Here is a 144,179-nt window from a genome sequence, read left to right as displayed (position 1 = left end):
AAGGCATACATAATGAAGTGGCCAGTGCGTTTACAAAACAAAAAACAAAACAAAACAAACAAACAACAACAAAATTGGAACATAGTCATTTTGCTGTAAGTCACATTAACCACAAGTCAAACCACAAATAAACAAACAAACAAAAAGATGGCTAACAATGCAAACTTTAGGTCTTAATACAATTTTAACAGCTGTCTTATCCAAAAAGTCACCCCTGTACAGTCGTGAATGGCTATAGTGACATTAGCTACAGTATAGTAGACTATCTTATCAAAAGCATTCACTCACCCATCCAAATCATTAAATTCAGGTGTTCCCGTCACTTCCACGGCCACAGCTGCATAAAACCAAGCACCTAGGCACACAGACCACTTCTATAAACATTAGTGAAAGAATGGGTCGCTCTCAGGAGCTCAGTGAATTCCAGCGTGGTACCGTGATAGGATGCCACATGTATAACAATTCCAGCCATGAAATTTCTTCACCACTAAATATTTCACTGTCAGCTGTTAGTGATATTGTAACAAAGTGGAAGTGACAGCAACTCAGCCACAAAGTGGTAGGCCACATAAAATAAGAGTGGGGTCAGGAGATGCTGACGAGCACAATGTACAGAGGTCACCAACTGAGTCAACTGCTGCAGACCTCCAAACTTCACGTGGCCTTCAGATTAGCTCAGGAACAGTTCATAGAGAGCTTCATGGAATGGGTTTCTATGGCCGAGCAGCTGCATCCAAGCCTTACATCACCAAGCACAATGCAAACAGTCGATTGCAGTGGTGTAAAGCATGCTGCCACTGGACTCTAAAGCGGTGGAGACGTGTTGTCTGGAGTGATGAATCACACTTCTCCGTGTGGCAATCTGATGGACGAGTCTGGGTTTGGTGGTTGCTAGGAGAATGGTACTTGTCTGACTGCATTGTGCCATTCCTGCATTCCTGACCTCAACCTGATAGAACACCTCTGGGATGAATTAGAGCAGAGACTGTGAGCCAGGCCTTCTCATCCAACATCAGTGTCTGACCTCACAAATGAGTTTCTGGAAAAATGGTCAAAAATTCCCATAAACACTCCTAAACCTTGTGGAAAGCCTTCCCAGAAGAGTTGAAGCTGTTATAGCTGCAAAGGGCAGGCTGATATCATATTAAACCCTATGGATTAAGAATGGGATGTCACTCAAGTTCATGTGTGTGAAGGCAGATGAGCGGATACTTTTGACAATATAGTGTAAGTAGTTTAATTCCACTGTAAAGTTCAGCATTTTAACATTAGTCTATAGGGACAGACTCTCTTCATTTTTATAGCCTCTGAGGCTGCCACTTTCCTCAGCTGCAATAGGCTGCTTTTTTCAGCTAAAATGCTCTAAAACCCACTGTAACTTTCCTTCCCAGCATAAAACATTAGAAGTGGATCTTTCAGCATCTTAAGAGTCCGATATTTTTCACAGAAAATGATGGAGATCAAAAGAGAGACAAATGATGCAAATGTATACATGTGAATAATAACAAAAATGAGTAACTGACTCAATGAATAAAAGAAAAAGAAATTAAAAAGAGGAGCCTATAGAGAGTTTATAGAGCTCATCTTGGAAAAGCAAATGTGTTTGGCACAGAAGTGCATTCCAATCATGATTCTGATTGCAAAAGCCAGACGGGTCAGGTTATTAGAACAAAAAGAGAGGGAGAGAAACAAACAAAGGTAAATATTGGACTGAAAATTACTGGTGGCTAAAATCAAAGAATTTGTGAATCTGTTGGAGATGTCATAACCTCAGTGAATTATTAGCTTTATTTTGATGTTACAAGCTAAACAAGGATTTACTAAAAACAGAAGCAAGAATATGTTTGTGCAAGTGTAAAAGCATGTGAACATATCAGTGGCACCTGCGCACCTCCAGTTTGGTACAATAAGCCTGATTGTTTCTCTGTTTTGGCCGCACTATGCTAGCATTTCTCAAACATATCCAGATAAAAATGTGTGTGGTCGGATTTTTGGCTGTGGAAAACGGAGCTTTTGGAAAACAATGACTCACTTGCTTCTTGTTCAGTGTGAACAGCAATTTGCTGCTTTTTTGTCATAAGAGGAGAAACTCAAGAAACTAAGATGTAGAACTTTTTTAATATGACCTGAAACTTAATGTGACCAAATTTCACTCTCCACCGGTCTTTTAACGCTGGCCTGTTTTTTGTGGACACGTCTAAGGTTATGTTGCACAGGCCACTTAGAGAAATCTATCCATTCATCCATTTTCTGCCACTTATCTTACTGAGGGTTGTGGGGGTGGGTGGGTGTTGTACACAAGAAGTGGGGTACACCCTGCCGAAGTGGGGTACACCCTGCCAGTGCCCAGTGTTGCAACTGTCTGTAAAACATGCCTTTTATGCGATCTCATAAGAAAGAAAAAAGGAGCTGATAAGATCTGTACCTTCTTTTGTTAAAACTTTTTTTGTTTCCTGCTGCTTTAAAAGTCTTCACTGGCCAACAGCAGGGAAATTTGTGTGTCAATCCAAGTTGAAATCCCTACAAGTGTGACTTCACTCTAAGAGGGAAGCCACTGATTACAACCATTCAATTAAAATTATTTAGTTTAATTGCAAGTATGAGTCACTTCAGTTAGCAGTGATTGGACTGCCAGTGTCTCCACCACTGACCGCTGCCCGATCTACATTTCAGGCATGTTCAACTGAGAGGAGGCCCCAGGGCAGACCCAGGACACGCTTGCAGAGATTATGTCCCTTGCCTGGTGTGGGAACACTTCCATGTCCTCCTCAAAACAGCTGGGGAACATGGCTGGGACGGGGGAGGTCTGGGCATCGCCGCTTAGACTGCTGCCCTCCCAACCCAGACTCGGATACAAAACAACCAGTCGCCAGCTGTTTCAATCAAAGCTGAGGCAAATTAAAAGAAAGTCAACTCTTCTTTACATGTTGATAACATAGTTTTTATATACTATAGCCTACAAACAGGAATATGAATTTTACTAAGCTATGATGGTAAGATATTGACTTGTTTGGAGCATGCCAAACTTTTACTGACAGTTCATTTTTAGTAGAGGACAGAACAAAGCTGTGTGCCTATCCCAGACTGAGTGAAGGTGACTGAAGATGGTTTGTGGTGAAGGAGCTGACCTGTTTGTCTTTTACTGCCTTTTTGAACATTGTAAACCACGAGTTACAATCAGGAAAAGACAGACTTATACGTAAAGAAAAACATTTTCCCATGATGTACAGTACTGCGTTGACAGATGCTATGCTAATGGTTGTTGTGTAAGACGCATGCTGGTGCATAAATTAGACGAGGTGATCAGACAGACTCTGGGCTACACAGGAGTGAGGCAAGGAGATGGTGCGCTCATACTGCAGAGGCTCCCGTCGGTACGGGTCAGTCAAGGATGGCTCGATAACAGGCTTAATATTGCAACAGAGAACATGAATAAAACAAATCTGATACCGACAGCACCACTCCCTCCATCCATTACTTACAGCAGTAAGACATTAGAATACACTTCAGGCCTGGGCATCCAGAAACCCTTATGGTTGAGGCACTCGTTAATCCCTCGAAGTTAGCATGCATGTCATGTAAACACAATGACTGAAAGTAGATCTTACTCAAACTGACCTGTCAATCAGTGGCAGTCCTTGACCCGGGTTGGTTGATGAGGTTTCTCCCGAGGCCAGGCCGCGGTGGCTTTCCTGGGCTAGTTGGACAGTTGGCTGTCAGGATTGCGCTCATCAACAATGGGACAGCATTACAAACAAAGAACAGCTGGAACATCAGGAGAATGACACTGACAGATTAATGCACCCACACTTACATTTATAAGTAGCCACAATTACACCCAGACAAAGTGTCAAAATAGTCAGAGTGCCAGTAAGGACACAGAGGCTGAAGTTTTTGCAGAGCTCGATCAGAGATTTATTATTTTTTTCTCTGCATTTATCATACTCTGTGTGTCGTGTGTGTGTGGGTAGATGTGGGAGTGAACGCACAGACCTGATGATATTTAAATGTTGACAGCATGCCTAGTGCTCATGTCCTCCGTCACTCTGTCTTCATTTCATCTCACTCCTCCAAACACACTGCATGAAATCGATGTGCATAAGACCTACTCGTGCTTAATGACAAACCAGCAGCACAATTTGTCTGATTCTTGGAAAATGCTCTCATTTGTGTAATTACAGTGTTCATCAGCAGTCTTTAATCATATTTTATTGAGATGCAAAAAAGTGGCTAAATAACTGATCTGTAGCTCGTGCTGTAATGCCTGAATCTGGAGCTGCTTTTATAAAACGGGCACTCTGAGAGTTTTAGCTCGATTATAACTAAAAGCACTTGCCAGGAATTTATCATTAAACCATTATGTCACAGTCTATCTCTCTACTTGTCCTTTCACCTGACTTGTTTCCTTTCAATATGCAACTCCCCTTGTCACTGATGTCCTTGTTGGTGTGTGTATGTGCGCACGAGTGAGGTATCAGCATTTTATCAGCAATCGTTCAGCCAGTGGCCTGTCACCCCACCTTAAGGACGCTGTGAGGAGAGGCGAGGCTCACCTTTGCCATCACTGACATTTTAATTTGTCACTGCTAGCCATCCTGTTTCCATCAATAGCACATCAATGCATCAGAACAAACGACATGGGATACGAGGATTTCTGGGTTCGATACTATTGATACTCACCTCTGATTAAGGATTCTGTGCTGCAGCTACATAGTAGCCATCCCTGCCCTATGGGTGTGTCAGCAGAGGAGAAGGGACAAGAGGAGAGTGGGAAGAGTGAGATGACAGCGCATCACAGCAGAAAAAAGAAAATCTTCAAACGTATAAGCGCAGGCATGTTTTGTGAAGTTATTAAGACACCACCAAGAGATTTACAAAAGTTTTCCAAGGCAATTCTTCTTTTTAGTGGAACATTTTTATATTTCAGTAATCTCTGCTCATATGAATTCATGGTCAGTTAACCAAAATCTGTGCTGCATATCCTCACTGCAGTGGGCTCACTAAACATGCGCCTGCAAAACAAGAGCAAGCTTCGATCACAGAGCACCTACTTTGAAAGCTAATGGTCAAAAATTGAATTTCAGCCGTATACATTAGATAATCTGAGTGTTTTTCATCATAGTGAGTGGATGTAGTCGTGCTGCACTGCAGGGCTCCCCATTAACTTTTTTTGAAACACTTGTTCTTTGGACAAGTAAATTTAATTTTGCTTGCACAGGCATAAAAGTCTTTTGTCCAGGTAACATGACAATAATAAACTTCGTTTCCACTTTGGTTGTGAATAAAGAATTCAGATGACCAAACAGTGGAAAGCATCAAAATTTAACCTTTTATCCAACCACGGTCACCATGGGTATGGACACCCAGTGTATTGATATGGATATAGACAGGTCACCAGTCCATCACAGGACAAACTGGTGAAGTGGATAACACTGATGATCTCTTCATCAAGGCACCTGTTAGTAGGTGGGATTTATCAGGGAGCAAAGGAACATTTTGTCCTCAAAGTTGATGTGTTAGAAGACCAAAGTAGCTCAAATTGTCAAAAAAAATGAATGCTCTTTCTGATAGAAAGGTGTCAGAATTCACAGTGTATCGCAGTTTGTTGTGTATGGGGCTGCCTTTTAATAGTAATTTCATTTCTTTATTATTTTCTGCCTGTGAAGCACTTGGGGCTGCATGTGTGCAGGAAATAAAGCTGAGGAATAAAGTTGAGCTGAGTTGAAGTTGTTTTCCAATTTTTTTCCAATGGTGTCATTAATTTGCAGTCTACACACGATTCTGTAAAATGCAACTTGCATTTATAAGCTACTTTTTAAATTATTTATGAGTGATACAGTTTATCATTCCTTTAATTTACATTCAAGCCATTACTTCTCTGTTAATGAACTTTTCATTTAATGCAGATTGCTGTAAAGTATGATTCAATAAGAGCGCTGTAGATTAATCATTGACCATCCTTTTGCCATTTAAAAAATATGACATGTATTAGAAATTAGAGTGATGGTGGTCTATAGGTACATGTGATTAATTTATGGCATGGACGCTATAAATATTCCCAGCTGCTTTTTTTGTTTGTGGATACTTAGGGAAAGTGGAAATAAAGAGATTTATAAAACAGGTTTGCAAGTTGCAGATATCTCTGATTTCTAACTTTTAAATGTGCTGATGTTGACACAACACCAAAATGCGAAAAAGCTGGCACCTAAGAAATCATATTATATATAGAAGGTGTGATCAAAATATTCTGCTACAGACTATAAGGTCATCTCCCTTGTGAAGTGCTGCCCTGCTCACATTGTTTCTACTAATGTTGAATTGCTCTGAGAAAGTTCTCTTCTGACCTTATGGTCCTTTTTAAGCTTCATTCATGTGGGCCTAGATATCAGTTTGCAAACCCTGGCAACATCCAGTCGCTAGGTAAAGATGTATATTCGCTGACTGGTTGGTGAGTGGTTACTGAAGTTTTCTGGCTGTCACTGTCAGGGTGCTGTACTGTACCAAAAACCTTGTTCTTATTGCTTTGGTTGCTGGCAGATTGCTGCAGTCATGTGCATGAAAGATGCTGACCTATCTGCAGTCGCTCTAATCACTGAGCAGCAGTGAAACTTGAAAAAGTGCAATGCAATCAGAGAATGTTGCTTCTCAAAGAAAAGTTCTGCCTTACTGCAGAAACCAAAACGTACAACTTTTACAGTTTCAGTGACACTTAGTGAGTACTTGGCAAGTGTTTGCAGACAAGTCAGCGTCTTCCATGAAAGCTGCGGCCGACTGTAGCAATCTGCTAGCAACCAAAGCAATTGTAAGGATTTTTTCAATGCAGCACTGTGTAGCTCTTTGCTATCAACTTTACCCTGCAACAGCTAGAAAACTCTTGTTGACTGACAACAACTTCCAACAACTGGTTAGGGAATATACATTTTTTCCCTCGGTGTTGAAGCCAAAGTCTGACGAGAGTAGCAGACAGTGATGGTGGAGAGTTTCGCTACTTGCCTGCTAATATTTCCGATGTTCAACATTTGTTTCAAATGACTTTTCTCCCTACCTGTCATGACCCTGTGTCCCACCAGTGGGGAGTGCCCCACAGTTTGAGAACCACTGGGTTAGGGTAATTGGTGAATCTAAATGTGAATGGTTGTCTATCTCTCTGTGTTAGCCCTCTGACATCTGGGATGGGCTCCAGTCCCTCCACGACTCTGAAAAGGATAAGCAGAAGAAGATGGATGTTGGATTTCTGCTTTTTCCCTCTCTCTAAGACTCATACTGCACAGTGCTATAAACACACACATATTTATACATCCTTGTCTGGGACAGTCATTAAGCCCTCATAGTTGCATCTGTCAGCGAGGCCGAGACAAGTCTTCCAGACGTCAATACAGGTTTGACACACCTTGGCCCACAGTGCCCTCTGAGACCCCACAACTGTCCTGTGTGTGTCAGCAGAAACAGAAGCCACTGTGTCAGGCTGCTCTTTCCTCTGTCCCTCCCTCCCTCTAAAGACCTCCATCTATCCCTCGCTCCGTCCAGTCCCAGGGGCAGCAGGTCAGTCCTAATTGTATGCTAATCAGGGCACTGCGCTGTCTTTCCAACTGCTGACAATCAATGGGTGACAGCAAGGTATTGTAACCAATGTAAAAGAGAGCCTTCAGAGTAGACAAGTAGGACAGGATTTGCTTGTTACTCCTTCCCATATGGATTTTTTTATTCACATTTTCATAACGGCTACATATTTCAAATATAAAATGATTTCAAAAGAAATGTTTTATTTTCTGCATGAAAGGCTAAACTTTAATATGAAATGTTATCAATCTACTACACAGAAGAGAAACAGCAGATAGTTTAAGTTTATGAATATGCTCTTACTCATCGTCAGGACAATGACGGTTGATCGGAGTGAACGATGCTGATGGCTCAAGGTCTCCATCCACTACCACTGTAGTGTCTAGCCACTTGCTTCTGTTCTCTCACTTTCTCCCTCTGTACTCAGACACATTATAATGACACGCCGATAAATCTGTTCTGACTTCCAGTTAAACCAAAACTGGCAGCTCTAAATGAATGAAACATGGATAAGCAGAGATGACACAGAATCTGATGAATAAATCCCTCAATATGGGATGTGCGTTTGTAATGAACCACTCTGTATGGGCATATGTGTTTGTGAGTGCATGCGCAAGTGTCTGTGCATGTGCTATTACTTACACGAGAACCTGAAAGTGTTACCGTGCAAAAGTTCCCCGACAGGAGTGAAACTTTTAATTTGAAGCATTTCACTAACTCGAATGTGCATTTTGGTGTGATGTAATTATGACTAATGGGAAAATGTGATGGAAGACATGAACATATGAGATGTACTAGCAAATGCTGAAAGAATATTCAGTGTAGTACACCACATAATTCAGTAGCTTGTAGAACCACCTTTAGCAGCAATAACTTGAAGTAATTGTTTTCTGTATGACTTTATCAGCCTTCCATATCATTGTGGAGGAATTTTGTCCACTCTTCTTTACAATATTGCTTCTGTTCATTGATGATAGAGGGAATTCATTTATGCACAGCTCTCTTAGAGTCCTGTCAAAGCATTTCAGACGATTTGAGGTCTGGACTTTAACTGGGCCATTGCAACACCTTGATTCTTTTTTTTTTTCAGCCATTCTGTTGTAGATTTCCTGCTGTTCTTGGGATCATTGTCACAATCTGGGCCAAGTTTTAGCTGTCAGACAGATAGCCTCATGTTTGACTCTAGAATACTTTGGTATACAGAGGAATTCATGGTTGACTCAATGATTGCAAGGTGCCCAGGTCATGTGGCTGCAAAACAAGCCCATATCATCACCCTTTCACCATTTCTGACAGTTGTTATGTCCAAACATCTCCACTTTGTTCTCATCTGTCCAAAGGACATTGCTGTAGAAGTCTTGTTGTTTGTTCAGATGCAACTTTGCAAACCTAAGCTGTGCTGCCATGTTCTTTTCTGACAGAAGGGGCTTTTTCCTGGCAACGCTTCCAAACAAGCCACACTTGTTCAGTGTTTTTCTAATTGTACTCTTATGAACTTTAACATTTAGCATGCTAACTGAGGCGAGCAGAGTCTGAGATGTAGCTCTTAGTTTTTTTCCAGTTGCTCCAAGCATTGTGTGGTGAATTTTTACGGATATGTCCACTCGTAGGAGCACTGTGGCATCGTATTAACACACCTGAATGCTCCAGAACAGCAAATGGCCGAAACATCTTCTTTTATAGAGGTTCTCACACTTGCTGATGATCAGTTAATCAAGTGCATTTGATTAGCAGCATCTGATTCCAAAGGACAGCATGAAGTCCTGTGAAAACCTTCCTTTTCGCATGACTGTATCTCTGTAGTCTTAGACTTGATGAGTCTAAAATGCACAGTAAATGAACTAGTAAATGAACTACAGAAGCTCAGTTGAATAATTGCTGATAAATTGTTGTATGGCAGCGTTATGACAGCTCAGGTAACAAGTTTTCTCTTCTCTCTTGTTTTCTCAAATACAAAGTCTAACAAAATAAAATGAGAACAGCGCTGAGCAACATGCAATTCTTTCATGATGTGGCCTTTCTGTCAGCAGGACTACAACATTTTCAGCACCTTCCACAACTGTCACACATCACTGTTTAAAAAGTATAATTTAGTTATTTTAAACTAGTATTGCTAATATTTAGTTAGGTTTGGGCACAAAACCAACTTTGTCATGATTAGGGGAAAAAAAATCAAAAGTTTGACTGTTTGTGCTTTTGATTAAAAGAAAAATGTTGACTGAAAAGAAAAGCTGAACATTAAAACCATCCATCCAACCATGTAGGCAGATTTCCCTTTGTGGCATATTGTCATGGTCCAGGGTCCTGTTGACCCTGTGTTTTGTTTTTGCTTTATTTGGTCTGTTCTGGGTTTCTTTTGTTGTGGGGTTTGGTTATGTTTTGATTTTGTAGTTCCTTGTGTTTCCAGGTGTTCTGTGTCGGGTCTGCGTCTTTGTTCCCTCATGTCACTTCCTGTTTTATTTTGGTAGGCGTCTGGTCCCTGTCTGTTGTGTTCAGTTTTGCTTCCCCCTGTCTCTCAAGGTAATTATGTTCAGCTGTGCTTCTCAGCTGTTTCCACTCCCCTCATTATCCCCTGGGGTATTTAAGTCCTGTGTTTTCGCTGCTTGTTGTTGTTGTTGTCATCGTAGTGGAGTGTTTGTGTGTTCATGTCTCGTCGCATCTTGGATAATGTACCTTGCCCTGCTCAAAAGAGGATTTTGTGTTTTTGCCTTTCAACAATAAATTCCTTTTAAGTTACGTCAGTCTACAGAGTCCTGAATTTGGGTCCAACCCTGCCTGACACACCACCCATTATGACATATCTACAGGACTAACTCTTATGAAGATAATATTACTGAAGGCAAAGCAGCTATAATTTCTGTTTTAGAGTAACTAATGATCATATTGTGAAGAATTTCCATTTAGGGAGCCGTCTCTACTGCCAGGGTTTTACCTTTGAAGATACCCTGCCTACTTCTAGCTGGCTCTGCAGAGATACTGTATATACTTTACAGATGTCTGCATTTGTTCTGGGTAAAATATTACTGACAGCATTAATGGACAGAATTGCAAAGATCTAAGTAAAAGCATAATCCAAAATTATCCCTTAACCTCCTTCATGTGCCAAACCCGACCAAAAACCCTGTCCTTTCTCATGAACCCACCCAGTAAAGTCTTTTACTCCCTTACCATCTTTTCCATTCCTCACACATGTCTCAGTCATCATGTTCTAAATCTCAACCTCTCGTTTCATTTTTCTCCCATCTCCCCCCCCGCCCCTCTCCTGTCATTCATCCACCTTCATCCAACCTAACAGGTCCCATGGCTGTTTCCCTCCTATGCCTCCCTTACTGCACTTCTTCCCCTCATTCCGTCCCAGAGGCCTCACGATATTGGGGTCAGTGTAATCCCGCCATACGTAATCTCCTGCTTAATCCTCTCAATCTCCCACGATTAAACACAAAAAGATGTCCAAACACGAGCTGGAAAAATTACGGTCTATTGCGCAACAAGCTTTTCCCTGGGAGCAGAGTGGATGGTGAGAATGAGAGGACAAGAGGAGAGGAAGGTAATGAAACAGAACAAGGTTAGAGCTGTAAATTAGAGGGGTGTCCTATGAAGTCAGTTCTACATCAACTTTCTTTGTTAAGCCAGGATTTCCAATTACTTATAAAAGGGGGTGTTTGAGATTATTCATATTGTTTACATATTTACAGCATGCAGTTTGCACTGTACAACTGTAACTGTAGAATCTGCAGAACTACAGAAACTGAAGAAGTCTTCCTCTCTCCTCCTTCATGCCCCCAACCCCACCCCTCCAACACTTATTACTGCAGCTAAGAATCTATATCATTCAAATAGGATATCATCAAGAAAGGCTTAAGGCTGGTGCCGCATACTGTTCATTGTAATCCAAAAATCTGAACATAACCTTCTCCAGAGCAGGTTAAATATGCAACACTAGCCAGGTTTAACCAGAGCCATTTCGGTGACATTGAAAACTTTAAATTCAACAGTCGCACTATGCCCCGCCATATAACTTTGCTACCTGTGTGTAGACACTTTATCTGTTTGTCTCTCCAGATTTGGAGAAAGTGTGAGTATTCTTGGGGCACCAGAGGGTCCGCATGGGAATGAATATGAGGCAGCATATTTCCATTTCAGTGGAGGAGAACACAGTGCTGTGTGGTTAACAATGCAGAGATCTTCACAATCACTAAATGCTCTTTCATCTCTCTATCCCTTTAAACCCCTCCCTGTGTAAGGAAACAGCACAAAAATCAGATCATCTCGACACTCTCTGTTCAGCATCTTTATCCTATCCAAACTAAAATATTGCCCTTGAAGAATGAAAGAGTTAAACTTATTTGTTTCAAGTAGTGATAAAAAGGCATCCCAGTGTGAAAGCCTTCTGTCATCCCATAGGTACAAATTAGGCCATAAACTTTGCCTGCATGAATACCCACACTGTCATCCAATAGGACTTATCTGCTGTCATCATGTGTGTGCTGCTGCTGAAGATGTGGAAGTTTGGGTCAGACAACATGGAGCTGGACCCTAAAAGAAAGCCTGGGCCATGTGTTCCTGTTAAGAATGCCTCAATTCTCGACTAACAGTAGCACGGCAGAACCAACTCGACAATACCACTCTGGATCGATCTCGCAAGGACAAAGCAGATGCTTTCAGAGAGAGATGAAAATGGCCCTGGTGCCTGGCCCACTGGTGACTTCCCACCACACTGCAGGGGAGGGAGGTGACCTTGTTTGTCTCTGGATTCTAGCAGCTTCTGAGATTTCTTCTTCCAACGCTTTACAGTGAAGGTAAATGGCATGTTATTTGTACTGCTTACAGCAATTAAAGGATAAGAGTAGTAGAATTAATTTCACTGGGTGTCTATGTTACCTCCATAGACACCCAGTGTGGTCTTAAAAGTAGTGAAATAAATAAATATCAGCTTATTTTTAAGGACCCTAATGCAGAAAATCACAAGATACATTTAATAGTACTTGAATAAAGAAAAGGCTCTGCACACACAGGCAGGATTAGTCCAGAAAAGTAAAGAGTCGCAAAAACAATGAGGAGCACTGGGAAAAGCAGGAATAACAGGAGCACAGGAAATAAACAGGCTGTTAAACAGATTATCTGACAAAGACAAAAGGTTGGATTAAATACACACAGGGCTGAGACACAGGTAGGCAGGAAGTGACACAGTACAACATAAACTAACAAATATAACAGGGACCATGACAGTGTTTCTCTGATGACATGTTTCATTATGTGGACAAAAGTGTTGGGAGACACCTTTTAATCACAGAATTCAGGTGTTTCCAGTCCCACTGCCACAGGTGTATAAAAGCAAGCACTTAGCCATGCAGTCTGCCTTTGCAAACATTTGTGAAAGAATCAGTCTTTCTAAGGATCTCACTGAATTTAAGCATGGTACCATAATAGGATGCCACTGTTGCACTGTTGCAGTTTGTGATTTATTTTTCCCTCCTAGATATTTCATGATCAACTGTAAGTGGTGTTATTGCAAAGTGGACGTGTTTAGGAGCCACAGCAACTCAGCCATGAAGTGACAGACCACAGGGCGTGGTCATCAAGTGCCGAGGTGTTACAGTCGTCAACGCTCTGCTGATTCAATAACTGCAGAGTTCCAAACCTTCTCTGGGATTAACATCAGCACAAAAACTGTGCTCCAAGAGCTTCATGGTGTGGGATTCTATGGCCACACAACCTAATGTAAGCCTTACATCACCAAGCACAACGCCAAGCATTGGATGGAGTGGTGTACAACATGACGCCACTGGGCTCTGGAGCAGTGGAAAGACGGCGTTGTGTCCTCTGTAGGGAATAAGACACATTTGGTGGAGGTGGGATAACGCTATGGGATTGTTTTTCTGGGCCTCTTACTTCCACTGAAGGGAACTCTTAATGTTTCAGCTTACAAAGACATTTTGGACAGTTCAGTGTTTCTGACTTTGTGGGAATAGTTTGGGAAGGCCATTTTCTGTTCCAGCATGGCTGTTCCCCAGTGCACAAAGCAGTGTATAAGGGCACTGTGGGTTACTTTGAGTCAACATATTGTACAACCACAAATGTCTGCTTGCCTAGAACCACAATAAAGCACCAAGTTATTATTAATCCACAGATCCGACAAATACGCTATTTACTCATGAGAGATCCTTCAGACCCAAAATTCGATTAAGTGTCACAGGTTTGGAAGTGAGAAAACGCAGAGCTAAACACCTTAAGACAACAACTGCAGCCAATTATTGTTTTCTTCTCAGAAATAAACAAATCAACAACTTCCAAAGCTCATTCTTAGGTAATGTGCTTGATATTAGTACTATGACACATTAATCATACACTTGTTGTCATTAGCTATGTCATCCATTTTCCTTTTCCTTTCCTTTCCTTTCCTTTCCTTTCCTTTCCTTTCCTTTCCTTTCCTTTCCTTTCCTTTCCTTTCCTTTCCTTTCCTTTCCTTTCCTCACCCCTACCTTTACTTCTTGGATTTGATTTGTTTAAACAGGTCCTTATGAAGTTTTTCCTCTCTTGGACATTCTGTAGGTTCAAAAAGCTTTGTGTTTAATCTCTTCTTGTTCAGTATTCTGCATTTGGATTCTCATTTTGGAAAACCATAACAGTAATTTGTAATTTTAACACGGTAAGCAATGATTAATTTGTCAGTGAGAAAAACTACAGCTCCCACGTCACCATAAGCACTACTTTTTTTTCTTTATCCGACATATTCATCAACACACTCCCTAAATGCCAGCTTTTCAAGCCTTTTGAATATTTAAATAGACTTGACTTGGAAACTGTCTCTGGTAGAGGCTGCAAAAACAAAACTACATAAAAATGATTGGATTCTTAAAACGTTACTCATTAATTTTGGTCATGTCCATTATAATGATTGCAGATGATGTTTTCTTATGTTTGTCGCTTTTAGTCAAATATTCCAAACAAATTATTGAGAAAAGTTTCTTCACACAAAGTAGTTTTAGTGACAGTAAAGCATGCGGGTAAAAAAATGTTAATTTAATGTATTTTTTCAATGTTCCAAGGGGCTTAACCAACCTTGTAGTGTGTGTACACAAACTTAAACAGAAAAATCAAAAATCAGCCTTTTACATCTGACCATCTCTCTCACAAATCACTGCACAATTTGATTGCGGCGGTTTACTCTGGACATTTGTCATAGGTTTCTTTAATGGGGAAACTTGAGTAGCGAGGGCAGATGACAAACAGTAAGACTTCCGCATCTCTAATTTCACACACTGATGTGAATCCAATACCACTGGAGCAGCACTGGCCCTTTTCCCTTCCTCTGCTTAGCACTCCATCCACTGGGAAAAGTGAGCACAAATACAGAGAGAGGGCGACGGCGAAAGAGAAAGAGTGAAGGAGTGAGAGAAGCCTGTGTGTGTGTGTGTGTGTGTGTGTGTGTAACATCAAGACAAAGATAAAGAGATGGAAAAAGGGTTAGTGGGTGCAGCAGAGAGCAGAAGAGGAGAAATGTGGGGAGTCCAAGGAGGGAGTGGGTGGGGGTTGGGGGGGGGGGGGGGGGCATGCAGGAGGAGGGAGGGAGACTTACAGTTTCTTCAGGAGACATGATATAAAGTGAAAAAGATAGAAGTGTTTCAGATGAGAAGACGAGTTGAAAAGAGTGAAAGAGAGAGCGGAGGAGTGAAGTCAGAGGAGAAATAGAAAACAGCTGGCTTAGAGGAATGCGGCGAAGAAGGAGAAAAACCCCCTCATGTGAAGGCGAACCTGCATAATTCATGTTCTGCTCCTTTTAGAAACAGCAGCTTCATCAGGACAGGGCTGCTTCACTGTAGCAATGCAGTGTGTGTGTGTGTGTGTGTGTGTGTGTGTGTGTGTGCGTGTGCGTGTGTGTGTGAGTGTGTGTGTGTGAGTGAAAGAGTATGCGATGCACCGAATTCTGCTTGTAGTGGCATGTTTGTTAGTCTTGCGCTTTCTCTCATTGCTGTACTTTTTCACCGTGCTTGTGTGCAGTGCATCTGAGCACACAGATGTTCACGTGCAAGTGTGTGTGTGTGTATGTGTGTGTGTGTGTGTGTGCATCTTCACCTTGCTCTGCTCTTCACCCTCACTCTCCCTGACTGCACTCTACAAGGCCATTAGAGCTCTCTGAGGCCCACGGAGGCTGCTCATCTCTGTGCCTGCCTTCATGTGTCAGTGAGTAGGCCCTAATGTGCGTGTGCATGTGTGTGTGTGTGCGTGCGTGCGTGTGGGCTCACAGCTGTATGTCAAACCTACAAAGAGTGCATGGGTAAAGTTGAGCGGTAGTGTGTTTTGCATGTGCCGGCTATATTTTATGATCAGAATATGGAAGTTTTTCTATTTGTGTGAGAGAAATAGCAACACACAGGTGTGCAACCGTGTGAGAAAGCATACACTGCGAAACCTTGTGTGTGAGCGTCTACTCAGGCAGCAGCCTGTGCATACAGTGCGTACAGCTGCGAACCAGCCTCAGTAGGGTTGCGAAGGGGGCTCAGCAGGCAGTGCTGGTCTGATCAAAAGATCCCCGGGTCTCTGAAATACACAACTCAGGCTTTACCACTGTTGACTGCTAGATTAGCATGCTGAGAAGAAACATCACCGTACAAATAGACGGCTTAAAAAAAAAACATTCTTAAGAAGAGTCAGCGCTCCCACCCACTCTCCTCACAACCAATATGTTAAAATGTGACAATGTTGTTACAGCTCTGCACAAGGAAACAAAAGGGAGAGCAGAGGGTGAGCAAAACAGACATCTTTTCTTTTGAAAAGAGCAATGCATTAGTCACAGCAGTTATCTCAGATATATAACAAATGTCATCACAGGGAATAATGGAGAAATGTTAGCAATTTTCTAATCTGTATACAGTAGTGGCACCTCAACTAAGCTGCACCATGATGCACACATACTGAAATGTGGTATAAATTCAGCCTGCTTTTTGAGAGCTTGGGGGTGTCCCTGTTGATATATCAGTCAACAAATTTGACATTGGCTCATTGCCTCAGGCAACAATGTCTTATGAGGGTACCAAAGTGTCACAGATTTCTGTACGTACATACTCATGTAGTAGGTTTGGGAGAAAACAGGCAATTTACTCTAATTTGTCTTTTTCATTAAGTTAATTTTAATATAAGCATTTAATTCAACAACTAAATAACCAGAGTTTTTAAACACTGCTTTATCAAGTAGTCTGAGACAACCAAACCCCCCCAAAATCTGTTTTAAACAACCAAATATACTTCATGCATTCACATATGCTCATGCACATATTTTAAAAGATAGTTATTTAAATTGGAAACAGTGGAAAAACAATATTAGTCTTAGCAGTAGCTGGCACTGCAGCCGATGGATTTGGTTGCTAAAAGGACTGCCCCACCCCCACATCAAAGTTCAATTAATTAATCAATAAATATAATTTTTAAGCTTCAGTTTAATAACTGGCGATGTTGTTTGCTGTGTGAGACACCATGCCATACAGGGTTAAATATAGTCACAGAGTAGCAAAAAGTTCTTCCATATACTTTGCGCTTAGAGGAAGCAAATGACAAAAAGTATGACCTGTTAATAATAACTTTGTATTATTAATGGGCTATTGAATCATTTAACCTGCAACGGAGTGGATTTTGATTCATGACTTCCTGCAGCTCCTTCCAGGAGGTAATCATCATGATCAGGGTCATCCATGAGTCATATTAGAGAAAGGTTCAGCTCATGTTCAGCTCGTGCAGTTAGAGTAGTTTAATATGAAGGCCACAAACCTTTTTTTAAAAATAACAACATAAAAATATGACATACTTTGAAGAGCAAAGTATATATATATATATATATATATATATATAACATTAATGTAATTTGACACAATTTGCATGATCCATCCATCCATTTTCTTTAACCAATTCAGCGTTGTAGGTCATAGGTCACAGGGTGAGGTACACCCTTGACAAGGAGCCAGTCTGTTGCAGGGAAAAATTAAATTTGCATGTAATTAAGTCATCTCCATTTCTATATTCCCCTGCTGTCTACAATTACCAAATAAAGGAACCTTCTGTACTATAAAACCTTTGAAAGACAGGACAGGTTCACATTTTTTCCATCAATCAGTAACAGGATTCACGAGGGGCCTGATTAGAGGTTAGAGTGGAATTTTGTAGGTGGAGAAACCCCAAGTTCCAGTGTGGTGCAGTAAGGGGAAAAGCCTTAATTAGAAAAAGTCGCACAATAATTTCTATTGTGAGCTCATTTTTTTTAGTTTGTGTACAAGCTGTGATCAGCAGACCTGTAAACACAGACCTGTGGATTCTTCAATAGGTCATATAAGCATGTGTAATATGCTGCATGAGAATTATGTCTCCTTTCCAATCTGTAGCCAATTTAAAGGTGGAATTTGAAAAGAGGAACGCGCCAAGGATGTTGCTTATCACCGATTTTATTTGCTATTAGCATAGAGCCTCTAGCAGAGTTAATCAGGACGGATTCATCTATCATAGGCATATCAGATAAAATCAAGACCCATAAGTTGTCAATGTATGCTGATGATGTCATATTATATATTAGAGACCCAATAATTTCCATACCAAATATTCTAAAGTGTTTGAAGGACTTTAGTCTTGTCTCAGGGTACCAAGTGAATGAATCAAAGTCTGAAGCCATGATCATAAAGGGGAATTGGCCCTCAGAATTAGCTGAAACAGTTAAATTTAACCGGTCGTTCAACGGGTTTCGATACCTGGGAATTAACATCACTACGAATATTTCTCAATTGTATAATTTAAACTATAGGAAGATAGTGGATCAAATCCAAAAAGATTTAAAAAGATGGGAAATATTGCCACTGTCCTTCTTTGGAAGGGTTGAAACAATCAAAATGAATATTCTCCCCAGGTTATTGTACCTGTTTATGTCCCTCCCTATCTGGATTCCAGCAAGTTTTTTTAGGAAAATGCAAAAAATGATCTCCACTTTTATTTGGCAGAAAAAAAAGGCCAGAATTAAATTTACACAGTTGACTAGTGGTAAAGCATATGGAGGTCTTAACTTGCCAAACTTGAAAATATACTACTGGGCAGCACAGATGCAAGGATTATTAGAATGGCTAATCCAGAACAAAGAAACAACATGGTTAACAATGGAACAAAGTTCATGCCCTAAATTTTCATTGCAGGCCCTCGCTTTTGGCTCAAATGAAGCCTGGAACAAGCACGCAACCACCAATACATGGATGAAATGTACCCAAAAGGTTTTTAGAATTATTAGGAAAAATATCAAAGCCCCCCAATCCCTATCTAGGGCCATGAAAATTGTGAATATAATAGATTTTCTTCTGGGACAACTTGATTCAGGGTTCAGAGAATGGGAAAATAAGAATTTAATGTTTATTGATGACTTGTTCGAAGGGGAGATTTTGAAGTCATTTGGTCAGTTACAGGAGAAGTATGGGTTGATTTCAAACGACTTTTACAGGTTTTTACAGATAAGAAGTTATCTGATGTCTCATAAAGATTGGCCACTCCTCAAATTACAACCCACGAATTTAGAAATGCTCCTCATAAAGGCCACTAAAGAAAGAAAGTGCGATAAAATGGTGTCAAACCTATATAAATGCCTACAGTCATGTATGTTGGGGGGTTCTCTTGGGATAAAGGAAAAATGGGAATTAGAAATGAATGCTGTAAGTGAGGATCAAGAGTGGGAGTTATCCTGTGAAAACTGCCATAAACTGACCAGCAGCCCTATGTGGAAGGAATTCTGCTGGAAGGTAAATGTTAGATATTTCAGAACACCATACATCATTTCAAAATATGACAAGGGCAAAACAAACTTGTGTTGGAGAAAATGTGGACAAATTGGAGACCATACACACATTTTCTGGGACTGCCCAAAGATTAAAACATTTTGGGAAGGAATTAGAGAGGAAATTTTAAACATTTTACATATTTCTATTGAATGGAACCCCCTTGTCTTTGTCCTGGGAGTGCTCCCAAGCGAGTGGTTAACCAAAGAAAAATTGTATTTGCTTGGAATTCTGGTTTTGGTGGCAAAGAAAATGATAACTGTATGCTGGTACAAACCCTCTCCCCCCACTGTAAATCAATGGAAAGAGAGATTGGCAAAAGTTTATAATATGGAGAAAATAACAGCACAGTTGAACCTAACCATTGATTTATTTAAGAAAAGGTGGAATCCACTGATAACATACCTAGAACTGACATAACGTGCAAAATTATGCAAATGTGTATATGTGCGTATGTATATAGGGGTACAGGTGTTTGTAGATAGGCACATATGTGCATATAAGTGCATAGGTGTATTTATATAGGTATATAAATATATAGATATATTTATGTAGATGTAATTTGTTCCTTTTCAATCCCTCCAAGGTGTAGAGAAAATTTTTTTTTTTTTTTTTTTTTTGCTAAGATTACCGCACGCCAAGATGTTCTCGATGTTCAAATTCAGTTGGGTTGTTGTGTTTTAACTTGTGGTACTGAAAAAGATGTAACTTGCAAATGTAAACAGAACATTCTATTTAAACAATAAAACACACTATTGTTCGAAAAAAAAAAAAAAGGTGGAATTTGGAAAGTGAAGCTAAAAAGCACCATCAGGTTAAATTGCTGACTGCTACCAAAGTCCTGTCACCCAGTGCCCATCTTTACCCATCTCATAAAAATGATTATTTGGGGCCTAAGTGAACCTTTTTAACCAGATTTAGCCTAGAAAATAACATTGATGGATGTTTGGTGCTCGGATGATGGCTGAAGTTAAGAGTACATTTTTCCAAAGAACATGGATTGTGTCAATGTTCTTAAATATCTTTTAGGCCAGACTTGCATCAGGAAGAAACTTCTTCAGCGCCATATTGAAAAGACACATAACTGCAGCAACCAATACATGCCAAGAGCCTGTAAATATTCCACTGCCCAGCAAGAAACTCCAATCAAATATTAGTGTGATTAAATTTTCTTTTTAAAATGCTGCCTGTCGGCATAGCCATGTGCTAAAGCTCGCTCCAGGGTTTTAAATATGTATTTTGAAGGTTGTTTGGGTTTTAATGTTATTCAACAGGGTGACTTGATTAGAGAAGTGTGTGTTGGATCCCTTCCTATTACTCTGGATTACAGCTCGACCAAATGCTTTGAATAGCGTGGACCTTTTGAGTTTTGATCTGAACATGGATTATAGGATATTTGCCACTTTTGCCCACTGACCCGTGTCACATCCCTCACCCTGCTTTCATGCTGGACTGAGTGCAATGGGGGTCATGGGAGAACACAGGAAGGCCCTACTCTGAGTGAGCATGCAACACTCATAAAAATCGACTTAGATCCGCCACTAAACAAGCAGCTTTTTGATTTGCACTAATTATGAAATGGTTAAACATTCTATGCGTGTTTTTCTCCTGCGCTTAAGTTAAGCCTCGGTACAACCGCAGTCTTCCTCCGGCCCTCAGATGAGGTTCGTCAATTAGAGCACAGGCCAAAGCGCGGCATGTTAATTCGCAGTAAAATATTCCTCCTCCAGCGCTAATTAGGTGCTAGCTGTGGTCGAGAAGCGCCGTACACCAAGCAAGAGCAGCCTGTGCTGCATAGCAGCCCCCCAGTATCGTTTGGCTGACCAAAGCAGCCGCGATAACAGGGAATTATTTTAATTAACTGGTGCCGCCTTCTGCAGCTAATGAGCCTAGTTAAAACGAATCTGGCATCTTGTTGCAGCATGCACGTTCCTGAATCTAGAACCAGGACCATATACTCAAGAAGAAAAATGTGTGGATACATAAATTACAAGGTGAATACTTAAGAAACAGTACATGCCTAGGTAAGCAAGTACTTTGAATACTGTGTGCAAAAGTGGCACTGGGACCAATACAGAGAAAGCATCAGAGAATGCCAAACTTTTTATGTGCACATATGTAGGGATTCATGGGCATGCAGGTAGATGTGCTGAAGAGGAAACAATGGCCTCTTGCTTATAGTCCACATACAGACACCAGAATGATGAATTTCGAGCATAAATGTAGGAGAAGGACACTTTTTTCTTCCGACTGAGTCAGAGTGAGAAAAGAGGAGGCTTTGAAACTGTGCCCAGTCTCCTGTACAGCGCAGCAGAGGAGGGAAAAAAAAAAAAAAGCTGGCCCTCAACGCAGTTATTACTCTTCAGTTGTGTAACGGCGACATTTGCCCCAGTCTGGAGCACATTCATCTCTACCTCCGAACCACCTGCATTCTCAGAACTGCTGGCTTTCACACCTTCACTCAAAAGAGAGAAAAAAAAAACAAAACAAAAACCTTAGTCACACGTTGTTTTACCTACATCTGAATTAGGTGGCAAGCGTAGCACAACGGGCTCAGACACATGTGTTACAGGAACTGACCTTCTGATTTTGTGAGTTCAGAAGCCTGCAGTATCGCACTGGCTTTGTAATTCCTCACATCCTGGGAGGCCACTGTATTCTGGGAGCTGACACAGGAGATTAGGGTGGTGTCATGCTAATGAGGTAATCGTCATCAGGACCTGAGCTAACAGCTCTGAGGCAACCTGCACTGCCCTCGTGTCCACTCAAGCACACTGCAGATGTCCGACCTCAAATCAGCAACCCTGGCCTCTTAGTGAGACACTGTTGTTAGTGCAGAGGCTCTCATTACCTTTACTTAGGAATTGAACTTTAAATTAGTCAGCATGGCAAATTCATTAGCATGCCTGAATTTAGCCCCTCTTACCCACTAAAGCGCAATACCACACTTTATCTCCACATCACACATCTTACCGCCATACTTAGCCTCTCATCTAAAACCAAGCGGCTGCAGCAGTCAAGGTCATTTTGATGAGAGCTAGAGGTGTATGTGATGTGAATTCACTCGGTGGATTGATTCCTCCCGTACGTCCTAATGATCAAACCCTGGTGGATTTAGAGGATAGTCAGCCCCCTTAATGAGAGTGCGGAGGATACCAGTGTACAGGGAAATGAGATACTGTAAGGTACACAGTGTTACAGTCGAGAGTGCCAAATAAGAGGCTCTTTCATGGCGTGAACTGCTGATCATGTTTGGAGTGAGAGAGGAATGGCCCGCCCTGCCTTGTTAAAATAAAACCGTGAGCTTGAAGTTGAATTTCAAGAGCGTCTTCCAGCTTTCCGTTTTAAAGACACTGCATGCGTTGTGTAAGCATTTTCAATATTAATTAGTAGTCATTCAAAATGACTGCTGAATACTACTGCTACTGCAGTTGAGTAAGCTGATCAGGCTCATAATGCCAGAAAATATCATTTTCTACATTTTGAGATTACTGTCTTTAAGATTTTTACAGCCCACCCAATAAATCTGAAAGTTAATGTACTTTAATTTGCAGCACTCGAAGTATAAATTTTTATTTTTTTTGCTGAAACATTCCTTTCTAATTATACAGTTCTGGTAATTTTGGATACTGCAAATTTGTAATTTATTGTATTTTCTGAAGGAAAAAATGGAAAACTGTGAGGTCACCTATCATCAATTATTTGCTTAGAGAACTTTAAAAAGATATGCTGATCGATAATCGCTGGTTAAAAACTTGCTAACGCACAGAAATCATCTGAGAGATATTTAGAGGCCTGAATGGTTAAAAAAGAGCCCTATTTAACATGGAAAAAATAGAAGCTGGAAAAGAGAAACATTTTTCTGTAGAAAAAGTTTTTATTATCTGGCAAAAAAATGTCTAGTCAAACTATCTGCAGCCTCCTTATCATACCTTGGGGTGCTTGTCTTGGGTCTAAAATGTGTGGGGCTGCTTGGACCCCATTTTAATTGCTTGCAATTTTATTTATTTATTTATTGCTTTTACTCACTCATTTGCAGCAAGATAGCAACTTGCCAGGCAGGGAAGAGGGCAATTATGATCAACCCTAAAAGGGGAAGAGGAAGCATGGAGAAAGAGCAAGGCAGTGAAGTCCAGAATAATGGAATAACAACAAACAAATACACCAAAAAAAAAAAAAAGGTAAAGAAAGAAAGAAAAGAAACAAGCATAATAAATGTTGGCTCTGAGATGGAGGTCTGTGGTATTTCCTAGTTGGGACCTCCATAAATCAGACTCCTCTGGATATGTGGACATGAGGGTTTTGCAGCCCGAAACTCATTTTGGATTTAAACACGTCTTTGCTTGCTGTGATTGAGCAAGTGGAGGTGTATGTGTGACAGTACAACACAGCACTAATGAGATCCCAAACCAGCACCAAGCAATGCTGGAATTAGTGCCTTTCACACCTCCTCCTCCTCCTCCTCCTCCTCCTCTTCCCCCTCCACCCAACAGCCCCTTAATTCTCCCAACCCTTCGACTGGCTTTATTAAAACCTGGACATGAGGCAGAGTTGAAAAATGAGCTGAACTCAATCTCGGCTTTAGACGGACGCAGTCGGGGTTGTGTGCTCTGGGGGGAGCGGAGGGAAATGACCTATGAAATACAGCCTCGTCTCAGCCCCTGCTACACACATGAGTTAGAGTGTGGGCTGCACACACACACGCTCACACATGCTCGCGCAATCCTACGCATATACATGCGCATGCCAAGCATCGGAGCAATTATGTGATCCGTGTTTCATGTAAGAGATGGAAGCGGACACGGTGCTGTTTCATAACGAAGCCTTTGCTTGAGACAAAGCCCGAGCAGCAAAGAACGCTCTGATTTAACAGATTACAACTGAATAAACAGCCACACGCAAAATAATGAAGGAGTTATGAAAATGCTACATTTTAAATAAGATAAATCAACACAATCTCCTGGTGTCGGCAGCCAACTCACACAGTGGGCCTACCAGATGACAGCGCTTAGAGAAGTAAAGCAAACACAGTGCTGCTTCTTATCAAAGAGCTCCTGCTGCCTCTGACTGGTTTTAATGAGGGATTAGCAGTAAAAGATAAATAAACAAATTCTGATTTTACTATTCGCTCGCGTCTTACAGTGCTCCATCGTTCTCTCGCCCATCAAAGCAGATCTGAGTGACGGGAGATTTTTTTTTTTTTTTTTTTTTTAGTCAATGCCAAAGCTGTAAAATCTTATTGGCTCATTGCAGCTCATGTTTTGCTGTTTTCTCATTGATTTTATTTATTTATTTTTTTGTTAGGGGTACACTACTTTCAGTGTTTGACTGACCAACTTATTAGTTGTGGCTCACAGAACAGCAGGGAGTATGTGTTTCTTGTCATTAAGGTACTTTGCTGGGTCATTAGCAGTTGAGCAGGACTGCAGCACAAGGGGGAAAGAAACGCATACACACACACACACACACACACACGTGCACACACAGACACTGGATGAGCGTGGGTGGGTCACCACTGACTTCAGCTCGTGGCCTCGCTCCACAGATGATTAAAGCCAGCGGTGACAGAGAGAAACATGCGTGCGCGCGGAGACATGAAGAAGAAGTCCACACAGTGATGCAGCAACACACAAAGGCAAACAAACAACTTTTGATCAGCTTTCAGGAAAAAGCTGATCCAGGAAAAAAAAAAAGGAAAAGGAAGGAAAAAAGCCTCAATAAGCCACAAACAGTGACAGTGACAGAACATATTCAGGTAAAGATTATGGGTGGACTGCCACAAACTGTAAAACAGAGAGTTCAACTTTAGATAACAGATTAACATATTAAATCAAACCTGAAGCTAATCTGTAGGCTGCATTTCCCCCCCTGCTCTCTCCCCGTCTCTGCCTCGCCCTCATTAGTCAAGTACATTAGCTTTCCTGCTACCCTTCGAGCCAAAGAAAGAAAATAGAGCCTGCGGCAAAGTGACCTTCTGGGGATGGAGGGAGGCCAGGGGAATTCTCTGACACCACTGATCTCCACCAAGCTCAGCTTCAGCTCAGACAAAACTCTGATCTGATGCAGCCATCGGTGATTGACAGGGGAGATGGAGTGAATTTTAAGCGCAGTTTCTGTACGCGAATTCATTTGACTACAGACTGACAACTTTGCTGATGGCTGCTGGCAAATTAACCCCTTGAAGAAATGTCACGAAAGAAGATCTGAGATGAAGAAATGTCTTGCGTTTGATTGAAGAAGAGGGGATGCACAGAGGATAGGGCTGATCAAAAACTGGGCTGCTAGTTCCTTCTAGAATTAGCCTGATAAACATAGTCTTGAAGGTCTTGAAATCTCTAACAGAAAAAAAAAAACAACAAAAAAAAACCAACTGAAATTTACCCAGAGACACAATTCTTTGAGAAGCACCCGGGCAAGCATAATTGAAAGTTTGACGTTATGTGTTTTCCTTCATTATCACCACTGCAGCTATATCAGATTTTGTGGCCATAGCTTAGGGTGACACTTGAGAGACCTCCAGTGCTCCAGTATCACCGCCAGACCCAGTCACAGTCAGCGCTTCTGCATAGCGCACTCCTCAGCATGTCACATAACCTGCAGTTCACCATTTGTTTGTTTAGATAGATAGATAGATAGATAGATAGATAGATAGATAGATAGATAGATAGATAGATAGATAGATAGATAGATAGATAGATAGATAGATAGATAGATAGATAGATAGATAGATAGATAGATAGATTTCCTAATATGTTGTGCCTCTATACTACTGTTTGTACTACAGGTACAGGCCCCAGAAAATCATTTATACTTTGAATGCCAGGCACCAGATGCTATCACAGCCTCGCTGGCCTTGCAAGACAATGAGGCCAAAACTCAAGCTGACTGAATGGCGCCAGGTGTGTGTGTGTGTGTGTGTGTGTGTGTGTGTGTGTGTGTGTGTGTGTGTGTGTGTGTGTGTGTGTGTGTGTGTGTGTGTGTGTGTGTGTGTGTGTGTGTGTGTGAGTTTATAAATTACTATAAGACTTGAATATCAAATAATCCTGAAGGTATTCCGTTTAAGATCAACACCATCAGCACGGATACAAAAAAGGTAAAACTGAAAACTGCAACCTTCAAAATGTTGTATTGTGTAGCCAGTGTGATGACTGCAGGATCTTCACCATACAATATAAAGTTCCTTGAGGCAACTGTTGTTGTGATTCTATACAAATAAAATTGAACGAAAGCATCAAAATAAAGTCGAACTACATAACTAATCTATAGGATTCAGCATCGAGGCCCCTGCTGGAAGGTTTAGCTGCTAACCAGTGAGCGTTGCCCCGCTGTAATAATTTGTATTGTTATTGAAACAGCATCAGGAACGGTGGGTGATGGGTGGAAGCTGTGTTTGTGTAGTCCATCCTTCGTGTGCCTTTATGAAACTCTACACTAGTTTAAACTGTTCAGTCTGGCCAAGCCAAAAGTAAAAAAGAAACAGTTGGTACAGCACTGCAGTAGACTTGAAACACACCCCTGTCATCAGCCATTAAAAGGAAATGCAGCAGCAGAAGAAGCATCAAACTTCAAATGGAGGAACTGTGATCCATACACAGCCCTGTGACAGATATTTTTCTTTCCCAAACTGAGTTGATAAAAAAGACACACGGATATGACTCAGTCTCTTCAACGCATTTTGCAAGTCCAATGAAATATATAAACCAAAAATAATTTGTTTGTCCATGAAAGTCCTAGAATGACAAACATAAGGGTTGTTTTTTTTTTTTTAATTTGGTGCCACTATCTGCAGAATGTGCTATCCATCAATCACTATTTCAAAATAAACGAATTATCAGCGTTTCAGTTTTTTAAAGCTCTGACTAAGATTTGGTTTAGTCTAGGCACAAAAATTAAAACCATTCATGGAAAGACAATGATTTGCCTTTTGCCCTATGACAGCTGGGATAGGCTGGCATAGACCCTGTACTGGATGAGTGGTTAGAGGTTGAGTTTAGAAAAACATTGTGATTTATAACAACTACTGTGCATCAGTAAAGGCTGCATGTGGTTAAACCTGTGTCATACCATGTGTTGTTTAGGGGAATTTGGTGAAAGACCTGAGGTTGTTTTTCTTGGGAAGACAGTCACTTAAAGACACACTACAGATTCCTTCCTCGGTATTTACATAGATGTGCTGCACAGATCTCTGGCCCAAAAGCCCCCTTTGCCTTGTTTTTTACTTTTATTCTCTCCAGACAGAACAGCCTCCTGCTCAGCTTAAGGGAAACTACATAAAAGGCTAATTATCTAAGAGGGTCACATTCACCATAGTCTCCTTTTTTGATCCCCACCTGGATCCAGAGTCGTCATCTCTGCCTTGATTCCTCTTGTACCAGCTACAAGAAAGGGGCATAGAACTTGTTAATTGTCCTTTAGCTAAGATGGCAATGTGTATAATAGGAATAAACAAACATGACAAGAAATGATCTTAGAGTATAATTATTTCCATGTTGTACATTCTGCAAAAATAAAGACAAGCTGCTGGTTAGGACCAACATTGGCACTGAAAACGTTGCAGCTGCACCCCCTGCTCTCCTCTCCCCTAGCTCTCCCTTCTTCTTACTCCACCTCTTTCTTTATACTTGGTATGAGGCATCCCTACAGGATTTCTGTGCTTTCCTCTCAGCCTGTTTTGTTTGTTTCCTCTTATTTCTTAACACACACTGCCAGGCTCTACAAGACAAGCCAAAGATTCAGACACTGTGATCTGAAGTCTGGTGGTTGAGTCCAAGGACCAGTGGAAGACAGAGCCGGAACAGAGCTGACCGTAGATCTAAGTAATGGTGCATTTAAGGCGGTACAACAGTTCCGTTCCAGCACAAACTGGCCAACTTGTGGAGGTCATGTTTGGAAAGATGGTGGAGACACTAGTGTGGTCTACTGTGGTTTTCTTTGTTTGCAGAGATTAAGCCAAAATACACAGCAGCCATACAGTTTGTTAAGGATGTGGCTGTCATATGGGCCTAAATGTGTCTGTATATTTTTGTATATGTAGTATGGAACTGTGTGAAAGAGAAAGGGGGGGGGGGGGGTATGTGTAGGGGAGTGAAATGGTGCACTTGATGTCTTTATTCTGTTGTCTGACTGGGGGGAATAAAGCAGGTGCTTACACGGCTCAGCACTTCCCCACAACTGTGCCAGCACCGGGAGCAACCACACATCCAGTGTTAATCACCATGTTCCCTGCCATTTCACTTGCAAGCATGCCTGCTCACACACACACACACACACAATGAAAAATACAGACACACTTGGGGCACCCCAATTGCCTGCAGGGAAATAGGGGGCTAATCCGACAGTGATCTAGTGACTCTGTAGAGAAACCTCTTGCACACAGGAAAGTCAGTGGCTTAGGGCAGAAGAATGTGTATGTGTGTTTCTGAGTTAGACTTCAACTGGGGACAAGACTTAGAACCTTTGACAGGGGAGTGTTTTAGTTTTTGCATTGCTGTTAGGATTGTCCTATGGAAAGGTTGTAAGTAATCATGTATTGAGTTTGAATGAATTAACAAGAACAGACATGAAAAATATTTAGACTAAAAAAAGGCTCTTGTACAGCAATGCTAGTGACAATTTGGTAATGCAACAACAACAAAAAAAACTTTCCCCATTGACTTCAGTTTAAAAAAAATGGGATCTGATAAACTTTTAACAGAACATTATAGTCTCGTGCCATCAATGATTTCTTTATATTTTGCTAGAAAATTGGGAAATAGGTGCAGTGATTTATTGAAACATGTGCAAACAAATGCAGTATATACTGTAAAGCAAAAACAGAACTTACTCAATTCCAGCTTGAAAGTCAATATTTGGCATGACCACCTTTATTCTTCAACACAGCCTGAACTCTCTTAGGCAAGTTTTCTTCTAATTTCTTTAAGTAGAAAAGTTTTCCAGGCTTCTTGAAGAACATTCAAAGCTCTTCTTTGGATGTTGGCTACCTTCTGTTCTCTGTCAAGATGATCCCACACTGCTGAGATTCAGGCCTTGAGGAGGCCAATCCATTTCTGATAGTGTTCTATTGTGTCTTCTTTTAAATCTAGTTATGTTTTTACTGCACTGGGATCATTGTCATGCTGAGAAAATGAAGCCGTTGCCAAACAAATGCTTTCCAGATGTTATTGCATGGTGGATCAAAAAAGGTCCTATGTCAGGTCTTTTTTCCTGTTTCTTGGGACATGACTGTCAGATACTGTTCACATGCTGCAGATAGTTTTTAGACCTGACACTTCTTCTCTTTTCCTTCCCTTTCCTCAGATTTTTCAAGGATGCACTGCACACCATCCCGAGGTAAGGCAGCTTTCCGGCTAATAACTTTTTGGGAATCACCTTGTTGATGCAAAAATACTGTTTTATGCCTGTCAAACTTTGTTATCTTTGGCTTTTTTTTTCTTCTTAGATTAAACTAAAGAAATGGGAACAAATTAAGTGTTTTTTGACAGGCCACTGGTAACAAAGTGCCTAAAGATACACCTTAAAATTGGTTCCTTAAAAGTGGCTCATCCCTCGATTTAGTTGCCTTTTTTATATTCGAATGATTCATAGTTCACTGTTAAGTGGCTTAACAACCAAACAAAAAAATGTTCCTCTAAAAATGGTACCAATGTTCAGAGAAAAACTTTGAAAGACCTTCAGAAAGCTTGGAAAACTATTGCTCAAGACCACTTTAAAAAATTACTAGAAAGTCTGACTCCTTGGAAGCAAAATACAGTACAATTGAGGGATGACTCAAAACTTTTGCACAGTACTGTTTCCAAGAAAAACAAGTGAATGTTTGATCAATGGAGGCTTGTAAATTCCAAAAAACAGCAGGCTTGGTGAGTAAAAGAGGAAGCTAATGCACAGTCATCTACAACAGTAGTTCCTCAAATAGCCGCTTGAAGCTTGCTCCAGAAGAACGTCAATCCCCATGAACTCCCACTTCAAAATTCCTAATTTTATAACAGAAAATTCCAAATTGCCAAACTTGAAGCTTTAACCCTGTAGTAAACGATCCAAAAGGTGAGGTCAGAGTAGATACATTGGGGGTAAAACCTTTTAAGCACTTGTATTGTTTATAACGTCTTGTCAGTGCAAAGTCTATGGGTCAACTGTAATCCACATGTGGGGGAAAAAGGTAATATGTGTGTTGTGAGGACCACACTACGTGAAAACAAATCCAAAAGCAATAAAGTTTTTTGGCTCATTTCTCAGGTGAGCACTTCATTCAACTCAACTGGAAACCACTTTATAGCCACGGGGTATTCAACTCACTTTATACATATATCCATGGTTAGCTAATCAGGACAAATTATAAATTAGAGCTGCTGGATGATGCCATTAGTTTGATGCCAATATTTGGAACGATCTTAATTTTGAACTGATGATGGGGATAAATTAAGTTAGTGAATCATCAATGTAATTTTAAAACATCATCTGGGAACCATCAACATTTGTACAAAAATGCTGGGTAGATCCAGTAGATGTCAAGGTATTTCACTAAGTACAGTAAGTGACCACTTTGGCCTGTCGGTGGCAGCTGATATTCTAGGGCCCTTAAATTAATCTAGTCACGGTCATGACATAAATCACCACAACTATCAGTGCTGGAGGGGTGCTAGAGGAAAAGTCAGAGGACCATCAAAATCAGGGATTCATCCTTCGGGGACCATGAATGGGTGCATAAAATTTAATGGACATTCATTCAATAGTTTAATATTTCGGTCTGTATCAAAAAGGAGGATCTGAACAGATTTCAACACTTCTTCATAAAAGCAGTGTGTCTATTTTGTGTGCGCATGTGTTTCTGTACATAGTCGACTCATATTACAGGCAAACAATCCTGTAATCACAGGAAGTGAAAAGAGAGTTGGGGCGGGGGAGCAAAATTAAACAAAATAGAAATAGACAAAAGATTATAGAGATCAACCTGATATAAAAGAATAAGAATGTTGGCAAGAGAGAGAAAAAGATGGCAATAAGGACGAAGCAGATATGTGGAGAGAGCTGAAGCAAGCAAACAGTTTGGACTCTCCTGGGAACGATCTGTTCATCCCACACATATCGAGGGATGAAGGAGAACAAATGTTCCTGGGCCCACATGTCACATAACAAAGATCGGACCGTGCCACTGCTCCATCAGATCCCTCTGAGCTTCTATTGTTAGAGCACAATTCCCACAGGATGCTATGAGAACGATCACGAATAAGCCACTCAACATTTAGAAGGAACAGTGTGAGAGTCTCCAGAAATCTACAGGCAGAATATATTTTTACCTGGCTCCGAAGGAGACGAACAGGTGGAAGTAACAACATTACTGGAGATGTTCCAGTGAGGAATAATATTAATTGTGTCTTCATCTGTTTTCAGACACATTTTGAGTTTGCACATAAAACAAAACAAACAAACAAAAACCTATAAATGTGGTGCATTTGAGGAAAATGGGCTTAGGGGAAGCTTAAAAAGATGTGGGAACCCAAAAAGAGGACTTGTAGCTCATCTAGTTAACATGATAAGTTGAGCCACCTGAGAAAACTGTTAATAACTTTCATTAACCAGATTTGATAGTATTAAAATATTCTGTGGATTTCATTGTTTTTTATCAAATAAATATTACAACTTTGCCTAAATTACACTAACACGGATGTTTTTAGACAAAAAAAAAAAAAATGAAACAAAATGTTTAGTATATTTGAATGATCACAAAAATAAACATGTAAAACTAGATCTAAGATATACATAGAAATGGCTATTTAAATTGTTAAGAGATATGCTTCGAGTTTTCTTCATGGAGGTGCACAAAAACTAGGGCTATGACCATGTCACTGTCCAAAACTGGAGAACAAAACATCAGTGGCATAGTAGCTTATCTGGCTTATGATGGATCATCAGCCAGATGTCAGGTTAGTGCCTGTAAAATAATGAATATAACCTTGACCTTGAGCACAACTTGGGTCAAGAATCATTAGGCTATCACTTTGTGCAAGTTTGATTAAATTCTGACTAATACTATAGTAGGAGCTCCAATTCTTGTGAATTCTGGATGGATGGACGGACGGACGGACAGATGGATGGATGGCACTTCATCATGGTCCTTTGCTTGGATGAGCTAACCACAGAAATGACATGAAATACCTCTTATAATCGCTGTAAAGATCAGGCTTTTTGTAGGTCTGCAACTCAAGTTGCACGTGCAATCATGCCGCTAAAGACACAGACAGCTTAATGTACAGGTATTTCTCAGCATCATCCCCTTTGCAAAAAATGTAACACAGAAACTTCAACATACTAATTTATAGTTTAAGTCTAAGACTGACCCAGAGACCTGGAGTGCAAGACACTCGTCTCCACCCGCTCCACCCTGGCTGCACTCCCTTCCTCACCTCTTTTGTGCACTGACTGTTGCTTTGATCAGTTGACCCCAGGTATTTAAACTCATCCTTCTCATTCATGTATTCACATGTATTCTGTTTTGCTTCTACTGACTTTCATTCCTCTTCTCTCCAGAGCATACCTCCACCTCTCCAGGCTCTTTTCTACCTGCTCCCTACCCTCACTACAGATCACAGTGTTGTCTGCAAACATCGCAGTCCACGGAGAATCCTGCCTGACCTCATCTGTGAGCCTGTCCATCACCACCGCAAACAAGAAGGGGCTCAGAGCCGATCCCTGATGCAATTCCATCTAATAAGATCTTAAGAGAAGAGCAACAGAGACAGCTGAACTTGTAATCTGAAAACAGCAAATCCCCTGCAAGAGCTGGCTTTGTTTGACAAATGCCTTGTTGAGAATCCTTCCACTTACACTGACACTAGAATAAAAACCATATAAAATGCATTTTGATGTATTTTTAACCTGGATGGGTCAATAATGCTGGTACTTGAAAGGTTAAGCATAAGCAATGGCAAAGTTACTGTATGTGATAATTAGCTAACATTAGCTAGTTACCAAATGTTGAGCCAGTGAACGGTGTTTAGAATAACTGTAGGGCAATAGTGATAGGGTAGTAATATTTTGGTTAATGGAAGTTTAAACAACATCCTATTATGTATAATGAGTTATGTGAAATCACCAAAGAGCATTTATTTATGTTGGTAAAGATGTAAGTTGTCCTACCTTAAGAGTTACAAAAGAAGTTGACAAACTAGTTACAGACATGTCAATAAAGCACATTCTGCAAAGGCCTGTGTGGATGGGAAGCGTTTACACACCCACACAGTCTTTTAAAAATTCTCCCTGTAGGTGCATTCAAAAATTCTCCTGAGATTTAAGCGTTAGCTTGAAGTTAACTTTTCAAATCATCCATGCTTGCCTACTGTTTGTCTCCTACACACAGTGTCTGACTACAGAGTTAATCAACAAGGTGTTTTCACCACAGAGATTTTTGACATGTCAATCGTATATTACTGATAGCGGCACTCTAAGTGTTCGGTTTCAGCACCCTGCTGCTATTCATGCATACTCACTGTACTAGCTTAGTTTCAATTAGATCAAGTAGAGAAGTCAATAATACTTACCTTCCCTTGTCTGAGGCCAAATAAATTTGGCTATTGAGCGTCCATTCTTTTTTTACCAATGGATCCATGAAGGCTAGAGTTCTGGCTACCAAATCCAATACTATATGATAATAATATCCATAAATAAATAAGTAAAACTAATGTGGAGTGTGGTTGTGGTGACTCTGCTTTATTTAGGAGTGGCAAGAGAGTAAACAATCTCAATGAACCAGGACCAGGATACCTGAACTTCAGAACAGGTGCATAAACTATTTACTCGTGATTGATGCCTTAAAATGAGGAAAAAGGTTTATGATTTTCTTCTTCTGTAAGGTCCCTTCTCATAAAACTATATATAACTTGGTATATAAACCACAACTGATGTTAGTGAAATTTGTTGGAAATGCCATTGTTGTACATTTTAGTGATGACTACTATTTAAAAAAATAAAAAAATCCTAATAATAACAATATGGTAATAATTTTTCTTGTGAATTCAATTAGAATCAAAAACACTGAAAAATTCAACCCTAAAATATTTTGATCCTGATGGGTCTAAGATGCTGCAAAGTAAGAAATTTTCTATTAAAAGCAAAAACCATGAATACATGCATGTAGACGTGTCTAAAACAGCCTCATTTGATCGTGGTTTGTCATCAGTTTAAGTTCAAGAGGTGAACCTTACAGTAGAGCTATTTTTAAAAAGTACAACAGCCTGCGAGCTGCAGTATCCATCCATACTTCATGTTTCTACAACAGAGTATCGAGTGTATTGTTTTTTTTTCTGACAGCAGCAGAGATAACACATCACTCACAAAGGATCCCAACTAAAATTAAGAAATACATTTATATTTGTGTTATCAGTTTAGATGTGCAAACACAAAGTCTTAGCAGGTAAAATTAAAGATAAACATATAAAAAAAGATTTTTAGGTAACAAGAGGAATGTTTGGAGCAATAAATGAAGATGAGTGATTAGGGATGAGTCTCAGATGTGAAGGACAGAGAACGTGTTGGACAGGAACAGCAGAGGCAGACTCACGATAACTACGGTACTAACGACACAGCGTTTGAGTCGGACGGCGTTTGAGTATTGTTCAGTCAGAAAGTTTCTATTTTTAAAACAAATTGCTGCACTCTACTAGTGTACTCTTTAAAAAACAAAAACTGTGCTCAAAAGCTGTCAAAAGTCAACAAAACCAGAATAGATTTATCAGACAACTCCTTTGACCTTTTTTTTTTTTTTTTATTATTATTAACAGTCATTACAGAAATTGTCAAACTTCTTGAAAGATACCTAACCTAACATTGCAGAGAGGCTCCTAACCTTCAAAAACTTTCCCTGGATTAACAAAAAAAAAAAAGAAGAAGAAGAAAAAAAGCCTGTGAACTTGAACAGAGAGCACAGAGTGACACAAAATTTAAACGCTTATGAAATATCAACTGCAGTTTCCCTTGACGATCAAAATCCATGCCATCAAAATGCAGAGCCTATCCAGGTGGAAGGTTAAATGACTAAACCATAAGAAATAATGCATAATTAGAGACTTAGGTATGTTTAGAGTGTATTTCTATAACAGTACCTCAAAGGTTTTTCACACTTCATCCTATAAGACTAAAGAAATTCTACAACATGTCATAAATACAGTGGAGGTCTGAGCAAATGTACAAATGGACTGTAAAATAGTGGAGATAAGATCCTTAAAATCACTTATCGGTTTCTGAAGAGCATTGTCTAAATCCTGGAGATTTAACAACAACCTGCAGCCATGTTTCCAGGTGTTTGGAGCCAAAGAATCAGTGTAAAGACAGACTGGGGCAAAAAAAGAAGCAACTTGAGTGATGCTTGAGTAAACTTGAATAAAGATGCCTGTCAGTCAAACAGACTCCAGCATCACAATCTACACATTGATGTGGAATATTTTATGATGAGCTTGATTTTGAGTTTTGCACACAGAAATCCTGTGTAGCAATGATGTATACACTGCCAAAATTATTCACTCATCCATCACAATCACTGAATTCAGGTGTTCCAATCACTTCCACAACTGTATAAAACCAAGCACCTAGGCATGCAGACTGCTTCTACAAACATCTGTGAAAGAACGGGTCGCTCTCAGGAGCTCAGTGAATTCCAGCGTGGTGCCGTGATAGGATGCCACCAGCAACAAGTCCAGTCATGAAATTTCTTCACTACTAAATATTCCACAGTCAACTGTTAGTGACATTATGACAAAGTGGAAGCGACTGGGAATGACAGCAACCCAGCCATGAAGTAGTAGGCCGTGTAAAATCACAGGGGGGAGGGTCAGTGGATGTAGAGGCACATAGTGCACAGAGGTCACCGACTTTCTGCAGAGTCAATCGCTACAGACCTCCAGTCTTCATGTGGCCTTCAGAGTAACTCAAGAACAGTGCGTAGAGAGCTTCACGGAATGGGTTTCCATGGCTGAGCAGCCGCATCCAAGCCTTACGTCACCAAGCAAAATTCAAAGCATTGGATGCAGTGGTGTAAAGCACGCTGGCCCTGGTTTCTAGAGCAGTGAAGATGTGTTCCCTGGAGTGATGAATCACCCTTCTCCGTCTGGCAATCTGATGGATGAGTCTGGGTTTGGTGGTTGCCAGGAGAACTGTACTTGTCTGACTGCGTTGTGCCAAGTGTAAAGTTTGGTGGAGGGGGGATTATGGTGCGGGATTGTTTTTCAGGAGTTGGGCTCGGCCCCTTAGTTCCAGTGAAAAGAACTCTTAATGCTTCAGCATACCAAAACATTTTGGACAATTTCATGCTCCCAATTTTGTGGGAACAGTTTGGGGATGGTCCCTTCCTGTTACAACATGACTGCACACCCGTGCACAAAGCAGGTCCATGAAGACATAGATGAGAGAGTTTGGTGTGGAAGAACTTGACTGGCCTGCACAGAGTCCTGACCTCAACCTGATAAAACACCTTTGGGATGAATTAGAGCGGCGACTGTGAGCCAGGCCTTCTGGTCCAATATCAGAATCTGACGTCACAAATGCAAATTCTGGAATAATGGTGTAAAATTCCCATAAACACACTCCTAAACCTTGTGGAAAGCCTTCCCAGAATAGTTGAAGCTGTTATAGCTGCAAAGGGTGGGCGGACATCATATTAAACCCTATGGATTAAGAATGGCATGTCACTCAAGTTCATATGAGTGTGAAGGCAGATGAGTGAATACTTTTGGCAGTATAGTGTATATGCATCTGTGCTTGATGGATTGATTTTCTGAAAGACGGAGCATTCAGGTCACTGTCTGTGCTTTCACTTCTGTTCCTGCAAACATTCACAAGCTGTAAGGCAAAAAAAAAGCACACGCATGCAGGCGCGTGTGTGTGTGTGTGTCTGTGTGTGTGTGTGTGTGCGTGCACACCTTCAGACTTCTGACGGGTTCGCTCCATGGTAGAGTCTTGTCCTGAGCTTTGTGCACAAAAAAGTCAATATACTTTGAAGTGACTACAAACGTTGCAATTGGCTATACGCTTCAGAATGGTGTGATGTGGCTGTGAAACAACCAGCCTGCTGCTACCTACAGATCTTGGCTCAATCACAGACTTCACACTAATAACACAAGCGAGCGAGATAAAATGACCCAACCATTTAAATCTCATGTTGGGTATAAATCTCAAGACTAACATGAACCTGAACAAAACTCACAGTCCTAAAATATAAATTTAAATGTTGATGAAAGAGTCAAGTCTATGGAGAGTGTCAGAGAATGTAAGTCAGCAGGACAGAAGGATGAAAAACATCAATGCAAAATGAAAACTGGTATGGACCACATTGTGCATCAACACACCTGTAATCACTGTATGGATTACATGGGGTCAGTGTGAAGACTAAACACTACCAAAGCAAATCACAGGGAAGGAGAGCAAAATATTTACAGCCTTAGTAGTGTGTTCAGGATGCTTTGTGTGAAATAGTTGCCCAAACAGTTGCCACACCTGCTGGAATATGAAGCCACTGCATCTGGTGCGGACGTGATGGTATGACCGTATGCTTTGCTACAACATTTGGATTGTTTTCCCAACCTAAGCACAGACAGCTGCCAGCCAACAGTTCACCGACCGCCTGGCGTCAGGGTGTTGATTTCACTATAAAGGTGTGTTTGCTTTATTGCACAAAGCAGCACAAGTGATGTTTAAGTGTACAGTTTAAGCCAGTTTTTACATTTTGAAAACCCTTGGCATGAACCACCTCAGTCTTGCATACATTACTGTAAATCTAGGCAAATTTCACGACAGAAATTCTGTTAGTTTCCAAAGGAATTTCAATGCTGTTCTGCTAAAATTAGTAAGGCTTATTATTAGTTTTGCTATTATTCAAAATTCAGCTCTAGCTTCTCCTTGCAACTGAGACAGGTGCTTAAAAGTGCACCAAGAGAACAACTTCAAACACACACAGTACAAGTACAGTCAAAAGAACAAGGACATTTAGATATGATGGCTTACAGAAAGACGGTGAGAATGAGGAAGACTCCGACCTCATGCTTCTGTGGTTTCACTCTCTCCTTTTAGCTGTGCAGGTCTCACAACAAACATATTGATCGTGTTTACATTAATGGGTACGTGGGGTGCAGCAGAGGAGAGGCCGGCCCTGCCTTTGCTGCAGTCGAGGAGGGCTAATCTTATGGCCAGACCTCCACCCACTGTCTGCTTTATTCCCATACTAAGTGGACAGGAAAGGTACACCAACAACCACCCACCAACTCTACCCCATCACCCCGCATCTGCATGCTGTGTAGAAAAAAAAAAACAAAACAAAAAACCTCCAGTACTGCCACACAAAAACCTCACAGAGATCAACAAATACATGCATACAGTACAAGCAAATATTGCACGTACATGGAAGCAGGACAGAGAAGGTGAAAGAGTTGATGCACATGAGAAAGTACATATGTCGTATAAAGGAAGAGTACTCTGAGAAGTGGTAGACACATGCTCATTCAAGCACAGGTAAATTACAGCACATACTCTGATAAACTGTGACCCAAGCAGACAGACGTAAAAAGCATGAAGGAAATCATCCAGTTGTGGTGGAGCAGAAAAAATAATTGCACGAGAATCAATGTTCTTTGTCTCGGTCTAATAAGGGAAACATCAGGGAGCGAGAGAAGAAATGCTTTTAAATCCTGAAAACCTTAGGTTGCACCAAAGGCATACATTGAACCCCCGCAGCGTGCAGCTACTGTAGGGCGCTGGATCTGATGATAATTAACAGAGCATCCATCCGACTGCCACTGATGGCACAGGGTCCTGATGAGCTGTAGCTCACATGGAACGCTTTTGATGCAAGAAGAAAAAGAAAAGGCAACAAGTCTTAAAAAAAAAAAAAAATGTGGCATGGTCAGAGGCTTGATGTGCAGTTACCAGCCTCACAGCATCAAAATAAATGATCTGAACATGCAATCTAATGTTTTATATATCCAAAAGTCACCAGACGGGGCCTGATTGTTTTCAATGGGCTTGAATGGAATCTATTAATCTAATGTCGTTGTGATGATTAGTGTAGTGAAGACTAATGCTAGATTTGTGATATTAAAGCAGACTGGACTAACATGTAAGCTAATGATTACATGCTTAGACATGCAGCATAATGGAGGAGCATCAGCGTGTGAAATATCTGACTCTTTAATGACGAAACACTTTGCTGTGTTAAAGTACACCAAATCAGTAAAATCACAGGCTCCACACCCTGAGCTGGAAGACTTGTCAGTGCTCTTTAAAGGCGAGAGAGGAGCTCCAGAGTTGGGTGGTAGGTTTCGTTGCATTTCTCGCTGTGAGTGACACATTTCACATTACACGCAGTAATTTAATCCACTGGTAATTAGATGGGCTTCCACTCCAGAGCCCAAACAGCACTGGGAGACCCTTCAGCCTGATAATACAGTCTTCTGGGTGATGCACAGAGAAAAATACATTGTGCAGTACAGTAACTGCATCAAATGATTGATACATTGTATATGGTACCATTTGGGCTGGTGGTTACAATATGCTAAGAAGGGCCAATAACCAAGCGGGAAGATGAGCTGCATTAAAAGTCACTGAAACTGAAACCAAAGCCATCAAAGTGGAAAAATTCAGTAAAGTTTTTCATGAAAGTTTCTGCTGAAATGAGAACATTAGATGAGCTGCATGGAGAGAACGGCTGCAGTAAGATGAAGAGTTGTTTACATCTTGTTTTGACTGAGGGATTGATTATGCTCGCTTTTCTTCTTTTTCTTCTTTTTTGCTGTTACTATTTTTCTTCTTAATCAAATTCGTCTCGTTTTAGGCACCAAAAACTTAGAGAAATTGTTTGGGGATGAATTTGTTACCAAAATATCTCAAATATTTTATTATTGTTGTTGTTTACTCAGAAAACTAGATGCCAAGGAACTCTTTCCATCCTCTTCTATATAGTTTTAAATTATCCTTTCATTTAGGAAATGTTAAGCAAAAACTTCAGTTGTGCTTTAGTTAGTTTTTCTAATGCATTTTCATTTTGTCATGATTTTTTTTTTTTTTTTGCTGTTTTTTTTTTTTTGGACCAGCTGTGTCTTAACTCTTGCCAATTAAATTTTTTGATGTCCAGTTTTTTTTCCGATGCATTCATTAAGATGACAAAAGTTATGAGCAGTGCAGGACATTGTGGGGAAGCTCATAAATACACATACAAATGTAGCATAAATAGTTTCCTCCAGTCTCATATCATTTCCCTTGGATCTCTGCAGCTGGCCCATGACCTGTTAGATGTAGACCTTCCAAAGACGCAGGCCTCATTACCCAGACTCCTCTCTGGTGCAGCGGGGTCTTATTTACCCCCGAGGAAGGACAGAAATAAACAAAGACCACCACTGATTGAGTGATGGAAACAAAACACCGCTGCAGTAAAAGGTTACAGTGCCTGTCATCCTGTTCAGTGCCCACTGGCTTTCAATCATATATATTAAAAAAAAGAAACTCACAATGTCACTGACAATGTCTCAATTCTGGAAAAAAAAAAGTCAGCCTAAAGCATCATTTATACATGTTCATTATCATAACAGTCATATTAGACTCTTCACTATGGATTACCAACTGGTTATAGACAAGCTGTCATTAGCAGTGAAAACGTACAATGTTCCAGCTATTAGTGTGTCCAGATGCTACATCGTTACAGTGTAATAAATAAGACAAATAAACTAAGTTAAAAAAGTAAAGGAAATTTGTGTTTGGTCGATTGTTTCTTTGTTGAAACAATGCTTCTTGGCAATAAATTGTATACTTTTGGAAAGCCTGTTTATTCTCCCTTAAATTGTGCCACATTTGTAAGGAAAATGCATTTGTGGGTGGAGCAGCAGAGTTGATTTTGTGGGTTACACCCATGAAAAAATTCTTCTCTGACAATGTCATTCATGCCAAGCTTATTTTACAGCTTAATTTAGTTACTTTTTGTGCTACGTTTACTCAGAAAGTGTGTGATGTTTTAAGCACACATTCCACAGAGGGAGGAGGTCTGGGTGGATGATGGGTCAACAAAGCAATCAACTTTAATGTGGGAATGCACTGAATAGTTTTCCGTTTCTGTCACTTTTGGTTTCTTTTAACCATGACCACAGCCCTGTAGAGTGTTATTACCATAATGATAGAGTAAAAAACAGAAACCTAAACGGCTCAAGTTTTTCCAAACTTTGCCCATAGCAGCAGTAGATAGAAAACTATCTACTTTACTAAATTTAGAAACTCGGGAAATGGAATACAACTGGAAATTCTTATGCAACTGCTCAAAGGTTAGCAGTCACTTTGACATGTCTCTGTAATTTTTGTTAAATTGATCAGAAATCTTGTAAATGGTGGTTAATGATCAATTGGATCGTTCACCAAAAATAATTCATGATTTTTAAATTGAATATCTTATATGGGTATACTGAAGCCCATTTTCAACAACCATCACTCCTAAATTCCAGTTCTCTGTTTCCTAAGAGAGTTTATCCTGTTAAAAGTCTAATGATTCATTCAAAAAGAATTACAGTTAAGTTGGAAGAACTAAATATGGTTCTGCTAATCAAAGAAGTACTAAATCTGGCTAGTCGTGATAATAGGGTGTTTTCACACCTGAGATGTTTAGTCCATTTAAATCAAATTCTGGTTCATTTTCTTCCCTGGGTGAGTGGGTAATTGCACTTATGTGCAGACTAAAACAACTGCACAGAGACCCTTTGAAATAGGTGATCTCAGTCCAGTTCCAAACAAACTCCAGAGCAGTTTGTTTATGGTGAGAACATGATCCAACCTTGATCTGACCAGGTACACGCTGCAAATTTAAGCTAAATGCCTTTCCATAAACAGGTATGGGTTGCATTCTGGGATGTAGTAGAGTACCATAGATGTGAAGAGTACAAAGACTGTACCAACTAGCCTCAAAATTAACCCAAGGCTCACTTGTTATCCACTAGTTGAGAACACAGCACCTTCTTTCTGTATTTAATTATGTGCTCTCTCCCCAGAAACATCTGACAAAAAGCCGACTAAACATTCACATGGTGTTTGTAGTGACACTTTTTCATTCATTTGGCGCTCCCTTGGATTTTTCTTTGTGTGGAAAGAAACCAAACCACAGGGCAAAGTTACAAGTTTACAAACTCATCATCAGATTCAGACCAGAGTAAACAAATTATAGGTGTGACAGAGCCCTAAGAAATTAAGCCTGTTACATGTGGGAAAACAAAATACAATTTCACAGAACAGTGTATCTTACTCCCATCACAGAACATCAAAAAATGGCTTTAACCAGAAAAGAAAAAGACTTGCGAGACTCCAGAGAACAAACAAACAAAAGGAAAAATACATCAGAGCCTCAAAGGTCTTCAAATGGCAGCCTCATTGATACTACCCTTTTAGGGAAAAAAAGCTGATGATACAAACACTCAGCCAGCCACATTTATCACTTTTTTGAGTCTGTGAGGCCTAAGTCATCATCTGTGATGACCCTGACTGTAAACCTGACCTCATGCTACAGAAATATGCATTTTTTTGCTTTTTCAGAATAGTCAGTCACTCCAATTTCCATGCATAAAACTACTTACACCCGTGGTTTTGTAGAGAATCTGTTCACAGAAATACTACCAGCACCATCTGCATGCTACATACAAACAGAAAGAAATTAGACCTCAGCAGTCACTGTTATGGATACTTTCTTTCTCATTTTTAAAAGATGATATTGGGAGACCTCTAAGAGCTGCTGTCACTATAAAAAGTCACTGTCTCCTGTTGGTGAAATGGATAGGCACTATATGTAGTTAGATGAATGAAGAGCATCCACAGGTGACATCAGGGGTCAGCGTGGCGGAAAAACCTCTGGGTGGGACGAGGGCGAGGTTGTGTGAGCAAATCAATGAGACGAAAAGCTGGTATTGATCCTGCTGGATTTATCCCCCACGCCCCTCCAATGTCAACAAGGAGCATCAGTATGAAGAGGAGACTGTGCCCTGTTTGCCCTGAGAGGACCAGGATAAATCTCAGTCTTTCCGCTACAGCTCATTTAATGAAGGATATAATGGCTTGAGTAGGCTGAAAGATGTTAGCAAACCATTGCGGTGAATAGCTTGTAAATCTTTTATCCTGCTCTAGATCTAAAATCAATTTGCTGAAAAGAATCGGAGTTGTGCCACTTGTGAATTGCACACGGCAAATAATGTGCTCACCATTGGTTACATGAAATTTATATGTTCAGTATTTGCAGTGCTGAGTGGAAACCACTTCTAGTGCAAAATCACTTCATAAAATGCTGATGTAACAACTGTTAAGACAAATCAATAAACATCACCATTAAAAGGAATGACTCAACAAGGGATCGCAGTATTAAATCGGGCGTACTCAATCTAATCTTGCCTGATATAAATAAAAAAAACAAACATAAATAAATCAATCTATAGTAATTCCCATGATCCTGTCAGTACATCATGAGATTAGAGTCACAACCTCTAAAATGAGAAACCATTCTTTAAAGTGATACTACGTTATTTTTACATATCAAAGTCCTCAAAAATATTACTAATATGTGTAGAATCTTCTGTGGCTGTGGAGGAGCTTTGAAAGGACAAATTTAACCAGATTACAGCATCAACATTATGTCAAGTTGTGCATCAAGACTGAAAGCCTACATTATAAAATGGTGTGTGGATTTACAGAGAAGATAATCTTTACTGGGTGGACAGTCTGCTTTTTGGAAAATGTGCTGATTTTGCAGATGTGAATTTGGAGAATGATTCATACTAAGGATTAAAGGTCTGGATATCACCGCCTCTGCTCGCGAGACTGCTGCTCACAATTCTCCCAACTTTAAATGCAATATTAAACCTTTCCAAGTGTTAGAACTCTTTTCAAATTAACTGCGTTTTACTAAAAATCAAAACAATAAAATGATTAAAGCACATTTGAGACATCAATCACAAACCTTTCCTTTGGTTTCACAGAAATCACTGAAGAGCTGACCATGTCTGTGTGAGTAATAGACTTAGGAATAGTAGCTGAAGTTCCTCCAACTGTCTGTCTCAGGCCTATAACTACCGACAGTGACTGAGATGGTGAAAAAGTAGTGAGTGATGAATGCTGGAACATTTTTGTGCTGAATGGTGCTGCGTTGCAAAAATGCATGCATAGCTATTGATGTGCATGTGCTTACACACTTCTACATATACTGTCTTCAACATGCTTTACAAGTTTCTATCAGTGCAAATGTTGCAAGATGCAAAGTGACCAGAAACACACCCTCTGTACTGTCTTGCAGACGTTCGAGTAGGCATCACTACATACCTACAAACCTAAAGACAGCATTCTGAGCAATTTACGTCCACTGGTTTCCATCAACAGCACCATTCCTTTCACATCTGTTCCACCATCAGCTATCAACAGCGCATCTTCCATGCTGCTAACCGCCCGTTCACTCAACAATAAAGCACCACTAATACACAATATCATTACTGACAACAACATTGACTTCTTTTGCCTAACAGCGACATGGCAAAATCAGCAGGACTTTTTTTTTCACTCAACCAAGCCACTCCCCGTGGCTTTCTGTATATTCAGAAACCTCACTCCAAAGGTCGTGGTGGTGGGTTAGCTGTCACACACGAGCTGACATCCTGGTTAAAGAACTACCTTTACCCAATGTCACCTCTTTTGAGTGTCTTGTTGTCACTCTGACTGGATCTACACAGCTCCAGGTTGTCCTTACTAGCTCTACTAGCTTCATGCCTGAGCTGTCTGAGCTTCTGACCTCTATCTGCTCCATGTCTCCATCCACATTCCTACTTGGTGACTTCAGTATTCATACTGACTCCAATAGCTGTTTGTTCACCAGTGAATTCCTGTCTCTGATGGATCGCTTCATGAAGTGCATCTCTCAGGCTAAAGCCATCACCTGCACCCTGGACCCCATGCAGACAACGTTGGTCAAAACACGTGTACCTGTTTTGACCACGTGTACCCTTATAGTTGACATGATCAACTCTTCTCTGGAGTCAGGAGTGGTACCCTTCAGCTTTAAAACTGCCTCAGTGACTCCAATTCTCAAGAAGCCAGGTCTAGACCCTGACGACTTTAACAATTACCAGCCTATCTTAAACCTTGCTTTCCTCAATAAAATCTTGGAAAGAGCAGTGGCCACAAAACTCCAGCAACATGTCCAACCATGACCTCTATGAACCTTTACAATCTGGCTTCAGAGCACACTGCAGCACCAAGACTGCTCTCATTAAAACAACTAATGACCCTCTTATTGCCGCTGACTCTGGCCACATCAGCATCCTCATCCTCCCCTTTCTGCAGCCTTTGACACCATTTCTCATACCATCCTTCTTTCACGTCTATTCAGCTGTCTTGGTCTCACTGGCATTGTACTCTCCTGGTTTCAGTCCTACCTCTCCAAGTGAACACAGTTTGTTACTGTGGGAGGCTCCCACTCCACCTCTGCTCCAATTAACCAAGGTGTGCCTCAAGGTTCTGTGTTTAGATCCCTTCTCTTCACCATTTAGATGCTCCTCCTTGGTCAGATTATCCACTATGGTCTCTGCTTCCATTCCTATGCTGATGACACACAACTCTATCTCAGTACCAAACCCTCCACCCAGCTCCCCCCACAATTACTTGTCAACTGTTTGCATGAAATCAAAACCTGGATGTCATTTAATCTACTCAGACTTAACAGTAATAAAACAGAGCTTTTTGTTTTGGCCCCCAAATCCCTATTCTGAAAGTTTGGATATCTATGCCTTGACATAGACCCTCTGGAGCTCTCTCCCTTCTGAGCTTCACAACGCCCTAGTCTTTTAAGAAACTTTTGAAAACTCACCTGTTCAAAAGGCCTTTAATCTCTAGTTTATTTATTTACTTACTTACTTATTTATTTTTTTGTTTTATTTACTTTTGTTTATTTACACTCTTTGTACAGTGTCCTTGGGTTTCTTCAAAGGCGCTATATAAATATAAGTTATTATTATTATTAACACCATTTAAGATTTAAACAGATTAACATTTCCCTGATCAGCAGCACTTTTATCTTTAGCTCTTTGTCAGTTTTAGTCCAGGTTTAGTCAGTTAGGCATGCACAATTTGATTTTCATAGTTATGATATAAACACACAGATGCATATTTTTTCATTTGATCTTTTCTTGCTTCATATCTTTATTAGCTATACAGCAGCAATAATTATACATCAGCAAATACATAAAAAACTATATCAGTTCATCAGCTTCAGTTCAGGCTTCATTTTTTAACTGTTTTTTTTTTTTTTAAATCACTGCACTTTTGATCCAATCACCTTCTTTTTTATGAATATTTGAAGGTTATTACTATATGTTACCACCCACAGTTAAATGTGATCATTCATAGTCCAAAGTAATAACAATCATGCACTAATATGAAATCATGCCAGAATTATGTTTAAAAGTTGCACAGTTTCAAAATTTACTGTTAACTGAACGTGCCGAACATGACATTTGACTCTTTGCTGCATGCTCATTCACAGAGTTGTAGCAACAGATCTCAGTATGATGGAGGAAGGTTAGGCAGATTTGTTTTTGGGCTTTCAGAAGTGGAAAAAAACAAAAAAAAACCTTGCAGACAACAACATGTCAATATACAACTAGAACATCAGTGACATAGTAGCTCATCTTCCTCGCAATCCATCAGAATTCACAGGTTATTGGCCCTAAAATGTGAAATAATACCCTGACCTTGATCTTGAGCACAATTTGGGTGAAGCTGAGATAGGCTCCAGTGCCCACTTGACCCTGAATTGGATGGATGGATGGATGGATGGACTCATTAGGTTATCATTGCATGTACAGTACTGTACCAGTCTAAAGTTTGGAAAAACCTCATTAAGTGGTTTTTCATTATAGATCAATACTAAGTCATCCAAACTATGAAGCGATACATATGGAATTATTTAGAAAACAAAAGGTGTTAAACAAACCAGATTATGTTTTCAATTTTAGATTCTTCAAAGTAGTAGTAAGTTTCACAGAGTTCAAGTAGCACACACAGAGTGAAGTGCTCAGCACCTCTGGGAACTCCTTCAAGGCTGTTGGAAAACCATTTCAGGTGATTACCTCATGAAGCTGATTGAGAGAATGGCAAGAGTGTGCAAAGCTGTAATCAAAGTAAAAGGTGCCTACTTTGAGGAATCTGAAACATTTTGGTTTGTTTAACACTTTTAAGTTTACTACATGATTCCTTATGTGTTCCTTCATAATCCTGATGACTTCAGTATTAATTTTCAGTGTAGGAAAAAAATGAAAAATAAAATCATTGAATGAGAAGGTGTGTCCAGACTTTTGACTGGTACTGTAAGTAAGCTGGAAACTGTGTTTCTTCCTGTTAAAGGGGAGTTTTTCCTTCCCACTGTCAGCAAGTGCTTGCTCATAGGGGATCATTTTGACTGTTGGGTTTTCTCTATAATTTTTTATGGGCTTTACCAACTGACTGGCCAAGGACCAGAACTGGATCATTTTCATCATTCTCAGCCCTGACCAGTGATCGGCCAGTCAGCGTCCCATATGATCAATTGTGAGTCGCACACACACACACACACACACACACACACACACACACACACACACACACACACACACACAGCCACATTCTGACACAAAGTTCACTAAAGTTGAGGGGGGGGGGGGGGCAGTAGGGAGGAATTGGTGTGAAAATCTTTGTAACAACAAACCAAATTAGACACTTAAACATGGACATTTTACAAAAACGATAAAAAAGCTAAAGCACCCAGAGCTCAGAGCCAGCCACAAGCCAGCAGCATTGGTATGAGCAAAAGGTCAAAGCAGGTACTGTATGAAGAAATTTATGAAAAACAGTGAAAAGGGTTGATGCCCTATTGCAGGTGAATTTCTAAACATGCTGGAAAATTATAAAAGTATGTTGGTTTTGTTAAATAAATCTGCTGCACCTGCTTTAGTTTGGTATGGTAAAAAATGTGTCAGGTAGACTGGGTGTACAGCAGCTCTTTTTCAGTTCATCATTTCTACCCGTTTCCAGCAGCAGAGCCATTTTCAGTCGTGTGAGAGAAACTCATGTAACTTCCTGCAGCTTGGGGGGACTGTAAACTTTAATTTCTTTTATTATGAATATAATATTACACATTGATGAATATGGATATGTTGTCAGTTATAGTTCTTAGAAAGAAAATCGGAATTGGGGCATTTCTACCTTTTACACTTAATGCGGTGGTGTTTCAGTGATGGACGCTGATGGTAAACAGGGAATTGGTGTGTTTGCTGAGATTGTTTTGAATTCCTGATATGATTTTCGTTGATTCTTTACTTGTTGGTGCGAGATTATGTACGAAAGTCTAAAAAGATTTGTTGCATTTACAAGGAAGGGGGACCTGTTTGCTAATTAGAAAGCAACACACCTGAGGCAGATACTGACTCGTTACTGCAGCTCGGTTAGGTTTTGGTTTCGGTTGGAACATGACTAACCTTGACTTGGTTAGTCATGTTCCAACATGACTGCACACCCGTGCACAAAGCAGGTCCATAAAGACATGGATGAGCGAGTTTGGTGTGGAAGAACTTGACTGGCCTGCACAGAGTCCTGACCTCAACCTGAGAAAACACCTTTGGGATGAATTAGAGTGGAAATTGTGAGCCAGGCCTTCTCATCCAACATCACTGTCTGACCTCACAAATACATTTATGGAAAAATGGTCTAAAATTCCCACAAACACACTCCTAAACCTTGTGGAAAGCCTTCCCAGAATAGTTGAAGCTGTTTAGCTGCAAAAGGTGGGCCAAAATCATATTAAATACTATGGATCACGAATGGGATCTCACTCAAGTTCATATCCATGTAAAAACAGACGAGCGAATACTTTTGGCAATATAGTGTAGTTGTGGATGGTTGTCGGTCTGTATGTGTTAGCCCTGCGACAGAATGGCAACCTGTCTCTCACCCTATGACCTAAAGCAGGAATGAGTATGTGAACAGTGTGAGTGTTTGAGTGACTGTGGTGGTCATGTCAATGAGCTCTGCCAGCAGGGCAGAATCCTGTCGAGAGCCAGTACACCTTTACGTTAGGTGAGGTGACAGACATGCGAGCAAATGAACGAGTAAGGAGGAATGAGGGCATGAATGACTAATTGAATAATCCAGTGAGTATGGCTGAGAGGTCGGCTTTGTAACTGTAACCTTGAGTGGCGACAGACACTTGCGGTGTTGAAGAGTGAAGAGAGGAGTGTGTGAAAGGCACCTCCAAAAGTTCTCATCGATCACTGGATCATATGGGAACACTGAGGAGGTTCAGTCAAGCTGCAGCTGACGAGCAGAAACGAGGCCACATACTGTAAAGCACCTGCACAAATACACAAATGCAGTGCATCTCAGAGAAGGATACAGCTTTAACACCGCTGTAATGCTGCATTCACACACCCAAAATAAATATAGACGGTGACCAGGACCTTTCACACACAAATCCAAACACACACTCACTACAGCAGAATGTGTCTGCTGTTGGCCCAGTGTGGGACAGGACACCAACTGGGCCCTCCACAAATGTTGTTAATCTCAGACACAGCACCTTGTCATTGCTTGTTATAAAGAAACTGATGTGTGATGTAGAAAGATGAGTGTTCAAGTGTGTTACAGCACTTCATTTGGATCTTTAACCGCTACCTCTCATCAGACTACTAAGGACAGAATTAAACAGAGGGCTACACCTGAAACTGTTTATGCTAGGAGGAAAAAAAAAACAAAAAAAAAAACATATTACATAAAGGTAGGTGTGGTTCTGATACCTTTTTAATAGTAACTCAGTATATGATTGTTTGTGGGAATGATGTGAAATACATTTCAGGGTCACTCCAAGGTTATATCTGGTTTCCCTGGTGGGCAAACACCAGATATAAGTGAAAAGAGCATCTTTCCCCGAGGTAGGACCACTAACTAGGAGTTGCTAGGAGACCATGATTGGTGTGTGTGTGTGTGTGTGTGTGTGTGTGTGTGTGTAACACCAGTGTGCATGCTTGTGTGTGTATGTCTTCATTCATTGTATGGAGGACCCATCTGTTTTTTTTTAAAGAACGTCGTATGTTCATAGTGACAGGTGTTGTGTAGTCTGACAGAACATATGGGACTCACTGTTAAAAATACCATGAAGTACAACCATCTAAACTTTTAACAGCACGTGAAAGAAGAGCAAAACAATAAACAGCAATTATAAAAATGTAAAAAAAAAAAAAAAAAAAGATAGTTGGTCAGAAATTTGGCCAGCCGATTCGAATGTTATCAGTCCATTAAAGAGGGTGAATTTGGCTGTCTTATGCTACTAGAGTGATAGATTATATCCAATGCGTCAAAAAGCAGGAAACTCAAACCAAAATATAGATACAGGTGGTAAAAAAAGCACAGGTGGTGACAATTAAGCCACGGCAAACAAGACACGAGTGGAAACAAGCAAGGAGTCAGAGAGCAGACAAAGACAGGAAGTCAAGGCACAGGAGACACACAAAAAAGCAATTATCAAACTAAAACAGGAAGTTGCAACAAGGAAGACATGAGTAGTAACACATGGACTATACAGAGGTAGAAAAAAGCTTGGAAACACTGGGAATACTAGAAAAACAAGAACATTATAAACACAAGAAAACAGCAGGTCGGCCACTTCGTGGTTGAGTTGCTGTGGTTCCTAAATATTTCCTCTTTACAATAATACCACTTAGAGCTGACTCATGGAATATCTAGGAGGGAAGAATTTTCCCAGACTTGTTGCCACACTGCTTTTCTATTACAGCACCAAGCTCGAGTTAATTGAGCTCTTAACTACTACTCATTCTTTCACAAATGTTTGTAACGGCAGACTGCATGGCTAGGTGCTTGATTTTATACACTCATGGCAATGGGACTGAAAACTGACAATGGGCAACTTATTAGGGGCCTTAGAAAAGTTAGACAAGGATTTAATGCAAAAATGTGACTCCTGCACAAGCAGGCTTTTATGCCATCTTTCAGCAGAGAGAGGGAGAGGGAGCGAGAGAGATGAGGCCTTTCCTGAACCTTTTCCAAACTCCGCAGGCTGCCACGATCAAGGGTATATATTTTATCAAGGTCTGCCAGCTAGGCTACTCTCACGGTCCTATCCTCTGCCAAAATACAAACACAGAGGGAGTGAGAGTGAAAGACGGGGAGAGTGTAGGGAAAGTTGGGGAGAGACAAAATAGAAATAGAGGATGAACGTGAGACTTGCTGTCTGATTTGAGACTGTGCATTTTTACTGGTTAGTTTTACTGGTTAGATGAGCAGATTTCATTAAAAACTGATTGATACTGAAACAAACTAAAGGATGGCATCTCATTTTACAACACCCTTCTGAACGCTGCATGGTCAAATAACAAACATTGTTGCAGGAAATTAATGCAGCAGTGTGCTTGCTGTGCTACATAGTGTTATGTGTACGAGTCTATTAGCCAGGACAGGCTGTTCTATTGTTATTGATGCTCCTATTTAGGTAGACGTAATTGAATTCCAAAATACAATATCACTCATTCATCATATTGAGGGTTGACATTTCTATCAGATTATTGATGCCCATTCAAGTGAATTACGAAAAGTGTAAAAATCATATGTAGATGTAGGGAATGGCTAAATGTGATTACGATTTCTATTAGAACCATTAGCTGCGAAGAATGCAAGCATCTTCACTGCCTACATGTAATCCGTATCCATTGTGAAATGCAGGTTTGGCGTTTGATGGTGCTAAATCACATTTCAAGCACGGCTGAATCAGTGATGAACTTTTGGCTTCAAATCAGTCACACCAGGAAACAGAGGAGATAAAGAAAAAAAAATAGGAGGATTAGTTGCACAAAGTTTAAACTCAAATTATAACTAGTAAAATCTGATGACCTTTGGAAGTCTAATACTGAAAGTGAAATATAGGCTGCTACATAGTTTTTCGCAGCCTCTGACAAATGCTCCACTCTTCGTCTTTCATCTTTGACTCAGAGGCCGTTTGACAAATTGAGCAGGGCCTTTTTTCTTCTTTTATAGTTCAGTGTCAATTAAAGGTCTATGTTTTTCTGTATCAATAGGCTGTTATAATAGTGAATGCCATATTTGAGATGCCCTATTGATTCCAGAGGGAGGGATTTGTCTTTCAATTTGGCCTTGCTTAAACTAGTTAGAAAAATTGAGTCTTCAACTAAAAATGCTTTGGGAGTTAAAAAAGGGTTAAAGCTCATCTCAAAGACACGGAAAGAGAGGGAAGGCCCGGCAAGGACAAAGTATTGATCCCCTCCTGGGTTTACTGCTGGCGTTTCATACAGAGGTTCATAATTTCCTCTCAATTGTACATCTTTTTCTCCCTCCCACCCCCCGCATCTTCTGGCCTCTTTCTTCTTCTGTCTGCCCTAAAATGTGACCAGAGGTGTGAATTATGTAATCCCAAATGCTTGTCATTCACCTCTTAATTGTGAATTAGTGTTCTGGCCCAGTATGAACTGATTACACATCTGTTCTTGTGCTGGCAGCACAACAGTGTTACTTAAGCAGCTTGGTATCATGAACTCGCGTATGAATCACACACACCAAGTCATTCTGTGTGTTATGGCTCAGTCACACTAGTGTAAAAATCGGACGGCAACCTCCTTGCGACCACAAAAAAATTGATGGTTGCCCAGTGATTGCATTGAATTTTGATCACAAAGTGATTGCGGTCAGTCCCAGACTGACTCACTCTCAGACAAATTGGCAACATTTTGCAAATAACTGCTCTCTAATTTATAAATGCAGACAAATTGCCAGCATATTGCAATAAGTCTGAGTCACTCTTTGCTCATGAGCACAACTTGTCTGTGATACAACTCTTTGCAATAGGGGACTTTATTGAACTGGTTTCCAGCAGGTTGCATTCTGGTTGTATTCCTATATAAAAGCAAGGCTACTGAGCACCTATGTCATTTTGCAGTTAAATCACTTCATTACTATTTGTGGAGGAATTTCTGTTTCAAATCTGTGAGGTTATGGCTAGATCCTCAATGTAACTAGATAATGTGAATTGCTGTGCATGTAGACGGCAACAGATTTTCTTTGATTAACATGGTTAATTGCAATATTATCAAAAACAGATAGACATAAACATGTAATAGCCAACTTGACCTCATTCAATCTGACTTATTGCTGTGCTATCTCCATCTTGACACTTTCTCTTTGAAGACAGCAACTGACTGTGAGCGATCGCAAATTCGTTGCATGCAGTAGAAAAACTCTTGGATATGTTGTGCTCTCCAACCACTGTTTCCCCGAGGGTGGCTGTAGCATTATTGAGGACCATTTTTTTTGCTTTCTTAGCAATTTCCTTGCAAAATAATCTGAATGAATGACTCATAACCATAACCTTAACCATACGTTTTGCATACTATTTAACCCATTAAAATGATTGAAGAACGAGGTCAGATAACTTTGGTTTTTTGCAGTTATCTTTTTACTTCACAAGATAATTGAAATTTATCCCTGTGAGATCTAAGCCATCATAAAATACCTCAGCCCTAGTCTAAACCCATGTTGTGTCAAAAGGACAATTTTGAAAAACTGTAAATCTTTTTGATCATTAGTTAAAATTATTTTTTGCATAATCTGACCAAAAAGACTTGGGAAAAAACATTTGAAAAAAAAAAAAGCACAGACTTGGGGTTTACAGTCCTTTCCAGCTCCTTTGTTATATTTTTCAGAAGGCGCATGTATCCCACTGAACATGTATCCCTGAAGGGTTTGACATTATCTAATTTCATAGCAAGCTGATTACCAGCAACAAACTTTATAATTTAGTTACAGGTTTAAAAGCTAGCTGTTGCTGTTTACGAGCCAGCACCATTTTTCACCTAATGGCCACCAGTACTTGTGAAGATATGTTTAGGAAGCAGGTGCTTCTTCAAAGCTGAAGTCGAATTCTTTGAAGCTGACAGGCAGTTATCACCCAGGCGCTGCTTACATTTCACTGTATTATTGTTCTTGTTCTTTACATCTACAAAATCAAAATAATGCTAATACTTCCATGACATAAAGAATATATAGAATATAGAATTTCACCCATCAAGAGCATAAAACTCTGGTCTGTACAGCAAAGCAACCCACACCATTTGTCAGAAACTTCCATTAAAATGCTGAAAAAGACACCAGTAACACAGTTATATTGGTGGCTCCAATTAGCGGAGGCATCACAGACACCAGCTGATTTCATCTGCTGTCATGAAGTGGGAACTTATCCATTGATAACCTTCGTGATGCTGTTATGTTTGGCATTTTAACATGGGAGTCTATGGGGACTGCCAGCCTCAAGTGGCCACTAGAGGAACTACAGTTTTTGGCATTTCTGGGTTTGTTTCATTTTTCAGCCCTGGACATGTCCGCTTGACTAACAGCTGTAGGTAGGTACCTGCCAAGGAATAAGATCAAAATAGAAACTATTGCTTTGGGAATTTTCTTTCTTTTTTAATGCATGGCAACAAAAGAAGCAGGGGGCTACAGTAAGATTTTTAAGTATATTTTAAAGTAAATAATGGATAACAATAATAATGCTTAAAGTGCAAACCCAACATAGAACAAAAGAGCAATCTGAGTACTCCAACAAGTGATTTTGGATGGTGTTAACCCCAGAGTGTCACATCAGACGTTTAAAATGCGCAGCTCTGACACGTTATTGTCATGATATCATGTTGACTTATGCAGTTTCCAAAATTAGGTGCAGTGACTTTTAGGTCTGTCATAGAAACTGTTTTCCTATGTTAGAATGAATTATGAGGTAGAATCTTATCTATGAAACAACACTGTAGCTGAGAAATAACTCTGCGGTCCCAGAGTCACACTTGCACATGTGAACTTTGCCAATCCAAAACAGTTGGATTGTGGGAGCAGCAGCTGATGATGGCGGAATAAGACCAAAGACAGGTGGTTCAATAAGGAAAGATCATTAGGAGGAATTGAACAGGATTTACTGATATACAGATTTCAATTAAGCTTTTTGGTTATTAGTTTCAGATGGCCCATCAGGGTAGCACGGATTCCCAGTGGAGCCGGACCACCCCCACCCCCCCACCCATGAGAGTTGAATATGTCACATTGCAATATTTGCTCCTATTACACAGCAGCTCCCTGAGTTTTACTGCTCTAAATATTTTTTTTGTCCCAATCTCCCAGCCCAGGTTTAACTTTCAAAAACTTTTTTGTTTGTTTCTTTGTGGGTTTTTTTTTTTGTTTAGACTTCTGTTATCCATTAATTCATAAGGAGTTTCATAGCCTCTCTGATTCATAATCCCCTAAAAATTAAGAAAATACTAACTCTGGTTTTGACCTCTTTTGAACTTTCACATCTTGTCAAGATGTAAACAATCTGACTTTGTCAACCAGTGCTATTAATAAAAAGGAGAAGCTGGTTGTTGCTGTCGCTGATGAGCAGGTTGCTTACATCTAACCCTGAAGATAACAGATTTTGTAACTTAGTAGTGACTAGTACTTAAGAGAAGCCTTCTCAAAATCAGATGAAGGGCAAAATAAATAAATAAAACAAGCAAACAAAAAAACCTGACAGCTGTGGACATAGACCATAAAGGGCTTATTATAATGGTACCTTCAGTACAGGCTGTATCTCTGAAATACAATACATAAAAAAGTTTAATATAGTATCATAGCTGTTCTTCACATCCTGATAATTTTAGTTAACTTTTAAATGTTTTAAATTGCTTTGAAATTAAAAAAAAAACACAACTTACATATTACTCCTTTAATGAAAGGCACGCTGTGAAAGTGGCTGTGGAGTTTGTATTATAGGAAGCGGAGGATGTATTATTTGATTCTATACTGATGGGTTTTTGTCTGTACTGTTGATTATCTAGTGACCCCTTGAGGATGGGGGCACCTGGAATTACTGAATTATTCCTTATCATGCATAGTTTAGCAAATCTGTGGGTTACTAAAATGTGGTAAATCTAACAACAAAATCAGCTAAAAGTCCCGAAACCCGGGGTGCATAACCACCCGGTGTTTCAAAAGTTAGAGAGCCTGTTCAGCAGTAGCATCATGGACAGCGCACTTCTGCCGCAGGACAAAAGCACTGCACGTCACTGCACACACCCTGTGTAATAGGTAACTATATGTAGTTCGCATTTTTAAAAGTACACCTCCTTCGATGCAATACACACATGCTACACTATACTGCAGTTACTGCAGATAAATGTCAAAGTTATCCGAATATCTTTGCAAAATGCTATGTTATTCAATCTCACAAGTAAATTTAAGGCGATTTTGTGGGTTAGGAATAATGATTAATAATTCAACAAAGTAGGATAAGGTCACAACATTCTCCAGCACCGCAGCCCCACTACAAGTCCCGTCAGGAGTATTGCAGGAGTTTCTATTTTTGAACCAGGGGAGAAATTGGGGGATTCGTCCTCAGAGTAAACAGGGCGTGCAGAAGAATAGGTTACGTTATCTTTACAAATCTGGGCGGATAAGGTCGAAGGTAGGCTACAGTAACACCGGGACCCCCTCTCCCGCTGGTCCTTTAAGCCAAGCAGAGTGCTGATCCGACTTGATGGGGAACAGTTCGGAGCAGGAGCGGATAGGGGAAGTTGCACCGCCCCGGTACAGGCAGCAGGGCTGGAGCAGATAAAAGCTCAGATAGTGATTGAAAGTGATGGTAAAAGGATTTAGCCCAGGCATTAACCGAGAGAGAGAGCGACAGAGACACACAGAGAGAGAGAGAGACAGAGAGAGAGACGGAGAGGGAGAGAGAAGGAGGTAGGGAGGGAGGGAGGGTGATATTTTCCATAAAGCCTTTTTTTTTCTCTCTCTTTCTTTCTGCCCTTGAGCATCCCGGGTAAACCCGAGCTTGTAAAGTGGGAAAAGGAGGTGGAGAGGGGGGGGGAAGAGAAGGGCGGGCACAAGCCTTTCCACAAACTCAATATTTTATACTTTTGATACTCCTTGACGCTGGATTTCAGTCCTCTTTTCGCAGCCGTTTCCAGATCTAGGACACCGATCTACCGGGCGCAGCCATCCACGGTATGATAAAAAAGTATCCGTCGGACGGCAAAAACAAACAGCGAGCCGGGCAGGCTGATAACGGGAGTACAGTGAGGACCGCGGCGGGGGACGAGTACAGTGGACGGTAGAGGGGATCTTTTTGGCCAAAGAGGGGGACGTTCACACACTCCACACAAAGTGCTGACCCGCCCGACAGATGCATGTCAGAAGTAAGTGCTTTATTTGATAAAACATTTCACAACAGGATGCATTTTTGCTTGAGCTCTACGAAGTCAGACAAGCACCGACAAGCTGCTCTGAGTTGAAGCCTCCACAATATCCGGAGCACTTCAGGATGTTCGGGGGACTTTCAGCGTAATTTATACTATTTTAGACAAACGCACTGATGCATTAATTCATGAGCATGCAGTATAGTCTACATATAATTTCAGTCATGCTCCTCGGAAGGACGCACTATTGTAGAAACTGACACACCCCTGCAAGACTGTTAGTGCCGGGAGATAGCTTTGGCGACTTCACTTGACAAGTGAAGTAAGTCACCGGGGTTGCACGGGATAGGCTGTTTAAGGACCGGGCTGACAGTCGGATTATAAACAGTGAGTCCACACTGCAATATAAATAATTAAATAATTAAATAAAAATAATAAACACATCAACACAACTATTAATTTACTAAGCTTAAAATCGAAATATAATTCAAATAACTTAATTTGCAAAAAACTCTGTTTGCAGTTTGTTTCTCTGTAAGTTTATTATCACAGCAGTTACTAATGTGCTGAAGTAGAACAGAAATTTGGATAGGCCTACAGTTCATAAACTATAAATGTAATAGCACTTCGTTGAAGAACGTTCTTGAAATGAACTGTGTATAATTCACTCTTTATTTTTGCATCATTTGCCGGATCATAAAGTAAACGGATTACATGGGCTATATAAATACATCTTTCCGACAGATATTTCTTGCAGTCTAGTTATTAAAATTTGTATAGTCCACTCTCCGTCGCCGGCGCTGGAGCAATAACAACTCTTACACAAACAGGCGGCACCCGGCATCAGCACGTGTTTTTACGCACACGGTTATCCACACGGTGTGGCACGTTTCTTCTCTCTCTCTCTCTCTCTTTCTTAACACGCAGGTATTTGCGTTGTATGGAAAACAAACTAACTGTAACTAAGTGTTCATGGCATATATTCACTTTAAAAGTTCTTATAGTTGGGGAATAATTGTGATGCTCTTGTGACTTTCCAAAATAAATCACCCCGATTTTCTGCTTTTTAATCAGACACTGCAAATTAAAAGCGCGACCTTACTAACAAAAATGGACATTTCAAAGACTGTCTCTGAAGTTTTGTCGCAGGATAATATGTGACCTGAGCTCTGTAAAATCTGACATGTTATTGCGTTTACAGTGAAATTAATAATGTGAGGAATTGATGGCGCTACATTACGCACAATATTAACTTATTGCCCTCATTTCACCCCAGGACAATCAGAAGAGCCCAACCAATCTAACATGTCCAATGGATATACCTGGAGGCGCAGCAGCTTCTCCTCCATCCTCCCCAACTAGCTCCGCTGTTTCCTTGAAGGACACCGCTCTCTGAGACATGGATCCGTGCAGACATCTCCCACCCAACTCCCTGCAACACTATGGTTAACGTGCATGCCGAGAGTCCTCTCTGTAACATTATCCACCCCCACCCCCACCGCCCATCTTCCTCAGGAAATCAGAACAACAAACTGTCCCTCTTTCCTTTCTCGTCGGGGCTGTCAATAACTGACGAGAAACAGTGAGAGAAAGCTGCCGATTCAGTGTTTCATTTGGGGAATTTATAAGCCTGGAGGCGGATGGTGTCAATTTACCCTGACCTCTCCATTTAAAAGACATCAGTATGGTGGTAGGGATGTTCACTCGTTCCCTATGATTATCGCTCCATGCTCTTAACCTGTCCTCTGAGCTCCGTGGCCCCCTCACCCTGTGCCAGACCCCTCTCCAAATACCCCCCAGCCTGCCATGCTCCTCCAGGCCGTGTTGCTGCTGCTGCTGCGCTGCTTGGCCTCCACCCTGGGCCAGTACGAACTGTGCAAATCCCTGGTGAGCACGGACGAGGGCTCGGTGTGGGAGCATTACGCATGCCAGCCAAAACCCAAGTCCATGAAAGAGTACATGCGGATCAAGGTGGATCCGCCCGGAATCACGTGTGGAACACCGCCCGAGAGGTTCTGCACTCTGGTGAGTCCATGTCAGGGCTTGTATGTTATACGTTACACTTTTATCACTAACTTAAATGTAGGCTGTAGTAATATTAACATTTGAAAGTGTAAAAAGTGTCCACAGACACGTGGGCTCCGTGCACAGAAAGCCTCGGTCCTGAATAAAATGTAGTTAAAAGTTTAAAAAAGTTGAAACTATTATTTTGAAAATCACAAGCTCACAGGGCTATAAGCTAAAGGGTGATAACATAAAAAGTAATGACAGACATTTCTAACAAAGGTCAGAGCAGGATTCACACTATAAAAGCCATAGGGACCTGAGAGGAATGACATAAGTGCAATGACTTGGGACTGACCTAGAGGTGTTGTTTACATTAGTATGGAATTGGCAGCACTGTGTCCGGTTTAATTTGGGCTTCTAGAGGACCTCACATTTCCCTTGGTAAAATGCATACACTGGGATCTTTTAGTTCCAAGGACACTAAAGGGTGAGCTGCAGGAAAACTCGTTAAAATGTCTGCTACAGCAGTATTTAACACACTTTAGCCCGCAGGCTACTCCCAACTAATGTAGGTGTAATAATTAGAAATAAGGGTTATAAAATCATAAGACTGCAATTAAGCTTTCTCCTGCCTCTTCAGTGGAAAGTTTTTATATCTGGGGTTTGACTCACGATTTGACTCACTGCATGTGTGTGAGACAAGTTCACCCTCTTGATGATCAGCCCACTGTCACTGAGTGTCCACTCACTGGTAAGGCCAGTACTGGGGGTGCCAGACCCGTCTCAACAGCCCTGAGTCAATCTCACAACAAGTGTCTCTACAGAGTGTTGGTCGGTCAACACACATTATAAAATCATGTCATGCTGTTAATTAAGTGTTTATATTCCGAGTGACTGGAGACTTGTTACTTGTTAAGGCCAATTGTGCAAACAGCCCTCCTCTCCTGTCTGCCTCCCTTCCTCTCACGGAGGCTAGCATTTGGGGTCATTTGGCAGGAGCAGGAAAGGATACTGTGGTTTTTGGATACCTAATGGTTAATGATTTGTTTAGTAGCGGAAACCACTGTTGTCTTGAGAGAAGCCTCTCATATGACTTATCCTGAGAGGGGAGATGGACAGAGCCAGTGGAATGAGGGGAGAGAAGTCAAGAGAACTGCTCGCTGCCATAACGTATTGACGTCTGCCCCCTAATGGCCTCAGCCTGGAAACTTCTATAACTATGTTTCTGAGTGAGCAATGATGAAATATTGATGGAAGCCTTAATGGGCTTCCTTACAAGGATTGGCCAGCGTCACTCCATCCTGAGAATCCAGAGTGTGCTGCTCGGCAGATGAGACAGAAAGAGAAAGAGGAATGGCAGGCAGGGCAGGAAGGAGTCTGGCCTTAGTCAGCAGTTTCACATCGGATCGGGTCTTCGTAGCAGAAATTTGTGTTTCTTCTCAGGTCATAGGTGGTCAAAGGGGTTTAACGAGCCCCCCTTAGTGCACTGGGTGGGGACTGAGAGAGAAAAAAGCTGTCAGATAAAAGTTTACTTAAGAAGAAAGGGATGTCAGAAAAAACAGCAGGTTTAATTCTGTATAAAGATATTTGTTCAACTATATTTTTGTCATCATTTATAGTCCTTTCCTGACATATAACGACCCATGAAATCTCTTCATGTTAGCTAAAGAATCACTGAGCACCTAGAGGCGATATTACTTCCCCCCAGCGGAGGATTATTCCATCTTTAGCAGGAGATCTCTTCTCTGTTTTTCTGCTGGACACATCAAACAGGTATTGGTTGAGGGATATTAGTATACAGATCATTTATTTTCAGGCAAGCACTATTTTTCCCCCCTCTTTCTCTTCCTCTTGCTCCCCTCCCACCCCCTCAGGATTTGGCAGCTTTACAGAAAAGCCAGTTTCTTATCTAATTGGTGTACATTTACATTCACTCATTCAGCAGTCCCACAAGTCAAGAGAAAGTCAGGGCACTCTGGAAAAAAAATAATAAAATAAAGAAAAATGCATCACCCAAAGCGCAGAGCTGCTCACTCTTAATAAGACTTCAGACATACTGCGGAAGATGCAAAATAATTTTTTCCCCCACTTCTCTCACTCTGCTACAGCGCGTTTCTAAAAAAACTGGGGGGAAAATTTACTTTTGGGGTTTTGATGTTGAGGCATACTGTAGCTTCCCCTGCTCGCATTGGTTTACAGTAGTTTTTGCTCCCTCCATCTCCACAGGGATGCATTTTTCCTACTCTATTTATCGCTCTTGTTCCCTGGGAATGCAGCATCCTTTCTCCTCAGCCAAACAGGCCAGCATGTTGGCTTCTTTCAACATGACGGGCTTCCAGCACTTTGACAAAGATGCTACTGTCACTAGTTCTGTGTTAGGAGCTTCAGTAGTTTCTTTGTAGTTTCTCTGTATGGTAGCTACTATGGAGTTGTAGCTAGCAGTTGAGGGTGATGGACTAAGGAGATTGAAGACAGTATGATGCACAGAAGGATAGGTAATGAAGAGGAAGAAGTAATGATGATCCAAGCTTAGCTAAGCAGAAAGATGAAATCACACTAATACACACAGTGCTGATATAAAAATGTTGCATTCAAAGAGGTCTTGCCGTGCTGTTGTTTGTTATTTTGTTTCTTGGTTTTGAACCAAAACCTTCAATCAACGGTCTCCCTCGGGGCTGAGAACAGAGAGCAGCTGAATGCAAATGGGTATCGTGCATGTGTACTGGAATGTACAGTGTGCGGTGACGTTAACAGGAACCAGCAGGGGTGCGTGAAACGTGCACGAGTTGGCCAACAGTGCACAGTAGTATGTCTAAGAAAGACAAAAAAAATAAAAAATGCACACATACACCTTCCTGTTTCAAAACACATTTGCCCATTTTAGAAGGTAGAGATCTGCCAGCTCTAAAAATAGACATGATAAGAGAGAGAAGCCGCGCAGCAGCGGAAAGGGAGCATGCAGGAAGGGGAGGAAGATGGCAGCTGGTAGCGTGGATCAGTGCATCCCAGACTGGGCCTATGGCCATACTTCATACTCCCTGCCCAGTGTAGCCATGCCAGACCCGGCTGGTTTGCCCTGCCCAGCAGTGGGGCTTCAAGGCTGTGCAAAAGGGCCGCCCACATCCAGTAGTGGGCCATCGTCAGTCAGCCTCCCTGGGGTGAATGATAGCCCAGGTGGCCAGAGTCCTAATAATACACCCTTGGAGGTGAATTTGGGCACAGCATGAGCAGGTTTGACAGCGCAGGGCATAATTAACGAAGGGAAAAGAGAGAAGGGAACGGACAGCTAAGGAGAGTGACAGAGTGTGACTATATAAACAAGTTAGGAGGGGGAGGGTGGTGTAATGATGTAATGGCATGGCTTTCTTCCCCATTAGGACTCAGTTGAAAGTGATCAGAGAGTGTTTAGATGTGTTGGCAGAATGGGAGGATAGTTATAAGTGAGATTTATCGCTGACTGAGGTGATACTAAGAAGGATTGGCTGCAGGGCTTAGACAGTCTGAGGTGAACTTAGCAAACCACCTTGTTTAACCTATTAGGATGTGTGGAGAGGAGTGTTGAAGCCATACAGCAATCATTTGTGTGTCTATTAGTGTGTAAGAGATCGAGTGGCAACAGCACAAGGGTGATCATTTGACCCTGAGTTGGAAATTTCAGATAAGTGCAAGGATGCAGTCCCCCGCAGCTTTCCAAATGCTTCAGCATATCAAAATCTATCAAAACAGACAGAGAAAATACAGATGTCCCCCCCGGAAAGCCCTATTGACAAGAATTTGGGATGATTTCCTTTGATTTGAAGTGTTTTTGGCCCCGATTGAGTGTGTTCTCGCTACAATCCAAATTTCATAAACTAAGGTAAAAAACACTGTTTGATGTCAGCTTTCCAAAAACCTTTAAATCAAAAGAAACCCTCTACTTTCCCGCATTGCTTTCCTGCACTTGCACATGAATACTTTCTGTGCAAACTTTCAGTTCGATTTTAAAGACGTGAGGTGTGTAAGAATCTTTCGAGTTGAGGTCTTGGGTGGAGTTGTGAAAAACAAGACGCAGATCATCTTCGTTTGCTAAAAAAAAAAAAAAAAAAGATCTATAAGGGAGAAGTAGTTACTAAAGTGTTTTCAAAACAAAGTTGAAAGTAGGCTCACAAATATCCGAGTTTGCCATTTACTTCTCTTAATGCGGATCCTCAGTTAAAGATGTGCAAAAAGATAAAAAAGAAAAAGATACAACTCCACCCATGAAGATCAAAAACCAAAAGTTATTTAAATCTGGCTGAAGTCCCCTTCAGGGCAATCTACTTGGGTATCAGTGCACTGCTTTCTATTTTTAGATCACTCAGTGGAGGTCCTGTTCTCACAAGTTGCCCATCTGTGATGCACGGGATCTTCTCCAGTGTGTCAAAATGGTTAACCTTAAATCTGACTTTCAATTCTGGAAAGAGGATCAAGTCACAGGGTAGTGGGACAGGTGGTGAGTAAATGTTATGTTACTGCGGCCAAAAAAAAAAAAAAAGTGATGGAGGGATGGCGCACACTACAGTTAAGGCTGTTTCTGCCTAATGCTCTCCATCAGACGCCTGCATTCGTGTTGACAGTCTGACTCTTGGGGATGACTTCACAAGGAACGACCCCATGCATTTAAATAATTTAAAAAACACACACACACAAACAACAATGGTGAGATCCAGGGAGTGAGTTAAATATAGCAGACGGGAGGGGTACAGATGTGCACAAAACAAGCTCAGCAACAGAGAGCGAAGTCAACTCTAAATCAGGTGTGGCCACATGTAAAAGCCTGTTGAAGTTTATAAAACTTTATGTGGCTTCAGAGGGATCTGAGAAAAAAAACTAAGGAACCACCTCAAGTGATGATCCATCAGTGTGAGTTGTGCTGGGCCAAAGATTGTAAAGCTGTTATGGAGAATATTTGGATGTGTGAGATAAAAGCGTACCTCACTCCTATGTTCCACCCCTCATCTCCACTTGAGGTTAGCCACTATTACCATAACTGGTGCTCTAACCTGCCCTAGCAGGTTAGAACAAGAAAGAGGAATGAACTTTAAAAACAAAGATAATATCTCTTTGCTCTGTCATATCAGTTTGAATGCTTTTCTTCAGTTGTCACCTGTGAATTTGACTGCATTTGAGATAAATCTGCATTGAAACATTTACAAAAAAAAACATAGTAGTTAAAAAAAAGAGATCTCTGTTGCATGATTCACATCTCAGATGTGTTAAAGCTTAAAATCCCATCCCTGCTCTTCTGCCTCTCCTTATCGACGTCTCCACTGTGATCGGTTTGGATTTAACAACAGACCCCAAATTCATCTCATCACTGCACTTGGAGACAACAGTAACTCTGCCTGATATTTTGTATCTGCTATAAGTACTACCGGAATTCTAAGATAAGTTGCTAATAAAATTCATGCTGGTTCAACTGTGGTAATTTTGAGCAGGACAAGCTCTGCTGCTGCTTTGGAGCAGCATGGTGTCTCTGCTTGGTCCTTCTTCTCTCCTCCTCCACCGGCACAATCACACATGCCTACTGTAAACATTTACTTTTGCCGGCACACACACACACACACACACACACACACACACACACACACACACACACACACACACACACACACACACACACGCAAACAACACCCGCCCACACAAACACACACCTAAGACACATTTACACTTGCCAACTGCTGTTTTGCACCCAGCAAGACATTTTACAGCAAGTGGATAATCACTTTTTCAGGTAAAGTAAAAGGTTTGGAATCCTTTACATGTTCTGCTCTTGTACAAACATACAGGCAACACGCACACATACAGATGTGCCATCGTCATTCACGGTAACAAGAACTTGCAGCATAATGGAAAAACTTCCAACAAAATAAAAGATTGCGTTCTAAGTGAGAAAGCAATATCTCTTTCTCTTCCCCTCTGTGGCCTTTTTAATGGGGAGGGTCATTTCATTTGATGTTTCTCCAAAATAAAATAAATTGTGTTCTCTGAGTGAGGGTCCCTTCCTTTATTCCCCTTGCTACCAATGTATTTTAGAAACCTCTATTAGTGGAGGTAGAAATAAAGCAGAGAGAGGGAGAGAGAAATTCAGCAACAGAAAATATTTCTTGGGGACAGAAATGGTCATAAAAGCAAGGGAAGAGAGAGACATGCAGAGGAGAATATTCTTCATATTCCTTTGTGAATGCATAATGGCCTTTTGCTATTTCTGCATGAAACCAGTAACGTTCTTTGGCTCCCGATGTTGCTCCTCATGTCTTCAAAAACATTGCAATACCTCACACACCTTTCACGCCGATTATTAGATCATTTTTTTTTGGCCATTCTCACAGACGTCACAGAGGCAACTCAAAGATGAATCTGTGCTCATAGCTGTAGCATGAGCCAAATTCTAGCACTTGAGGAATTTTTAATGACCATTTAGAGTCTCACTGTCGTCCTGCAAGTGAAAACAAGAAAGCCACTCACGGCAGGGGCATCATGGCGGCTGTTGTCGTGGAGACAGGATCCCGGCGAGGATAATTGCTGGAGGGGCTTAGCAGTGTGGGCCACCTGCCGCAGCATTTGGCTGGGATCTGTGTGTCTGTGTGAGGGAAAAGAGTGTGTTTGTGTGTGGTTGCATGTGTGTATCCCAGCATATATATGCTGGGCCTGGCCGGGGAATAAGGAGGTGAAATAAGGAGGACAGAGCCATACAAAGGGTTTAAACATAACCTCGTGTAAGTCTCTCACAGGGGATAAAAATCTTCCAGCTTATTACAGTACATATCACCTCCAGAGTGGTTAATCCTAAAGGGCTCGCTGAGGTCGGAGTAGACTGGTGGACGTTTTCGACCTGACGCTGTAGCATACTGTAATGATCCCTCATGTTGTTTTGTCCTCACATGCTTTCGGTGTCAGAGAATACTGAAAACGCTGTCACAGGTGCACTTCAGGAGCTAACCTATATGTGCTCTATCTGGGACAGTGTGACAGTGCGATCATTTTCAATAGGATTTGCAAGTCAAGGGTCATCCTCAGACAAACAAGCGTACTAATCTTACTTCAAGTGTGTGTAAACACGTGTCTGGACTGGGGTCTGGAATGAAGGGCGCAGAAGCAGCTGGGCCACCACAGAGCTGCTACTCTCACTCTGAGGCTCGCTATAACCCTCTTCATCTGATCCTAATTACCTTTTCTGGTTGCAGTTGCTTATGAGCATTGTAGATGATCATCTTAAGTGTGTTTGCGTTGACAGCAATCTCTATCTGAGTCAGTGCAAAAAGGGATAATTGGGTTATCAGATAGGGAACAATGCTGCTATGTTGCTCCAGTGAGCAGAGAGATAGATTATCTGCAGTTTCTGGTATAAAGATACCACGGCTGTGTCTTCACATGCATTATGATCCTGCACAGCGTCTTTTGTGCCATACAGCTTCTCTCAGCACCAGCTCAGCGTTTGCTTATGTTTGGAGTTTTCCCACTCTGCACTGTCACCATAAATCCGATGATTTATAATCTTAGCCTCTCAGGATTGTAACTTTTGCTTTTGTTATCAGGCCACTAGAGTGAGCTTGAGTGACTGCTCACTTCTCTGTAGCACAGTCCAATGACTTTATTCAAAAGGCAGTGGCAGAAAAATAAAGCAAAGAGACTTCCCTGACCACTTCTCTTAGTCTCCATCTTTATGAGCCGTATGTTACAAGCACTCAGATATCCATGAAACATTTGCACCTGAGACCCAACTCTGTCAAGCTTATTAGCAGCCGCATCAGTTTGAGCATGTTCAGACACCCTGCTGATGCCAGCCATCATTTTCCACCAAGAATGAAACTCCAGACTATATACGGCCATCCTTTAAACCCTGCAGGGGGTCGGTGTTTGATAGTCAAAACGCATGTTTGGGATGAAATCATCAGGCAATCAAATTCTGATGTGTTTAAATCAAATCAGCTGCAGCATTACATTACATTACGTTAGGGTTCCATCAGTTAGTGTAATTCATATTCTCAGTGTAACTTCAATATCCAGTCATGACTACAATTTGGCTACGCAGGAAGTAATTTGAGCACAATAGATCAAATGTCTACTGTTTTTGCATAAAGAAATTTATTACATTTCTGCAATATTTTTAACAACACACAAGATATTGTATGTGCTTTGAATTTTAGCTAGAGCTAAAAAAAATCACTGTGTCTTATAAAGGGAAAGGCAAATGAATCAATGATATCACAACCAGACACGATTTTTGCAAACGTGTTAGAGGAAGGATACAGCGCTCTGGGATGTGTTGAATGTATGATATGTAAGTTTAAATCCTCTGGTTTTATGCGCAAAAAAGAATTTTTTGCGCTATCATATGTGGTTGCACTTCTACCGGCATTTAAATGCGGTTAGCAGTTGGGCACGGCGCGCCGGTCATTAGTGTTGTGATAGATTCAGCTTTCACCAGCTGAGAAGCATCACTAAAGCTCTTTTATTTCTACTGTTATTTCTACTGTTAGATTTTATTTATTTATTGTATTTGCCTCATTTTCTAATTTTATCCCTGGGTTTTATACTGTTTTGTTCATTTATCATACTTTTGCTATATGTTTTATCATTATTGGATTTTTTTTCTTTGCTTTTCTTTTCATTTCATTTCATTGTTTTGTATTTGTTTTTGTTGTGTTTTTTTTGTTGCTTTATTTGAAGAGCTTGAATTTCACATTCACTCTGTTTGGAAAACACTTTCAAAAAAACCCTTTGAGCCTTCTCTTCGTTCTTTAGTGCAATTATGACAAGTTTATCCATCCATCCATCCATCCATCCATTGTTTCAGGGTCATGAAGGGGCTGGAGCCTATCCCAGCTGCCATAGGGTGAGAGACAGGGTACACTGTGTAGGGGTCACTGGCCTGTTGCAGGGCTAACAACAGAGAGAAAGACAACCATTCACACTCATATTCACGCCTATGGCCAATTTAGAATCATCAATTAACCTAACCCCACTAACTGCATGTCTTTAGACTGTGGGAGGACAAGTTTATTTATGTAAAAATAATAAAAGTCAAAATAATATTATTGAACTACTTACTTCAATCATTACACATTAAGCATTGGGATCTCACTTGCAGGTCAAATGTTAAAGTTTCAGTAGCCTGCTCAAGAACTTTCTATAGGCCAGATATTTGATACTGCTGCAGTGTAGAGGTGAATCTTTACTTTGTCTATTTTTACCACAGCCCTCTTTGTTTTATAAAATTTGAAAATCTAGAAACTAATTATTGAACAAAATGTGTTTTTTTTTCTTCCTGTTCTAGTTATTTTCAGCCTAATTACTATTATCTTACCAAATTACATTTCAAGTTGAGCTGGTGCATTCTTAAACACTACAATTAGAAACAGCACAAATGCTAAAAGTAAAAATAATAAGAAGTAAAAAAAAAAAAAAAAAAAAAAAAAGAAAGAAGAAGAAGAAAGGGAGGAAGCAGGAGAGAAGCAGGGGCGGTAGAGGTGGAAGAAAATAAGAAGGATATTTATACTCTCGACTCCATCAAAAGCATGTTAAGCACGCAGCAGTAAGATTCAGAACGATGGCTGGATTTCCAGTAAGTAAAAGAATAAGGATGACATCAGCTCTAAAATGCAATCACTTACTACAAGTGGAGAAAACAAGAGAGGAGGATGAAAACACAGTTGAAGTTTCAGGCATGAGTTCTTATCCTAAATAAAAAAAATATAGTCTATATTTAAAGCTGTGGAAATGTAACTAATCCATTTGATCAGTTAATAATTATTTGAAAGGGAAAATGTACATGAATATAATGAAAGATACCAGTTTAACTGGATGATAAAGTGAATGCTTGGACAAATAATACAAAAAAAATGACCTCTTTGATGCAATTAATGGCTTACACTACATAATGTAGAAAATAATAACTCTTAACAGTCTAATTAGTGCATCCTGGGGGCATGATAAGGCTTCTGAACGTGAAACAATCCAAACAGCGCTAGAGCTGAGTTTTGCAAATTAAGCGCCAAGAGAGATGGCTGAGGATCTGTGGGATTTCCTTGTGTAAATATTTTTACTTGGGTGGTGATGGGGTTGTCAGACAACTGGCTTAAAACAGTCACCTACATCAATTTCACTGAAATGTCTGCAAACGTTTTATCGTGAGGTGCCAGCATGTGTGGAATTAAAGACTCCTGGAAACGTATAAAAGTTAGCTGAAAAGTTGGTGGAGCTGAAAACTCTTAATGTTAGCTGATGCATAACTTGTTTTCTATTAGCTTCAAAAGGAAAAGTTGTTAATTAACATATTTGGCAAAAATATGTAATCACAAAAATCATAAAAATGATTACCGCCAAATTATTTTACTTGTTTTCCACTAAAATGTTAGATCATGCAGAACAATAGCTGCACATAATGATTGTTGCACTGATAGATTTTATAGATATATGTAGGCAGTCAGCACTTGGTTAATAAGGTTAGTAAAGGATTATGGTCTGGTTTAATATAGAAATAGTCTTGAGGCACAAAATAAACCTTGTAGATTTAGGCAACAGGATTGTGTTGCCTTAATCTACATTGGGTGGTGGAGTCAGGAACTCCACCACCCTGTATCCACCTCTCTGTGACTCTGATGCAGTACATATGCTAAATATAGCACTTCATTCACTCAACCAAACACTGATCCTGAACATAATCCAGCAAAAGATTACATTTGTCACCATAATACTGCTGGGAAAGCTGTACTGTATTACGTATATAAGGTATTGATGTACCTGATTGGGGGGGGTTGTTTGTTTGTTTTGTTTGTTTTGTTTTGTTTTGTTTTGTTTTGTTTTGTTTTGTTTTGTTTTGTTTTGTTTTGTTTTGTTTTGTTTTGTTTTGTTTGTTTTGTTTTGTTTTTTGAGAACTTGCAAATCTGAGTTAGTGGAAGATGAATTCGTCTTACTGGCAAAAAGAGAAGATGAGATGCATGAGATATTCTTACAGACGCATTTCTTCGTGCAGGTGGAAAGAGGCTTGTAGCTCTCTGTGAGCAGCGTGACTAATCCTGTTGACTTTTAGTTGTGTAGAGGGGCAGCAACTTGAAAGTCTTGGCATCACTAGAAGAGGAGGATCAATTCTCTGGAGTTAAAAGTGCAGCAGCACTCTGCTGTCTATGCAAAGACAGTGATGATGCACGATCCTCTTGACCTTCACACTTCCTGTTGTGTTGTTTGGCAAGTTTACTTTTAAGCTCTCTGTCCCTCGGTGCATTGGCATGGCAAGACACTCCTCATTCACTTACACATCTCTTTTTTTTGTCTTTTTTGGGGGATAATATGAAGGGTTTCACTGTTGAGCTGTGGACATTGTGGGAATAAATATGTATCTTTCGAATCAGTATTTGTACTGAAAAAAAGGAACATCCTGATGATTATGAATAGAAATTGTAATTCCTTAGCTTAACATAATTTTCAGTTGCAGTAATGATAGCTGCAGCTACTGCAGGGACCACAAATCCATTTTTAAAGCAAAGACATTTTGTTGTCTTGTCAACTGAGAATTTGTTGAGTCTATTTAGGGATGGATGACCAGATGAGAAAAGCAAGCAACTGCTCCAGGGACTCAAAGGCCCCAGTGTCAGTGTGAATTTGCAGTAATCTAATAAAAATGCAATTTTCGGTAATATGCGCTGTATAATCAAGTATTCCTTACTGTTACTCTTGTTAGAGTCATTCTCAAACCCTGATTGAAATCCTTCCTCTCTGTCTTCATCTCTCGTTTAGGAGAACCCATACATGTGCAGTGATGAGTGTGATGCCTCCAGTCCAGACCTTGCCCACCCTCCTCAGCTGATGCAGGACAATGAGCGCACTGGCCCAGTCACCTACTGGCAGACTGTAACATGGCGAAACCACCCAGTGCCCCTGCTGGCCAACGTCACCTTGTCCTGGAACAAGAGTCTGGAGCTCACAGACGACATACAGATCACCTTTGAATATGGCCGGCCTACGATCATGGTTCTGGATAAGTCCATGGACCACGGACGCTCCTGGCAGCCCTACCAGTTCTATGCTGATGACTGTGTGGAGGCATTCAACATGCCACCCAAACGAGTGCACGACCTCTCGCCCGCTAACATCACACGTGTTTTCTGCACTGAGCAGTACTCACTCTGGGTCGGCTCCAAGAATGACAAGAACGTGAAGTTTGAGGTGCGGGCACGCTTTGCTGTGTTTGCTGGACCTCGGCTACAGAACATGGACAACCTGTACACCCGAATGGAAAGTATGAAGGGACTGAAGGACTTCTTCACCTTCACCAATCTTAGGTTGAGGCTGCTCAGGCCTTCCCTCGGAGGCACCTATGTTCAGAGAGACAACCTACTCAAGTACTTCTACGCCATCTCTAACATCGAGGTACCTGCCAGGTGAGAGCCACTGTTGACTCGACTGTGTCTGGATGCACAATCACACCTTTAAATATCAAATTTTAATATGAAGATGAGAAATTCTTTGGGGAGAAAACAATGCATCATACTATTAAAACGTTATGCTTCAAACTGAAGCATATCTAAGAGAAATGTTACCAGCAGTCGCTAGGTGAAATTAGTCAAAAAAGCTGGATATGGTGCTGCATCAGAAACCTTTTTCCAATTGTTTTGGTTGCTAGGAGATTGCAGCGGTCGCCTGTAGTTTGTCATGTAGACGCAGACCTGCGATCAAAGCACTTGCAAAGAGGTTTTTGGCGCAGTACTCTTTATAAGCGATTTTACCTAGCAACAGACAGCAACCACTCACAAACACTCGGCAGCTGGAGGTTGCCAACTGGTCTCTAGGCCTGTGTGAATGAGGTGTTAAGTGGCTAGAAAAGGCTAAAGGTAAGTTGCAAACCAAATTTAATTATAAATGAAAAACAGCATTTTGACAAAAGTGATTGACATGGTTTCTGATTAAAATATTAAACACCAAAACAAAACGACAACCGTTCAATCACATCAGTGACAGTTTTCCATTTCATGTAACCTCTTAGGGTTCCAAAGGATTATGTTGAATCTTAATCCAACATCAAATTAAAATCTCACTTACTCTTTTAGCAAATCCTCAATGAATATTTTTTAACTATAACTTTTAACTATAAATATCAACTTATTCCATGGAGCAAGTAGCTTGAAATACAACAGTGGATTTTATTATATTTGCTCAATTTTACTGTATTTAATGCTTGTTTTTAAGCTGTATGTTGTCTCTAAACATCAGGTGTTTGCAGTCCTGTTGCCACAGGTGTATAAAATCAAGCACCTAGTCATGCAGTCTGCTTTAACAGACATTTGTGAAAGAATGAGTCGTTCTAAAGAGCTCACAGAATTCAAGCGTCGTACTGTAATAGGATGCCACCGTTGCAACAAGTCCGCTTGTGAAATTTCTTGTTAGATATTCCAGTGGGGGATCACATCAAGTTACAGAGCAGGGGTCACCGAGTGCTGAGGCACACGGGTGCATAAAAGTCGGCAACGCTCGGCCGATTCAGTAACTGCACAGTTCCAGTCCTCCTTTGGCATTAAATATCAGCACAAAAACTGTTTCCTGGGACCTTCATCGAAAGAGTCGGAACATCTCCTGTAGTTGTTTAGGTGACCCAATAATTTGTTAAAGCAGTTCAAAGGTTTCTTATTTATTTATTTACTTATTTATTTTAAGTTTCAGTTTAGTTTCAATTAGCTTTCAGAGTTCATCTAAGAATTTTTCAGAGCTTTCAGATTCGCTTGCTTCAGTTTTGTTGTTGACAATATTTTGTTTTTATTAGTTTCAGTGTAAACTTGAATTTTCGGTTATGGGGTATTTTTTGATATTGATTGTTTGGACACATGGATCTAACAGCTGTTATATGGAGACCTTTGTGCACTTACTGATTTTTCACACAACTTGATCCAAATAAGGAGGAGCCTGTATACATCACAGTAACAATTAAAGATCATTTCTCTGCAGAACAGTTGGAATGCTGTTGAACTAGAAAAAGTGCAGTTCACTTTCAGTCGCTGATGATATACATGTAGTGGCATGTTTCTCTGTACTCACACTCTTTGGCAGAGTACAGTCAATGTCTTGGAGAGAAGCCGCTTGGACCAATAGGCAAAATTTTCAGGGTAGCTGATACAGAATTTCAGCTAGAGAATGCAACATCCAGCACTACCATTAAATGTGAAAGTGATATTTTTACATGCATACATTGGTCTTTATTAAGTTATGTGTACAGATAAGGGTTTGATAAGAGATTAATGAATCCAGGCATCTTTGCAGACCTGATCCAATATGGAGCCGATCATATTTTATGTGCGTAGTTCAGTGTTACTTCTGTCCTTTCCTGCACTCAGACATGACAGAGAAGGCATGTTCACCTGCCACTGAACATTCCCTCTGTTCTGACATTCAGCCGCACACTTTCACACACAGCAACTGTGATCTGAGGGCATTTCAAATGACCTCCCCCCCCACTCTCTCTCAGCCTGAGTTCTGGTCTGCCTGTCACCGGCCTGTGAAGACAATGATTAATGACAGAAACACATGGCCGCGGTGGTCGAACGTAAACCGCCATCCACATTCTGCCAGAGGAGCCGGGAACCCTTACATGGCAACTTTGTGACAGTGAACGATGCCCGGGCCGTCACGCTCCTGCTTAGCATCAACAAGCCATCTTTCCTGCCTTTCAGAATTCTTCCAGAATTATTATTCCAATCAATAAAGCAGGCTGACATTTGAATGGTATTTAACATCCTTGTTGGGATGGCATGGACTCGGAAGAAGACGGCATAGTGAGTGTGTGTGTGTATGCCTGTGTGTGTGTGTGCGGTTGTAAGTGTGTGAGTGCTAGAAACAGACAGGGGTGGTGGGTGTGAAGGGGAAATTGAAAATGAGCTACAGTTTGAGTGGGGTGTTGACCGATGGGGCATTTGTGTGTGTGTGTGTGTGTGTGTGTGTGTGTGTGTGTGTGTGTGTGTGTGTGTGTGTGTGTGTGAGTCAAGGTATGAGGGGGTGGGTGTGGGGGATAGCTTGGGGTGGGGTGGGGTGGGGGTGGGGGGTTGTTTGATGAAGTCCTGAGTGGATGCTGACACAGCATGCACACACATACACACAAACACACAAACAGCCCTCTGGCAGTGGTGAAAGGGCCTGCAGGTATTGATCACAGCCACTTTTCAGGCTCAGCATAGCATCAGAGAGGGGGAGGGATCAGCCCCGGGGGTGCAACGGTCCCTCAACCAAACTAGAACCTCAACCAAACTCATAAAATGTAACAATCAACCATTCTCGCTTTGATATATTCATTTCTTTATTTAGCGGTCCACAAGTGCACAACATCTAAGAATTTATCACATATGAAATCCCTGCTGTGCCACTGCTTGAAACAGCTACACCTACACTGTTAGCTCTGAGAAATTTCTCTTTGTATATTTCTCTTAACTTCTCTCTTCATCCTTAGAGCTGGGCTAGTGGCAGCTGGTGATAGTGTCAGCATGCGTTGGATCTGGTGACAGAAGAGCCAAATTTAGCTCTGTGGAGATGACTGAGGCCAGTCCGTCTTCCGCCCTGGCCACCCACCTCCCGTAACATAATCACTAATCGATAAGTTATTCTGGGCAGCCAGGAGGAGTATTAGGTGATAGTGGTGGGGGGTCCTCAACAGTACAGTACAATCAGGAGTGTCTGATGCTTAGGGCTAGGAAATTGATTTTGGGGAGCGAGACGATTAGTCAGTGTTCCCTGGACAAAAGGCTAAGCCATTCCATCTCATCTCATCTGGCCTTAGTAACATATTAGGATTTCCAATGCTTAAAATTTGAATAATGAATATTCCACTCCGCTGGAGCTCCGCCAGGGACAGCGCGCTGAAATGGGTTTTATATGATCAAGCCCGAGTGGCAGTGTACCGCAGGTCGCTGCAGTAATGAGATATGCTAGTGTTATCGATGGAGAGAGGCTTGTAGTCACTTCCTGACCGTATTGTATGTCCCCGGGCCTCTAGCTGTGGCTCTCTGACTGAACCCAGTTAAAAGTAATTGTTATTGGTTAACTCTTTTAAAAAAAACCTGAATTGACCGTGGACAGAGACAGCAAAGTAAGCTCTTTTCCCATCAACCGGTGTAAGATGTTACCTCTGTGGAAAGTGTTTCTCTTTTATCTGACGCTGCATTGTGAGAGTGACTGGCCAGGCTCTAAAAAGCTGGCACAGGTATGCGGGAAGTCAGGTACTGGGAGCTAAATGTTGCTGCTTTATCAATAAATACGTAACCTGATAGGCCATTAAGTGCAAACGCAGGCAAGCTGGATTTGATGAGAGTGAGGTTGTAAATTTAGATTTGTGGACGCGATGAAAACACTCCAGCAAACCGGATCTCGGGCAAGTGGCAAGAGGGCATGTAGGGTAGAGGACAGCCAGAGGTGGAGCAGGGGTTTTGAAGTAGGCAGAGTGAAGAGAAGGTCAAACAGAAGCAGCACAGGGAAAGGTAAATTGGATAGAGTTGATAGAATATTATTATATGATTCAGCATCACTCACTTTGTGCTGCAAAGTTCTCCCAAGGTTAACTGTAATGAGCAAAAGTACTGACTACAATTTAAACTCTAAGCCAAGGTGTTTGGGGTTTTAAAAGCCCTGGGCTCTATGTTCATTTTACAGGCTATATTCAAACCCTAGATGTGGCCATTTCCATATCATTGATGGGCCATGTGAAAGCCATCTCCAACCATCAAAGATAGAGTAGCAAAGCCTCAACTCTATCATCATTTACATCATTGAAATCACATTCACCGGGAAGCTTCACTCATAAGTGGAGCTCTCAAATTCTCCCTCATTCATTGAACCGCCATCCCTTCATCCCTGTTCCCTGTGTTCCATCTGTCAGCTGGACCGTGGCATGGACTACAGCAGGCCATGCCTGGCCTGTAGTCTGCATTATGGATTAGACGTAGGGTCATGGATAGGGCCTTTTTAATGAAATAAGCAGCAGGTCGTACAGTGGGTCTTTATAATGGAATAAGGGAAAGGCTCTAAGCTCAGGAAGAGGCAACTAAGTGGATTAGGGGCCAAGACAGAGAGGAGGAGATGGAGCAGGATGAGGAGATAGACGGAGTCTGCAGCGTTTCTCTCCTCACTCATAATCGCTGCAGCGTCAGGTTCTCTTCTGCCTAACTTCTCAATTTGATTTGATTGGCTGATGGAAGAAGATGACATTTAAGAGAAGCCAAGTAGTCTGAGTGTCTCTTACTTCCCATTGGCAGTCAGCTGAGTAATGGATGAGTTGGGTGGGGGAGTCTGCACAGGTACAACATTACAGCACTGATTATGTTTCTAGAAAACTTTAACAATCCTAGTCCGCAGCTAGTGATATAAAGTCAGATTTTAAATATTTGTTTGCACAAATTTGTGTGCTCTATCTTTTTTTAATCAGTCAGTATTGTTTTGAAAATCCATAGGCTTCTGCAAAGTACAGAACAGATGGTGAGGGAAGAAATGCAGTAATCATAGACTGTATCCAAAAGATGGATGTAGCCACTATGATGTCACGTACTGAGTCCCTGTGAGAGGTGGAGCCAACTGAGAAACAGAGGAAAGCTCAGTTTAGTGACTTGTCAGCCACAAGGTAGCTATCTATTAATGCTTACCCTGTGTTAGTGCTTCCTCTTTTTTTTCTAAATGTGACCATAATTTACAAAATCAATGCTATATTGTGTTAAAAAAAAGAAGAAGAAGAAGAAAGAGACTGAGGGAGGGAAGGAGGGAGGGAGGGAGACTTGAAACTTGCAATGGGAACCATTAAGTAATACGGGAAGTGTTTACTGAGGTAATAAATCAAGTGAGCAGTGGTGCAGTTTCCTCATAGACTTCCACATAATCAAACTCCTTTCTTCAACCAAAGAACTCGCCCCCTGGCGGTCATTAGAAAACTGCAAGTTCATTATTATGTATTGTGCTGGTTTTAACACAGAAAAATAATCAAACCAAAACAAGCTAAACAAAAATTGAAGACAATATTTTATCAAATACTGACAAGGACTACTAATTGCTTAATAATTATTTAGCATCATACTAGTAGCCTTTCTTCTCAAATAAGGAGGCCCCTGAGCAGCAGATTGTAAAATATGAATATCAGTACCAAATATGGTTCCACTTGTCACTGCAGGAACTACTCTGGCTTAAAACACGTAAAGAGTATTCACGTAAATACCACCTGCAAAACAGCTGCAACCAGCACTACACAAAGATGAAGTGATTTTGTTTAAACACTAATTACAGCTGGTAGGCCCAGTCTTGTCTAAATGGCCCATCTTTTACCAACAACTAATTATTCTCCAATAGTGAAAATTAGTTAAGAGGTGACCTGGCAGGAAGCAAGGCACATGAATGCTAATGATATTCAGAGTGTTTTTACATGGTCATGTTGTTTCATGTCTGCTTGACTCATTTATCCGTCGTGTGTTTGTGTTTGTCTCAGTGCCATCCCGGCCCCATGCTGACAGAGCTAATGTGCTGAGAGGTTTAAGCTCTCCATCTCCTCACAGACTGGAACAAGCTGGCACAGAAAACTTTCCTGGTGTTTGTTAACATGTTGCCGAGGGAAAGAGCAGCGAAAGGAGTTTTGTATGAATTCTTTCATGCACTTCTACGTGTTCTTCTTTTGTGGTTTTATCAAAACAGCCATTGTAGCAGAAGTCCTTTGTAATTCTCCGCCAAATGGCTATACTTCTGTTAAGTAAAACGCTGCAGTCATGAATATTATCTATAATGAGATGTGTTTCTACTTTAAGAAAAAAGTACTTTTAAATTTTTTTCAAGAGCATTTGGGGTGTTTTATGGAAAGTTGTACCTAATTAGGTATACATGGCTTACCCGGAAACCTGTAATTCTGATGCTACCAGAAATCAATATTCAAAATCAGTTATAGTGTGACCTATCCAATCACAATGCTCCCCCTGCGTGTATTTACACTTTGAACTGACAGGTTTTCCTTGTACTGAGTGGATATCAATGGACAACTAGAGTGTTGATGCCAGCTGTCAGTGACACGGAAGGGGAACATTTCTGGTGCCAAATCTTGGTTAGGTTCTTTACGAAGGCGTTTTAATTGAATCTAATTAAATAACACTGCAAAACCAAATAAAACATGACATAGGCTACCCTTACTGCCAGTGAGCCTAAGCTGACTTGAGTGCAGGTTCCTACCTGGTGTTCTGGCTCTCGTCAGAGGATTGTATAATAGATCTGAGGGGTTGCAGAATGGGTGAGGGGGATCAACATTAAAAAGCCATTATAAAACACTAAAGTCATTATAAAACACAGATGTTTTGCATCCGATAAACCTGAAAATCAGTTAATCTGTCCTTCTTTAATTTTTCATTTCATTTCCTTGGACAAAAGTCAGCTACTTTTCTTGTTTTAGTATGATGTTCTTTTTCTCTTTATTTATTTATGCTGTTGGGGGAGGGGGTAATCTTTTTTTACCAGCTCTCTGGCAATGACGTGAATCGCAATACTAAGAAGTGGTAACGTCAATATACTCATTAAAACCTGGAAGTCACAATCCTTAAGCAACCCCGATTAAGTAACCCTGCAGTCACACTTCATCCTACAGGAAGGACTAATTAGACCCCGAACTCAGTGCTTAATCCAATTGTTAAAAGGTTTATCGTTGTAGTAGAAACATGAATGAGGATGACGGGACAGGAAGCGGGAGATCTCGAAGGCCTCGGTGTGTGTCCAGATGCTTCTCCTCCACTCGCTTTTTGGAGCCTCCGGTCTTTTTCATGTCTTGATTATCTTCCAAGGGTGACTTTGACTTTGGAGACTGTCACTACTTTTTGAATCACGCCAAAGTTTCCTTTCGTGTCCTTTGCAGAGTGAAGGTGAGAGGATGGGAGGTATAAGCCTGGATCAGGGGGAGAGAGAGAGAGAGAGAGAAAGAGAAAAGAGGGAGGCAGATGATGGATTAACTCCTAGTTTCATGGGACTAGCTGGGGTGTGTGATTTTGTGATGAATGATGTGAGGTGCGATGCTCTGTAAATATTATTCTCCAGTTCACACGGCCACCACAGCGCACATCATAGTCTCGCAGTATCATAGTCTCACCACGTACTCAACATATTTTCCACCCACAGTTGAAAACTTCCCCATTTATTCTGTTTGATGAGAAAACCGCTTTGTGCTTGTATACAGCCACCTTTTCCCCCTCATGAATGAAATATACAGTCTGCGCTTGATGTGCGATGCGGAGAACATAAAGGTGGTGGCACGTATGTTCAGGAAACCTTCATGCGTGGCCCATCCTTCCCCGTTCAGACTCCTCCCCTCAGAGTTATCTCCCTCCGAGGCAGCCGAGGCTCAGAAACAGATCACTTTTTAAATCATTCATGAGCACTCCCCAGAAAAGAAAGGCATGCAGAAAGCTGAGGGACCGCAATGAGGAATGTGTCATTGTTCCTCTCATATGCGATGATTTATGACACAATGGTTGTAACTGATTTGATAATCACAGTTTATTTCCCCTCAGAAGGGAAGAAAGTTATAGTCAGCGATTTTGCCTTTTTCCCCCCTTCATTCCTCGTCTTTTGTTTCACAGATGAATTTTTTTCAACCTCTTCAAGAGATTTCTCTTTTCTTCTTAATCACCCCCCCCCCCCAAAAAAAACACAAAAAACTCATCCCATAAACATCCTTTTACATTCATAAATACAATAAAGAATACTCCCCACCAGCACCAACATCACGCCCTACCCAGCATCTGGTGAGAGGGGAATCTCTTGATACCGCAAACTGCGCTTTAAAGCTGAAAAGCATGCTGGGAATTGTAAGTGGGAGAGCATGAGGTAGAGGGAGGGTGTCCTTGGAAAGATGGTTTGTTCTCAGTCAGCCACATTAATTAGCATCGTATTATTACAGGCATGGCGTGTTCAAAAGCACGCAGCGTCTTCACTCCTGGACCGTCTCTGTCATTACTAGCATGTAGACGGGTACCGGTAAACAACTCATCAACTGGCAACTGAACGTGAGAGACAGACAATGTGTGTTTGTCTGCGAGAAACACAACAGCTCACACTGTGATCAGCCCGCGTTTGATGTCAGAGACTTTCGCTTTTACGGCAGCACTGTCCCATCATGTGCTGTGGAGTCTGGAAGTTTCCAATCAAGCTAAAAAAGACAGTGAAGGGGAAAAAAATTGGACTTGAGAATAAGAAAAGTATTGAGCTGTAGCAGCTATTAATGATAATTAAGACTGTTCACAAAAGTCAGGCCAAGTCAGGACTCTAAATTAACTGCTTGTTCAATTTAGAGTCCTTGGGGGGGATCACAGTTGTCATAGTGTGAAATGACCGGGGGGGGGGGGGGGGGGGGGGGGGGGGGCAGGTTCCTGGACAGGTCATCTATTGCAGGGTTTGAGAAGACTGTAGAAAGTGACTTTTTTTTTAACCTATAACTGCACTAACACTTCCTCTGGACCTTCCAGCTGTACAGCAGTCTGCACTTTTTTGGCTTTTTGTCCACGCTGCCTTAAAAACAGAGTGTCATCTGCTGAAGCCTCATCTTTACCTGCTGACATAGCCCATTCAAAAGCTCCACGACGAGATAATGTTTTTGTCAACTGTGTTTTTTCAAGGTCAAGAACTTCCTGCTATGTAGCGACGCAGTAATAGTCTCATGAACAGATCAATTTGCTGACCAGGTTTTAATTTATTCCTCATATTAATCAGCTGCTAAAGAATAAATAATCAACACCTTCTTATTATTTACCTTATCTTCATTTTCCCCCTGTTTAGTTTTATTTATGAAGAAAGCAAAATTAATTATCTATCATCGTGTGTGGTGGTGAAATGTGGACCCAAACGCAGACGAGAGTTGAGTGGATTAAACAAAAGCTGACCTTTAATTTAACATTTCACAAGAGTCCAACAGAAAGCAAAGTCCATAAATCCAAACTGAAGGTTGATACGGGGATAGCTGGAGCAGACCGGCGAAACACACGAGAAACGGGCATCACGACCACCAAGAACACATGTAAACAAAGGCATTAAATACACAAGAGACTAATTAGGGAACACAATGCAGCTGGCAAACAAAACAGGTGAACAGAATCTCTTTAAAAGACAGAGGGGAAGCAAATCTAAATACAGCGCACAGAAGACAAGAGACTATCAAAATAAAACAGGAAGTAACTAAGCACCAGGCACAGAGGCGGAGACTTGACAAGATACGGGGAGGCAGGATTAAAACTGAGAATTGAATATAAACCATAACCAAGAGCAGAACCCGGATAACTAAAACGAAGCAAGCCTGAGAACATAAACACAAAGAGAAAACCAAAGAAAATATCAAGAACAAAGGACTAAACACTGAGACATCTTTTAATTGGAAAACTAGAAACTAAAGAAAGCAACAAAACTCAAACAACTGGAACTGACAACTCAGATGACAAAACATTAAGAAACACTAAATCTCTCAAAAAAAAAAGTAGAGATTATCAACCAAGTTATAGTGTACTAGGGTTAATTAATGCATTTGGTAGTAAAAGTGACAAACACAAGCTTCTTTCGGCTCCTCTCCTTTTTGCAAAGGGTCGCCACAGCAGATGGACACATGCTTGATTTGGCTCAGGTTTTTACACTGGATGCTCTTTCTGACGCAACCCTCCACAACAAAGGATTTGTGTCTCTCTTGGATAAGGAATCTTAGGCAAATGGGATAACCTGTAAACTATAGAGCCACAAATAAATAAATAAGTAAATAAACAATAGTCTGAAAAGAAAAGATTGAGTAAGAACAGAACAGATTTTTGCCTAAAGCCAAAACGATTAGTCATGAATATGTATATGTTAAAGAGTTGGTTTGACAAAATAAGTAACTTAAAAGCAGCATTTTAAGAGATTAAATTTTAATAGATTAAAGTAACAGATTAATCAAAAATTATTAGAATTAGCAGCCCTGCTTTCTTTTTAAAGCATTTTACTCTGAAATAATGGCACATTTTTTTGTGCTGTTAGAAAAAGGTACAGCATTTATCGCTAATATTAAGAATATCAATAATAGGAACGAGTCACCAGCTGAAAAGAAGCTGCATCTTTCAGTGCCACAAACTGATGGGAAGTGGCAGGGGTGGGAAAGGAGGCAGTGTTTGTTGTAAAAATCATAGCAGCAAACGTGACTGCAGAAGGTGAGAGCAAGAAACGACCATTTCACTATTGGACCCTCCTGCGTGGAGTAAGAACCATCCTCTGCTCAAATTTTAAGAAATCATGTTTTCAGGGGCGCTCGGGTCTCATTAAGAGAACCCGTGCGGGCTCCCCTCTAGGTTGTACGCTGCTCTGCACCCCTTTCAATTTTTCATTCAAAGCCATCCCCACAGTAAAAGTTATGCCCACCTTCCTCATATATTTCACCTGAAGTGACAAGAGGAAGCGTGATCAGTGAATTCAGCTGCTCCAAGTCAATCTTTGAGGTCTTTATTTTGCTTATGAATTCTTACTGTAACAACGCCTTCACGTTAAACCTCGTCAAAGCAGAGATCATTTTATTTATTGCAAAAGCATGAAAATGAGCCTTAAAAGAACATCATTGTGTATATAGTTCAAATACAAATGTACTTTTATTCAATTCAATTTTTTCCTCCAGTAATTCATTTATAGAGATTATTAAGCAGAATACAACAATTACTGAATAAGCGAAACAGTTTCAGCCACTGCTCAGAGTGCTTTTAAACACTGTCCTTTCTTCTTCTTCTTCTTCTTCTTCTTTTTTTAAGAAAGACCCTCAAGTTTTAGTCTTTGTGCTAATTGTCTTGCTAACTGCACTGGTGGGGTTTTGAAGCTCTACTTTCCTATTTCCCCTTTCTCCTCATCTCCTCTGGCCTGCGGCTTGGGTAGCTCTCCTCTTGCTATGACTAATGATGTTCTTTCAGTCTCAAGGTTTTAGCAGGATAATTATATTAACCCTTGTCCCCTGGATGATCCCAGCTCAGCTCCTCTTCCCCAGGCATCCTCTCCTCCATGGTCTCACAGGAATTAGACTTTAAAACACACACACGGGCGCACCGAAACACAAATTGCGCTACTACAAAAACTGTTTGCATTCGCACATGTTTGTGACTAATGTGCATACGCGCATTCAAGTTTTAGTGGGAAACTTTTTGCAAACAAGTTTTGCAAGCTACTGAAGGGAAAGTATATAAAGTAATTGTATTTAAAAAAAAAAAAATGAGTGGCTAAACATGGGTGAAAGCCTGCGGGCGTAGGTTTGCAAATGTGTTTGCACAATGCTAATTCATGAAAACAGATTTGTAAGTGCATTTGTGGTTCAAGTTTTAAGTTCATGTAGCGGGCATACGGCATCAGAGAGAAGATCCACATATGCTGAGTGTATATGATTTTTTTACTCCAAAGTTTTATGATATACACAAAAGCCAACTTAAAGATCCATATCGCCCTTGGGGGTTTGATGCCTCAGTGGGGGGGCCGCACAGCAGAAAGAACCTCCCATATTGTCCCAGAGTTTCTGTTTCTTCATCACTTTTTCATTCCTCCCATTGCCTCCTTTCTTCTATTACTGTTATCTTCCTTTTCATATCTTAAATAAGAAGGGGATGTATAACGACTCCCCTCCCTCCAACTCACACCCAATTTCCTCTCTCCCCAGGTGTTACTCTTTGCTGTAGTGTTCATTAAAACACATTCAGCAGCAGTAAGGACTCTGCAGGGAGGTTGCACTCTAATATCCAGCACAGTTACACAGTGATCTCAGGACAATCGGGGCTGGTTGGAGCAAGGCTGGATTCTCTCTTTAGTGGAAGAGGGCTTAAGATGCAGTGACATGTCTGCCTCAGTAAGACAGTGTCAGCCAGGCTGCATCATTCATGCTGCATCATGCATCATGAATATTATATTGCTGGCATGCAGGCTCTTAAATTACCACCTGCCAAGTGCCAAATGCCAGTAAAATATGTCTTGTGTGTACGAATTAATAAGGGTCACCCATCACAGTGGTCAGTGACTTTTGAGGGTGCATCTAATTCATGGGTGATAACATTCAGCATATGTTATTTAGAGTGCGATAACTTTTCATCAGTATCGTGTAGAGACAAGCACAAAAAAAAAAACCAGTGAAAATGTTGATGTGGGGCTTTCGCACAGTATCTCATTTCTGCCTGTTTGCTAAACACAGAGATTACTTTAACTGTATATAAAAGTGTGTGCAAGAAAGAATGACAGTTACACTGTATGAGAAGTTCTTGATGTTAATTTGATTGTTTTCTGATTGTTTTCGATGCAGAATCAAACACCAAAGATTCTGCTCAGCAGCTTCACATACAAATACAATCCACGTTTCATTTTGATATATTTGTCTTCAGGGATTTGTCCATCTGTACGGTCCACTCTAATGGTTCTCATCCCGGGGTGTCAAGTATTGTTGTTTGGTCAGATGTCCCATGGCGCTGTACTGACACACACAAGGTTTTCTTTTGCATCAGTGCTGTCGCACACTGGCTGCAGCTATGTTACAATCAGAGAGATTTGAAAGCTTTAAAGTCTGTATCACGAAGAGGAAGGGGTGGCAGTGGAGTAAGTGACATGTTTATCAGCCATGACACTTCAGTTTCTGCTGGGAGCTTTGTATTTTAAACTTTACTTCACTTTGTTGTCACTTTCTGATTCTGCTTTTGCTTAGTCACTTGCTTGGTGGGGTCTTGGAAAACCTCATAGCACGAGTTAAAATACGCCTGTCCACAACATTTGAAAAATAACCCTTTGCAAGGATCCCCACGGGATGTGTTGACAGTCAGATTTATCTCATTGGAAGGTTCGAGGTGTGTCATGGTACCAGTGCCTATGAAAACATCTGCAAGACGCTGGCAGATTTGACGAGATGGTTTATTTGATGCCTGGTGAATGACTGATGTATTTAGGGCAGAGACAGGTAAAAAAAAATGAAGGTTTCAACAATGCCAGAAACGATTATGAACGTAGTAAGGAAAACAAAAATAACTATTTTTTATTTTTCATGCCCATCACCCCACAATTTTCTTGATTTATTAACAATTAAAAAGGGTTCCAAGTTCAATTTTACTGGAATAAAAAAGAAATCTTATTTGTTTGCTTGCTCTTCACTCCATAATAATTGCCTGGAAGTCTACGCCCCATTTATAGTGACACCAGGGGGGGCCTCTCCAGAGTTTTGGAACCATGGATGTAGTTTATAGTCTACTATATTTGTAGCTTTACTGACAGTTTTTTTTCTAATATGCAAAATCACAAGCAAGAGAGAATTACACACACTCAACAAAAGGTTGACACAGAAACAACTGTCTGTTTGGTCTTTAGATGAGTACAATGAGTATTACTCACATGCCCATTCAAACAAACTCACATTCATGGCTTGGCAGCATAGATGAGTTTCTTACTGGGAAAAGATTTTGAGAAACCAGATGATCTCCTCCTGGAACCAACTCTTTAAAGCAAGTCTTATATTCAGTGTTTAACTGAGACAGAAAGTCACTTACAAATTGTGACCTATCCTCATCCACATAAATTATCACAGCATACAGCAAAGGAGACAAAAACTTCTAAAAGATGCATATTAATTACCTGTGCAGTGTGAAAGGCCAGCTAAAACAGTAAATTTTACACAGCTGGCATGTAACCCACACCTGAATTGCTCCAATGTGCAGCTCTCTCACTCCCAGCAGCCTCTACTGCACTCAGGAGAAAAGTCCTCTGAGGTCCACACTGGAGAACAGGATGTGCCCAGGCTCCATTATTTAGCTGTTTGATGCTGTGTATATAGTACATACTTCAGAGAGCAGGTACCTCAAAGTGGGGCTGAATTAGACTGCTGCTCTTTACGTGACCCAGCCCGTCCAATGGCAGGGCTGCTCTCAGGTCTGAGCACCAGCTAGGCATGCATGCGGTAGGCATTTACTGTATGCTGTGTTAATAATTTACTTGCAGTCTTATTCCCAAGCAATCTCTCCCCGTCTCCAACTATCCCACCGTCTAGTGCATGATCACTTTTTTTTTTTTTTTTTTTAGCTTAGAGCAAACTGTGCTAAAATAATGAATCAGCCCACAAACACGCCAGGGAGGTCACACATCCCCATACGCTGCATTGTAGAGACACACACATACACACAGTGTACAAATGCACACAGGGTGTGGATTGCAAAGACAATCAAGGTCACTCCTTTGAATAATTTAAAGTGTCTTTTTGCTGGACTGTTCACTCCACTTTTTTCCAGGGCCAAAAACATCCAGTGACCTCTCAGCAGTGAACATATTTAGCAAGTAGATGTTCTTTGTGTGTGTGTGTGTGTGTGTGTGTGTACATGCATGTGTGCGTGCATGTATTAGAAAGAACGGGAGACCATAAACACACAGTTCCTTAGGCCTGCTCCTTGCTGGATTTGATGCTTTTGTTGAAAATGTTTTCATAAAAACCTGAGAAGATGGAAAGAGAAGAAAGGAAAGGAAGCTATGATCAGAAAATATAGCTTATAGCTAAAGCATCTGTGGTCTTTTGCCATCAACAGTTTACATTAGATAATGACCGATAATTTGCTTAGGAGAAAATGATTTGTTTAAAAACATGTCATCAGCTTTGCTATTAATACGAAAGAGTGGGAGGAACTGAGAGAAAATATGTGAAAGAACCGCTGTGGTTGTGAAAAGAGCCGAACTGTAATTCCTGTTCACCACCCGATAGCAGGGGTGGTCAGTTATAGATTACCTGTTTAGTCTGGAGAGAGAGTGGGAGCACACGTGAGTGGATGGATAGCTGTGAGAGAGAAAAAAAAAGGATGAGGTGTGGCGGAAAGGAGAGGGAATGTTTGAAGAAGCTCGTGCTGCTACGGAAGGTTGCACTCGAGGAAAATCGATCTTCTCCCTTCAGAGAAAGAAATTTATGAAGCTGGAACATAAACGCAGTCATGTCCAATTAGCTCCTCTGAATTTACGAGCCGAGGCAGGGGAGGAAGTGGGAGGGGACGTGGTGATAAAGACTTCAGCCGAAGCCAATAAGGCGTGTTGTTGATCAATGATCTACGCTTCATGGAACTCCCACTCCATGCTTGGTCGCGTCCTCGTATGCTTGGGATGCACTGTGGCGTAGGACTTCTCTGCAGTTTGTCATCTGCCAGCCAGGGGGAGGATGTATATGATGAGTATGCAAACGACTTTTTCCTCAAAGACTGAATACAATCAAGAAAATGACTGACAGGAAATAAAACTAGAGATGAGATATAAAGGACAAAAGGCTCCAACTGAAGCACTAAATGAGGGGGAACTTCACACAGGAGGATGGAACAATAAGTAAAAAGAAACAAACTATAACAGCAACCGAGAGCACAGAAAACTAGTGAACGCAAGAAAGTACTCGCTACAATTAACAACAAGGAACAACTAGAACTAGAAAATCGTGAAGATTAGTGATCAAACCCGGAGGGGTAATGAAACTATCACAGACAGAAACTGGAACTATAAACTAAAGATTAAAAAAATGTGAAAGTCAAAATGTGAATTATAAACTAAGAATCAAACCAAATACCTGGTAAAAGCAAGAGTTCAAAGTCCCCAACTGAAAAATCTGGGTCCTGTTGGGTTTTATTTTTTACTCTATGAACAAAATAACAATGCTTAAGGGAAGAGAAATTAATAAGTAGTGGCTGAAGCAAATAATAGACAAATAAATAATTAAATTAGATAGAGAGCAGACAGATAATGGACCAGTGGACGCCAGGCTGACGTCACGGCTTTTGGGAAACATGTTTATCTTATCTGTGGCCTTCCTGGTCTCTGGGAAAAATACATTTTTCCACAATATGTAAACCCAGGACCATGACAGCACATATCTAAGCACTTATAATTATAAACACATAGTTTGTCCAGTTCTGACACCATTGTTTACTGTACTGTCTGTACTCTGTGCAGCACATGTAGCAGAGTAGCATGAGCAGATAATGGCATCTTTAAAAAAAAAAAAAATATATATATATATATATATATATATATATATATATATATATATATATATATATATATATATATATATATATATATATAATCTACTGTAAACGTACAGATTTACATAACGAGTACCGTGTATATGCAAAGCTTTATAAATGTGATGAAAAGAACAACTCTGCCCTCATCTGCCTAACAAACAGTTTTAGTCATGAATCTGTGCAGAGTTTTGTGCATTTGATCCTCATCAGAACTGTTTTTGAGAAATATAAAAACACATGTAATGTGCTCAGAATGATGATTTATATTTGATAAGGTTCTTGCACATTTTGAAATCAAATTTACTCCCTCTCGCTCATTGAAACTCCAAGGAGCAATAAATTCATATTTTTACAATTTTTAAATTATTATTATTATTAAAGTTGGACTAAAGATGCCCTTCACTGTTCGGTTTTGATGCCTAATTGAATCGGCCTTCTAAACTGTTTGTGATGTAACAAAAATCCCACAAATATATTCAGAACATGTCTTAAATATTGATTTAAGGGCCACGGGGAACAACGCTTTGTAGACTCAAGCCCATCAAATGTGTATCGTTCTGCACAGAGAAGGTCAAAAATTTAGACACAACCGACAAAATATGAATTAGAAAAATTTGCGCGCCAAACTACGAGCTCAAATCCACATTCACTGAATCAATCTGTAAAAATCTGGTATTATACACTAACTGCAGGACTATTGTGTTGTTGTATTATATGATATGATTACATTGCAGTTCCCTGCCTCTTTTATCAGCCCTGTCACAGAAATTGTGTTTATGTAATATCACCAGGATTACACTTTTTAATCAACATAATGAGAAAATCTGGCGAGCTGCAAACTAAATCTATCAGTTCACTGAAAATGTGTTTCACTCGCCCGATGCCAAAAAAAATCCAACGCTGCAATGCAAATCGTAACATAAGTATAGCACATAGCACAATTACACTATTTTAATGGTCACCGCACGTTCAGCGCTTGGTCGAGGTTAGTGAAATACTTGGTTTCTTGGTCTACGGTGACTTAATGCACAAGATGCTAAAATTTAGCTGGAACCACAATCATAACCCAAACATGAATTATTAGAATAGTTAATAGAGCAATTAAGCAATCAGGTTTCTCAATACAACAATATTATTTAAACAACCATTAGATATATGTACAGTACATGTAATCGCGTCGTGATTCAGGTCTGGTTTGGGTGTTAAGCCTTTTTGTGTCTGGCAACAGCCTCTGACACACATTAGGCTCACCCTCAACTATTACTACAGCAGGTTGTTTAGCCAGTTGTGAGTTTTCTGGTTTCCAGGGAGGGAATAGTTGCGAGTGCCGAGCGGGCCTTCTCAGTGACGGTTGATCGAATACAGAGTGGAGGAGGAGGGAGACCTCCTGCTGGGTCAGAGCTGCATCGATGCGGTCTGTCATCGCAGGTTAGAGCACGTCAATGCAGACCCTCCCTCTACTCCTCCTCCAACTCTCACCACTGTAGTCGGAGAGGCAGGCAGACTGTCAGGGCTTTGACACAACTGCCCTACTCCCTGTTGTACTGACTGCTCAGCCCCCCCACATCGTCTAAATCCCCTCTATTTTCTCCTCAGCCCACTCCTCTCAAACACATGTCCGCAACCCAATTTAGTCAATGCACTCTTCGGTGAGCACTGATGCAACTGGCTAAAAGGGGAGCATACATAGACTGACAGAAGGGGAAAGAGATGGAGGATAAGATGGGAAAACAGAGACCAAGAGCAAAAGGAAAGAGTGGAGGAGATGGAATCTGGGAGAGAAAAAAAAAGCATCACATACAGTGGGAGGAGAGTGCAAAACAGAAAACAGGAGAGAGGGAGTGATAGCTGTGTCCCTAGAGAGGAATAGAGGAATATGCTTCAACTACAGTAAAGAGACAGATAAAGCCCCATTAACTGCTGCTTCCAGCTGCTTTCTCAGGCTCTGCCACCACATGACTCCCCCTTGATGTTTGTTTATCTTTCTTCTTATTTATTCCGCTAATTGCTGCGTCTCTGCTGTCTAAAACAGGCAGCCCTCTTATCATTAAATACACATGGCCGACATGACTTCAGACAGACATGCTGCAGGGAGAATGGACAAAGACTAAGTCAGACAGGGCTGGACACAGATGCGCGTAGAGAGATATAATAATTATATGGTCTACTAGATAATAACCACCAAGCTATGATTTGTCTCAGCCTGAAAATATGTAGATGGTACCAATGATGTTACATTAGCTTATATACTAGGACTACGTCCCCAAAAAATATGTTTAAATAGAAATAAATTTTTCTTGTTTTCATGACCAGGATGTAGTTTAGGTGATAAAAAGACTGCACAGAATATATTTTAACTGGCAATTATCTGCAACTTTGGGCTCAACATGACTCAAACATTTGAACTCTGATACATATACATACTGTACACCCCTTACTGTATATATATTGGGCATGTTTTCCACTGACAATTCAAACTGTAAAGCAGCAATTAGTAGGAATCAAAGCATGTACAGGGGTTAATGTGGAAAGCCAGTGCATCGTGCATTTCAGGAGGTGGTGCAGAAGAAGTCACAGCTAGTTCATAAAGCATTCTCTTAACTAGAACAGGCTGACATGGCCCACGGTTTGTTGGGCAATACATTTCCTGCTGAAATCCTGCAGTGGTCAATAAACTTCACGTAACGTAACACCAGTTTTGTTTGTATTCAGTGTTCCTCACCAACAATGAGTGAAGTCCAACAAAAGTCTGTTGTTCATGTTCATTTGTGAGCACACTGCTGGCTAAACTGGTGCATTATTGCTGCATGTAGGTCAGCAGAGTCGTGTAAAATTGTTGTCAAAAAAAACATCCACACAACAAACATGTCATACGCATGAATGCATGTATGTGCAAAAAAAAAAACCATGCTCTATAATGCCACAAGCATCAAAGAAACTGAGACCACCTCTGAGGCAAAATATCCTGAGACATATGAACATAAACACTGACCAAAAATTTCACCAGCTAATTAAGTGTATGGTTTCTAGTGTAGACTGGAATCCATCTGCATCCTTTATCCCCCCCCTCCCCCCCGTTCTTAGATACTCTTATTACCCTGCTTTCTCTTGCCCTTCTCTGTCTCCTCCTCCACTCACCGTCTCTCATTTCATCTCTTCTCTCTCTCCCACTCAAAGTAAATAGACAGTGTTGTGATGGATCCAGCTGTCCCATCTTAACTTCCTTCAGCTCAGAGCTGATTCTCCCACTTTGATGACTTTGCAGCGAAGGCAGACATCTTGCACATTAACATATGATTGTGCCTATGTATTATTTGTGTGTGGAGGGACTGGAGACAGGGATCGGGAAAAATCCCAGTGCAAGCTGTCATCCAAAAGAGAGAGTGGGAGAGCTACAGGAACACTGCGCTTGAAAAGTCAGAGTGTCACATCATTCATGCAGAAAGAGTGCAAGGCTAGATGTACTCCGAGTCTTCCTGGATTGTCCTGTGTGGAAAGAATCAGAAAAGCAGGTCAAGGGGATGAAGTGTCCGTAAAGTTTTAGCCTGCGAGACTGTGAGATTCTTTGAATGTGAGTAAGTTAATGGAGAAATCTGTTAAGATGGGAAAGCGAGTGACATTTCACAACTCCAAACATATCCACAAGTTTCAACATTAGCACTGTCCAGCTAAGTGACAGAATAAAGGCCATTTCTGATAGTATGAGGCCCCTGAGACTGAAACTGCACAGCAGTACCTAGAAACTCTTCACTGTTCTTCAGCATTGTGTTTAAACTACAACTCCAAGGATTTGGACTCAGCTATGCTTCCATTTTCAAGATGAGACAGATGAGATTTATCACTGAGGATGCAGGAGATGAGAAGTAGTGATATGTTCAGCGCTGTCAGTCACTCAACGCAGGCATTAGTCACCGAGCCTCAGCTTCTCTGATCTGTTGTCTGTCATCGTCGCTCTCAGACAAATGCATCACATGAAGCAGAAACACACACACACACACACACGCACACACACACACACACACACTTGTCTCATTTGAAACACGTTCACTCTCGCTCTCATGCACGCACCGTTCTCTCCATGAAAAAGAGATGTTCAATTTCCGCCTTTGCTAAGTGGACAGCTCGTGTCCTTCAGAAAGCAGGCAGTAAACAAGGCCTTGTGTTGGTGGATGGATTCTCTCTGGCACGTCCTGTCAACTCCTCCAGTGATTGGAGAGAAACTGAGGTAATCTACACGACTGCGAGCAACAATGGCGTGCAAGACTCATGGCACAGATCCACTGTCTCAATTTTTTTTTTCCTGTGAAGATTATTGTGTCAAGTTTTAGTTATCATAATTCTGTCCGTGTGATACTTTGCGAGCTACTCGTCCCTCCTTTCCCACCCCGCCCAAAAAATTGGATGCGAAAGAAGATTGAAGTAGTCATCTCGTCAGAATACAGAGGCCATTCTTTGAATATTTGATGCAGACGGATAGGTGTTCACTCCAGTGGAACAAACTAGATTGGAGTCCAGTCGCTCATCTGGAAAAGGCTGTAATTTAAAGTTGTAGCTGCCGAGTGTCCTTAAGATCCTCATTTCCTTTTTTGGCAGAACTTCAGCCTCTGGATCAGCCCACCTGGGCCCTGTCCTCTGCTGAGGTCAAGTGCCCAAAGGTGCACGCATACATAGCCATAGAAACACGCACTTTCAGATACTTGAATATCACCGGCAATAATGGCAAATAACAAACTGCTCTGAAAGGGTGGTCTCAGAAAGTTAGGGTAGATAAACAGTTTATCAAACGTTTGGGACCTTCAGCACACTCTGATATATATTTTTTCTTACAGTCCAGAAATTTTTTAGAGCAAAAGCAACATGTACATATCCTTTTATTCATATTTAAAAAAAAAAAAAATCGTGCTTCTTCAACTAAATATGAAACTGATCAAATTAAAAATTACACAGAAACTACTTAAATATTTGATGTCACTTTCATCAACAAAGAAATCAAAAAGCATGATCCAGTTCAGTTTATGTTATGAGATTTTAAAAGACTGCGTCTACAAACATTTGTGAAAGAATGGATCGCTCCCAGGAGCTCAATGAATTCCAGCGTGGTACCGTGATAGGATGCCACCTGTGCAACAAGTCCAGTTGTGAAATTCCTTTCCTACTACTGTAGCAATACAGACTCACCGTACTGTCTGGATACATTACATGTAGGTCCATTTAAAAAAATTAAATAAAACAATTGGAGTGGTGGTGGCTTTGCAGAGGTGTGGCGTGTGGAGTGGGACAAATTGAGGTGGTTCGTATTTTGCTCGTGTGTAAAAATTGCCAGTAATTAATACTGAAATTCGTTCACACAGTATGTTTTATAAAGAGCTCCTTCGTTTTAGTGTAATACAGAAAAAAAAATGTTCAATGTTTTGGTTTGTTTGTTTGCTCCCTGGAAACCCTGATGACTGAGGGCTGCAAAATGCTGCCCGTTTGATTTCATGTTAATATTTTGCTAACAAACCTTTAGCATATTCCAGTGTATGCAATTGTAAATATTTTTTTTTTTGGTTTAAAGTTGTTTGCTAATTATTTTCTTCTGTTTGTTTTGATGCTTATCGTGTTAGATTTACTGAGATGTCTGACACTTTTATATTCAGAGTAATCAACATTTAAATACAAGGCCTAGAATGAAAAATTAAAGATTGATCCAACCTTTGCACCGATGTAACCATGTTACTAATAGCAGATTATTACATAGTTACCAACATGTTATAATACTGTTACTATCACTGCTCAGTGATATCTTTAAATGCAAAAAAAAAAAATCCTTTGTTTTTGGCTCTTATCATGCTGTTATATAAATTCAGTCTAATATCACCCACATATACGATTACTTGTAACTTCATTATTTCATTTATTATTAATCCGTTGCCTGTCATCATCATATTAATCAGGAGATGTGATAGTGTTAGCACTAACTATTCTAAAATAAATGACAAAATTCTTTCCAGCAATGCAGACTGACTTTTGTAAATTCTTTGTTTGATTAATAGGCGACCCCAAAAGGTATTTTTAAAAAGCTAAAGATATTTAATGATCAAAAAAAAGAACCTTGCACCCAAAGATTTTTAAATACAATGATAAGTAGATGATGAAAACAGCTGCTGATTTATTTTCTGTCAGCTGACAAACTAATGAATTAAAGTGCTTTCTGCTCTGCAGTGAATCTGTTGGGACTTTTGTCACTAAGCAAGGTTTTTTTTTTTTAAACAGTTTAATTCATTTTTGTCATTTTAGACAGTCAGTGTGAGTACAGCTGCCAGTAAAATGCAAAAAAACAAAAAAACAGAATCAGATGGACTGGCAACTGTACAAACTTTACCAGCAAACATCAAAATAGAAACGGGTGCTGAAGTTCTGCCAGTACCTTCTGAGAAAGCACTGAATACATTTGAGACCAAAAAGAGACGGTTAACATAATAAACCTAGCATAGTGACACGTCTCAAGGGCATTGCCGTTTTTAACTATGATTTCTGCTTGTCTAATTTGCTTGGTACAAATATGCACCAGTGAGGCCACACTTAGGTGACTTGCTCTTTGTGATGGTGTAATTTAGAGCATTCAGTAAACAGTTACCCACAAGAACAAGAAATCTGTGTTCTGTCTGTGCACCGGGCACTATAGAGTATGATTAACACCTCAACCATAACCTGGATGTGATTACAGATTACTCCTGCAGCTTTATACAGAGTCGGCTCTCACACATCACACACAAGCATTTTGTCTTACTCGTGTCCCTTCTATTTCTGTTTAAGGTGTAAGTGTAACCTCCATGCCTCCCAGTGCCTGCCAGATGAGGATGGTGGGACCCTCCAGTGCCAGTGTGAACACAATACCACAGGCCAGGACTGCCAGCGCTGCAAGAAGGGCTACAAAGCCAAGTCCTGGAAAGCAGGTTCCTACCTGCCGGCACCCAACGGAACCCCCAACACCTGTGAGTCTGTGTGTTATCAAGCTGACGTGGTTAGAAATAATGACGCTAACTCTTTTAAAACACCCATCAGCCTGCTTTATTATAACATATCTAGAATATATCCGTGTAACTGTAGGACTATTTTTGCCGGTCCTTCTAATTGGAAGTGATGGTTCATGACACATTTTCTCTTACAACTAATATAAACTGAGTCGGTTGAACTGCAGCCTCTGTCGTTCCAGCCTTATGAAAGTATGGGTTTTTATCATCACTCTGAGGTCCTGCATGAAAAGCAGGCTCGAGGGAGCAAGCTGGAAAAGAAAGGAGAAGCTGAAAGATGCAGAGGCTGAGTTGTCGTCACCTCGGTGCAGAGAGCATATCAGAGTTGTGGCAAAAAGTGTGTGGGGAGGAAATCCTCTCAGAGCGTAGCCAGCTACAGTAGCTAGATATGATAAAATAATAATCTAGGGCAGCCCCTCCCTAGTTTCCTCCTTTCAAACAAACACAGACACACTTACGTGCACAGGGAGACGCACGCAGAAACTCACAGTTGTACACCTGTACCTGTGCACACACTGCAGAGAATGGCTCTATTGTTAGACTTTTTTATATATATATATCTGGCTGACTTTTCCAACCCAGTTCTAATGGTACTGACACAACTTCTGAGCCCACCGCCCTTTTAAAACTTTTGAATCCCATTAGTGGGATTTAAAAATTCAAACGTTTGCTGCTTGCTCCGTTGAAATGCTACACAAAATGGCCATGGCTCAGGAAAGAGTCTCTACAGATTGCATTATGCATGCCAGGCTAGGCTAACTGTTAGTACAATCTTGAAAAATATGCAAGAGAGGCAAAAGTTTTGATCCAAGTGTGGCAAAGAGGTAGCGCTCTCTGAAAACATACATATATGATGAGGGCCTGCGAATGCAAGGATTAGAGAGAGAATAGCGAGATAAAATTAGGAAGAATGGAGGAGGCGGTGCAGATTCTGTAATTACTTCAGGACTTTGAGAGGTAGTCCAAAACAAGCCTTTATTTTGCAGAGCAGCTCTTTAGCGCTCTCTGCCACCTGAGTCTGATGAATGAGGCAGAGTCAAGTCTTTAGGCAAACTGAATGCATAAATAAACAAGCTCTCATCTCATATCCTCTTCCTTTTCTTATTCTCTTTCAGGTTCGATTGCAGGCTCCCCCTCTGGTTCTAGTAAGTAATAATGCAAAGCAAAGCAAAAGAAGTGGTATTCCACTCTCGTTCTCTTCTCATCTCGCCTCCATCGCTTTTGTTGCATTATTTTAACCCCGTACCTCACCATCTGGATCTCCTAAACCCCACCCTTCTCTTGCTTCTGTGATGTTCAGCTGGTTCTCTACTCAGTCTTTTCTCTTCCCCTGCACCTCCTCTCCTCAGTGCTGCAGCCTGGGCCCTGTGTGCTTCATTATTAATAGGCCTCTCTGTCGCCATGTCCTTTCATCCCAACACATCATACTAACCTGCACAGGAGGATTTCTTCCACAGTTTTTTTTTTTTTATTGTTTTTTTTTTAAGACTAAAGACAGTTCTGTTGATGGATTGAAGAAAAGGGTGATGACAGAAGGCTGAGTGAGAAAGGCTGGTGGATGGAGCAGCAAAGGGAGCTGAGCAGGGGAGAGAGAGAGAGAGAGAGACAAGAGACAGAAAGAAAAGGGAGAGAAGGATGTGGGCATATGTTAGTGTGTTGTAATGCAGTGTGATTCCGGGTGAGGAGCGCGGGGAGGCAGGAATAAAAGGGAATTTGATTAGGGATTCTCTCTGTGGAGAGACTCGCAGCCTCCGAGCTGTTAGACAGAAACGATCGGCAAAGTGGCAACATCAACCCTGACAGCACTGGGCTTTTCTCCACATGGCCCAACAGTAAAGGCTGATGCATGGATAGACTGAGCAATTGGACTGCACTGCAGAAGCCTTCTTTTAAATGGTCTCCTCTGACATTTCAACACAACTGTGTAGTTATTTAGAAAAAAAAATAATTGGTGTTATTTATCAAAGAAAATAATGATTCTGGCTAATGGGATGATTATGGGTTCAGTTTTCCAGTTTCAGCCTACCCACAGATTCAGCTTCTCTTTATTAATCAAGATTTCTGCCTGTGTTGCCAAATAGCCACAACATCGACTTCATCTAGGAAGTTCACTGCTCCCGAAGCTGTTGACAAGACAGAGGGTAAAGCTCGAGTCGAAGCTGAGGGTGAAACTGGAGATGAAAGCAAAGGTGAAACTGAAGGTGAGGGTAGGCCCGAGGGTGAAGCGGAAACAACCACAACCATCTCTGAGGCTGAATGGTCCCCCGCTTTTACCCACAAGCCATTTGGAGGCCCTCAGGAAGGTGCGGAGAAGTAGATTTTGAATAGGTAGATTGAAAGTACATTTATTCAATGCTTTATTATTGCAACTAAAATGCTTTCTCTCTACGCCCCCTTTGTGATGCAAAAGCAGCTCTTATCTGCAAAGGCCTCTGTGGTTTTAATGCTGTGACTGATTAGTCATCTCTGATGCTAATGTTAAAAGTCGGTTGTCCTATCTTGTGAGCAAGGTCATCAATTATAAGGCTATTCGGGGTTTATTTATTCAGACTGAACCATTTTTGATCAGTCCGGGGATGGATGGGAACAGATTCTGTTGACCAGCTCGATATAATGTAAAGTGGCCCGTAAAGCCCAGCTTCATACTGAACTCAATCCTGCTATTTTGGTAGGCAGCAGATCTCTCATGTTACACAAGAAAAGCACTTAGAAAGTGGGAGGTGCTGTATTAGGTTTTTTTTTTTTTTTTTCTTTTGTTTTTTTGTCTTAAGGAAATCCATTAAGAGCGTGTTTTGAACAGCACAGCAGTTTTGTTGTTTGGCTGACAACAGGAACTCAAAGAATCCACTCATTTGCTTTGATTTAGGAGAGGCTGACAGGAGCTTTAACATTATATAAACAGGACCACAGCCCTCTGAGAGCCTTTTAAAGCCCAGCTTGAAGGACACAAACTTTGTCAAATATGTCGGGAACAGTAGATGTTTGTGTTAAGTCATAACACTAAAATTTAAACAATACATTACGTTCCCAACAAGGCCTCGACTAACGACTTCTTTTATTATCATTTATTTCATTTTTTCCCTCAATTAATCACAGAAATCCCAAAATATTTAATTAACAGTTGGAGAAAAGTAACAAAACCACAGGCCAAAGCTGTTTTGCAATTCAAAATACTTTACAGATGATTTGACTACCGCACTGTGCAGAAAGTATTGAGCCACCCCTTAATTGAATGTGTAACGGACCATTTTCATGTTTGCTGTTTGTTTATTTGTTAATCCACTTAACGCTGTCCCATGAGTCATTCAAGCATTAAACAAAGCACCCAACTCAGGGGATGAACCAGTGTTGTGTCCACATATAATAGACAACCTGGCAAAGAACCAATTTTAACTTGTCTCTTTAGGCACTTTGTTACTAGCAGCCTGCTGCAAACACACAATTTGTTCTCTTTGCTTTTGCTGAATCTACAAAAAAATGCCAAAGGTACACAGTTTAACAGGCATAACACAGTATCTGTGCATCAACAAGGTGATTACCAAAGAGCTTTTAGCCAAACCCTGGCATATCCTGGTATGGTGTGCTGCGTGCTTTTAAAAAAAAAAATCAGATTTTGATCCGTCGTGCAATACCATCAGGAAAAGGTCAAAATATAAAGAAGTGAGGCGTGGCTTACTTGCAGAGTACTGTATAAAAATTGTTCTGATTAATTTTCCATCTACATTTTCCATTTATATTTATATATGTATATATTAGATATAAATGTACAATATGCAGCATTAAAAAAAACACACACAAGACCACTCTGTTACACTTCTGGGACGCCAAAGTGAAAGATCATCCTATTGTAGAATTGTGTTCTCGCCTATTTTTAATCTCAGCTTTAGAGAAATGTATTTGGATTGAATCTGACCCCAATGTGAGCAAACCTTTGTTTGTGTGTGTGTGTGTGTGTGTGTGTGTGTGTGTGTGTGTGTGTGTGTGTGTGTGTGTGTGTGTGTTAGAAGGTGCGTTTAGATTTATGGTGAGCATATGGTGTAGTTCAGTGGAACCCATAAATCATCTTCATCCCCTCCTTCACCTCCCAGGGATCTCAGGTCTTAGGTTCCATTCTTGCAGAGTGCCCGCCACTACTGTTTGTACATGCACACGCTGATACACACACACACACACACACACACACACACACACACACACACACAGATTTTATCATATCATGTAACTGAAGGTCCTGTGACTTTAATATCTACATGACATTATGCCATTAGTCTTAAATAATACAGCATAACCTGCAATTTCATTTTTCTTATTTAACTATATCTTAAGATCCATTTAAAGCCTACAAGTTAGAAGTAAAAGCAATACATACTTTAATCTTTTTCAAAGTTAGAAAGCTTATTTTTTTTATATATTTATAAATAAATAAAAAGGCAGTTATATAAACAATACTTTCAATACTATTACGGTTTCTAGGAATATAAAAATGAAAATCCAGGCTCGGTTATTTATTGATTTTAATGTAAAATCAAACAATGATAAGTTGTGGGGGTTTTTTTATGTGGTCTGTGCTTCCCAAGCAGATGTACCTTTAAAAACATTACAGCAGCTTATGGGTTGGACAGGATGTCATAGTAGTTGCAGCCTTTGTCGAGCCTCTGCCCCAGTTACGTCAGTGAGCATGCTCAGATAAGGATTAGAGATCCACTGGCAAGAGACTCTGATCCAGTGAGCCCACTGCCCATTGGTCAGCTGGACAGATGGGTGTTTGGTGAGTGGGGAGGGCTGGTCAGAGGAGACAAATCCTAAAACCCTGCCGTACATCTACCTATCCAGACACATGACCCCTCATGACCCATGACTTCATCGCTCATCCAAAATCAGATGCCTGGGCTGAAAAAGCCGTACAGGCAAAACCACAGTCACATGCTTAAAGTACGCATGCAGAAGACCACGTGCGCACGCACACACACACACACACACACACACACACACTGATGATGTGTTACTCTTCTGAAATTCTTGCATTTTTTTAAAGACTGAACTTGGCCTCAGTCTCAGAGAGATTGGATCATGTCTGGAAAATCATGTGACATATTAACAACACCCATGCTCTCCGCCACCATCAGGTGTTCCGGCAAATGTTAACCGGTCCTGAATCACAATGCATTCATTAGTGTGGCTCTAAATCAATGTCTAGCACTCCGGTAATAAACGATAAGAATGCTAAGACTGACAGGTGGCATTAAAAATTATTGTTACACTTTTCCTGGGCTGCATTAATTAAAGCGAGAAATGATCTCATTACATGTAAATGCATAAAAATGCGAGCGCACACGAGGAGACACTATATGCTCGCTTCAGTGTGCGCGCAGCGGGTGTGTGCGTTGAAGAGTGTGTTATGGGACAGTTAGTGAGTCCATTTGCACAAGCACACAGGCACACATTAAGGGATTTAAAAATGAATCAGCTTAGACTGTCAGTGCATTATGTGTGAGAGTGGTGGCACTGTTGCATGGCTGGAAATGACACAAGAACTTCTTTCTCTTTCACCCTTTTCCTTTACATACAGAGTCAATTACCTTCCACGGCTCTCTTTCTGGGGTTGGAGAATCACATTTCAGCTCTCTAAACCCTCATCATTTTGATATAAGTGAAGGTAGGCACTACAGCATGGGACTTGCTTAATGTAGTTTAGTTTTGATTGCAGTAGATATTAGGATAGATAGCTGTGATGTAGATAGATGTGAGTGTTACGGTTGAAAAGAATGCAAATGCTTTCTTTTACTTCTGATATAGAGCTTACAAAAACCTCAGACCCCAAACCCACTGCTAGCCCAAGATTAAAACCTGCCAGATTCCCCTTTCTCCTTTTAAACCTCTCTATGGAGCCGGACAACCTACTGTCCTTCCAGAAATAGATTTCTACATTGTTGAACAGATGTAGTTTTATGATGTACTTTTTTGCCAAGATAGTCAGAAAACCACCAGTGCCTTATGAAGCAGTGCTCACATCATATAGGAAGTTAAAAGCATTGTACTGGATCTGTAAATGGACTAATCCTGCATAATTTCCTGTATTTGCATGAATTAAATTCTACAAACATACACAATAAATATATTTTATGTAAATTAATATAAAGAAATCAACTCTACGATATGCATATTCATAATGCAATATACTGACGTGTTCAGGAACTGTGCAGCTAGTACTACAATTTTGTTATTCTCTCTCATTAGCTGATTATTGATGATTCATTTAAGCGGAAAATAGTGTGACGATCAGCCTGGACATCTCTGCGGCTTAAATGGAGACCCTCATACCAGCAGTTTCATATAATTAGATTATGTTGCATTCTGGTGAATCTCTGTGCAGTTGTGTTACATTTATAGTAATCCAGCAACTGATTTCACAGCTGTTTTGAAGGTGAGAGATAAGCGTTGCCATTATTTGTCATTGTTTTCATGCGACGGCAAAACCGAGTGTGTGCAAACACATACGGACACATCCATACACAGCACTGTAAGTGTAAATCGGCGTAATACACTTTGACAAACACTGTGTGATTTCATTTTACAACCACATTAACAATAGTCACACCTTTAGCAGTCACAGTGTTTTGCAGAAAGGACACAATTTCCAGCACTGAAAGGGTTGTGGAACAGCTTTTTGAGTTTAGCCTATCTCAGCAGTGTGAAATCGCACTTTCATTGCGGGTTCTCACTTCCGTTTGTGTGAACGTGTGCATACTTGTGTGTGTGCGCGTATATGTGCTCATTTGAAGAGGGGGTGGGGGGGGGGGGGGGGGGGTGGGGGGGGTGCTAGGCTTTCTTTGGATAAACAATCTGAGGCAGCATCTCTTATGCTAATGTCGTAGCCTGCACATTCCTCATTGCATTTACATTCTCTGTCCTCATGCAACTGATGCAACAGACAGCAGAGCTCCACCAACAGACACCAGAGTTACAGAGAGCTCAGCCTCGCTAACACACAATGTGTTATCCACCAGAGCTATGGCTAAGCCTCCACTGATACCCATGGGAGAATCTGACACACTTCATGTTACAACAAAGGTTCACCCCCAGTCACCATCCTCTCTGCCAGAGCAGCACAGAGTTCCCCTGACTACAGAGGAGTTCACGCCTTCAGAAACAATCCCCGAACGCTCACATCAGTCGCATCTAGTCCCAAAGAACTCTACACATCATTCAGTTGTCGATGAACATCATCACCGACATCACATGGTCACAAAGGATTTCGATGTCCATCCACTGACACACCATCACACAAGCCGTGTTGAAACTGGGGATAAACACTCAGAGCAAAGGCTCAGTGAGACAGGAGGTACGGCACACCCAGAGCTGCAGATAGCAGTACATACAGAAAAGAGTGTAATCTAATTTAGAATTAGATTATTTTACAGCCAGTGTGATGGGGTTTACAATGTGCTGAACTGTTTTAAATGGGCAATTTTCAGGACTAACATGCTTTTAAACACAAGCTATCATGATTTTTATTCTGCTCAGCATTATATCATATGTCAGAAGCCTTGTTCGGTTTAGATACTGACAGCGAAATCCACTTAATGTGGGTGAATGAGTATGTGAGAGGAAGTTTGAGGCTGAAGAGAGAGAAACAGAAAGTTGTGCGAGTTCAGCCGGCATTGTCTTTGCAACACTTAAAGTCTTAGAGAGGGCTGCAGAGCATCAGAGGATCAGAGCACTGAAAGACATGAAGGCATAGCACAGAGAATCGAGTCTGAGCCCAAATTAATCTGAACTTACTGCAGCAGATTAAAAAAAGACTGTCGGAAGCATTGTGCGGGACGCCCAGATAAAAATGATCGCGACGATCACGTGTTGTTTGAGGTCATTTTCTGCTGGTTTTGGCACGGTGTCAACCTGCTGGTGAGGGAGCAGATGAAGAGCTCCATCACTGTCACTCTTTACTAAGCCCAACTGATTCATACACACGCCCTTCTTTCAGGCAGCGTAGAGCAAAGGGGAACACCGAAGGCTCCGGCTGCCAACATCTCCTGTCAGACGGTTCGAGCTGAGCTGATTGAGATTAATGCCAAGAATGGTTCAAATCACTCCTACCCCCCAAGGCAGCACGGGTTACTGAGATTAAATGCATTTATGCTCACTGCTGTGCTACATCAGCCAGTTGAAACAACTGTGATTCAGAATCCTGTTTTCTCACAAGAGAGTTTATCTGTGTGTGTGTGTGTGTGTGTGTGTGTGTGTGTGTGTGTGTGTGTGTGTGTGTGTGTGTGTGTGTGTGTGTGTGGGAGGTGCAGTTGTGACAGATGTGTGAGAGAGTGGGGCCAGAGCAGGACATGAGTAGAAGTAGGCAGGGGTTACTCTGATGATATCTAATGATGGCACGATGCCAGTTGTGTGAAACGGTCCAGGGTGCTCTGAGAACAGCTGCTGGCATCCCGTCTCCCTGGAGGCCCTGGGAGAGGGAGGGATGAAGAGGAGTGAGTGGGCAGGAGATAGCCTGAAGGGGGATGCTCCGCAGGGGAGCAGGATGCTTGCAGGATGCCCCTCTCTCAGCAAGAACAACTGGAGACATAGATTGCCTGCACGAAAAACACCTCAAGGGGGGACACAGATGGAGGCATGCAGGAGGATTGTATTCTCTAGTGGTCTAGTGATCATTAGTCCCTCAATGACGTGCACGGTGTGGTCGAGTTATGTGATTGGCTATCTGTATCTCTGTGGGGGGGTGTTGTGTTTTTTTGTTTTTTTTTCATTTATTGAACTGTGCCTGTGTTACAGTTAACAGAAAGGTGTAAGCTGGAGGAATTTTGATCCATAAACTGAACTAGTTTCACATCTCTTTTCTCTAGCCCTAAAAACTCGAAGCAAAGGATTCTGGGTATGGCATAAAGCCCTCTGGGGAAGGGGAATATACAAAGGAAAAGGCACGAAAAAGGAAAAAACATGAGCAAGTGACAATTAAAAATGCAGTAAAAGTGGAATGTGTGTGCCAAGTTGTCTCCAGTATTGATTTGAGATGTTTTGTGTGAATGTGGCACAGAGAGAACATTAAATCTCAACATGAAGAAATACACCCATAAGAAGAATTTACTGTAATATCACAAAGTCTATAGTGCCTCATGAATATTCACAGTTCTAGTTTAATATGATAAAAAGACAACAAGAGCAGAGGTGGATCATCTTTCTCCATTATGCGAGGGAACAAAGCGAAGCTTTAGAACAAGCGCAAGTAGTCAGAACATTTCATGACATTCAGATAAAAGGAAGTGCATGTCATTTCTTTCACACCCAGAGTGAGAATGTAGTGATGAAGGAGTTTCTCAAGTCTCTCTGACTCTTACAGCTTTTTCCCAAGCCCAGGGCTGAGGCCCCTGATGGGCCAAACCACTATCTGACAGAGGAAAAGAAGAGAAAAGGAAAACAAGGTCTCGGAGGAAGAGGGGAAGCAGACAGACGATATCAGAAATCTTTAACCACTGCAGTATCAGTCTAATTATAAAGCTCTTATTGTTCAGGTTGCCGAGGATAGTGCCTGTAAAATACCTCACAAGATGCCCATTCTTGTTATGTTAATGATGTCTGTGGTGTGTCAGGTGCCGTTTACACGAGACCGTTTTCATTTTGAAACGGTGTCGTTTTGATGCGTTTCGGCCTTGCGTTTACATGACAACGGTGTCGTTTTGATGCGTTTCGCCCTTCTGTTTACACGACAACAGAGTGAAAACGATGTGTTTCAGAAACGGGGTCCAGAGTGGAGCGTTTCAGAAACGCACCGGCTTGCGTTTTCGTGTAAACACTTGAAACCGGGGTGATTTGAAAACGCTCGACTCGCACATGCGCACTATGGTTGCGACGGCCAGTTTTTCGCGCACGCGCAAACTGATAAACAGTACTCGCGGATTCACGAGTGCTTCTTATGCTCTTCCTGTGTTTTTACCGTTTTGTAATTCAGCGTTGTGTGCAGCAGCGATCCAACCTCATCATCGGTCCACACAAAACCTCTCACATTGGCCGTTTTGTAAGTAATGAACAATTTGCCGCACTACCTACTGTGTCACTCCACGCATGCGCGTCTTGCGTAAACAAACTGCAAAGAGAAAACCAACGCCAACTTGTGGCCTGGCATGGGAACTACATCGTTTTCATCGTTTCACATGTCCTCGTGTAAACGCGGATCGTTTCTGAAACGCCATCGTGTAAACGAAAGGCTGAAACGCATCAAAACGACACCGTTTCCAGTGAAAACGGCTTCGTGTAAACGGCACCTCAGTCTCCCACAAGTCTGCACATGAGATTCATGGACACAAACCAACAGCCTCCTCTGAGCACGAGCAGAAAAAGGAGGAGGAGGAAAACCATGGCTCCTAAAATTGAAGCAGAAATATATCTAAATGTCTCACCTCACTGACAGTCTGTTATTAAGCTTATCCAAAATCTACGGTGAAGCAGGGATGAATCAAGACAGTTTATGTAAGCTAATTTGATTATTTGGAAGAGATCAAATTAATATTTATCTCTTGCATTTTTGCTTTTTTTTTCCTGTAAATGGATGTTTTGGATTATGTCAGGAACCCACAAGTCAGAGGAACAGCTGCATGAGACACATGGCCACAAAGCCACAACTTTGTTTGGACATGGGGAGAAAATGGAAGTGCATTCAGGAGGAGGAACTGAAAAGAAAGGTATCCCTTATGTATGTAGTGTAGCGATTGTTGCTCAGTGTAGTTATCGGTGTGCATGATAAGTAGATTGAACTTGGCAACTTAAAGGAAAAAACAAAAACTGTAAACAATAGAACCGTATTTAAATTGTTGTTTCTCATGTTAATCGTGGTTGTGGTGTTTAAGTCTCCCACAAGCCTGAAAAACAGTCACATGAGACTCACGGCCACAAAACTACTTCCTCATCTGAACACGGAGCGGGAAGGCAGGAGGAAGATGAGGAAGAAGAAAGAAAATCCAAAGAGACAGGTATCTGGTGGTGGAGAGTATAAAAATCTACAGCGTATGTAGATTTATGTCCCTGAGTTTAATTGTTGTGCAGATGTGCTGTAGACTTAAATTCAACTTGGCAACTCCTAGGTCCCCTAATACATTGGAAACGACAGAGTATTTAGCATAAATTCTCCTCATTATTTCAATCATAATTGTGGTGTTTCAGACCCCCACGAGTCTCAGGGACACATACATGAGAGCCATGGCCACAAAACAGCTTCACCTGTGCGTGGAGGGAGAGGGGAGGAGGAGGAGCATAAAGAAAGACATATTGGACGGACAGGTATCCCTGCTTTATGTTGTAGTGCCAGTGATTGCTTAAAAAAATTGAAACATAAGAAATGTGTCACAACTTGTTACAACTAATAAGAGTTATGGTGTGTCAGATCCCCACCTGTCGGAGGGACACGTACATGGGGCTCATGACAATAAAAAAGCAACCTCATCTGAGCAGAGGGAGAATGAGGTAGAGGAGGAGCATGAAGAGCGAAAAGCTGAAAGGAAAGGTATCTTTTTTTGTGTAGTGTAGTGGTAGTTGTATGCTTAACTACGAGTAGCTTCTTTTTTGAATAATAACTGTGGCGTGACAGTTTCCCACATGTTTGAGGAACACGACACTCATGGCCACAAAACAACAACCTCATCTGAGCTCGGTGAAAAAAGACACGAGGAGCTGCATCAGGAACGAAAAGAAGAAAGGAAAGGTGACAGTTCAATGTGCACTTTAAATCTGTAGCCTTAGAAGCAAAAGCTCAACTTTCACCATGAGGTCAACAAATAACAGAAAACTGACCCCTGACACAAAACGACAGAAATGCATTTGGTTTTTTTTCTTTCTTTTTTTTACATGCATTCATGACTGCATTGTGACAGTTTCCCACATATTTGAGGGGCATGCTCATGTGACTCATGGCCACAAAACAGCCTCATCTGAGCACGGGGAGAGGCGTGATGAACTAACGGTTGAAAGGAAAGGTATATTTATGTGCTTTTCCTACTCATGCTAGATGCATATACTGTTGTTATGCAGTAATGGGCGTGAAAATATGCAGGTGACGAAACAGAATGTGATTTATTTACTACAGAAGGCAGAAATATTCTTTCTTTATGTCGTGCCACTGATCGCTTAAAAACACAGATGCAGAAAAAATACATTGCAACTTGGTAACAATAATTATTGTGTTGTGTCAGACCCACACACACTGGAGGGGCACGTACATGAGGCTCATGGTCACACAACAACTTCATCTGAGCATGGGGAGGAGGAGCATATGGAAAGAAAACCTGAAAGAGAAGGTATTGTTGAAATGTAGTGGTGGCAATTTTTTTAGATTTAATATAGCAATTGTTGTTGAAATTATCCTGAAATTAAACCAAATAGCCTAATCAAGAAGGTGATTCTGAAGGTGACTGTTCACCGCAAGTTAAATATGGCAACTAAATTAGATTTTTTTTTCTGCTTATGTTCATGGCAATTGTGGGTTGTAGGCCCCACAAGTATAATAAACACCTATTGTGAGACTCATGGTCATAAAGCATCACGTAGACATGGGGAGGAGCATGCGGGAAGCATAGCTAAAAGGAAAGTTATCTGCTTAATAAACTTGTCACAAAAAGTAATTCTGCTGCTCAATCCACAAATGCATTTTCCTTAAATGTGGCACCATGAAATAAACAGGATTTCCAACAGTATAGGTTTATTGCCAAGAAGCATTGTTTACAACAAAGAAATAACCAATCAAACACAAATTTCCTTGCTTTTATTTTAACTTAGAAATGTCCTAAAAGTTTGCAACCTAGATGGATCGTATTAAGAAAAATTATATACATATATATATATATGTGTGTGTGTGTGTGTGTGTGTGTGTGTGTGTGTGTGTGTGTGTGTGTGTGTGTGTGTGTGTGTGTGTGTGTGTGTAAAAATCCCAGTTCGCCCTGTGGGCGGTCTTTGTCCTCCAAGCTTGGGTCCTCTACCAGAGGCCTGGGTGCTTGAGGGCCCTCCGCAGTATCTGCGCTCTTTTGGACAGAGAGCTCGGATGTCGTTCCTGGATTCTGCTGGAGCCACTCTGGCAGTTTGGGATAGTGGCTCCTTGTGTGGTGGTTCCTTGTGCTCAGAGCTTGTTCCTGTGCTGCTATGATTACTGCCTCTGTGCTGTCTGTCAGTCCAGCTTTGTCCAGCCATTGGTAGGATTTTTCTATGTCAGCCACTTCTTCTATCTGCCAGTGGTACATGCCGTGCAGAGGCCTGTCCTTCCATGGTGGTTCCTGTTCTTCCTCCTCTTCTTTCTCAGGTTTCTGCTGCCTGAGGTACTTGCTAAGCACATAATCCTTTGTGGCCATCTTCCAGATGTATTCATGGATCTTTGTTGTTTCATCTAGGATAGTGGTTCCTGACACTCAATAGTCTTCGGCCTCCTTCCTTCCACTTAGCATACAGTCTCAGGGTGCTGGATTTGGGGTAAAACCCTCCATGCATGGTATGGAGCTTTCTTGTCTTGGTGTCAGTGGCTTCCTCCTTTGGCCAGCTTATTAACCCAGTCAGGTATCTGACAACTGGCAGGGCATAGGTGTTGATTGCCCACATCTTGTTCTTCCCATTCGGCTGACTCCTCAGGACTTGCCTTACTCTCTGCAGGTACTTGGCGGTTGCAGCTTTCCTAGCGGCCTCTTCATGGTTCCCATTTGCCTGTGGAATTCCAAGGTACTTGTAGCTGTCCTTAGTGTCTGCAATGTTGCCTTCTGGTAGTGCAGTCCCCTCAGTTCTGACTTCCTTCCCTCTCTTTGTTACCATCCGACTACACTTCTCCAGTCCGAATGACATTCCAATAATGTAATTGCTGTAGATCTAGTGGTGTGGATCAGTGAATTGGTATTGCGTTCATCCCTGGCATACAGCTTGATCTCATCCATCCAGGTGGCTGATGGTTGCTCCATTTTGTAATCGGTATCCGTAGCCAGTCTTGTTAATAATCTGGCTGAGGGGATTTAGGCCTATTCAGAACATTAGTGGGGACAGAGCATCTCCCTGGTAAATCCAGCACTTGATGGTGACTCGTGCAATTGGCTTGAAGTTGGCCTCTAGTGTTGTTCTCCACATTCCCATTGAGTTCCTGATGAAGGCTCTTGGGGTCCTGCTGATCTTGTATAGTTCTAAGCATTCCAGGATCCATGTATGTGTTATCGAGTCACAGGCTTTCTTATAGTCGATCTAGGGGGTGCGCAGGTAGGTCAGTCTGGTCTTACAGTTTTGAATTGGATTCATTGCCACAAAATCTCACCTGAGCATGGGGAAGAGGGACGGAAAGATACTGCTTTATATTTAATGGTAATGAAATTTAGCAGCTAAAAACCATAACTATAGAAATTTTCCCTGATTACATAAATATGTTTTGTCAGGCCAGCACAAGTCTGAGGAACACATACATGAGCCCCATGGCCACAAAACACCAGCTAAGCACAGAACAGCTGAAATTAAAGGTACTATACAAATAATCTTAAACTTTTGCATTATATTTTTGCTAAACAGTGGCTAGACTGTTACCGCAAGTTGCAATTTCCAGCTGCTAATGATTTTTGTGGTGTTTAAGTTTCCCACAAGTCTGAGGGACATGTAGAAGAAGCTCATAGCTACAAAACATCTGAACATGGGCCCCATAAATCTGAGGGACATGTACATGGAGGACATGTAGAAGAAGCTCATAGCTACAAAACATCTGAACATGGGCCCCATAAATCTGAGGGACATGTACATGGAGGACATGTAGAAGAAGCTCATGGCCACAAAACATCTGAACATGGGTCCCATAAATCTGAGGGACATGTACACGGAGGACATGTAGATAACAGCCACAAAACATCTGAACATGGGACCCACAAATCTGAGGGGCATTTACATGGAGGACATGTAGAAGAAGCTCATGGACACCAAACATCTGAACATGTGCCCCACAAGTCTGAGGGGCATGCACATGGAGGACATGTAGAAGAAGCTCATGGCCATCAAACATCTGAACATGGGTCCCATAAATCTGAGGGACATGTACATGGAGGACATGTAGAAGAAGCCCATGGCCATCAAACATCTGAACATGGTTCCCATAAATCTGAGGGACATGTACATGGAGGACATGTAGAAGAAGCTCATGGCCACAAAACATCTGAACATGGGCCCCATAAATCTGAGGGACATGTACATGGAGGACATGTAGAAGAAGCTCATGGCCACAAAACATCTGAACATGGGCCTCATAAATCTGAGGGACATGTACATGGAGCACATGTAGATAACAGCCACAAAACATCTGAACATGGGATCCACAAATCTGAGGGGCATTTACAAGGAGGACATGTAGAAGAAGCTCATAGCCACAAAACATCTGAACATGGGCCCCATAAATCTGAGGGACATGTACATGGAGGGCATGTAGAACAAGCTCATGGCCACAAAACATCTGAACATGGGCCCCATAAATCTGAGGGACCTGTACATGGAGGACATGTAGATAACAGCCACAAAACATCTGAACATGGGACCCACAAATCTGAGGGGCATTTACATGGAGGACATGTAGAAGAAGCACATGGACACCAAACATCTGAACATGGGCCCCATAAATCTGAGGGACATGTACATGGAGGACATGTAGAAGAAGCTCATGGCCATCAAACATCTGAACATGGTTCCCATAAATCTGAGGGACATGTACATGGAGGACATGTAGAAGAATCTCATGGCCACCAAACATCTGAACATGGGCCCCACAGATCTCAGGGACATGTACATGGAGGACATGTAGAAGAAACTCATGGCCACAAAACATCTGAACATGGGCCCCATAAATCTGAGGGACATGTACGTGAAGGACATGTAGATAACAGCCACAAAACATCTGAACATGGGATCCACAAATCTCAGGGGCATTTACACGGAGGACATGTAGAAGAATCTCATGGCCACAAAACATCTGAACATGTGCTCCACAAGTCTGAGGGACATGTACATGGAGGACATGTAGAAGAAGCTCATGTCCACAAAACATCTGAACATGTGCCCCACTGGTCTCAGGGACATGTACATGGAGGACATGTAGAAGAAGCTCATGGCCACAAAACATCTGAACATGGGCCCCATAGATCTGAGGGGCATGTACATGGAGGACACGTAGAAGCTCATGGCTACAAAACATCTGAACATTGGCCCCACAAGTCTGAGGGACATGCACATGGGGGGCATGAGATTCATGGCCACAGAATAGCAACCTCATCTGAACATAGGCATGGAAAGGAGGAAGATGGACATACAGAACATAAAGGTATTTGATATACTAGGTATGATTAACAGAATTTTTAATAGTTCAACATACACTCATTGGACACTTTATTAGGTACACCTTGCTACTATTGGATTGGATTCCCTTTTGCTGTCTTCATTTATCCAAACACTGGAAACAGATATCTTAGTCCATATCAACATCATAGCATCAAACAACTGTTTGATGCTATGATGTCGATATGGTTGTCATGTCCAAGTGTCCAGTGTTGTCATGTCCAAGAAAGCAGTTAGAATTGATTTGAGCCTTGTGACATAGTCAGTTAGCCTGCTGGAAGCAGCCATCAGAAGATAGGTACATTATGGTCAAGGGATGGTACTTAATTGGTACTAGGAGCCCTAAGTGTGTGCAGAAAATAACACCGCCAGCAGCAGCCTGAACTATTGATACAAAGCAGAAAGGATCTATCCTTTCATGTTGTTTACACTAAATTCTGACCCTACTACATGAATGTCGCAACAGAAATCAACACTCATCAAACCAGGCAATATTTTTCCAATCTTTTATTTTGGAGAGCCCTTGCAAATTGTAGCCTCAGTTTCCTGTTCTCAGCCTACAAGGGTGGCACATAGTGTGGTCTTTTACTACTGTAGCCAACTGCAGCACAACCTGCTGTTTTGCGTTCAAAGAGCCTCTTCTGAATACTTTGGTTGTAATGAGATTTGTTTTTGTTTTGTTTTTTGAGTTACTGTTGCCTTCCTATCAAATCGAGGCACTGGCCATTCTCATCTGACCTCATCAACAAGGTATTTTTGCCTAGAGAGCTGCCGCTCACTGGATAGTTTGTCTTTTTCAGACCATTCTCTGGATTTTCCGTAAGGCTTAGAAATATTTGTCTGAGAAAATCTCTGTAGAGCCCCAGTTACTGAAATTCTCATCTCAGCCCATCTGGCACCGAAAAACATAACATGTTTATAGTGACTTTAGTTGCCTTTCTTCCCCATTCAGATGCTCGGTTTGAACTTCAGCAGGTCATCTTGACCATGTCTATACACCAATCAAGCAAAACATTATGACCACCTGCCTAATATTGTGTTGGTCCCCCTTTTGCTGCCAAAACAGCTGTGATCCATTGAGGCATGGACTCCACTAGACCCCTGAATGTGTGCTGTGGTATCTGGCATGAAGATGTTAGCAACATTGGTTTGAGATCTGGGGAATTTGTAGGCCAAGTCAGCTCCTCAACCCATTCCTGAACCATTTTTGCTTTGGGGCAGGGCACATTATCCTGCTGAAAGAGGCCACAACCATCAGGGAATACCGTTTCCATGAAAGGGTGTACATGGTCTGCAACAATCCTTAGGTAGGTGGTACGTGTTAAATTAACATACACATGGATGGCAGGACCCAAGGTTAAAATGGAGATAAGGACAGTCATTCAGGAGCTTTTGCTGGTGTGAGGACCCAAAGTTTCCCAGCAGACTATTGCCCAAAGCATCTCACTGCCTCCATCTATTTGCCTTCTTCCTATAGTGCATCCTGGTGTTAGGTGTTCCCCAAGTAAGCAATACACATGCACCTGGTCATCCATGTGAGGTAAAAGAAAATGTGATTCATCAGACCAGCCCACTTTCTTCCATTGCTTAGTGCTCCAGTTCTGATGCTCATCTGCCCATTGTTGGCACTTGTGGTGGGTGACAGGGGTCAGCATGGGCACCTTGACTGGTCCTGCGGCCCCATACGCAACAAACCGCGATGCACTATGTGTATCCTGACAAAGCATTAATTTTTTCAGCAGTTTGAGCTGCACTGGCTCGTCTGTTGGATCGGCTAACACAGGCCACCCTTTGCTCCCATGTGTATCAGTAAGCCTTGGCTGCCCATGACCCTGTCGCTGGTTCACCACTGTTCCTTCCTTGGACCACTTTTGATAGATACTGACCACTGCAGAGTGGGAACAGCCCTCAAGAGCTACAGTTTTGGAGATGCTCTGACGCAGTCTTCTAGCTATCACAATTTGGCCTTTCGTCAAACTTGCTCAAATCCTTACGCTTGTCCATTTTTCCTGCTTCCAACACATCAACTTTGAAGACAAAATCCCACCCACTAGCAGGTGCCTCGATGAAGAGATAATCATTCACTTTATTCACTTCTCCTGTCAGTGGACATAATGTTGTGCTTGACTGGTATATGTCTAAATACACTGTGTTGCTGCCATATGATTGGCTGGTTAGATATTTGCATGAACAAGCAGCTTAACAGATGTAACTAATAAAGTGGCTGGTGAGTGTATACTCTTGTACACCTGTAATGTCAGATAAGCTTAGCAACTCTCAGAACAAAATGCCCCCTAATATTGAAAAGAGCAGAAATGTTTGCTTGTAATGTTAATGACAATTATTTTGCCAGTCTCACACAACTCTGAGGGACACATACATGGCCACAAAACCTCATCTGAACACGGGAAGGAGGAACATACACACAGACAAGGTATATTGTTTAGATGTAGTGGTAGATATGTCCTTGTGCCTGTAGTGTTAGAAATATGTAGTTGATAAACTTTAATTTTTAATCTCCCTGTAGAGACAAATAGGTTCTCAGATGCGAGGCTATTGTTTCCCAGCTTTAGTTATTAAAGTGTCTGCATTAATGACAACGGTTGTTTCAGAGCACCACGAGCCTCATGGACATGTACATGAGACTCATGGCCACAAAATAACACCATCTGAGCACGGGCACGGAAGGGAGGAAGAGAGACATACAGAAAGAAGAGGTATCTGATATATTATGTGCGATTGGCAGTGTTGTAATAGTTTAACATATATACTGCAGTACACCTGTAGTAGCCCCCTGTGTGCTGAAAAGAGCAGAAATGTTTGCTTCTAATGCTGATGACAATTATTTTGTCAGTCTCACACAAGTCTGAGGGACACATACACGGCCACAGAACCTCATCTGAACATGGGGAGGAGGAGCATACGCACAGACGAGGTATATAGTTTAGATATAGTGGTAGTTTGTATAGCCTGTAGTGACTGAAGATGAGCAGTAGATAAACTTTAATGTTTCCACGTTTTAGTTATTAAAGTAGCAACGACTATTTCAGACCACCACAGAGCTGCCGGAAATGTTCATGAGACTCATGGCCACAAAACATCAACAGCCTCGTCTGGGCACGAGGAAGAAAGGCATAGAGAAAGAAAAGGTATTTGCAGGTGGTAGATTTTTTATTTACATAATTAAATATGCAGTACAAAAACTTTTGTTATAAGCTGAATATTTACTGTAACTTAGCAACTGCAAGTATTAAAAACTGGGTTACTTTAAACAGCGGAAATGTAACTAAATTCAAACTAATGGCTGCATCGTGTTAACTGAGACACTGATGTAGGGATAGAAATTGTGGTAGGACTGCAGACATTGTTTAATTAATATTTAGTATACTATTAATATTTAGAGTGTACTATTTTTATCCGTCTATATGATTCTTTTTTTAGTTCTGGTGTGTTAGTCCACCACATGTCGGATATACACATACACCAGACTCAGGGCCACAAATCCCCAACCTCACATGAACACGGGGAAAAAACAGAAAGAGAAAGCATCTATTTGATGTGGTGTGCAAGCAATTTTACTATAAAATATACCTCGTTTTTCCTTGATGTGTCACTGATGACCGTGGTGTTTCAGTCTCCCACAATTTCGAAGGACTCATACATGAGACTCATGGTCACAAAACAAAAATCTCATCTCACCACGGGCAAGAGGAGGAGCATAACGAAAGGAAAGCCGAAAGAACAGGTATTTTGTTTATGTGTAGCCCTTTCAGAGTTTGGTTGAGTTACACAAGCTATAAAGGGTAAATTACTTTTGATGCAGCAGTAGAGGAAACCTTTACCATAACTTAACCTTGGCAGCCTGCAGTGAAAAATGAAAACTGGAAAATATAACTAAATATGTGTCTTCAGCTACGTGATGACCTGTCTGTCAACATGAACCATAAGGCTAAATCTAAGTCTGTTAGCAACAGCAGAGCCATTTTTTTTACACACACACACACACACACACACACACACACACACATATATATATATATATATTTATATTTATCTAAGACAATGAATGATGCAGAAGGACTGGGCAGAAAAAGCAGATAGCAGAACAGATGACACAGAAATAAATGAGCAGAGTAGAAAAGGAAGATGAATTTGACACTGAAGATGCTCTTGGGGGAAAAAAAATCTGCTGTTTCCGTGTTTTTCCCACATTTTGAAACATCCTCATGTTCTGTCTGATCAACAGATTATGATGCAGAGAGAACACATATTATATTACATTAGAATGCCTGAATATGATCTGCATTAGCAAAGGTTTTTCCCCAAATCTCTTTGATATCTGTAGCCTTTGTGTTTGGTAAAACGACCTGAGATAATCTGTGTGCTGCGCCGATGTAGATTGATTTCTGAGTTGTTGCTCATTTGTAGCGCACCGTGGCATTGAAAATGCAGAGTGGAAAGGAGGTGGTCGAGAGGATGAGGACAGAGAAGAGAAGAAAAAAGGGAAAAGGAAAGGTGGGATTTGAAACATGAAATAATCACCCAGTGATTCATCTCGGGTTGCTCAAATTTATCATGATGAGGTTAACAGGGGACACCGTCCTGAATTTATCCTAAGTGTTATAAAAACCAGCACGGAAGATGCTCCATGAAATATAATGACTTTATTCATTTGAGCCCCCCTATTGATTCATTATTTTCTTAACTATATATTTAAACTGATTTCATCATCTGCATATGAAAATAAAATCTCTCCATGTCTCTATAAAAAAATATGCACATTTCTAACAAGTCTGAACACAAGCCTTGCTAAACGTGTCCCACTGTTTTGGATTTTATTTTCTCTCTGAACTGAAACAGTTTTGCCACAAATTTTCCAAGTAGCTTTAAATAATTTATCATAATATTTAATATAAGTTTGTCCAAATATCTGTTGTTATTTCTATATTGATGTGGATGAAATATTTCTTGTCCCTTCTTTACTTTGGAGGTTATTCTGCCCAGCAGACTGCACTGTGGGGAGATTAGTGGCTCTTCCGTAGCCTCTGGTACAATATGAGCTTGAATATTTCTTGCAAGACTGCTGTGCCAACTTCTGTTTGGCATTTTCGGCTATAATTAATTGGGAGCGTTTCAGAAACAGTTGAAGGTATTAATCTTAAAAACTTTAAAACATGTCATATTGCTGCTCCAACCTGGATATTACAAGAATTTTGATATTTATCTGTCATATTCGATTTACCTTGAAAATTCAAAGCCAAGTGCAACATAACTATACTTTCTTCTCTACATACAAATGCTTGTAAATCTTCTGTCCAACCAGCTAAGAAACACTGCACTAGGTAATGATTTTGTCAGCTTCAAAGAACAAAGGAACCCCCTTCTTTAAGGCAGGATCTGGTGGGAATGCCTGCCACCTCCTCCAATAAGCACCTCTATAGTACTGACACTGACCTTTAGGCTATACTGTCTCCTGCTGTGTGAAGCTATAGTGCTCTAGATGGCTGTAGCACAGTGAATGATCTGGAGCTGACTTTTAAACAGAGATTCCTTCATCCCTCAAGGGCTTCTGGAACTCTTGATCTCAGGAGAGCCCCAGGCCAAGCAATTGTTTGGGATCATATATGATGATTTCAAAGGTAAGAGACGAACACAAACACATGGTCTGAAGAACAAAACAGAAAGCTTGAGCTTAATTAAATCCCTTGGATTCTTTGGGTTAGTGTATTTTAAAGTCTTTTTTGTCATTTCACTAAACTGTGGATGGTGTTTTTCAAGTAGAAAGCCTGTGGAAGAACTCCCCCCTTTGTATGTCTCTTTTTTGCTTTTTCCTTTCACTCATTCTTTCTCTGTGCATCTGTGGCTCCTTCGTGGTTGTGTTTATGTGCATGATCAAGGTAAGAATCTGGCTCTAAATTCATATTGAACCATCAAACAGTTTCCTGCATTGGCACTGTGTTTATTGATTTTTAGAAAGGATGGTTATTTGCATAATGCACCATTATTCCTCAAACCTCACAGATTCTTTGATGCAGGTTGTTCTCTCACTGTCTAGCAATATAACTGTCATTTAATGTTAACAGTTCACAACTGATAAATACCAATAAAGCAGCATCTTGACTCATTACATTAATTCGTGGAACAATGTCCCATTGCCTCTCTAGTCTGTGGAGTAATTGGCCATTTATATTTAATTAGGCAGTTCTTCCCCCACTGCTAGCATGGTTCCCTCAGTGCTGAGAGAGGCACTTTACTGTGCTCCTCTCGCTGGCTTCCTTTAAACCAGCTCATTAATATTTCAGCTGGCATCATCAACCAAACAATAATAAAATAATAATGTGACGGCTGATTAAACAGCTAAACTCCGACTTTTTAATGTGCATTTAAATGTGTATTTGCATAAACATGCCTGGTAAACGCCTCTTTAGAGGACAGTGATGCCTTGCAGCACACTATTGCAGCCAACTTCTAAAGCTTAATAAAACCTTAATTAGGTACCAGGCTCATCCAAGATAATCGTAGTGAGACTGTAGAGCAACCCCTCCTTACACCCCCTCTACACGATTCAGATCCTACACTAGGTTATACCCAGATTTCATTTCTCTCTCTGTGGAAAAATTATACAGAGGTCTTAAACCATTCTCCATATTATCTTTTTTTTTTTTTTTTTTACTTTTGGTTTTAGGGTGTGAAATTTGAAACAACTCATAGTTTATCAAGTGTTTAAGCACAGGGAGTAAAACCTGCAATCAAATCCGCACAGATAATTCATGAATTACAAAGAGAAATTTTAATTAAGAGCTCAGATTGTGCAGCACTTTGTAAAAGGAAATTTAAAACTGTGCAAATGAAAAACCAACAGTAAAAAGAGGAGAGAGTAGGGCTGAGCTATAGGACCAAAATTACTGTCACAATATTTTTTGTTATATTGACTGATAATTACAATACACAATAATGAATAAGGAAACACATTCTGCACATTTAAGCACATATATGCATGTTTTTTTTTTTTTACAAGACAAATTCAAAACTAAGCAACTTTTAACTTGATATTTCAATAAAAAAATTAAAGTTTATATGGTAAGTATAGTGTGCATTAGTGCCAGGAGATAACTTGCACACCTGTGAGGACATAATTATTGCTGAACAACATAAAGGTTTTGCTGCCAGCCAGACATTTTGCAAGGTCCTGATTATTTCAGTAAGGGCCCAGTTAACACAGGCATAGAGAGAAGTTGGTGACCTCCTAGTAACTACCGGTCACTACTGGAAAAATGTTATAGCAAGTAGTTGTGGGGCTGTTGTTGCTAGGTGAAATTGGCTGCAAAGCGTTATATGCTACTGCACTGAAAATCTCTTTGCAACTTGTCTGCAAACACTCAGCAACTACTTGCAAAGCGGAAACGGAGCCCTTGCACTTTTAAAGTAAAGTTTTAAAGTGCAAAGGCTCTGTTTCTGGTTTGTGTTGCACATTATTAAGTTTTGCTATGACTCAGGAGTGTTTGGGACAATTCGGCAGCTTCCATTGAAACAAAGGGTGACCTTAGCAAACTGCTAGCAACCAAAGCAATCACAAGGAGGTTCTTGGTGCAGCACGTGCTTTGCAGCTGAAAAAAAGGAGCTTCATACTTTTAACTTGTAACTGGACATTGCCAAGGTCTCTAGGCCTGTGTGACTGAGCATAAGACAGTGCCAAACTACAGTCTATACATACCCCAACAACATGGCTCTGAAAAGTTCAGGTGTTAAAGTGGCCAGCCTTCATTCCAAACCTGCCACTCATTAAAAAACATTATAAAGGAAGTCCTGAACTGCTGAGCGGCTGAATTCTGTATCATTAACATTTTTCTTTTAAGACTATAGCAACTGATCCTTCAAGTTCACAAAACTTGCAAAGCATTGTTCAAAAAGACCAGATGCAACATAGTGGTAAACCTGACCTTGTTCAGCGTTTACTTCAACTACAACTTTTTGGAAACAGGGTTATAATTATTCAGAACATCATCATCGAGCCGTGAACGTAGGGGAGTTTTCATCTTAACTATTTTCATACTGTCAAGTGCAGTCTGCAAACACTCACTATGCTACTCACCTCAAACTAATTCCCTTGGTTACTATTCTATATCTTATAATCTGCTCATTCTGTAACACAATTAAATTCCCAGACACAATTACCATGCTTGTAGTCACACAGCTGCACACATAGCCACAAACAAACATGCGCGCGCACACACACACACACACACACACACAACCAGGATAGTGGAATTCCCATCAGTAATCAGTGCAGCACAGTGAAGCAGACTCAGCAAACCTGTGAGTGTAGTAATGGAGAGGGAGTGGTCTGTCTTTATTGAACCAATATAGAGTGAGAAAGGGAAGCCATATAACACCCACAGCATCATTTGTTTCTTCACTCACATCTAAAAGTAAAACTTTCAGACATTTATGTAAGTGCAGCTCATTTATCATTTCCTTCCATCCACCCCAAACACCCATGAGGATGTAAGACTCTCCCATCCCAGTTTCTTCATTTAAACTTGGAGTTGAAAATATCTTTTTTTCATTCTTCCACCTAAGAAGAAATTTTAAATCTGCCGCTTTCCTTTCAGATTGCGAGTGCTACGGCCACTCCAATCGCTGCAGCTACATCGACTACCTGAACATCGTCACATGCGTCAGCTGCAAGCACAACACCAGGGGCCAGAACTGCCAACACTGCAGACTGGGGTACTACCGCAACGCCTCTGCCGAACTGGATGATGAGAGCGTCTGCATCGGTAAGTCTGCTGGGAAACAGCGAGAATATGGAAGGGGCGGGGGGGGGGGGGGGGGGGTGCATCAGTACAACAGCTGAGGATGTGTATGTGCGTGTGTGTGTTGTGTGTGACTGACATTGAAGCACATAAGAAGATCCATTGGGTGATTTTAAAAATTCAAGCGACTGCTCAGATGATGCATTTTAAACTCAAAATTACCAACTCTAAGTAGTGTGGCAGTGAAATTTTAATGCATAAAAAACAAAGAAAGTGTTTGTTTTTTTCCAGCGGCAATTGTGACACTTTTTTAAAACATATTTGCTTGCGTTGGCTCTGCATTCCAGCACACAGAATTTAGAGGAGACACAATAATTACGGGATTAAAGCGCTGTCAGATTCAAGCCGAGTGTATTTACATCCAATATCAGAGGGAAGAGTGAAGAAACAGCCCTTTTTATAAACTGTCCCCAAACTGCAGGGAATATAAAATTCTAGCAAAATCTTAAAGCTGCTCTAATTGATCAAACAACATAAATGATGACATGGTTGTGTGTGATGTAAACTCTGCTTGTTTCAAGGGCTTCTTGCCTTTCACTGTGGTCTTAAGCAAGCGCAACAATATACTCAGGTGACTGATGTGGCCAGTCGAGAAGTTTTTTTATTGTTTTGGATATTAAAACTTTGTGAATTTCTAAGGCTTTTTCTTTGCTGTCCTGAAGCTTGGTGGACTACAGTATGAATAAAAGAAGTCTTACACTGCTCACCCAGTACTAATGTGAACACCCTCAGGCATCCTTTAAGCTAAAAGTCAACTCTTTAAACTCATATCATGTCCTCTGTTCTACCATGCAAAACTAAAACGACGAAAAACATAAATATAACTGTTGGAATTTTTCATGACTGTACTATAAAAAAAAATGTTTTATGTTTCTATTTGCAGTAATATGCAAGACACTGTATATTTGTTTTATTAAGGGGATGTCCTGATAAGAGGTCACTCTGTTTGCATAGCTGTGGAGCTAAAATCTGGTGTTGATTTGGATCTGTCTCTAGATGGACTGCAGGGGGTTGGAGGGTAAACTCGCCACGGTCAGGGCACACACACAGGGCCAGGCCTTGGAGTCAGCACAAATAAAGTCCCATTAGCTTATCTGCCAGCACATTGGCACACCAAGTGTGACAACAGAAATCAGTTCAAACCAGCCTCTCTACAGCAAGAAGCCAAACACTTTAAAACACAAATGTATTTGCACTCAGTTTCTCCACACACATTCACAGACAAACGCTCCCATAAAGTCAACCAACACTCATGCACATGACCCACAAACAGGAATACCAACCACATTGCTGTGGTTGTCTTAATCTGAGTTTCTTGGCTTGTTTTACTTCTATGAATATTTTATACAAAATTTTTTAAATAAATTACTAAAGCTGAGCTGGGGTTTACTCAAAAGACAAGATACGCTCCCCTCCAAAAACATTGCAACAGTGAGGCCAATACTTTTATCTTTGCTGTAGACTGAAAACATTTAGTTTTGGCATAAATAAAAAATAAATCAATATGAAACAAAAGATCAAAATCTCAGCTTTTATTTCCAGGTATTTACATCTGGATCTGATACGCAGTTCAGAAGATGGCGGCTTTTGTCTGAAGCCACCCATTTTTCTTGTGAGCAAAAGTATTGGAACATGTGACTGACAGGTGTGTTTTGTTGCCCGTGTGTGTCCTGCTACATCGATTATTCAAACAATAAATAGTGCTGAATGTCTACACTCAGTTTCAGATTTGGGTTTTGCCTGTGCAGACTGTGCATTTATAGTTAGAGGAGTAACCAGCATGAAAACCAGAGAGCTGTCTGTGGGTGAAAAACAAGCAATTGTGAAGCTGAGAGAAGATGGAAAATCAATCAGAGCCATTGCACAAACATTGGCCATAGCCAGTTTGGAATGTCCTGAAGAATAAAGTCATCACTGATGTAATAAGTAACAGATGTGGAACAGGTAGACCAAGGAAAACAACAGCAGCTGATGACAGAAACATTGTAAGTGCTGTAAAGAAAGACCCTAAAACAACTGTTAGTGGCATCAGCAACAACCTCCAGAGGACAAGAGTGAAGGTATCACAATGTACTGTTCCCAGACTTCATGAACAATAGTACAGAGGCTTCACCAGAAGATGCAAACCACTCATTAGCAAGAACAGAAAGGCCAGGCTGGAATTTGCCAAGAAGTTCAGAGACAAGCCTCAGAAAATCTGGAACAAAGTTTTATGGACTGATGAGACAAAGATGAACCTTTACCAACATGATGGAAAGGCTAAAATTTGGAGGAAGAAAGGATCTTCTCATGATCCCAAACATACAAGCCCATCAGTGAAACACAGTGGAGGTAATGTCATGGCTTGGGTGTGGATGGCTTCTTCTGGGATGGGTCCATTAATCTTCACTGATGATGTCACGCATGATGGCAGCAGTACAATGAACTCAGAAGTCTACAGAAACATTTTGTCTGTCAATTTAAAGAAAGATGCAACCAAACTGATTGGGAGATCCTTCATCATGCAGCAAGATAATGACCCAAAGCACACTGGAGTTCATCAGGGGCAGGAGGAGCTGGCTTAGTCAGTCTCCAGACTTAAACCCTATTTTACCAAAGAGGAGACTGAAGGGAGTAACCTGTTCGCGTAACCATGTCAAACCCCAGTGTTTTCAGTCTAGAGCAAAAATAAAGGGATTGGCCTCACTGTTCCAATACTTCTAGAAGGGAATGTACAGCTTACAAGTTATGAGAGAAACATTAGTTCAACTGATACCAACTCTCACTGATCTAAGTATCAACCAGATTCTATGAATATATTTATTTTTGATAATGATAACTAGTGAAAGTAAAGTCATTTAGAAAAAAGTATATGTAGTGTGTGTGTGTGCGTCTGTGTGTGTGTGTGTGTGTGCGTCTGTGTGTGTGTGTGTGTGTGTCTGTGTGTGTGTGTAAAATGAGGATTCAAAACTGTGAAGAAATGAGAAGCACTTTCTGCTCATTTCCACTCAACTCTGACTGTGCACTGACTGACAGCCCTCACATCAGCTCAAGTGAACTGCAGTAAGCAGACAAATGAACTGGGTGTGTTTTAACCAAACTACAGCAAGTATGTAGGGAGGACTTCACAACACACTGTACATATGGAGTATTTAGTGACTTTGCAGCTGTTTCTCTAGCATAGGCAGTTTGTAACCCAATTTAAAAACTGCCTGGAAGGTTTGGTAATTACGTTCCAGCCATCCATTCTCTTCCGCTTATCCAATTCAGGGTCATAGTTGGGCTGGAGACTATCCCAGCTGTCACAGGACGAGAGGTGGGGTACACCATGGACAGGTCTCCAATCTATCACAGGGCTAACACAGAGAGACACGCAACCATTTCACACCATCTTTCACATTCACACCTACGGTCAATTTAAAATCACCAATTAACCTAATGTGCACGTCTTTGGACTGTGGGAGAAAGCTGGAGTACCTGCAGTGAACCCGTGCAGACACGGGGAGAACATGCACACTCCACACAGAAAGACCCCAGCTGATCTGTGGATTTGAACCCAGCACCTTCTTACTGTGAAGTGATGGTGCTAACCACCACAGCACCATGGTGCACCATGGTGCTCCCACTAAAAAAATATAGAGATGTTAATGTAAAATCCTGGCCTGTTCATAGTAATACCTCATTAGACCCACAGTACTACAGTGTGCAAATGTCTTGAGCCATCCCTCATTTCTTTGTTTTCCTTTCAAGGAGCCAGACTTCTTGTAATTTTTTTTAAAGTGCTTTTGAGCAATAGTTCCCCAGGCTTTCTGATTCATTCCACAGTTTGACAGACAGAAAACAGTATTTTTGCACCAGCAAGGTGATTCCCAAAGATGAAACTTGGCATATCTCAGTATGGACTGCAGTGTGTCTTTAAAACACTGTTCAGGCTCTGTCATGGTTTGGGGCTACATTTCAGCCAGTAGTGCTGGTGATCTTGTAAAAATGGAAGGAATTATGAATGCAGAAAGTACAATCAGATTTTGATCCATGCACACATTTTGCCATCTTGAAAGCATCTGATTGGCAATGGCTTGTGGGATCATACTGCTGACAGAGAAGGGAACAAAAGGCAGCCAACATCCAAAGAAGAGCTTTGGAATATCCTTCAGGAGGCCTGGAGAACTATTCCTGAAGACTACTTAAAGAAATTACAAGAAAGCTGCCTCAGAGAGTTCAGGCTGTGTTGAAGAATAAAGGTGGTCACACAAAATGTTGACTTTCAAGCTCATTAAAATGGTACAAACTCTGTACTTTGTATGTTTGTACATACATCACACAGTACTGCAAAGATGATATTTGACATATTCCTTTTACATTGGAGATGCATCAGAAAAGTCTTTCTGCCTCTGTTGGACAGGTATTGGTTTTTTGTGCTACATGGTAGTGGATTTGTTGAGGGACTGTTTAACCTCAAGTAGACCTTGAAAATTTGTGCTCTGCTGTTTGAGAAAAATGATATCTGTGAGATCTAAAATTTTAAATGAAACACAGTATTTTTGTACTGCAGAAAATACTGTACTGCAGAACTCCCTGATAATGTGACTACATTGGTCACATTATCAGGGAGTTCTGCATGAAAAAATGAAATTAAAAACCCTCCCGAGCTTTTTTACATCAGAATTTTTTACCAAGGTGATACATTGTGGGCAAAACACTAATATATTTCTGGCTGAAAATGGCCTCAAATTCAAACCTGAATCTCTTAAACACTCTGGGACATCTTTAGAGAGACTCCACCTCACATGCACAGTACCAGAGCTCTGAGGCTGTTGAATATCAAACACAGCTCAGTGGTCTGAATACAAATGTGCAGATTTTGGGCCAAACTCATTTCAACTTTAGATTAAACCACCCCAAATTTGAAAGAAGTAAGCATTTCCAAGTGGCTCCTTCTATTTCTCTTCTCTACCTTTCTCTTCTTTCAGAGTGTAACTGTAACCAGATGGGTTCTGTTCATGACCGGTGCAACGGCACAGGCTTTTGCCAGTGTAGAGACGGGGCCACGGGGGCCAAATGTGACGACTGTGTGGCAGGATTCTACTGGAAACAAGGCTGTTACCGTGAGTATGGGGAGACTCGTTTTTGGTGGTCTAAAAAAATCTGAGAAATGTCGCAGCCTTTCCATTACCTTTGCAAGTGTTGCATCCGGTTAGCTCGCACAGATCCAGATGTTTTCTTTACTCTCTGGGAATAGATCGCATACCTCATTAGCAACATCAGCCTAATTGATGACTCTGTCCCACCTTAACCCCATTATAGGGACACGCCTTCCTTGTGCCATCTACCATCCAGTCGTTGGACTCAAGTAGACCCACCTATCTAGATACACACACATGCAAACACACAAAAACAAATGCATCTGTCTGTTAAAACCTCACAGACAAATGCATTTATTTTATTACAATGTGGGGCACGCTGCAGTAAAAGGTAGTACAGTTTGTTTTAGGTTTGACATCTTACTCCAGATACTCTGAGGCAACAGAACCAATTACCTTTGGTGTAATAAAAAAATGTTAGCACATGTAATTACTTCTTGTCATGGAAGCCGGATCCTGTTTTCTCTCAGAACATTTTTAGGTCAAGTATGTTATGCGGTACAGCTACTCAAGTACTTATGTTCCTAATGCCTTTTATAGCATTTTAATGATGCCCGTTCCTCTGCAACACTCCTTAACAGATACCATACATGTATTTTCTGCTAGATTTGATACAGTGATTTTGATCTCACCCTCAGAAAGTGCATGCTCAAGAAAAACAGTCAGAGAAAAAGGGTTGCAAAAACAAAAAAAAAAAAAAAAAAAAAAAAGGCAGGTGTTACCTGTTGTAGTCCCTGAGGCAAAGACTGGAGAATTTATCTTGCCTCCTTCCTTCCTGCTCTTTCTTTTCTACTTTGTTCTTTCTGCCCTGGATTCCTCTCCTCCCCCTGTATCTCTGTTTCCTATCATGTTTTGTCTAACATTGCCCCTTCTATCATCCCTCCACCTGTCTTTTTCTTTGCCATACATCTTTCCTTCGTCTTTGTGCTCTTTACTCCCCCACTATCCTTTTACCACCTGTCATTCTGTCACTTCTCCGCGCACTCTTTATTCACAACTCGTCTCTCCCATTCGCCTTACCTCTACGAATCCTTCACCCTCCATCCCCTACACTACTTCTCCCTCTGCTGCTCTTTCTTTTCCTGCCTTCTTTTCTGCTCACAGCTAACATTTGTGACGAGGAGATGCTCCTGTGCCAGAACGGAGGGACGTGCTATCAGAACCAGAAGTGCATCTGTCCTCCAGAGTTTAAGGGGGTACTGTGCCAACATTCTCGCTGTGAGGCGGGCAAGGACTGTAACAGCGCTTCTTTGCCACACCCTTCCACGACCACCCTGCTGCTCTGCACTCTGCTGACCTACCTGCTGGCCACATTAACACCCCACTGAGCCACGAAAATCCCCCACCCCTCAGACCTAGAACGTGTGTATATGAGTGTGTTTGAGAGGTGACGGGTGACCCAGAATAGGAAGGGCCGTCCCACTCATGGACCCGACACTGCAGCACTCTTTTAAGCGTACACGCTCACAAACCACTACCTAACCCCATTCCCCTTTCAAACACATGCACACACACTTCACAGGACTGTAATGATACTGGGTGTGTGCTCAGGTGTGCGAAGGACAAACAGAGAATAAATATGAGCGACCTCAGAAAAGAGATGCAGTCAAAAAAGGGGAAAAAAAAAAAAAAATCATACCAACCACTGTTCCCTTTATTCCTAAGCTGGAACAATGTGCATCAAACCAAAAAGCAAACACTTAAATCACCACTGTTTCACATCAAAGGGAATGGCTGTTGTAAACACAAGGACCTTTTATTTCTTTTTTCATTTTTTTTCTCTCTTTCTTGGTCAACTTAAGGATCTTACCTGTGACTGACGTTCAAGGTGCGTGGAGGACGAAACAAGTCGACAAAGGTCGAACAGAGAGGTGTTTGTTTGATCCTTTTGCTGAGGCCTACATAGTATATTAACCAGGTTTCATTTTTTTCTCAAAAGATGAGACTTGATTTTACATTTATTCTATTTCTGCTGCATTTTTTTTTTTAAATATCTTCAGTCATTGTATCTAATGTGCCCACTAGCAGTTGCTGAGATTATACATATTATATAATATCCAGGGGGTTATGAATTATAATACATTAGTCACTATTATGGTTGTTATAGGAATGAGTGATTGTTGCCACACTTAGCGAGATTTAATCTTCACACAGTATTCAGGAAAAAGAATTTAACTAATCAGAAGTCTAAAAGAGAGAGAAAAGATATGAACCACGTATCAATATTATATGACATTATTTGAATATTTTTTGTAGAAATTATTTTTGTTTGGAGTTACAATAAATTATAAAAAAGAAATACATTTACATCTATTCCAAATGAGCATTTTATTACACTGAGTCTAAACCTTGCAGTAAATATGACTGTTAATTTGCCTTCTTGATTGTACTTTTTTCATTCAATAAGTGTCCACCATTACTTTACTGTTAATCATCTTCTTTATCAGGGGTGTAGGGCGGAGAGGGGGTGTTACCAAAAAAAAAAAAAGTAACAAAGAAAAAAGAAAAAAAGGCATTATTACAAGTCATTCATTTTATCTATTTTATTCTCGTTGGACATAGTGTTGAATGCTTATTATTGCAAGCGGATTATTCCAATTTATCCTCCAATAGTCTGTCTGACAATCACAAAGAACTGTTTCCTGTCAAGAGAATATAAATTATTTTATTCTGATAAAAGTTGCAAAAGAGTTTTTATATCTGGAAATGTCACTTGCAGATGCCGTGCAAATAACGAGCTAATTAAAAATCTTTTCCACAGTATAAACAATGGAGCGATTCGCGGCAGCCCCGAGTGACCGAGGGGCTGACCCTGAGGCCAGATCTCTCATCTTTCACTCTTCTCTACTTTCAAGGCTACAAGAAAAAAGCGTCTACCCTACGCAAAACTACAATTTAATTACACTTATTCTATTGCTGAGTCAGCTGAAGTACAAAGTGGATCAAGCTACATGAATGCGGCATTACATTAGGATACAGTGTACATCACAGATAAAAGCGAGACTAAGCCTGTGAGAAATGACAAGACGGGGATTCTGGTATTACTCCCCTCTGTCTGAGCTGCTGGTAGCTGTATTAGCAATTCTGTGTGTAGGGCTCATCCCCTCTGAGCCTGAATGGTGTCAAGAGCTGAGACTTGGGAAGGAATAGTTTATGAATGTAGAACACTGAGAAATGATGTAAACCCACGTTTCATTGTGGATCAAAGAGCAGGTAATACTCCTCCTGAGAAAAAAATGCATTGTTGACTGAGTGTGCAGTGAGGTTTAGACACAGTACAAATATCAAACTTGTGTACCAGAAGAACATGATTAAGTCTAGATGAATATAAAATAAAATAGACATGATAGCCCACAACTATGAATAACGCTGGTCATCTGGTTACAATATAATATGATGCTGGGAAACTTTGGCTTCTGGGATTTCTGTTGGGAGTTACTTTGCCACAGACCACCCACCAAAAGGTTGTTGCAGTGGCCTCCCACAGTACGACAGTGCTCCTAACCACATTGCACAGCCCAGGAACCAAACAAGGGCCAAAAGAATTGACCTAGCCTCCAAACTCCTTGATCCCAGTCCAATCAAGCATCCGTGGGATGTGCTGGTAAAAGCTTAATCCATAGAGGCTCCACTTGTATCCCACAGGACCCCAAGGCTCTGCTGTCCTGGTGCCAGACACCATAAGATATCCCCATGATACCTCTATACAAGGCATAGCTGAGCCCTTTTAACACTGGGGTTTATTATAGTAATTAATGAATATTCAGATTAATCTACCCGATAAAATTAAAGCAGAGCAACACTGTGTTTGAGACGAACCCAGAAATATATAAAAAATGAATGAGCGTGAACGCTTTGATGGCTCCTCTTCTCACTTCAACTCTTAATAGCTGAATATTTAGTGAGAAAGCAACAAATCTTTTAATTTATGTTCATGCTTTATATATTTTAATAGAGAATGAGTTTGTGTGAAATCAAATTTCAGAGTTGACAGTGATATACAGCCAACCATTTTCATTCACCTAAAAAGATGGTACTGCATATAAGTAAGTATATAGTGTCACATACATACCACAAAGACAACACTTGAATGCTGTGATCTTATAAATGGGCTGGTGTGTGTGTCTGTTTAAGATCAGAGGCACAGAACAACAGCTGAAGTTTGTCTTTATCATCTTGAGTGTGACTCCTGAATGTGACTCAGAGTTTGCTGAAAAATGTCTCTATTTGTCCACGTCGTCTCTGCTCTGTTTTCCCAGCTGTAGCACCGACTCCTGTTTAAATTTTTTTATAGCTTTTCAGATTTCGCATGGGTCCTTGAGGCTTCCGTGTCTTATTGCCCTAATATTTCCTTTTCTGAAGATTCTTTGTTCTGCGGATGCACATCTTCCCCATGTTTAGTGCCCAGGGGTCTCCGCGAGTCATATTTTGTACAGCCTACCATGTCTTGTACATGACCTGGTTTCTCTTCTAGGGTCATGTGTTTCTCCGGGGTTTTACTGAAGCTGATCTCGTGTTTCATCATCTTTTGCAAAAACAGTTAGCAAACTATTGCTAGATACAATCCCTTTGGAAGAAGCCTGACAGAACACCTCATGTTTTTTTGGAAACTAGCACAGACTTGACATGTTTTGATAACTCTGTTTCTGTTCATACTGTGACATCTATTCACGTCACCTCCCTGGAAAACAGGGATAAATCAATAATAATACATATAGGTAACATTAGTTATTGTTTTCTGAGGCACTCTCCAGGCTTTTTCAAACATGTAAAAACAAATCTACTGTAACTTTATCCGTACAGAGTTTTACAACAGAAGATAGATCTATCATTGCTGGCCACATCAATCTGTTAAAGCAACAGCAGTCTTTACCATGGTGGACATTTTGATAGTTGCTGTGATAATTTAAGAGGCAGCTCCATATATATAAGTATTCATAGAGAGTTTAGTAAACTGTAGCAAATGTCAAAGTTGGGCTGTGTGGCAGGCAGGATGTGGACCCAAACGCGATACTCCAAAAACTGGCATAAACATAAAGCAGCTTTAATGCTGAGCTCGTTCACAAAAATACACGGAGTAGGTGAACAGGAGAAAATAATCCAGAAAGGTCAGGAAACATGGAACAAGGAGACACACAACCATGAGGGAGAACACAACAAAGGACGAGGGGAGACTGAGACTATGTATATATATATATATATATATATATAGATATATATATAGATATATAGAGATAGAGAGATACACAGGATGACAAGGGAACAGGCAACAGGTGGGAGAGCAGCTGAAATCACAAAGAGACGAGGGAAGTAGAACTAAACCCAAAGCACACGAGAAAGAGACTATCAAAATAAGACAGGAAGAAGGCCACTGAATAGGGAGACAAGATTAACGTGACAAAGCACAAAGGAAAACACAGAGACGAGGACTAAGCCAGCCACGGAAGCATGAGGGAGGCAGGAATAAACCGGGATAAAAGGAATACGACACAAACCAACCTGGCACCAAGAACAGAACTACACATGAAACTAAAACCTGAACATGTACATAATACAGAAGCATAATCAGAAAATGCAAAACTAGAGAAAACGTAAAAGTCATAAAACCATGCCTCTGGGTAAAATGTATTTGCTTATTATTCCCTTATCATAAGCAATTAATGAGACAACTTGCCTTTTATCAATCTGTGAGCATTTCCAAAAAAAAGCTGTGTGATAAACTCAGAGGAAAGACTATCACAGAGACCGTGTGAGAGTTGGCAACCCTCATTTTTGTCAGGGTTTTGCGTTTTGGAATATTCTTTCAAACAGGTCTTTTAGTGAGCTGAGAAACGCCCAAAGAAATACCAAAGACATACACACTCATATGTCGTATGTGCCTGTCCACTAATCTCACTGCGTGCATTCAGACAGACAGCGCTGTGATGAGTTTATCATACAAGGTCAAATTTGGTATTTTGCTGTTTACAATTTTGGGGAAAACGTGTTAAAATCTTGCAGATGTTCCATTTAATTTTGTCTTCAGTGCACTATAACTTAGTAACCTCCATAGAAGTGAAGGACTCCAATGCACTGTGCATGAACTCACGAGGGGAGAATAAAAACACTGAGCTCCAGGGCAAGAAAACACCAAATTAAAAGCAGCAGCAAATATTTTCTTTAATTGTAACAATATTGCTTTGAGAAACAGTGGTTTATTAACTAAAGCTGTAGAATAAAGCATTGATCGCTCTTTTAACACATTGAACTGTTTAAGCCACTTACAAAGGCAGAGGAGGTTAGCAACAAGGTAACCATTCTCACGCACATGTGTACAATCTGGAAAGGAAAGGTTAAGAACTGCTGAAATAAATATATCTTCACATGTTTGACTGTAGTCAAGAAGAAATAAGCTGGATGCAGATGTATGCTGGAGGTAAGCAACGCTCACTACAGGTGAAACATACAGATCCGATTGTACGATGCTACCCTACAGCTTTGAGGAAAAACGCATATTTAAGCAAGGAAAGAAGAAAAATCAGCATCGCCAAGCTGATTTTAATTTGTTATTGGGTACAAGCCCCAACACAAAGAAAAAATAATTAAATGAACTGACCAAATTTACAAGTACGTCCTGCTTTCTGCAGAGAGGACAGTGAAATATTTGCATAGGCATGACTCCAAAATGATCTCCTAACAATGCACAAATTTATGAACACAGGAGCAGCCAGTTCATGTCAATAATAATGCAATCTACCTAAAGAGGAACTCAAATTAATGCTGGGTCACAAAGAAGCTGCTCTAATGAGAGCGGGGATATTGTACTAACACAGATGTGGCTTGTTGCTTGTAATATGACACAAATAATACAGTATCATTGCTGATTTTAAGCACGTGTTTCTCTCAGAAAACAGCATGCAATGCAGACCAAGGCCAGCGAAATGAATTCAGGCAGGATCTTTTTTTTATACCTTCTTGAGATTTCACCGGGGGAAACAGTGTTTGTGCATTAAATATTAGTTTATTGAACTAATCATTAGAGTCATGAATGTACAACAGCTCGCTGTTGGGTTACACAGCCACCCATCTCTACCCGGAGCTGCAGTCTATGCAGCTGTGCAGCTCCTGACAGCAGGCACTAATGCCCATAATGGATATTGTAAAAGAGTGGTGGTGGGGCGGGGCAGCTGTCAGTGGTGCATTCTCATATAGAAAATAAATGACTGTATGTAAAAATGTATGTGTAAGAATAAACTGACCTTTAGCCACTCTACCAGAGCATTACATAAACACATTCAACTAGCTGCACTAACATAAAGCAACTTTTCCACCTGTAATATAGTCACAGCCTGTTTGCATGTTGCAATGACCAACTCTGCCCCCCCCACCCCTTATAAACTCCATGTTGAGATATTGTGTTCACAAGAACGTGGCTAAGCAGCTTCACCCTACAACGCAGTAGAGAAACACTCACCCTGAGCCAGAGATTGTTCACAGACGACATTAAAACCCTACAGCCGGTTTCCACCTCCTCGTATACCAACAACTTTGTGGATCCCTACACGGGTGGAACATCTGCAAAAGATGCAGACTTACCGTCTTTGTCGTCTCCAGAAAGGTGAATTCAAGATGAACACTCAATGATAATGACACATTAAAGTGTGTTACATATGAAGCTACACATTATATTTGCCCTGCTATGCTTTTGCCACATAAAATGAACTGTTTAACCTTGTTGTCACAACCTGCCGAAACATTCAAGGTGATAGTTTTATTGTTGGTAGGCTGTTTGATGAATAAGCAAGTGGGAAGAGCTCACAATGGCTCTTAGACTGGCTGTCTTCCTTTGCCTTATTTCTCATACTGTCCTTTACTACCACTCACACTTCTGAAGTATCAGTGTCCCATATTTCAAACGAGTTGGCATATGCCTGAGAAATGGGCACTGCTGTGCAGCATGTAACCCTTAAACTGTCTGTGCTTCAGGCAAGAAAATAAAATCTTTGTCAATTCACTGAGCTGTCAGGCTCGGGGTAGTAGTGGTTCTGACATCAGCGCTCCAAATACCAGTTGTAAAACTTGAAGGCTCAGATGCCTGGCCTTTCTGCTGCTTCTGCAATCATACATTAATGTGGAAATGCACAACTGGATGTCTGTGGACTTCAGGAACTACCACTTCACATACTTGTTAGAAACATATGGAAATGTTAAGGGCGCTTTCTGTGATAAACCTTCTAGTCATTTTTTTTTTTTTTTGCATTTTTAAAGGCTACTGTTGGTAACAGTTTGGTGTGTCTTGAAAGGAACAGGGTTATTTTTCTGTTCTGCTCGTGTTTCAGTAAATTCTCCAGCTTTTATAGATCACAGCATCGCTTTATTACGCTATCAATTAGCAGGAAACTCCAATTTTGGAGATGACCTCTAATTATCACAGAATTTTCTGATTTTTACTTTAAAAAAAACAACAACTATCACATATGAAATGTCTCAGCATCACTGGCTTTCCCCTTAGACAATATTAACTGTTAGCAAGAATAGAAAAATATTAAAAGATAAAGTAGCCTGAGTGAAAGACAGAAAGAGAGAGGGAGACAGAGAGAGAATAAAAAGGGAGTACTCACTCTAGGTCACCTGGACTGTACCCGAGCACGACTGATTGAGCACAAAGTCCAGTTTGTTTGACTGCTGTGATCACTGCATGCCATGCCCGGGCACAGATCCCAGCTTCAAATTTATCAAATCATTCATCAATAAATACGTGAGAGGACAGTGTGTCACTGTTTCTCCATTTATGCCATAAAAATCATGAAACTCATGCTCTGCAAGAGTGTATTTCAAAAAGCACTTTTGTGCATGAAAGACAGAGAGAGAGAGGGCGAGAGAGGAGTTAAGATGCTGAGACAAACTGGAGTGTGCTCTGGCCTGGACAGTCAAGGGCACTGTGCGCACAGGACAGATAGATGAGTAAATCATCATGAATAAGACTGATTCCAAGGCACCTCTGTTTGCAATCAGGTTTTTTTGGCATGTGCTGACCGCATCGTTTTCACAAGCAACACGGGATAAAGAAGGATAGGAAACAATTAGGAAGGCAGAGGACGGATGAGTCAGATACACGAGACACTTTATTTCATTTTAAAAGGAGCTTTTGTCACACAACAGAAGCAGCGACTATGAGACCAGGGTGGGTCGGTTCTCAGTTGAAACAAAGCATTGGCAATCTTCAGTCTACTATCTTGCATGACTGCATCTCGAATGATGCTGTCTTACATCCAAAATTAATTTTACTCTGAGAGAAATGCTGCACTTACTAAGCCTCCAATGTGTTAAGATTGTAACAACGCCTCTGCTACAGACCTTAAACTGAAAAAAGTTCACCTTCACATACTAAAAGGGCCACAAAAAGAACACAAAAGCTGGTGCACATTAACAAGTTTGTGTTCAAACAAAAAGCACGACTTCAGTATGCTGCACAGTATTAGACAAAACCTACAATACTGCAACACAGGTTACAAAATACAAATGGATAAATTATGACTTTTTTTTTTTTTCTTATTTAGTCTTTTGCACATTTTAGAAATCATCACAGAGACAACAGGTGACTGAGCAAACAACAAAAGCCAAACTGGGAAAGCTATAAATGCCTGATTGGTCTCCATCACTGCACAGGCCCGTGCAAAACCTCCACAATAACTTCACTGCAGGGGGTTAAAGATTGTACAAACAACAATGGTGCCACATTTAACCATGAATCCTGAAAGCAGCTGAGAAACAGAAAAACAAGACAAATGAGATGTGAGTTTGACTCACCTTTTTTGAGGAAATCCGTGCTTGTTTATTTCGTGGAGGTGACATGGTCCCTGTGTGTATTATTTCCCATTTGTTGTTCTCATTTCACAGCAGTGGCCTTAAAACACTTTCAGAGTTCTGTATTTTTGCCCTCTTTATTGTGCAGTATTGTATAAACTTAACATTTTTAGCATAGCATTGCACCATTCCCATGCTGTGGCAAATGGTCTGAGGTGCAAATTTTAAAGTTCCAAGGCAACGTTGGAGTAAGAAGGGCCTTTGCAAATACTTCTTTTCCTTCAACACAGTCTGATCTGAAACTGGTTCCACACCAGCGTTGATGTTATGGACGGGCCTCAGGGGTCCATGACACTGTGACCCCCTCAGCTGAATTCTACTGATACACTTTGACTATAAGTTACACTAATTCATAAAGTTTGGTAACGAAAAACATAATCACCCATATCGCCTATAAGTTATCGCAGTACAAACTCACTTTAATCATTTGGCTCACAGTAGTTTAGTTCTGCAGAAATTGTGGAAACCAGCATGACTGAGGAGGACAGTGAGCAGATGGGCCGATGCAGGTCAGACTTTGGGAAGTATTCATGTCTCTGAAACTAAAAAGAGGTCATTCATCAGCTTGTGCAGATATTTTAAAGCATGACTCGGAAATTGCAAGACAAATGGAAATGTGTTGAGGATTTTGTGCGCTCACAGTCAGCTGCTCGCGTGTGTGTGCGTGTGTGTGTGTGTGTGTGTGTGTGTGTGTGTGTGTGTGTGTGTGTGTGTGCGTGTGGTGAGATCACTGATCGGCTTCTGCACCTAAAGAAAATGTCTCTCCTGTTTGTTTCCTGCTTTGCCTCTGCCATCTAACACAGATATTTGCATTTTTATGAATGTGACTATATTTACCTATGAATGTACTGTGCGTATATGGTTGTGAATATGCATAGTGTTTTGTTTTGTTTTGTTTTTAATAGCAAAGTGACTTGAGCCAAATGCCCCCCTCTCAAAGCTGGTTGCCCATCCACTTGCTGCGGTCTGCTGTCGACCAAGTTCCACACATTTCTAGTGGGGGAAAATCTGGTGCCAGAAAGGAACCACAAAGTTAGAACCACCGATTCCAGGTGCTACTGCAAGAAATACACCAGTGATTTACAAATGCCAACATGCCAACCCACAACTCTCCAGTAATGAGAGTGCGAGAAAACAAGATTTTCCACTTTGATTTTAGTGAAGCTTGCCTTAAACTGAAATACAGCTGCAAATTAAAATTGGTCCTAAAAGCTCACTGGCCCCACATGAAGCCCCCTGGACCACCGCAAAGCATCCAGTAGATTAAATTTGGCATCGATGGATGCACTGTTCTGCAGCACTCACTAGTAGAAATACACCATTACTGACTGTGTGCTTAAATGGATTCTTGTTCTGGCACTTTCAACTGCATCATCTTCGACGTATGGAGGGCTCAGACTCCCAGGTAGTATATTGGCAAAGCTCATTAAACTCTAGGGCCCAGACATCAAAGAGTTCGCCTCTTAGTAACAAGTGGTCAGCTTGGCCAGAGTGTCAATAAGCTTCTGTCCTAAGTAGTGATTTGTATCACATTTTGTTTCCACTGTTAAAGCTCTAATGTATCATGTATCAATCATTATTCATCCTGCTACTGCACACTAAGCTGTTTAGAAAAAAATTCATTTTCATTGTTTCTGTGTTGGACCATAAAAATGCATAGCTCACAAAAAAAAAAAAAAAAAAAAAGCGTCTGTAAAAAGCAACTTGAAACCAGAAAAATCAAAAATTGGAAAAAAAACATTGGAAAAATGTAGAATATAGATGAAAAACATAGACGACAGATTTTTGGATAGCTTTATAGCCACTGTTTGTTTCATATGAGCTGGTCTTTAATAATCAAAGTGACAGGAAGCTTTATTACATACTTATTGGAATTGAGAGTTCTTTAATCACACTATAGTCACCCTAGTGTTTGGCATCATTATTACACAAATTTAGGTTTCTGAATCAATGTGGGCCTTTTTAACACATCAAGGCCCACTGAAGTAAAATGGTTATGAAGAGAATTTTATTTGAACCTCTACAATGTGATTTCAGTGTTTGCATGAAAAGTTGAGCATGAATATGTTTGCATTTTTATCACTGATGCATCTGGTATCTGTTTTGGCAATGATATGCCACAATCACAGGTGCCGGGCGCCGCCATCTGCAGACCAGACACTTATTCATATGAGGGAGCTTTAGCCATTAAGGTCACCAGGGACCTGACTGTCATTCCTCACAGTCATCCAGGTTCAAGTTCCAGAGTCCAAGCACCTCAAGCTGTACAGATAAACAATGACACAAAACAGAGGTTTTCAATCAAACAACTGAGATGTGATTGAAGAGCAGACTTTCAGCTTTAATTCAAGGGGTTTAATAAAAATTTGGCATGAATTTAATTCATTGGCCAGCTCAGAAAAACAAAAAGATATGTAAGACTGCAGAAGACAACTAAAGTAGATGATCGCACAATCATTTTCTTGGTTAACAACTGCTTCACATTTGAAAGGAGGTAGACGCATCACTACAATTATGAGACACCTGACTTTAAACACAGAGGTGGAAACCACTGGTTACGCTCAAGAACAGAAAGGCCAGATTAGACTTTGCCAGAGAACATCTAAAAGAGCCGGCACAGTCCCAGAAAAAAATCTTTGAACAGATGAAAAAACTGATCAGACAAGCGCTTCATAGTGCAAATAAATAATCAACCAAAGCAAGAGCTTCTCAAGCCAGAGTAATGGGATAATTTTCAATGGCTAAGCAAATCATGCTTTTCAGTTATTAAGATAAAAATGAAGACAGAAAGCCCCACAAACAAGCAGGAACTGAAGTTCGCTGCAGTAAAGGCCTGGCAGTGACTTCAGGAAATCTTTGACTGCAAAAGATTTTTATCCAAGTATTAAAAATAATCCTTATATTGAGAATGATGTCAGTTTTTCCAATTACTTTTGAGTCTCTAAAGATGGAGGGACTGTGTATAAAAATGACTGTAATTCTTAAACAGTTAATGCAAAATTTTTGTTAAACCCCTTTGAATTCAAAACTAAAAGTCTGCTCTTCAATCACATCTCGATTGTCTGATTTTAAATCCCCTGTGATGTGTACACTACAAAAAAACATCAAAAACTGATTGAAATGTAACTGTCACAAAAAATGACTTTTTTGTAGAAAATTTTAATAAATAGAAAATATTCTGAAAGTATTTTTTTATGACCTCTGTTATTTTGAAAACAAATGTCTGGTTTTATAGATTTGGATTTTCTATATTTACCTGTCTCTGGTGTCTTTTGTTTGGGTCTTTTGCTGAGCCGTCACACAACAAGGCAGTTAGGTTTACAGAGTTATTCAGTGCGAGCATCAAGAGGGAATTCACGAACCCACTTCTCTGATTTCAGCCTGTCCAACTGAGCTGATTAAAAATGAGATCTGAGAGAAACACACCACTCAGCAATGTGGAGGTCAAAACAAAGTGCAGCAAAAAAAAAAAACACAAGAGAGAGAGAACTTGGCAGCTCAGGAAGTTTGGTGCACCAACAAAGTATTACTGACATTTAAGAAAGGCACGATTCTGCAGAGTAAACACCATCTCTGGCAATGACACACCTGTCGTTTGAGTCACCTGAAGACACCTAAAGGCAAAACAATTTGATCTCAACATCCTTTTTAGTGAAACTGACGACACAAAGAGATACAAAAAGTCAGTAAAAGTAATGCTGTGTAAATTTTTAACCAGGGTATATAGTGTATTTACATTTGGGTGTAAAGAGCTATATTTAGCACTCTGCCCGTCTGTATTTCTGCTAGAAAAGATTTACTCCTTTAAAAAGATTTTCTTCTTTGTGATAGCATGAATACTAATGACTTTTTTTCCCCCATTTGTTTTCATTTTTTCTAGTTTTTAAAAGACTTCCTGAGCTGCTCTGCCTTTGTTGAACACTCTGTTAGGAAATATATTTCCATTTCTGTTGCGGTCTCTGCTCTTGCGTGCCTCTCTCAAACACTCCCCTCACAGTCATCCCACTCCTGGAGCTTCTTCATGGATGGCAGAGCACTGTGTCAGCTACTGTCACACGTCTAAACGATCAAATGAAAGCTTCAGTTCTGCATTTACTGTATACTGATGGAAAAAAGAAATGCCTTTTTCTAAAATAAGAAAACAATAGGTGCCAGTTTTAAAAAGTCAACACCACTGTGCAGGAAGACATGTGACTTGGATTTGAATTAAACAAAGTTACTGAGTTATGGAGACATACATGTATATGTAAATTTCACGGCACTCCATCCGATGTTTCTCAAAATTAGTAATCCCCTGGAGACAAAAATCCTTCCGATAATTTTTGAGAATTTTCAGTCCAAATCAAGGAGAGGAGGTGTGCTAACTGGCACCCATTATATTCCATAGAACCAATCCAAAATGAGAAACTAAGCAATTACAATCATTTTCCTCTGCTAATGAGTTACTTTCAGTGCTGACTTTTGTTTAGCCTTTCATCTACAGGTTTATTTTCGGCTTCTTAGAGCTCATATCGTCACTGTACTCTCTGAATATCAAGACTAAGGATGTTAGGACAAGGAATGGGGGGGTGAAAATTTCTGAGTAGTTCAAGAACTTTTCAGTGTTGCTAAAGAGATGCAAAGCTTTAGGGAGATCTGTTATAAACCTCTTTTAGATGTAAAGTCTGGCTTTAATGAGATCTGCCAAAAGCACTTTATCACAAGAAAGAGATAGAGATGAAGTCAATAAGGTCAATTTAAAAAGAGCAAGAAAGGCAGCCTGTTCAGTGTCTCCCTGCAGACCCGGGAACACGAACTCAGAACTAACACCAGGGAGTGCCGTCATCTGTCGCACGAATGGTTACCAACATCTTTGGATTTTACTTAAACTATGTTGTGTTCAAACTAGCGCTTCAGAAAATCAACACGATTCAAAAATGTAAGTGAAGATCTTCAGGATACGGGAAAAATACTAATACAGTCATCTGTGTGCCACTTTTTAAGAGGTTCTGCATGCTGTGAGTATTTTGTTTTCTTTGTTCAGTTGAACAAATGCTGTGGCATATGTTCTGCAGAACTGATTTTAGCACGTTCAAAACAATTATGGAAAACAAGACTTCATTCATAACTGCTGTAAACCTATATCCACCACTCTTGCTCAGTACAAAAGAAAGAAAGACTATCGAGCTGTGTGGAGAATCTGCCAGATACCCAAAGAGCATATCAGTGATATTTCTACAGATGAGGGCCTTATGGAGGTGTTTGGTCAGCGTGTCTGAAGCGGAAGCAGAAGATAACAGTGTTTTTTTGTGTAACGTGTGTGTCCTGCCAGCAGGCAGCCTCTGGGGCGCCTAAGTGTACCATCTGTGACCAGGTCTGCCATGCCATCATACACTGTACCGCTGCCATTGATGATGAGGACGTACTGGAGCACATGACTTATGCTTTTGCAGCCAGAGAGCAGCAGATAGGAGCCAACAGGAAATAGCGTCATTTGTTTTTCTTTCTTTAAGACCCCATCGACCATGAGAAATGCTGTTTTTATATATATTGCTCTATAGGACTTAAAGCATTCTATAGTCAGCACCTGTTTTTGTGATTGCAGTACATGTACTAAAATAACAGTAATGGCAACCAATACCCTGACAGTATTTTACTGTAAAACTTACAATTATATTCAGATGTTTTTACAGTGTGTACAGTGCAGCGCTTTGGTTCAGTAACAGCTGTGGTTTAAATTACAATACACTGTAAAATATCAGTGTAATGTGTAACTTTACTTTGCAGCCTTAGAGATTTCATGCTACTGGGAAGATCAAATCCAAGGCCAGAGTAGAGGTCGACAGGTCAAATAGAGATAATATCACAAGATGTGAAATTTGCATTTCATACAAGCTCAGTTTCATCCAAACTGGATCAGTGGTTTAGGGCAAGTGACTTTCTGAAAACTAGCACCTTCCCCCTTTATCGACCATTTTTGCCAGAATTCAGTGCCCCAAAATTAGTAAAGTGTGACTACATTTATTTTGTAATTTGCTTCATTATTATTATTATTATTATTAATTATTATTTTTATTATTATTATCCCACTCTGACAAAGGTAAGATAACAAATAGACATTCCTTTATGAAACCTGCTGTTTCAAATATGCATCATGTACAACTGCATGCATTATCAGATGGTTTGAAATGTTGTGAATTGAAAAACACTTCACACATAATTTCTTATCTAATCATTTCCTACCTTAGGGGTCTTTGGGTCTAGGACCCAGGGTTCTGAGTATTGTAGTATAGTATTGTAGTCCCTGGTTTGTTTCTTAATGTTTATATTCCTAGGTTTAGGGTCTGGTTTCGTTCTGTTGTGGTTACTGTTTTTTTTTTACCTATTTCCTGTGTACTGGAGAGTTCTTGCCTTCATTGTGTTCACATGTCCCCATTTCTGTTTCATCCACTGGCGGAGCCAGGGGAGGGGGGGGGGGGGTGCTAGGGGGTGCTATAGGGGGTGGAAAAGTCACAGCACCCCTAAGAAAATAGCTTGTGTCTGTGTGTGTTGAGAAGTGAAAGAACAAATGATCCTTCATAGCACCCTCAGTAAAATGCTTAGCCACCCCTTAGCACTTGCAGAAAAATATTTCTGGAGCCACCACTGGTTTCATCTCTTTGTCCTATTCCCATGGTTGTCTGGTTTCTCTGTTTAGTTGTGTCAAGTTTATCTTGTCTTCCCTTTAGTTATATCTCCTGTTCTCTGTGCCTTTTGTTTCCCGCCTGCTTGAATTGATAAATTAAATTTATTCATGTGTGCTGTGTGCCTGCATCCCTGTGTTGTCTGGTCTGGGTTTCTGTTTCCATGTCCACTTCTTGCTTTACTTTGCCAGTCTTTTGTATCGTGTGCTTTGTTTTCAGTTTTGCTTCCCTTGTCTCGTTAGTTAGATTCAGTTCACCTGTTCTCCCCTGCTGTCTCCACTCTCCCTGACTACCTCGTGTGTGTGTGTGTGTGTGTGTGTGTGTATTCTTATGGCACACCTAATAGTGGTGTTGTTATATGTATGTTTTTATTATCTGTGTTTTGTTACAGCCTTCTTTTTCCTGTGTCTGTGTTGCAAATACTATATGAGTCATATTGTGCTGTAACAAAGACAGACTTTACAAATTATTTTACTAACAACCTGCCATATTTATATTTTTCCAGGTCCTTGTTGGGATTTTTTTCATTAATCCCTCCTTCCACTAATTACCTTGTACTGAGCCTTGTGCTCGACCTCAAACTAGAGAATCAATAAATGTGTTGAGTCAAAAGACGATTTGATGTACAAAGGCAAATCCTTGAGGATAAACTGGTGTTCTGATTTCACGGCAGAAATTATTAATTGCTGCCCTGCTGTTGTTAAAAAATAAATAAACAAATAAATCAAGCTTGCTTAAAAGCGGCACACCCCGTGGTGTTTCAAAATTTAACAAGATTCAGGAAACATTCAAAAACTATTGCAGTGGTGACGGGTGTCGATACGGGCAAATATTCATGATGCTGTCAGAAAGCTCAAGAAATCAGAAAAGCATGTGAACTAAGCTCCCCGCAGCTCTCAGATGGATCTCTGCTGTCCATCACTGCACACTTTGTGACACGTTCCATCAGTTAAACACAAAGCATGACAAGGAGCTTCTCAGGAATAACTTACTGTTTAACTCAGTGCAGTATTCAGAGATTCTGCACAAAATTACAGAAAACTGTGCCACCAATCAGAAGTACAGCTCAAGGAATAGTGTCTTTACAGTTTTGCTGAATTCGTAAGTTAATGCACGAAAATGAGAAACATGGAAGTGCGTCAAGTTCAGCTTCTTTCCCACAACTGGACATGAGGCCACAAATAAAGAGGCAGGCAACAATCAACCCCAGTCACGCAGGTGACAGGGATCCCAGGACCCGTGTGACTGAGCTACAGCATTCCCTGGCTGCAACAAGAGATTTTTCTGGAGAGGCAACAGTCACTGCTGCACTTCACAAATCTGGACTGTGTGGGAGAGCAGCCAGATGGCAGGAGACAGCAGCCCGGAGTTTACAAAAAGGCACTGAAAGATTCTAAGTGCAAGATGCAAAGGACTGTGGTCTGAATAAATGAACGCTAGAGACTTGCAAATGTAAACTGACATTTTTGGATATTTTTAGGATGTCGGCAGCTTGACTCTTGAAGTGATGTATTATACAGGCAGCGTCCTTTTCAGGTTATACTGGCAAGATTGTGGCAAAACCAAGATTTCATGTACAGTATGTAAGAAGAAAACTAACATAGGGTGTTACTAAAATCAATGTCAGTGATCAAATTTTGATTTGAAACAAAACATTATTGTCACATTTTAAAGGTGACACTGAAATCATGGTAGCTATTATATGTCTAGTAAAGTCTAGTACTCACTATCTTGAAGCCTTGAGCTGAGCTATGTCTGTTTGATTGAATC

The 144,179-nt window shown here is 40.8% G+C and overlaps 1 protein-coding gene across 3 annotated transcripts; it reads left to right on the top strand.

Moving 5' to 3' along the window:
- The first annotated feature begins 57,309 nt into the window (after positions 1-57,309).
- On the top strand, positions 57,310-128,204 carry ntng2b (netrin g2b). Of its 3 annotated transcripts, XM_030742813.1 has the most exons (26): positions 57,310-57,613; positions 58,890-59,638; positions 71,378-72,021; positions 95,425-95,603; positions 96,758-96,787; positions 97,724-97,945; positions 101,212-101,298; positions 106,214-106,327; positions 106,493-106,615; positions 106,806-106,922; positions 107,026-107,145; positions 107,230-107,343; positions 107,513-107,614; positions 107,831-107,935; positions 110,036-110,116; positions 110,227-111,951; positions 114,319-114,399; positions 114,578-114,682; positions 114,820-114,900; positions 115,016-115,114; positions 115,600-115,710; positions 116,394-116,480; positions 117,530-117,604; positions 120,578-120,745; positions 125,731-125,865; positions 127,006-128,204. In XM_030742813.1, exons 2-26 carry the CDS (start codon positions 59,420-59,422, stop codon positions 127,227-127,229), a joined length of 5,148 nt encoding a protein of 1,715 aa, XP_030598673.1. In that variant the 5' UTR covers positions 57,310-57,613; positions 58,890-59,419; the 3' UTR covers positions 127,230-128,204. The 3 variants fall into 3 exon arrangements, with proteins under 3 accessions (XP_030598673.1, XP_030598676.1, XP_030598675.1); XM_030742816.1 differs by lacking the exon at positions 97,724-97,945; XM_030742815.1 differs by lacking the exon at positions 110,036-110,116.
- The last annotated feature ends 15,975 nt before the right edge of the window (positions 128,205-144,179 follow it).

This window comes from Archocentrus centrarchus, chromosome 12 (genome assembly GCF_007364275.1).
Source record: "Archocentrus centrarchus isolate MPI-CPG fArcCen1 chromosome 12, fArcCen1, whole genome shotgun sequence".
Classification (NCBI taxonomy): Eukaryota; Metazoa; Chordata; class Actinopteri; order Cichliformes; family Cichlidae; genus Archocentrus; species Archocentrus centrarchus.
The sequence above is the reverse complement of the archived record's forward strand: the minus strand, read 5'-3'. Positions and strand labels throughout refer to the sequence as shown.

Excerpts from the sequence above, each read along its gene's own strand:
- ntng2b (XM_030742813.1), top strand. The coding sequence starts at position 59,420 with ATGCTCCTCCAGGCCGTGTTGCTGCTGCTGCTGCGCTGCTTGGCCTCC. Across the intron at positions 59,639-71,377 it reads CCGAGAGGTTCTGCACTCTG|GAGAACCCATACATGTGCAG; the intron begins GTGAGTCCATGT and ends TCTCTCGTTTAG. Across the intron at positions 116,481-117,529 it reads GAAAAAAGGGAAAAGGAAAG|GGCTTCTGGAACTCTTGATC; the intron begins GTGGGATTTGAA and ends TCATCCCTCAAG.